At 35.1% G+C, this 144,179-nt stretch overlaps 4 protein-coding genes across 5 annotated transcripts in view; 2 read left to right on the forward strand and 2 right to left on the reverse strand.

Moving 5' to 3' along the window:
- LOC121431340 (transmembrane protein 68-like) overlaps positions 1-9,832 on the reverse strand; it is an 11,726-nt gene extending 1,894 nt beyond the window's left edge. The window contains exons 1-6 of the mRNA XM_041628877.1: positions 9,450-9,832; positions 7,564-7,841; positions 6,906-7,073; positions 4,967-5,160; positions 1,464-1,603; positions 201-264 (exon numbers count right to left, since the gene is read on the reverse strand). Coding sequence (XP_041484811.1) covers positions 201-264; positions 1,464-1,603; positions 4,967-5,160; positions 6,906-7,073; positions 7,564-7,841; positions 9,450-9,520 — 915 coding nt within the window. The 5' untranslated portion in view covers positions 9,521-9,832. The remainder of the gene's footprint in view (positions 1-200; positions 265-1,463; positions 1,604-4,966; positions 5,161-6,905; positions 7,074-7,563; positions 7,842-9,449) is intronic.
- Positions 9,833-12,120: 2,288 nt separating this feature from the next.
- On the forward strand, positions 12,121-67,747 carry LOC121430555 (cerebral cavernous malformations protein 2 homolog). Of its 2 annotated transcripts, none has more exons than XM_041627866.1 (11): positions 12,121-12,307; positions 28,602-28,802; positions 34,226-34,309; positions 36,669-36,764; positions 38,906-38,993; positions 41,839-41,894; positions 43,412-43,535; positions 47,496-47,550; positions 47,880-47,982; positions 48,652-48,790; positions 66,488-67,747. In XM_041627866.1, the coding sequence occupies exons 1-11, from the start codon at positions 12,281-12,283 to the stop codon at positions 66,751-66,753; spliced, it is 1,239 nt and encodes a 412-aa protein (XP_041483800.1). In that variant the 5' UTR covers positions 12,121-12,280; the 3' UTR covers positions 66,754-67,747. The 2 variants fall into 2 exon arrangements, with proteins under 2 accessions (XP_041483800.1, XP_041483801.1); XM_041627867.1 differs by lacking the exon at positions 66,488-67,747 and adding an exon at positions 57,243-60,355 and having other exon boundaries at positions 12,122-12,307.
- Positions 67,748-73,038: 5,291 nt separating this feature from the next.
- Positions 73,039-115,068, forward strand: LOC121430688. Its single transcript, XM_041628033.1, has 33 exons — positions 73,039-73,254; positions 74,607-74,854; positions 76,079-76,164; positions 76,904-77,023; positions 87,119-87,260; positions 87,967-88,113; positions 88,658-88,780; positions 89,445-89,518; positions 90,359-90,463; positions 91,160-91,289; positions 91,949-91,978; positions 93,072-93,092; positions 93,641-93,736; positions 96,078-96,295; positions 96,938-97,051; positions 99,036-99,177; positions 99,934-100,026; positions 100,728-100,841; positions 101,119-101,195; positions 102,359-102,472; positions 102,915-103,062; positions 104,456-104,563; positions 105,614-105,856; positions 106,324-106,505; positions 107,070-107,253; positions 108,127-108,225; positions 109,388-109,597; positions 110,597-110,698; positions 111,390-111,578; positions 112,580-112,693; positions 113,131-113,349; positions 114,052-114,177; positions 114,650-115,068. The coding sequence occupies exons 2-33, from the start codon at positions 74,626-74,628 to the stop codon at positions 114,847-114,849; spliced, it is 4,299 nt and encodes a 1,432-aa protein (XP_041483967.1). The 5' UTR covers positions 73,039-73,254; positions 74,607-74,625; the 3' UTR covers positions 114,850-115,068.
- Positions 115,069-121,414: 6,346 nt separating this feature from the next.
- On the reverse strand, positions 121,415-128,753 carry LOC121431465. Its single transcript, XM_041629050.1, has 5 exons — positions 128,369-128,753; positions 126,289-126,561; positions 125,939-125,962; positions 125,277-125,379; positions 121,415-124,359 (listed from the first exon to the last, which is right to left on the reverse strand). Exons 1-5 carry the CDS (start codon positions 128,514-128,516, stop codon positions 123,192-123,194), a joined length of 1,716 nt encoding a protein of 571 aa, XP_041484984.1. The 5' UTR covers positions 128,517-128,753; the 3' UTR covers positions 121,415-123,191.
- Positions 128,754-144,179: the final 15,426 nt, after the last annotated feature.

Genomic DNA, 144,179 nt, shown 5'->3' on the forward strand with positions numbered 1-144,179 from the left:
AAAAAAATATAAACAATGAATTTTTTTAACATTTTACCATACAGTCTTGTATTTTACATCCGGCTCTACACGCATGCAAATTTTCATGGCAATCGCGCAATCAGCCGCCGAGAGTTCAAATTGACCCCCCCCCGTATATTCCGGTCCGAAATAGCCCAGTTTAGATAAGGTTAAGGTGGGATGACCAAAGAATACAATACCTTTTGTACAATGTCATCTACTGTCATTTGAGGATCCCATTGTATCGGTGGACCGATGAATGTTCTGATGTATTTATGGAAACAAACACAAACATTAATTACATTATTATCTAAAAACAAATGAAGAGCTAGCCAAATGACTTAACTAATCCACATTGTAAACAGAGATTAAAGTATGTGATAATCAAAGGTCCTAGGACAGGAACACATGATCGATTGTAATCAACAAGTGGGTTTGTTGAACAATGGCTTTTCTCATTGTACACGTATCTGCGTATTTGAATGGCCATAAAAACATATGCAATTGATTTCAGTATTTGCATTATGCAGTGCGATAATTTAATTCCACTGTTAGTTTATAATGGTACATGTCTTCGGTGCATTGATACACCAGTAAGATTTCATGGTATTAAAAGTTTAAAATTGTGTAAAATTGACAAATTTACAATTGTACATTATGCTTTCTGCTCAGATACTTATATATTGCAATTTCAAGACAGGGCATCTGTCTCTGACCCCAGCACTTGGAACGACTATTCACTATGGCCTACTGGCTTGAAAGGGATTAAAAAAGTGAATTGGGTAAGGATGGAAAAAAAGGAAGGTTGCCAAAAATTGAAGATTTTGATAAAATTTTGATTTTTTAGCATACCTATAATAATTTCTAAGGGGTGATGCCAATAATCAGTGTTATACATGTACATGTATGTAGATTCCACGAACCCAATCCAGAACGATTGTAATTTTGCCATTATGGCTAACATGTTAACAATACTATTTGCTAATCACAATGAAGGTTTCCATGGAAATTGCAATAATTGCAAATCTGTATGAAGCTGGCCAATTGGACCCATTATCCTTAAAATTGTTGTGTAGGCTTTACATGGAACCTTCTGTGTATAAATTTACAGGTTACTGTAACATATGGCAAGTCAAATTACTTTCCAAATCAATCCATTTTACTTTATTCACTTTTCTAGTCAGTCTACTAAATAGTGAGATTTTTCACTTCCTTGAGGTCAACTCTCCATCTTCGCCAATAAAAACAGATACAATGACAAATTGTAATAGTAAATGAAATTTCTCACATCCTTTATTAAATTTTTGTGTTATTCCCTCACTTAATTCTACTAAATAGTGCCTTTTTTTTACTTTCGAGGTCAACTCTCTGTATTACCCTGTAAACAGATAAAATTGCTAATTGAAATAGAAAGTGAAACTTCTCACATCCTCTGATGAAATCATTTTGTATTTCACACTCACTTCAGTTTCACAGGGAAACCCCCGTAGATTGGAACCAGTGGTGCTCTAGTCTTCTCATACAGCCACCGAAGGATGTTACGCCCTAGCTTGGGTGTACGGAAGGCTTCTCTGCAATTCTGAGTAAACACTGGAATGATAGGCTACAAAAAACGAGGAAGAAAAATATGATTAGTCGACCCTTTTTTATTCCTCTCTGAAAATTTAATTGATATCATTTCATAATTTTACTTTTGACAAAACAAAAATCAAGAAAATACAGTTTGGTCAAGTGAATATCAAAGGTCAATGGGACAAACCAGATTGTCCCACCATTATACTTGAAATGAATAAAAATACAGTTTGGTCAAGTAAATATTAAAGGTCAATGGGATAACTAAGATTGTCCCACCATTATACTTGAAATGAATGAAATAAAATGAATATGAATCTTCAATCAATTGTGTGACACAATGTCCAATAAATTAGTCATATTTTAAGCAAAAAAGGGAAGCCTACTAAATAGCAAAAGCTTGTATTTTGTGGCTCCTCAAAACAGTAGAATGTACACTAATGTCAGCTACATAGGAAAAAGAGAAAAGAATAACCAACAGAGACAATGATATAAAAAGAAATTCCATGAAACAACCAAGATATTAAATGAAACCACAAATATAACAAGGTGTAAATATTGCATGCTCATGATTTTAAAATGCATTTGAAAATGGGTTTTCCATAAATAAAGGGGAACAAAACCTTTGAAGCAAGTAGGCTTGTGTGGAAACAGAAAAATCAAAGAATAAGAACAAAGAAAATTTGAGAAAAATCTGACAAATAATGAGAGTTATGAGCATTTGAATATTGCAATCACTAATGCTATGGAGATCCTTCAATTGGCAATGCGACAAGGATGTGTGATGTCACATGTGAACAACTTTCCCTTTGATGGACTGTGGAATACCCCCAAAATGTCGCTTTTTCTTATGGTGATACAAACTCTTTATCGAAGATTTATTCTTTAAAAATCTGAATTACGTGCCCTCTTATAGAAAGTACACATGATCTACTGGTAAATGTGATAAAAGAGGCAGTTTAAGTGAAATATATGTATACTAAAGTAATGGGATGAGTTGTTCACAAGTGACATCAAACATCTTTGTCCCATTGCCAATTTGAGGATCTCCAAAGCATTAGTGATTATCATATTCAAATGCTCTTCTCATTATTTCTCCAATTTTTCTCAAACTTTCGTTTATCTGTTCCTTTGATTTTTCTGTTTTCACACAAGCTATCTTGTTCCAAAGGTTTCATTCTCCTTCAAGAACTGCTAAGATTGCAAATGTCAATAATGACTTGCTTCAAGAGAGATTTATCGTTATTTTCATCATTGAATTGACTTTATTCAACAAATGCATTCCTTATCTTTTTCTTACTATCAATATCACTATAGGCAACCTGTCAAAGGTCTGTTCCATTACTATTATTTGTTTGGTGTCACCTGTGCCACGGAGACTATACATAGGAGCTATACATATTTCCTGCATCCTCCATTATTTATGTACAGAAATGCCAAGTTCAAAGACCAGCTATGCGGGAGATTTTCTGTGAATCTGAGTGAGATCACAGACATTGTGTACAATGTATATGGGGATAGGCTGTGATAGTTGCGTGAGACAGAGATTTGAGGGGATGAACAAGAGTCCAAAATGCTTGAGTCTCATGCATAATGCGTGAGACTTGGTAGCTTTGTATCTATGATGAAATGAGAAGATTGGTAATAACAGGCCGCTTGCAGGATTCCTGCGCAAAAGGCGGAGCTGTGACTTTTGACATGGTGCCTTATTTGTATTTTAGTAACAAACTCACCAATCTATTATTTTGGATAATTTATAAAAAGATTATTTCATGTATGCAACACTCATTTGCATGTAAAGGCCTGGGGTGGTATTCTGAGATCCATTTTATCTCAGATAAAATAAAATATTTTATCTCCGTTAAAATCAGTGAGATAAAATACCCTTAAAATCTCTCCGAATTGGTATTCTGAGAACAATTTTATCTTCATTTTATTTCTGTAAGACACACCTACTTTTTAATCAATATCCAATTAGAAACGCGCTTTCATAGCTCTCTCGTGTCACTCAACCAATTGAAATCCATTCCGCCAGGAGGTGTGGCAAAGGGGCAAGATTCCGTCAATTTATTCACTTCAAATACGCTTGCACTATACGCTTGCGCGTCTTTACAGAGATTTCTTTTGAACAAAAAGGACAACACTCTCATCTTTTTCAAAGTCTATATCGCATCTTTTCAAGCATCATTTCAAAGACAATATTAGGCAAGACAAGTCTTATGAAATACTTTCTGATTGTACAGGAATAACGTTAAGGTGTTATTCTCAATAAATATATAATTTTTCTTCATTTTCATGTCAACATTTGGGGTTAATTCACCTAGAAATATTGGTGAAATCAATGTCGCGGAGATAAAATAGCCCCTACCCTCTTTTAAGTTTATTTTATTTTTTCTTCAAAATAACTTGGGCAAGAGCACATCATCCGCGTTGCAGTACCCAGATACGCGATGGGTATGTCTACGCATGCACTGTTCTGTTGCGCATCGTCTATAGTTACGCAAGATCAAATTTATACGCAAGATCTGAGAGATAAAATGTCATCTCAGAATACCAATTGCATTTTAAGAGATAAAATGAAATATTTTAAAGATAAAATGACCTCAAAATACCGCCCCTGGTCACACCGCCCGAGCGTTGTCGGAGCGGTCGTGGAGCGGTAGGGAAAGAGGGGAAAAAATAAAAAACAACAATCAAAAACAAAAACACAACAATCGAAAATGGTAAACGGTAGCGAGCGGTGATGATTTTTTTCTCTCCGCTTCGACAACGCTCGGGCGGTGTGACCATGCCTTAAAGTATGACTGTTACATACTTTCAAGACCTTATGCAATATAAATTTATATACATGTAACAATTGTGATCAGCCACCTGAACACCACCAATACATCTAAGCTGTCCAAATTGAATTTTGATATATTCATTGAGCTTCAAAACTCACATCCCAACCTCTCAATTGACACATAACTTGTCAAAATTGATTGAAAATAACCTTCACATCACAAAGTATTTCCTTGCATGTAGGAGAAATCTAGCAAGAGCTTATCAAAAAACAAGGAGAAAACAACGTGTGAAGTTTGGGGTTCCCTCAAGCATGAGGTGTCCACACTATGCAATTTCAATGGAACTTCCATGTACCGGTAGTCCACAAAATATGGCGTCAAAGAAACTGTTGGATCTTGTTTTTTTATTCACCTTTGCAACTTCAGATTTTGACAGTATGAAGAAGAATTACTCTTTCAAATAAGCTTATTTTCTCAAGTTTCCTCTTTGAAGACCACATTACTATTTTGGCTAAGTACTCACAAAGAACCTTCCTGGTGACTTATTGTTGGTTTTGGAGTGGCTATTCGCAATTACTATTGCTACTGGTAATATCGAATCATAATCATACCACTTTAGCTTCCTTTGTAACCTGTGCAAAGCCTTTCCTCTGGAACCACATGAGAGGGTATGTATTGCCACTGAAGTAAGCCTCCCTGGTACCACCTGGTGCTATGGCCAATAAGTTACCCTCTTTGAGGATCCGAACACAATCCTCTCTGTTACCTGTTGTCACTGCAAAGATTCTCCACAGGAGCTTGAGGCCTAGGATAAAACAGATCATAATAATTGTTTTGCATCACTTTATTGTGCGAAAAGCAATAAAGGAACAGTGTAAGAATGACAACAATACATTTACAGAATAAAAGAGAGCCCAGGACATGGTCACATTACTGATGCAAGCAGGGCAGATTAACATAATGTTACAGTTATACCAAATAAGATGGAACATTCGGTGAAAGTATATTACATTGTTAATCATCAAGTTAATTTGTAATTAAAGTAATTATAGGTGTGTAGATAAAATCATTTTAAATAAAAACCAAACATTGAGAAAAAAAAAAAACAGTTTCAGCACATATCACATTATAATTATAATGTCTTTATGCTTTGCAAAGGAATTGGATATCATTACCCTGGCTTTAGCTTGGCAGCCATAATTGCTTTCAGCACTGTATTTCAAGGAATAAATTCCTGTCAGGTTCCCATTGACCTCACCTGAGTTGAGTCAACTTGAGTGCAACGCAATGTGGCTTAATTTCTCGCTGAAGGAAACTATATATGCCCTTGTTGTGATTTGTACCCATGACCCTCTGTTTAAAAGTCTAAAGACTTATCAACTGGGCCACAACGCTCATATAGTTTACTATAGTATGAACAGTGCATTGTTATAGATATAAATAGGAAATACACCACACATCATGTCACTGACCAGGAATTCATTAAATGAGGACCTGGCTGGATCCATTCCTTAAAATGCTTGTGTGCTGTACAAAGCTTTCTGATTCAAGCAGGTATTATGATATTCTAGTCCTAAGAGATTTAATGAATTACAAAATGCACTGTAACAGAATTTCTTCTATATCATTTCAAATATGTACATGTATGAAGACTCAATTTTTCTTAATTAAATATTTATTGTTTCACAAAATAAAAATGGAATTAATTTTCCCTATTCTAAGAGGAGAGAGAGGGGGGGGGGGTGAGGCTTGCCTTCCCATTTCCCTTATCTCCTTGGAAGCAAATATTTGTTATACCCCTCTAATTGTAGTTCCCTCTATCTACTCCAACTTTATCTACATTTGATTGCATCTTTGTAATTTTTCTTGAATGTCAATGTTTTTGGATCTGAGTCAAAAACAGAATGAAATAAAAAACTATGGAGAGTCCGAGAGTGTAGGAAGAGTAGCCCTAAATGTGATGGACAGACAGAATGGCAACAACTTCCTGCCTACATGTACATGTAAAGGCTGTATATTTTTAATAATATTTCCTTGTTACTTCAATTCCACAATGTAGTTGAATTTCAACTACAATTAATTTTTGTTAATGATTAAAGTGAAGAGCAGAAATCATTCATAAATAATCAAGTTGAACAACAACCATGTTGATTAAAATCTTAGTCCAAATTCTATTCAAAAGCATACAAGTAGATCACGCTTAGAATACACTTGAACGAAATACAAAAAATATTGTACTCTGTCCCCCTTCAAGTGTCTTGTTGTTTAGATTGATATTTCCTGATAAGAGTGACCACACTCTAAGAAATATAAAATGGAGAATGAAATACATCACTGTATCTGGTCTCTACATAAAATTCATAATATTTGCAAAGTAATTATTATAATTAACAGGATATGTGTGTGATATTTGTCGAATCGAGTGCTATTCAATACTTTGCTGAATAAATTTCCTTACATCTAAACATGCATGACAGAGCCAAAGGGAAGACATGAGTACACTGGTTGAACACAGGGACAAAGTTACTTTGATAGTTTCAATCGACTCACCATGGAGTTTGTAAACAAATCTATCAGCGACTAGATTCAAAGAGCGCTTGCACTCTAATCTAATTTTACTGATGATGAAGTAGATATCGATAGGAATAGTCCCATGATAATACACCAACATTGCTCCACCCTCCTTTGGAAGGTTTTCCAAACCTTGAATTTCATAACCTTGACAAGAAAATAAAAAAGTATAAAATCAAATGTAATTACATGAAAAAGCCCAAAAAAATAATTTGATATGACACATATCAAACCATGTCCGTGTATAAGATTTACAGGCTATATGTACTTCTAGGGAAGGGTTAATAAAGGATAATTTGAAGAATGATTAATGCGTACATTTTATTAACAGTAAATAATTTTGCTTTCCAAATTTGATTAGTATTTTAGTCATGAATAAGAAAACAAAGTCCTACACAGTCCTATGTAAAATTCTACAAAAGAATTTTTGTCTAAGTAGATGTAAAAAAATGTGTAGGAAATTGTGATGCGATACCAAGAAAACTATTCCATTTTGAAGTTAATCAAATCTCTGAGGATATGTGGTATTTTCATTCAAGGTAAGACTTTATCTTGACATTTTTTAACACATTCATTGCTGAATACATTTCCTTTATACATTCCTTTTAAAAATATATTTATTGACTCCTTTTTTTACCGAACCAAATTTTCCCAAGAAGATCCCATGCTGTGACGATGTTGTTCCTAGCCCTCTCAAAAACCGACGCCGTGTAGACCTGGGATGTGGAGTCACCACCAATGTGGTACCAAGTCTTGTAGATATGAGCGTAGAATGACGAGATATAGAGGAACATTAGCACCATAAGTGGGATGATGTTGAGAATCGCTACAAATAAGAAAAGTCTTGAGAGAACCCAGTAGAACAGCCATGTTGTTCCCATCAGTAAAGCAAGAGCCGACATTGTATCATTGTTGCTAAAAGAAGATATGGAAGAGAGGGGGTAGGGGTGAAAGTAAAAGAGTGATATTTTTTTAGTTTTTAAAATAGGCCTTTTTTACGTAGACCTGTTATTGTTAAACTGTATGAAAATTGAAATATTGACTATTTTTTAAACAATTTGTCCAGTTTAATAAATATACATAAACATGACAAATAATTTTTCAACAGGCAAAAATTTGATACATAGAATTATATATCCCTAAATGTAATTACTAGTTCATGATCACATGGATGTGAACTGCATTTAAGATTTTTCATCTACATGTACCTTCATCTATTCCAATTCATGTATAAAACAATAGAAATGCTTGACAATACATGTATATTCAATTCAAAGGTCAAGTCCATCAAAGAAAATTGTTGATACAGATGATTAGAGCAAAACCAAACCTGCAGAACACTGAAAATTTCAACAAAATCTGATATAAAATAAGAAAGTAAGGACATTTTGAATTTTTCTTATTTTTCACAAAACAGCGATGCACAATACAGTGACAAGCAAAAAAGACATCTACCTATGGATGCCAAGGATGTCTTCCCAAGAAACCCTCCATCCTCCTTGATTAGAAAGGCCTCGACAGTGAGCACAGCTTCTTTCTTCCACCTACCTTCAAACTAGACTGAACAAGATTGCTAAGACCGCTTGACTCAACCTGCCAGCACTGTCATAGTGCAGACGAAACAGTAGAACACTTTATTGCCACAGGTCCCCATTCCAACTCAATTCGCGTTGAGTTTATTTTCTTACTCAATGAATCTCTGAAAGACTACCCAGATGTGATCTTTTCCTATAACTCTGCAAATCCTACTTGTGTTATGTGCTTCTTCCTCATGTATCTGATCCACCAGTCTCTATTTAAGACTGCCTGCTCCTTAAGACCTATTTTTTTTATCTATTTAAACTATTCATATGTGTCGATTGAAATCTATTGATACATACAGACACAATTAAACTTCATGAATGAACCATTAACCCCTGAATGATTATTAACATTTGATACTATTGCCTTCATAGGGCTGATCTCCGAAAGCAACAAAGGGAGAAAATCAGGAAGGAAGGAAATCGATATTGTCCCTCACTATTTCTTTTGTTCTGTATTTTTTGAATTATACAATGTTTCATTTTTTACAGATTTGACTGAACCATCTAGTATTAAACAATGCTAATTTCACATGTTCATGGAGGAATTTATTGTTGTTTCACAGCTTCACTTGACGAGGAGAAATCAGATTATTTCACATATCATACAATAAAATACAAAAAAAATATAGTGAGTAGATGATGTCATCAGTTAAGCGAAACTTTAGAATGTCATAACTGTTACATCTCATTTTGATGAAGTGTTGTTGACATGCTGGGATATTTCTCTTTTTATTTGAATTAACTTTTTGTAGAAGTGGACTTGTCCTTTACTACTCAGTACTAGTTTATACGGGCCCCTTAAAATGGCAGAAAGCATATCAATAACACCAGCATACATGCAAGCTGCTAAAAGTAACAGTTCAGATATTCAGTAGTGAGTAGTCATTTATCTTCCGATGGCGATGTTTTCATTGCAAGCCAAAATAAAATCTTAGCTTACCCAACTCCTGATGACATGAATTGATTACAATGCTCCTGGGATGCTTCACACTGTTCTATTTCAAACTCCATCTCTCCTAAAGCGTGCTCCAATTTTTTTCAAAATTAAAAGTCAATTCAGAGCCAAGTGAAGGCAGATTTAACGTTAATGAATAATGTTACTGTTTTTGTTAGCTAGAGATATTAAAACAGTGCAAAGGCAATGGCCATAGGTTTTGACTAATTGAGTGAGAACAGAATTTCAAGTCAGAACTTCTTTAATCTGCTCTGCCCAGGCCAGAACGGCCTTTGGTGGAGAACTGCAGCTAGATCGACGAAGACTCCGCCTATCATTCAGACTAAATAGCAATTGACCACAGTCGCTCGTTATTAAAAGTAAAGTCACTCCCGGACGCGCGTTTCCGTTTTACACCCTGGCGAAGGCATTTTCCGGAAAAGTAGCCAAAAAGCGACTAGTGAAGAGTCTACGTCTACGTTTGTTTACATTATCAGCTGGGCGCGCGATCCAAAGTCCGCACCGAAGTTATCCGCAGAACAGCTGAGCTTATACTTTCCAGGTTCAATACGAATGTTTGCCTTGATCATTTGCCTTGCCGATTTGCTGATGTCTGTCTTTCTCTCTATCTGTCTATATATCTATCTCTCAAATTCTATCTCTATCTATCTATGTAACTGCAGTATCTATCTATCTAATAATCTTCTCTGTCTCTCTCATTCTTTATCTAACATCTATCTATCTCAAATTCTCTATCTATCCATCCATCTGTCTGTCTTTCTCTATTTCTCTCTCTCTACCTACCTATGTAACTACAGTATCTATCTGTTAATTTGTCGCTCTTCTCTCTCATTCTTGATCTATCTGACATCTATCTATCTCTCAAATTCTCTATCTATCTCTCTATCCATCTGTCTGTCTTTCTCTATTTCTCTCTATTTATCTATTTTTTAACTAGAGTATCTATCTATCTGTTAATTTGTTAATAATCTTCTCTGTCTCTCTCATTCTTTAATTATCTATTTAATCTCTATCTATCTATCTATCCATCTGTCTGTCTTTCTCTTATTCTCTCTATCTATTTATCTATCTAATTTTTTAACTTATCTATCTGTTAATTTGTTAATATTCTTTGTCTCTCTCCCTCTTTATCTATCTAACATCTATCTATCTCTCATCTATCTCTATCTATCCATCTGTCTGTCTTTCTCTATTTCTCTCTATCTATATATCTATTTATCTATGTATCTATCTATCTGTTAATTTGTCTATCTTCTCTGTCTCTCTCATTCTTTATCTTTCTATCTATCTAACATCTATCTATCTGTCTCTCAAATTCTCTATCTCTCTCCTTCTCTAGCATCTGTCTGTTTTTTTTCTCTCTTTCTCTTTGTCCGTCCATATTTCTATCTATAACATCTCTCTCTCTCTATCTATCCTTCTCTCTCTCTTTCTCTCTCTCCCTCTATATATCGACCTCTCTGTCTCTCCCCCCTCTCTATTTATCTATCTATCCATCCATCTCTCCCTCTTTCTCTCTCTTTCTATCTATCTATTCACCTCTCTCTCTCTCTCTATTTCTATCTATCTATCTATCTATCTATTTATCAGTCTTCTATATCTATCTTTCGGCAGCTTCTAAGTGTATCAATCCATCAAACTTCAATTTGTCTTTCCATTATAAGTATCTGTTTATTTTGATTTTGTCTGTCATTCTATTCATTTAGTTAATAATTTATTTTTAGAAAAAAAAACTATCATAAACAACGCGACTGCCGGCAAAAGCATGTTCGATTTCACTCCTGACTGCCGCTCTCTCTATACATGAAGTGCCGAGGAACTCTGTGCTCTGATATGATCAGTAACTGTGCAAATTGCATGCGGTGGTGGACTCGCCTGTGTCGCACGCTGCATGCAACCAGCGACGTGTGTAGACTCTTCACTAGTCGCTTTTTGGCTACTTTTCCGGAAAATGCCTTCGCCAGGGTGTAAAACGGAAACGCGCCTCCCGGACCGCGCGTCCCGGCACGGCACAGCCGGCGGAGTCTCCGCAGCTCCGTTTTCCATATACTCCGGGCGTTTACTTTACGCCTTTTCGTTCGGGTCAGTTTGATTTGAGTTGCAGTTTAGCCAATGAAATTCAGAAAAAAATAATACTGCCTAGGTTCCGTGTGCGTCACGACGTAAAGATACAAAAATGGTTTTCTATTAGTATACTTTCTCACTTGTTAATCACTGGTAATGATAACAATATCACGAAAAACATGGCATGCCATAGGTCATGTAGGTCTCCTGCGCCTGAAGCTGCAGTTAGTTGTTTATGTTTACGATATTGATATGTTGTACGCGCGCCAGGCCAGTCGTTTGGTATCAATTATACGTAATATCCAAGGCTTGCTTATCTAACATTTAAAAACAATTTATGCAAAAATTGATTTTTATCCGACGAAATGTAAAATATAAGTTTATTAGTGGTTTATTACACTCATTATATTACAGTCAGACTGTTTCATATCATCGCTGGCTCAATGTTCTTTTATTTAGGACGTATAATGTTTCCATCAATACCCTGCATAAAAGACTATTGAATGAATTGCCTATTTTTTCCCTTAGGATATGTAAGCCATTAACGTGCGGAGCATATGCGAGGGCTTGCGCTCTTCGTGTCGCATTAGTTTTTTTTAAACACATCATGGTTACGGAAGTCTGATACAAACTTCTCCGACTCCGCATCAATCGACGAGATCAGCTAACCTTCATAGATGTTTAAAAGTGAATCCGTCCTATCAAAGGGATAAATCGGATCAATATCAGTTTTTCATAAATGGGGTGTTGTTATGGAAGGAGGCCATAAGCCAAAAGCGGTAAGTTGATGCTTCATTATTCCTTGAAACTTCAAACTTAATACTAGCCGGGGCGTTTAGTCTTCTCCGCCGCAGCTTCCCCGCATGCCTCCTCCCTTTCGTGTGTGGTGTACTCGGCGCAGTCGCATCTCGCGATTTGCGTGGATGTTCGGCAAACCAAATTTTCACTTCCTATCTTGTACTCATAATCCCTCACTTTATTCAAAGGGACCATGTGCATTACCTAGTTTATTATTTGTATTTTTTATCACAATTCATAAATATGTCGTAGTCTACGTATATTTCGAGATCTAAACGACCACACCCAAAGGTGTTGGCGACCATTGTGATGACACTAATTCCCCGAGGATAATGGGCCGAGCTCACCCGGGCGAGGACGTGGTTCCGTATGGTCTGAGAATCCGCGGGATGAATATGTCCAACTTGAACATTACCCTTATTCTTAATGCACATGTATTGTGACGTATCCTCTTGTCCAGAATTGAATTGTGAAAAAATGTATTAGAACTCTATTGAATGAATGATAAGTTTTGCTAAGTTTTACAGACACACAGTGAATGAGTGATACAGAGCACAGCTTCAGAGACAGCCAGTAGTAGTACCCAGTCTAACAGTAACAGATTTAATAATAATCATGCTCATGTCATGACTTCATATCTAATTCATGTGTTAAACTATTTAAAAAAGTTCAAGGTTGTAATATGACATGACAAGAAGCTGATTTTTATTAGAAATAGTTTGATAGTTTTGTATTCATTTTGTAGATCTACATGTACATGTACATCATCTTCATCATCATCAAAAACTTGACATATTTTGACAATATCATCATTAAATCAACATTAGCATTTTCACCACCACCACCGTTATTCATCATCATCATCTTCATCATCATCATCTTCATCTTCAATCATCATCATCATCTATCTGGCCTAACAAGAAGATGATTATTTGTTGGCTCTGCCATAATCTTTAATATATAACCTGAAAGACCGATAGCAATAAACTTTCACGTTTGTGGGTAACAACAGGAAGACATACAAGACAGTAAATCACACCCTTGTCAAATTTGGTAACGAAAACACAGTCTACTCTTAGTTACTGCTGTCTTATCCCAAGTTTCTTATTTTCTACATGAAATTTTAATACAGATACATGTGAAGTTGATGAAATTGGCAAATTGCACAATAACACATTGTCCATAATCAGGAGACCGACACATGCCTGAAGAACCCTTTAGAAATCTCTAGATCTTCCTCATCATCTTCATCATTCACCATGACTGACAATCATGTTCATCAGTTCATCACCATGATCAGTGCCATCATCACCACCATCATTAACATCCTCCACATCATCATGAAGTCCTTCATGTTTAGTTTATCCCCATAATAGACCCCTAGGCCCTAATCACCACCACCATCGTCGTCGTCATCAATAACATCATCGCCATCATAAAATTTTATCATTGTCAACATTATTTATCATCGTCATTTCATCCAGGCAATGAATTTTTTTTCTTCAAAACATTGATACTGTAATCCCTTGAATCATATTTGTTTCTGTATTGAAGGTTAATTTTTTATTCTTTAAAATTGTCAATTGATATTAATATTTTTTCATAATTTGGACTTTGTGCATTTTCTTTCATAAAAACGTAAAAGGGATGGATCTAGGCTGGAGAATTATGAAAATTATATCTCAATAAATAGAGTAATATTCAAAGAGCAAAATGCTAAAAATGTGATCAAAATCTGATAACAAATAACTACCCCGGTACATGTAAGTTATTGAATTTTAAAGTCTAATTGCATTATTCCGGTGAAACAGTTCTAGGCATGTCTGCATTCAATGTTCATTAGGTAGGCTAATGATGTCATATCCCCACTTGTTTTTTTTTATTTCACTATATGAAATTAGGTTTAAATTTTAAAAAATTCTTCCAAGAATTAAAACAATTGCATTGACAGCTGATAAAGTGCATTAGTTATTTGTTGTCACAACTTATTTCATCATAATGGAGACACATCATTAAAATACATGAAAAAAAATGAAACAATTACCATACAACATACATTCATGTAAGAAAAAAGAAAGTGAGGATATTCCATGTACATGTACATCATCAGCCCACCTGATGAATATTTATGACAATGTGCATATAACTGTTTTCACACAATATTAAAAATGTTAACATTCAATAACTTTGTTTCTTTATTTGTTATCTGATTTTGATGAAATTTTCAGCATTTTGCTTTACTCTATTTATTTCTATATAAATATTTTCAGCCCAGACCATCCATTTAAAGGTCAAGTCCACCCCAGATAAATGTTAATTTGAAAATTTCATCAAAATCGGATGTAAAATAAGAAAGTTACATATTTAAAGTTTCGTTATTTTTCACAAAACAGTGGTATGCACAACTCAGTGACATGCAAATGACAGAGTTGATGATGTCTATCACTCATTATTTGTTTTGTTTTTTATTGTTTGAATTATACAATATTTCATTTTTTTACAGATTTGACAATGAGGACACACTTGACTGAACCATATACATGTATTAAACAACTGTCACAACTTATTTCATCATAATGCCACATGTTCAGGGAGGAATTAATCATTGTTTCACTTGACAGTGAGGAGAAAATTAGAATATTTCATGTGGATGACGTCATCAGTCTCCTCATTTGCATATCCACAAGGATGTGCATATTATAACTGTTTTGTGAAATTGAGTGAAACTTTGAAATGTCATAACTTTCTTATTTTACTTCCAATTTTGATGAAATTTTCAATGTTGTGCTTGTTGGATTTTTATCTTTTTATTCAAACCAACTTTTTGTTGGGGTGGACTTGTCCTTTATCCTTTAAGTCCAAGTAAAATAAATTTTACACAAACTTCTCATTGAAACTAAATTTATGCAAAATGTGACTTCTAATTTGTATTAGAAGTCACATTTTTTTTCTTGATTTCTACAAAAAATTATTTACCCAACGTGCAAGAGAGCTGGTGATTATCTCAAATACATGTACATGTACGTCAAAAATTTCCTCCAGTATTTGTGTATTCTCTTCATTGAAAATGCAAAGAAAGAATAATCATACATTACAGTCTGATGGAGATAATTCTTATGAATTAAAAAAAGTTAAATGATAAACTATATGGCACCCCCCTTTTGCATATTGACAAGGATGAAAGCAAACATTTATTTGTTTTACATCTGATTTTCATTTTTGAAGGTTTTCAATGGTTCATATGCTTGTTTGATTTTTCTCTGTAGATTTGTTGAAATCAACTTGTTTCTGGGATGTACTTGACCTTTAAAAATAGATCTGCATGTACAGTACAGTGCCTGTACCTGAATCAAACTATATTCCTGAAATATTTTTAATACAGAAATTGATAAATACTCTTAGAAAAAAAACCCTTATGATTGTGACATCATCACCAATTAAAGAAGTTTTGCATGGTGGTGGAGGCTTCATTATGAACTTAATTCATATTCCATTATGAGTATCAAATTTGGATAACATCAATATGATCACTCTGTTACAAATTGGAGTTGAAAATACTTCATAAAAACATTGCTGACAGATACTAGATCTTCCAAGTCAAAGTGCTTAATAGCTGAACAATATTTGTTAAATGTTTTGAATCCACAGAGTTTGGGACAATGAGCATGATTGCATGAATGGACAAAACATTGGTGTCCAGGAGGCTTATTTTGAGTGTCATTTTTTTCTAAGGTTGTTCTTTGGGCCTGATGTTGCCATCATAAAATGATGAAAAGTGGCCCAACACAGGTTGTCAGAGCCACGCATGGTGGCTCAGTGGTAGAGCGTCCACTTCATGAATGGAAGGTCGTGGGTTCGATCCTCGGTCGAGTTTGATATACCAAAGACTTATAAAAATGGGACCTTCTGCCTTTTTGCTACATGTAGGTGCTCAGCATTTAGATTTAAATTAAATAGAGAAGGGTATTCAATATTAAACAGTATTACAGTATGTTGGGCCCTCTGGTAGAGAATTTCCTTTATTAACTGAAGCGGCTACACTGGGTAAATAACACATCAAATACTGGTATTAATTTTTTTAAATAGATATTCATTGATAATTTGATAAAACTCTCTTTATTGCAGGCCTATAAAATAATGTAATCATTGTTACTAGTATTCTTTTCATTTTCTGCTTATTTTCCAACATTTTCAGAAGTTTATCTTCCTCTTCTCAAGAATTGCTCTCTACCTTGTACATGTAGATGTATATTTTTTTCTTTCTGCTACTTATACCCTTATTACACAGGATTTTCTTAGCCCCGGACTATCGCTAACCCTGTACTATCCTTAACCCCGTACTATTTTTTTTCCTTTTCACACATGCCAAATTGTATATTGCTAACCCCGGATAAGGAATGCTTGCTTTTCACACACGAAACTCGCTAACCCCGGACTAGTGGTAGCTCATGCTTTAAATACATTTGTTGATCATTCGTATAGTACAAGTACTTCACTCGTACACTTTTTACACACGCTAAAATTTCCTTAAACCCGTACTATAGGTGGGGCTAAATTGCCATTTAGCCCCATCTATAGTACGGGGTTAAGGTTAGCCCACTTTCGTTTTACACTAGCAATCTTAACCCCGTACTATCGCTCTTAGCACCGCAATTGCTGGGATAACCCTGCTTTTTTGCAGGGCCAAATAATCCTGTACTAAAGGTGGGGTTAGCCCACTTTGCAAAATGCTGTGTAAAAAGAAAGTGGGCTAAGCTTAACCCCGTACTATAGGTGGGGCTAAATGGCAATTTAGCCCCACCTATAGTACGGGGTTAAGGAAATTTTAGCGTGTGTAAAAAGGGTATGATATATTTTTTTTACAATTTGCATAGAAAAGTGCATTTGATTTTCAAACACATGTTAGTAGCAAATTAATATGATTGATCAATGTACTGGGTTAAGGAAATTTGTTTCCATACAAAAAATGAGAAAAAAATATCCCATATTAACGCTGTAGAACTTGCAAGGTAGAGTCTGACTGTTCAATAATTGTACAGGTCTATGGATTCAAGGCTCGAAAAAAAAAACTATTACTTTCCTAGTAAACTGCAAACTAGCGGGAAATCCATGCATTGGAGAGAAGTAGAGTAGAAAAAGCAAAGTGTTTTTTTAATAGCCACACCACGTAGGTTTTTGTTTCATCTTTTGGAAGATAAAAAACCCAGCTTTATGAGCAACTGTTGACCCTTTCTTGTCTAATTCATACATGAATAATGTAGCTCATAAAACATAGTTTGCATGCATAATTTTACAAGCAGCTTTGTGAAACGCAGGTCCTAGATTATATGACCAGTGTGTCTACATAATAACCTCATGTTCTTGTGCAGAGGTCTCTTGAAGGTTTACCCAACTTTCTAGTCCAGCCATCCAGGAGAAGGTATTCCCTTGTCTGTTCGTTACAGGAAGGTGTTGAGTCTCTTCATTAGGCGATAACACCTACCTTCTAAATTAATGCTGATAGATCCAGATGACTAGCGCCCTTTGAGCGGCCCCCTCTTAACCTTGGCCACACCCCTGCCTAGCTGACCGTTTCGCCCAATGAATGTCCTAAAACCGAGCATAGTACTATTTTATATCAGTCACTGTACCCTGCAGTATGTATGTAGCTTAAATGCTGACCAGTGATCTGTTTGTGATCAATGGCACATGTACATGTACGTGTCTGGAAAACATCTGCACTTTAAAACTTGACTGGTGATCTGTGCTATGAATGTGTCTCATCTCTCAAGGGTCTAGTCCGTTGAGCAATTATGTATTTTTTTTTTGTAAAAGTGGATTCTCCGTGTACACTGGCCCTCTCAAGACACAAGATGGGAGGAATTTAGATGATGTGATTAAAAAGCGTGTCATTCTGCCTCATATGCAATTTCGTGATTGCATTTTTTTACATGGACTGCACCTTCTATGCTTCAAATTTCTGATGACCCAATGAGCTATCTATGGACTTTTGATTGGCCATTTTATAAAAGTGTTTTGAGCATTTGATATTGACTATGGGTGCTGGCAATGTTGGATTGAGGTCAGCTTTCATACAGCCATTGCCCAGGAAGGAGGCAGTTTTATAGCATCTATAGCTCTGTAAAGCCTGGATCCTCTTTAATAGAGACACTCAACTATTGATCCTTTGAGGATTTTTATCATTCAAGTGAAACTAGATTTTTTTTTTAAATCATGGAGAAGGTGATTATGTGTTACCATGTTTCCATGGCATTGTATAAGGTAAGAATCCAATGAGGCTCTCTACAACTCCTTAATTTTTCTTTCTCCTTTTCACCTCATGCCTCGCCTTGTGCATGTTAAAGAACCTTCTTCTCTGTGCAAAAAGGGTAGGAATTCTTTCCTGAAGGAGTATTAAACTTTTTTTACTTTGTAATTCAATCCTTGTAGGTAACATGGTACTTATTTTATTTTCTTAAAGTTCAGTTACAGAAGCCATGTAACTTTAACTCTGTTTTCCAAATTTTTAATAAAAATTGTTAATCATTTTGGTCATCTAGGCTACATACATGTACATTTTGCAATATGCAAAAGCAGTATTTGATGCACTCACACTAAATTCCATTGTTTATTACTTACTGATTTACCCCCCCCCAAAAAAAAAAAAAGTTGATCATTTTTTCATGACACCTTAATTTTATAAACCCAATTCGTAGTGTTCATAACTTCATAATCAATATGCCTACCAAGATGATTTGACAAGTATTAAAGTGCTACTGAAAGGAAGAAAAAATCTTACCAAAAAAATGAAAAAAGATGAATTTCAAACTCAAAGGCTATACAGGCTGCAAAAGCGTATGCACATCAAATATATAACAGTATAGTCAGTAGGTGTTATGGCATGGTTTCGTTCCTCATAATCCAGGCAGCATTGCCAAAGCCTGTGCCTTTCAGGCATGAATACATAGAATGGCAGTGAAGTGAATTGAAAAGGGGGCGTGACCCCTCTAGCCACTCGTCATTCATCAGTAGTAAGTTACACCCAGCCAAACCCTTGTACTGGAGGACATTGAATGCTAGGAGATTCTATTCAGTTTTCAAATGAACGGTGTGCAGTTTGCCCAACTGCCAATGTCACTACAGACTACAGTATTCTAAAGTATACATGTAGGCCTACTGGTAAAATGAAATTTTGTGTAATAAGCCTACTATAGCCTATGAAATGATCAGAAAATAATCGAATGGTGCCTCGTATGAGTTTCTTTTCTTTGTTGATATTTATTTGTAATGGTTCACAAAATATTTCGTTATAATTGCCGTTCATACTTATGCATGTCTTTCACTTTAGATGTTGTCATGAAATGTATGTACATGTACATGTATGTAAATCCCAAAACAATTTTTTTTATGGACTTGAATTGATTGAATTGAATTGATGATAATCTACATTACATGTGTGTGTGTTAGAAAATTGGTTTATTTACTTTATTATATTACATAGATCCTATAGAGCATTATAGCCTGGTGATAATACGAAGCACAACCCTCCCACCCCTCCCCTCCCATAAAAAAATTGTCTTTAAGTTAAATGAATGGATGAACCTTTACAGATTATGTGTATTTGATTGAAATGTAAAGGGTTTTATATTATTTTTACATGTTACAACTTTTTAAGTACACTCTCCTGTATGCGTTCCTAAAATCTGCATCAATTGTGGGAGTTTGCGATGTCTCATTCAACCTGGCTGCAGTAGTATTTAATAATAACAAAAAATGGGACAATTGGGTTCACAAAACCCTGGCCCCGAAGACTTGTGTTTGCCTGCATGCTATTGTTCTCCTCACTGTCAAAGTCACATGGTTGGAGTGGGTATGAAATATTTGTGTACTGTATTTCGTTTTAATTTGGCTATGCTTTGAGGCAAGCAATATGGACCCATAATTGTCGCAAGAAGTCATTGTTGGTTCTGTATTATGACTAGTTTAACAGTACACTATGTAGGTGATCAGATCAAGCCTTGTTTACCCAGGTTTTTTTTTTTTTTTACGTGGGGGGGGGGTTGTTTATGGGAGCCTTCATGTAGACAATTTGATCCATCGTGATGTTTTTTTCTTATTTACCGTTTATCAGTTATGCCATCCCCCCCAAAAAAAAGGGATTCAAATGGCAAAATTGTCTATAAGAGAATATTCCTCACTTCTCATCACAGAGGAATAACTACGAAAAGTGTAATTTCATCTTTTTGGTACACCAACAACACCGAATGTTGTATGCCTGGTGTGCCTCAGACTCAGTGCCCCCCCCCCCCTGCTCTCTCCTTGGATTTATTCATGATGTTTTTATGTTTTTAGAATTTTTTTAGCATTACTCAATATCTGCAGAATGTATTGTTTTGAATAGATCAGATGAAAATGAGAATATATCCTACAAGTAGAATACTGTTTAAGAGGAAGTCCACCCCAACAAAACATTTTATTTTAAAACGGAAAATTATTTTGAGATAAACTCTGATATACGTACATAATATCCTATTTTAACCTGTTTAAAGGTAAATGCTAGTTTTGGTAACGATATCAAAATGAGTTAGTACAGAATCCAATGAAATGACTACCAAAGTGTGTGTTTGTATAAATAAAACGCATGTGCCAAAGGATTCTGGAATAAATTGTGTAATTGCTGAGAAATCAGCAAATAAGCACAGGATTCGGGTAGAGCGTCAGGCCTGACGCTCTAATAATTAACATTGTCCCACGTGCACTTATCTATGTTGGGGATCTTTAGTGTTAACATTTTCCAGCGTAGATTTCAAGATTTCACAAAGTTCAGTTAATGTAATACCCTTTTCATAAACCTATCCTCCAATAAGCCGCCTAAGAGTAATGCGGATAATTCAATAAAAATTGCGTTCATAAACTCCGAAAATAAGCTGCATTATTTTTACGAGCGCCCGTCCTGAAAAAGGCGGATAATCGCCATGACAACTGGACACGCCCCCTCCGATGCGGTTGTGTTGGAAAAGGGTGACCTTGTGACCGCACCATGGCAATTATCCGCATTATTTGGAAATGCGTTCATAAACTCAAAATATCCCGATGCCGCTATTATGCGGATAATAGCAGCATCAGAGTAATGCGGATAACTCTTGTCCTCCTCCAATTTTACGACCAAATTATGCTGCTATTAGCCGCCTAATTCATTTTAATTGGGTTTATGAAAGGGGTATAACTGTACCAGATCTAGATCTTCGATGATATACTGACAATAAAGCCTATACAGACTTTCTCATGAAATCAGTGTTTACTGCAACTACAGGAATTTCTCTTTAAACTTGATTTTGCATCGATGTTTTATTTCTTTTTTACTTCACATCTTTTTCAATTTCAATTTCAATCTCACACTATTAAGCTAAGATTCTTTCTTTTATTTTTAAAAGTATTTGTTGTGTTATATTTATAACTATTTTGCAATCTTACTGTTCTGTATTTCCCTCTTTATATCTGAAACAGCCTGCAAGCAGATTAATGTTGTATTCTGTTGAAAGATGTCAAAATAATAAATAAATGAATGTAGTTTGTTAACACTGTATGTCAGACTACCTTTTTTATGAAGCAGCAAAACTCATACATGTAATGACCCCCCGAACAAAGAAAGATCTTCAGTTCAAACACTACCTCCTAATTCCTGTTCATTGTTATGGCAGGGCTAGTGTGGGGATTATTAGGTTTAATCCTTGAAACAAATCCCCTTTGATCCCTTTGACAGTGTATCTCCTGGTGTAGTGTTGCTCACCTATCAGTGATTCACACCTTGCTAATAATACCCACTAAACAACAAGGGTAATACTGGTAGATGTTACCCTCAGGACATGATCCTTCAGGGCAAATTCAGAAGCGAAGGAATGATGTACAAATTGTATATGGTATTGATTCTTATACTCATCTACGGGTATTGCAGGACATACATGTACAAATTGTACATGTACATGAACTTTTTGAAGTAATTATATCTTTAGAAATAAGAGAGTGTAGTTCACAAAGGAAAATGCTTAGAATTTCATCGAAATCTAAAGTTATGATTTCAAAGTTTAAACGTGAAAATGGAAAACGGCCAATTCATCCACTGCCAACTCGTCCAATCACCACATGGTCTACCTTCATTTATACCCCTTTCATACTGCCCTCTTCATTTTTCACGCGCGAACTTCTCCGCCTCGATTCCTCACTTCCCGGCAAAGAAAAAATTGTACCCTTTCGCACTGACAATTCTTCCCCGGCGAAAGTCAACAGGCAATTGCACAACAAACAAAAGAAAATTGTAAACATTCCTTCTTACCTATTACCAAAGGTATAAAGATAATTAATTACAACATATTTTGGAAGTATTATGAGGAAAACAAACAATATCACCTTGTTTTTATATTTTAGCACATTTTATACAGGTAAAAAATGCTTTTTAATAAATATTGTTAGTAAAAATAAAATTATGTTCGAGGGTATCTATTTGTCCATAGCATTCAGCTGAGCTTGAAACTATCGCGCGCGGAATCTCGGTACAGGGGACTTCGGGAGAGAAAAAAAAATGACCTCTTACGTCATTAAAGAGGAGAAGTTCTCCGGTTTGCTTTCATACTGGCCTTTTCACCGGTGAAGTTCTCCTGTGTACCTTTCATACTGGACACTTTCCCCTTCGCCGGTGAAAAGCGCAATATGAAAGGGGTATTAAAAGCAGGGTTAGCTGGCCACCAAAATTGGGATGCTGGTGTGAAACCAAACCAGGCTAAGGAAAAGTGGGGCTTATTACATTAGCCAATCACAGAAGTCGAAATTGCATGTTAATCACGCTCTGTGTGGCAAAATCATCAATATTCATGAGCTGTCCGATAGTCCGGGGTTAAGGAGTTAACCCAGGCTCAGCAAATAGAATTGGGTAAAGAAAGATGGTGAAAAAAAAAGATACGGGGTTAAGGATAGTCCGGGTTAAGGATTATAGATGGGGTTTTATAAGGAAATATTAGGAAAATAGACCTGCAATATACATGTATGTTATAGGCCTACTTGTAGGTTTTAACCTTTTCTTTGATGAAGTAAAACAAATTCTTTGATGAAGTTAAAATAATTCTTTGATAAGTTTCGACCTTGCCATTTCTAGCGTGACTTTTTTCCTATAATGTCTGCATGAGCTTTGCATGCTGGAGAAGGGGGCAAACTTGATGCATGATGATGATGATGATAAAAGCTTCCCAAGTATGCATCCCCAGGGAGCAATAAAATATTTCCAAAAAAAGTGAGTGATGTTGTGAGACAAGTGTGAAATTCTCCCTATCTCTCTATCGATAATCGCTCCTGACAAATTGGTCTAACGCCCTGCAACAGTTGGGTGTGTATCGTAAAATTTTGTTTTTCATCCTCATTATTGCCTCCAAATCCCAAACTCTTCTGACGTGCAATTTGATGATAATTTCCCCAAAGGAAATTGGCTGAAATCGTGGCTCAATACCATGCCAGTTTTTTTTTTCATTCGCTGCTGCTAAACTTTCCTTTTTATTTTACAATGTTCATGTACATGTATGTGCAACCATGGTTCAACTGAGTAAAATTTACTGTTCATTTCATTTTTTATGTTTCTTGGAGAGACTGTCCTAAACAATTTCATTTCAGACGAAAAGGAAGCTTGCTGAAAAACTCTAACAAAGCTCACTTTTCCCTGAAACTTTTTTAGAGTCGCTGTTCAAATGAAGGGCTACATAGGCTATGTATATGTTCAGGGGACAGGTGTGAAATTTTGATAATAAAAGGGGTACTCTGGGCTGAAAATATTATATGTTTAATGAAAATAGAGTAAAATTCACACACCAAGCAAAATGCTAAAAAAATCAACAAAATCTGATGACAAAATATTAAAGGCGAAGTTCACCCTGACAAAAAGTTTATTGTAAAAATAGCAGAAAAAATAATAAAAAATATTGCCGAAGGTTTGAGAAAAATTCATCAAATAATTAAAAAGTTATTAGAATTTCAATTATTTGATTTGTGACGTCATATGCGAGCAGTATTCCTACATAGCGAATGGTAAAAAATCAATGAAATGTCGTTTTCTCAGAAAATTGAAAATGGTTTTCACTGGAACTTTTGTATATCAATAGACAAATCATTTCACACCCGATCATGAAAAGAAAACAAAATTAAGTCATCAGGAACCATACAAAATTTGAAATTCATACATTTTATATTACATAACACATGGGGCAGCTGCTCGTTTATGACGTCACAAATCCAAAATTTTGAGCTCTAATAACTTTCTTACTCTTTAACGGATTTTCCTCAAACTTTCACCAATATTTTTGACTATTTTTTCTGCTATTGTTACAACAAAGTTTTCTTCAGGGTGAACTTCCCCTTTAAAGGGGAATCCAACCCAAATAAAGACTTGTTTTTATAAGAAAAAGAAAAATCAGACAAGTTAATAGGTGAAAGTTTGAACAATATTGGACAAACAACAGGAAAGTTATGAATTTTTAAAAGTTGTAAATATTGGTAATCACTATACCCATGGAGACTTCAAATTGGCCGCATATGGGATGTCATAGTGATGTAAGGCAAGGACTACTCTTCCATGTACTCCAATACATATTATGGCTAAAATGTCATTTTTCCCTAAAGTTTTATTTCAAATTATATTTTTCTTTCATGAGGACATAAAACAATATACTACCAGGATTATATTTAGATTACTGCCCCAGGGGAATAGGTACTTAGGAGAAAACCACAAATCCCTGATAATAAAGTACATGGCCTATGGGAAAGTTGTCCTTGCCCCTTGTCATAATTTACTTACCCAGTTGCCAATTTGAAATCTACATACTATTAGTGATCTCAATTTTAAAGCAGCTATAACTTTCTTATCGCTTGTCCGATTTCTTTCAAACTTTCGCCATTCTGTTTAATTCATTTTTCTTCTTCCCAACACAACATTTTATGGCCAAGGCTGGATTCCCCTTTAAACAAAATTATAGAATTTTACAGTTTAGCATTATTTTGTGACAGTTACATACACATTGTTATGAATATTCATTAAGTGGTCTGATGATGTCATGTCCCTACTTTCCCTTTGCATGTTATTACAGTATGACATAATAATTATTTAAATTTTTCGTGCATTTGTGTTTGATATACAGTATGTTTCCCTTTTAATAAGTCGCCGCAATGAATCTAATTGTCAATGTAATCTTTTCTTTGTAATTCTTGGATGATAAAATTTGAATAAACATAATTTCATATAAAAAAGACAAAAGCATTTGGGAATTAGACGTCATTGAATATTCATGATGAAGAAGACCTGTGAAAGATTGCCTGAACTCAACAGTTTTGTATTTTTATAGATGGTTTGCATGCATGTGATGTGATTGCTCATTTTAATAAAAGAAGCCCTTGGGGTAAGAACAAGGAGGAGGAATGAAAGGATATCCTGTAGGCAGAGATGATGATGTAAATAGTTTTAGATTGGACACACCTCTTCCCACCTTTATTAGAACAATCTGTCGTACCAAGAAGGTGTTACTTTTCCTTGGTCATACATGCAGCTACATACCCCTCTCGGTGGCGTGTCATATTATTTGTGTAGTTACGCATATCTTTGCAAATATGTTGTCTTGTCACTTCCATTTTATTTTCAGAAGAGCTAGTCATGCTAATGACAATGTGGTCCATTTTAATACCCCTTATTAGAGTTCAAGACAAGAACCAAAAACTTGAGGTAGCCAGACTTTGTGTATGGGGATGAATTTCTACAGAAACGCTGCGATACAAAAAATATGAATTGTAATACAAAAATCTAGTTTTGTGATGAATGTTGGCATGTTTATCACAATGCATCCAGTTTTTGTCTTGTCTGAACCTCTCGGCAGAGACCTTCATAGTGATCACTTTTCCTGTTTGGTCTGTTTATTTTTGTCCGTTTAAAAAAAAATATTTAAGTTTTTGTTCAACATGCTCTCATTTCTTTATTTCTACTACATGTAGCTGTATAGATTTTCAAATATTATTGTATAAATTGCAATGTTACTTCTTAATTTTCTTGTTCTTCTTCCAATTCAATTGTCTTTCTTCTCTATCTTCCCATTCTCCTTTGTCTTCGCCTTCTCATTCTTTATTTTTCTTCTCCGTCTTCTTGTTATTATTATCATTATTATCAATATCATCAACATCATCATTATTCTACTACTACTACTACTACTACTGCTACATGTACTTCTACTTCTGCTTCTACTACTACTACTTCTTCTTCTACTACTACTACTTCTTCTTTTTCTTCTTCTTTGTGTTCTTTTTTTTTATAACATTTCAAAGGAAATTACATCATTTATGACGTTTTTCATAATTCACATGAGAATTCCATTACATTACATGACTACATTGTTGATGCTTTAGATTGAAAAATTAATTACTATTGGTATATAAAAAAATCACTCTATAACCAAGCCCCAAAATACTTGTCTAATTGTTTAGAAATTTATGTCCCAGGTAGAAGAACTAGATCCTCTGAAGACCCACTTAAATTAACATATCCAACAAAAAGAAAACAGACTGGAGATAGAACATTCACTGTTGCATCCTCTATGGAATGGAACAAGCTCCCTCTTGCAATAAGACAATCCCCAACAATCAAGTCTTTTAAGAAGTCACTTAAAACTTTCTTGTTCTAAGCAATTGCCTTCATTTAACATGTCATTCTGATTTTTGTTTGTATCTTTTCTATGTTAATTGAAATTGTGAGCACTTTGGGCCATTTGGGAAAAGCGCGTTATGAATATTGAGTATTATTATTATATTTCTTGATCATAGTAAAGCTTTCGACTGTATAGATTTTTGAATATTGTAAAAATTGCAATTATTCAAGGTTTTGTTCAACTTGCTCTCATTCTGTACCAATTTAAATCTCACTTGTTTCAATTGATCTTTGCTTGTTGTTGAGGATAATTTTTGTTCAAACTATATATTTTTTTTCATTTCTGCATCAGTTGTATATACACTTGGTAAAAAATCCTTGGGTAACCTCATGTGTGTTCATGAGGATCATGGGGTCAAAGGTTATCTTTATGTAGGGATAAGAAGGTCAAATGATAGGAAGTCATGACCATCCTTTTTTCAAGTTTTTGTTCAACATGCTCTCATTTCTTTATTTCTGCATCGATTATGTTACACTTGGAACAAATACCAGTGCCCACTTGTTCATGTGCCTCAGGATGATAAGGTCAGAGGTCATGTAGGGGTCAAAAGATCATTTGTATATTTTATTGATCACAAACCAAGACTGGTGGTGAGCCCCTTGGCTCTCCTTTTCTTTCTTTTCCTTGCTAGTGCTTTCTTCTTCTTCTTTTTTTATGGGGGGGGGGGGGAGTCCATGTCCCTCAACCCCCCCCCCATCTGTGTTTTGAGTGGTCTAAAAGATGCAGTTTGTATTGTTTGAATACTAAAAAAAGTTGCTGTTGTACATGTGTACATTTCACAAATACATGTAACCTAAAATTAATAAAAAGGAGTTCACAATTTCTCTGTACGCTTTCATTATTTTGTACTTTGTTTCAAGTACATGTACATGTAGGCCTAGTACTGAACAAATTGGCATTATGCCAATAAATGACTGAAAACAATGGAACAATTTAATTGAACCAGTAACACCCAATGACCAAACCTATAGAGTCGAATAGAGGAAAACGGTGAAAAAAAATGACGTCAAATCCCTTATAACAGTTATTATGACTATGACTGTATCGGCTCTATTACTTTATAGTATGCAGTATGTACATATTGCTTCAAAAGAAGAGTACATGTAGGCTCTATCAAAAATCCATCAATTTTTCATGGTATTATTTTGTAGTCCTTATTAAAATAAGCATAATTTGTCATTCTTTTCAAATTCAAATTCAAATTGTTTTATTCTCTCAGTAAAACCTTTACATAAAAAAATATTATACATGTACAAAGTTGAAATACATGTATTGCAAATCGGTGTAATCTAAAGTCATAAAAAAAAAGATATTTGTTAAATTATTATTAAAGGACCATTTTTTTTTAGTTCTCTAGACTTCAAAGAATTTCAATTGAACATCTGTGGAGTACATTTTCCAAATTTGTATTGAATTTCCTTTATAGTTTTGAAGATGATTTTTTTTACCGTAATAAAGATATACTGTATTATTTAGTCAGTAAATTAATAGAAAAGATTAAAATGAGATTAACCTTTCTAAATGATCTTGATAATTTAGACGCATTTCACCCCATATCTCTCCTGTACAGACTGGTTTCAAACTCTTTCCTAGTAGCAAGCAGAGATCTTCCACCAATTCAAACAGAGAGAACGGTTCTAACAACAGTGCGTCGTCGGCAGCTGCCCAATCAGAGCCAAGAAGGCAGCTGAAGACACTTGAGTTGACTCCACCAGACTTCAAAGTTGACAGACAGATCCTCATCGATAGCTATCTAGATATCGAAGTCAAGGTATTTACCTTTGATTCATGATTTTTTTTTTTTGGGGGGGGTATTTTTGCAAGGGTTTGTTGATTACAAAGAGGCATAGTATAAACTTGTAATGTTAATTACCACAAAGTATCAAAACTTTCTACTGTATATCATTAACAAAAATCAGGTTTTAACATTTGTATTAATTGTTTTTACAAGGCTTTTTTTTGTTTGTTTAGGTTTATCAGGGCCGATTTTGAGACTTGCATGTATTTCTATAATATACATGTTTGTGCTTTGATTCTGTGTAGTATCGGCACATTGAGAGGAAGTATACCAGCAGACAAAAATGAGAAACTAAATGAGACCTATTGATATCATTTCCTGATTCCATAAATAACCTTTAGATGATAACGTCAAGGTAGACTACATAGGTCAATAAAAGGTATTCTCTTAGAATTTACTCAATTTGAAATACATCCAGATTATTCTGTGAATAGTGACAAGCAGAACACTGGATTAAAGTCTCTCTGTACAGATTTGAATTTAAATCTGTTGAAATACATCTTTATAGATACATATACTATTGCAGATGGATTAAATAAATGAATGAATGAATAAAGAGATAAATATAAATACATGGATATATAGATAAATAGATGAATGAATAATTTAATAAATGAAGCAATGAATAATATAACTAGCAAGATGTTTCACAGACAACTATAAAACAATGACATTTTCAATAGCTTTCTATAAAAAAGAGCTCATATTAAACGTTAGGGTAACACCTTCAGCAAACATGCGGCTGCGTACTGTTCAAACAGTCTTTCAGTCAGCCTGGCTGTCAGGCATGCATGCCTCCATCGATGGCGAATATTTCCATTGCCAGTGAAATAGGAGTTTACCGTTGGGAATCAATTTTCATTCATTTACTTAAATTATAGTTTTCCTCATCTCTGAAATTTTATCCTGGTTCTGTTAGCAAGTTTACCTTTAGTTGAGCTGATGAGTGTTGAAAAGACAGAGAGAGAGAGAGAGAGAAGGTGGTTTCAAACCGCCTCGATCACAAGAATCCCCGTTAAATTACGAGAACATTTTAAGGCTAAAAATACCCATTAATTATTACTGCATTCACACCGCCCTGAAACATGTCCTTTGGGATAGATTCCCGAAGTCAGGAGCATGCAGTATGGTCAAATAATACCGTGTTTACACATTGACTCGGCTCGCGTGTTGAATCCGCGAGCCGGGTTGAACACTGCGAAGAAGGGATCAGAGATCGCGTTTATACGTACATATAAAAAGGCGAGTTCAACACGGCTCGCGGATCTCGAATGGAAGAAGAATTATGACGTCGCAAATTAAAGGCGGGAAATTCACCGCCGGAATCGAATCTTGTCCGTGCGAACAACAACAATGCCAAAAGTGAAAGTGCGCGCAGTGACCTAGGTCAAGAGAGTTCGACACAGCTTTCTGTTTACATACGAAAAAATTGCCGAGTCTGACTCGGCTCGCGGGTTGAAACCTACGATTTTGGCGGATCGAAAAAGTCGTGTTCGCCACGGCTCGCGGATCACACTGATCGCGTTTACACAGCATAAAATTGCCATGTTGAGCACTGCTCGCGTGTCGAACCCCCGAGCCGTGTCACTGTGTAAACACGGTATAAGCAGGCAAGGCGCGAGATTCAAAATCACTAGCCCAGCACCCACCAACGGCACCCGCGCCCAACGACACGCTGCGCTAAAGGTTCCCGTAAATTGCTTTCACATTGCCAAAATACCTGCGACCTTGGAAAAATCCCCTCGAAAGTTCTCGTAATTTCGCCAAGTACCTACTATTTAGCGTGCATTTTCTTTCAGGGAAATTACGCGTAGTTTGCTTTCACATAAATACCAAAATACCTGGTATTTTCTGATCGGGGTAAATTTCCCAATCAGAGAATACCTGGAACTGACGAACTTCGAGGCAGTCTGAAACCACCTAGAGAGAGTGAATTTACATAAGGGGTGATGGCTGACAGGATCGAGAGATGGGATGATGTGTGCTCAAAATGCAATAAAAGCTTTACTTTATTTAGTTGACTGATGAGAACACATTCTCGCTATAATATTTCAATTTCCCTCAAAATGTGAAGCATGGTTCTACTGGTTCTGCAACATAAATTTTGTAATTGCCGTTATTAAAATTGGAACTAATTATTATTCATCTACATTATATCGGTTTAAAATAGTCATGTGTAAAAGTTTTCCTAAACACTCATGATTGACATTGTTGACTCTCATATACATACCACCAACCATTAACTGTGTGTGCAATATGGCAAAACCTTCAGTGACATACCTTTCATATTACACCTCTTTTGATGAAATTTTCAGTGATAAATACAGCGCTACAAGGTTTTATTTGAATAATGATCATGATCATGCTGGAGAGGAATTGCAGTAGGCCTACCTTTGAATCATTATACAATTGACAGACTATAACTCTGCTCAAATGTGGCAAAAGGAAGCAAGTGACTTCAACTCAGTTGTTTTCTTTTGTGTAAAATGTGTAAATATAAATTTTTCAAGGCATTTAAAAAAAATATCTGATGCTGCCGTGGGATTATAAACATTAGGCTGCAATATTGTTCATAGTCAATTGTCTACATTACGCTATGCTTTTAACAGTACTTTCTTTTTTTCCTGAAAATATTGAATAATTTCTCAGGCCACTGCTGATTTCTTGCTGTCTCCTCCCCCATTTTCCATTCACAAACCTGGAGTTCTGCCTTGGTGATCATACTAATTATGTAGGTGTACTGTACCCCCTACATCCTGCCTCCCTCCCCCCATTGGCAGTGGGTCAAATTGTAGTATTAAGAAGTACATTAACCCATCATCAGCGGTTCCTCATAGAACAACAAACAAACGTATTAATTAGTCTTTTGGAAAGGGTACCAGTATTAGGTAACTATTGGGAAGTTATTAATTAGGGGAGAGGAAAGCTAAGATCAAGTCGGTGTGAAAACAATGACAAATGACTTTAAATCAAACATCTGCCACTATTTTGCCTATGTGTACAATGTACTGTACACGTATGTTCAAGCTGTGAAATTTTAGAGCAACATGCTATATTTGTTGTTCTTTTTGTCTTGTTTTTGTTGTTCCTCCTCTTCTTTCTCTTGATACCTTTCCTCTCTTTGTATATTTTTTCTGCTTTCTATACTTCTCCATTTTCTTCCCCTTACATTTTTAAGCTTTCTAGATAATGTGGATATTCATTTTTTTTGGGGGGGGGGGTGCACTTGACCACTATTATACTTCTTACATCCATTAGGTGTTGTAATTACCTTATAATCTACATATGGATGTCTTCCAAATCAATTTAAAGTCTTGCACTTAATTGAAAATTTTCGGTTGATTGCTAAGATTTAACAAATTTGCAAAAGCTAAAATTGATTTATCAATTGTAACAAATTCATTTTATCAATTGTAACAATTGCAACAAAAAATCAAGTGCAGAACTATTTTCTTGCAACACCACCTTTGTAATACACAACTCTCTTGTTAAATGGTCCCTTTAGATTGTCTTGTACAGTACTTGTTTCTAGGAATTGTCAATTAACGCTCAACAAGGGTGGTTTCTTGAAGTGTGAGAGAAGCCACTTAGTGGTGAGAGAATCTAAAGATTGAAGGATAATATTGGTGGAAATTGAATGTATTTCCTCATAGGATATGAGAGTATAGTGGGATGGTATCATCTGGCTGCTACCGTAGCAAGTCTACCTTTTTGACTCACTTGTACATGTAGATACATAATGATAATAATCATTGTAAATTTATATTGTGCAATTTCTATTTGGATATACTCAACTGCGCATTACAATACATATACACAAATAAGCAGAAAAACAATTATTAACAGGATACGCAAAACTTTTATAAGTCAATTAAAAAAATTCGCTAAATTAATCGAAGAAAAATAAGTATAAGATTAATTATTTTTACAAAATACATTTATAACAAAAAAGGGACTTATTTATTAAAAGCTCTCGTGAAAGGTTGGATTTCAGATACATGTAACTTTACAGTGCTACTGCCAGTGTTACAAAAGTACATTGTAGTAAAGTAAATAAGATTAATTTTCTACAGAAATGAGTCGATGAATTAATGCCTTGTTTCTTTATGTAGTCCTGTAGGTCCATACATGTAATTAGGCAGGGCCCTGTCTTACAAAGAGTTACAATTGATCATAACTCTTTGGAAATCCATCAGTGTCATCATTTTTTCTCCAGGAAATTTGCAAAATATCCTTTGAAAACAAAGGAGAACACACCAAATTGTCAAGAAATCAATGAATTTTAATATAGATATGCATTCATATCTGCATGTAGCTTTTTTTAACAAACATGCATTTTATTTTTTGACTTTGCTGGCTTTCCATAGTTGCGATTGATTGGATCAATCACAACTCTTTGTAAGACGGACCCCAGGAGTCTATAATTTCTTCAGGTTCAGGTGGTTGAGTGTTGTAACTAGTGCACTATTTTGAGCCATATTATGGCCATTAATTTTGATACAGGTATTCTTTGTGAGTTGTGGGCAAGTGTGATGGAAATCCCAAATGAGGGATTTGTGGTGCAAATTGGCATCCATTTGTATCTCAAAATATTGTATCTAAAAACAATGTCGGGGAAAAGTAAGACTGGGTCTTGGGCAATTTATCCCTGGAAATGCTCTCACAAGCCCTGGAAAATTCCTGTTCACTGCAATTTTAACGCTTCTCTGATGTTGCAGATTCAGCAAGTAGGTTGGTACAAGTAGCCCCCCAAATTTAATAACAATGATAAAAAGAAGAAATTATTAAAATGAGGGTCTGTAGAAAATGCTCGAGGGCTAACAGTGACTGTAAAGATTTCTTCTTCATGATACATGTACTGCATGAAGCTGAAGTCAATAATTTGAGTCTAGAGATTATTATTAGATTAATAAAATTTGCTGCTATTTGTGGGAATGGGTGTGGGCATTTTGACTGGCATTGCACTCAAAAAGGAGATCAATATTTGCACATTGGTTTGAGGCAAAAGCGCTGTCATTGAATAAAAACTGGAAAGGTTGCACTCTGTAAGCCTTTTTTTTTTGAAGTGTGGTCTCTCCCTTGTGCCTGTGCCCCCCCTAGATGTCATGTAATTTTTCATGGAAGATTTTTTTTTATCTTTTATGGAGAAGGGGTTTATTTTCTGCTTGTCAGGAAATTTGAAGAAATCTACCCACTAGTCCCTTTATAATTGTAGCTTCATATTGGTTTGAAAACACTGTTTTACAAGCTCTGTCCTCTCACTGTTGGTATATATTGGTAAAGTTTATACATGTACTCACAAGTTTATCAGAGGTTTCCGGCAGTTTGATTATAATAAAACTCATTCACAAAATAGAAGTTTTATTTAACATTTTCCTATTTTTTGTCCCTTCCAGTTTTTAGGCCAACTTGAAGACATCCCATTTGAAATAGACCCCACCAAGAGAACAGAAATACTCAGGAACATTGATACAGCAAGGGTAAGTATTGGTACCTTGAGAAACCTTTCACCAGCCCTATTGTCAGTGTTTATGACAAATCTGCTTTCAGCCAATCACATGTAAGGATTTCAGTAGCTTATTACAGAGCAATGACAGAGTGCTTCATGAAACCTTTCCTTCATATTTAAAGGACAAGAAGAATCTAAAATGCTCTACATCATACAACCTAACTGCCCAATAATTAACTAACTAACCTTAACCGTAATAGGTAACTTAACTGTCTTTAGATAGCTTTAACTACCAACTAATAACATACAAATTAACTGTGAAAATGGGATTGATATCTATTTGTGGAAGAGAAAGTGTTTAGTGAACAAGATCTTAATAGCTACAATGTACATATGGAAATTAGTTACAGAGTGTAGGAGCAGCAACTGAAACTTTAGGCTTTGTCGCCATGTGTATGAGAGGTGGTTTGCCTTGGGTATGGCCAAATATTCTTGTTGGATGATCAAACTCTGTTAAAGCCAAACTAACCAGAGTCATTAGGGATCTAGTGTAATTGGTGGCCTGTGTGAATGTACAGGTACAACATTTACAGGTATCACAGGGACACTAGCAGACTTGAAAACCCTGTCAAACAAACTCTATTGTTACTGTCATGTCAAACATGTTTGCTATTCCTGTTTGTATGAATGGACTGCATTACATGCAGATAAAGGAGAATGTTAGGAGTGTTGTTCTTTGTACACCTTGAGATATGGTGTGTACAGTGCATTTAGCTTTGAGAACTTAAACTCAAAAGGGTCTGGTTTAGGCGGATATGAATGCAGAAAATCTAGAGTATTTTCATGCCTTTAAGAAAAAATTAATATCAAGCACATTGTCTTTCTCCTCTATTGTAGGGGAAATTTCAGGAATCAAAAACACTTTCCAATTCTTTAGTCCACTGCAAGGGAGTGCTTTTCAATTCAAGCATAGAATCAAAACAGCTGACTTGTGCAGGCTGAACATCTGTAACCAGCCACCCCAATTCTAGCAATAGCTTGCCCCAGAAAATTCTCTGTAAAAGCCAATATTTGGTCTTCGAAAATTGTAATTGTTATTAAAGATCAAATGAAATTATTTGGTCTGTGGTCAATGAAATTTGTGTGCAAGAGTTTTCTTTGGCACAAGTTTTTGCTGACTGATTGGACACCAAGTTTGCACAATGTGCACTTCTCATTCATGCATTCTGAGTGAACCCCGTTCAAACTTTCTGTTTGTGGTAACTCCCGCAGGAACTCGGCAGGACAGCATTTTTCTGGTAAACGCCAAAGCTGGTATATACATGTATGACCAATTACCTTGGAAACATTATACGTCGAGGTTAATCAGTCATAGTGGGTGAGGTAATAGACGACAGATATCACTCTTGGGCCTTTTTATCAAAGTGGAAACAATGGCAGAGTTGGGATTCGAACTCACAACCTTGCTACTATGAGTCCAATGCTCCAACCACTGGACCACACGACCTGCACTGTTTTTTTCTACATGTGCATAATATTTTATATTTGTGTACATTCAATCACATACTTATGTGGGATGGTGTTGATCAATTTTGACAAGTTACATGGATATCATTCTAAAGCTTGGGATGTGCTTCATAATTTCAAACTCTAGAAATTTCAAAATTCATGTTGGGCGAGTTATTACTTGGTGTATTTCTGTGTGAGTGACTTTCAGCAGACTTGAGTCAATTCCGTCTCCTTGGGATTCAAAGATCTCACATCATAGGTTGCATTGTAATAATGATGTTTATCATGAAAGTGAAATCACATAGGAAAACTAGGAATGCAGATCTGGATGGGTGTGGGGCGGTTGCAGGGGAAATGAGCAATTTGGAATGTTTCTCTTCAAAATCCACCGGCTCACTCATGATCACATTGTTCTGGAGCGTGGCTCGGAAATCAACGGTGTCAACGTGAACTGCACTTCATTTCACACTTTTGTGACGAGTTTCTAGCTTGCTTTGGCTTTATTGTTTTTGGCTTGTCTTGAACATGCACATTTGATTGTGTGTGTGCAATGTACTTTAAACAGTAGGACAATGACCCAGCATTCTGGGACTGGTTTAAAGTTATTGTTATTGTATGCCATCCAGTGGTAATCTATCATGGAATCGTTGATACTGAATGGATGTTGAGAACTTTATCATCGGATGAGCTGTACTTCAAATACTTCCAGGAAATATTGCACAATATATGTTTATAGTTCCATTAATAGTTCTGTTGATTATTATGACATTTGCTTGTGAGGTAGATGTGTGCAGTACAAGATATCAAAAGAAGAATGATTCTTTTGCCTGTTGCTTTTATATACACATGTATGTATAATTCCCCTTTTTTCATCTTTTCAGAAAAATAAAATTTTACCATGGAACAGTCACTCCAGTCGCTACGACGCCATCATTCGTCTGTCTGCAAGACAAATCAACGTTTTACGAAAAGACGAGGTACCGTATATGAACACTGATAGATTTTCATTTTGTGAATGAAGGGTCAATATATAACTTGTTACCTATCAGGAGCAAGTAACATTATCATATTTTTTAAATACATATAGGGGCCATAAACATTAGTATTCCATTATAGTAATTACCACCACAACGGGGGTGTACCTAGGATTTTTCACAGGGGGGGGGGCAAATTCGTCCACCCAAAAATTTGACAAGCCCCCCTAAAAAAAGGTCTTCAATCACAAATAAAGGATTTTGTACCAGAAAAACAATTGACAGCTTGTCGGGGGGGGGGGGGGATCAGGGATACGTCCCTTGCATACATGTAGGTATGCTAGTGCATCACAATCAATATCTACCTTATTCTAATTTTACTGAAAAATTCTGATGAACACTATTTTGTTGTATTCTGTCATCGCATGCCACCATCACCGCTGTGGTAGAATGATTGTTTACATTGTACAACGTTTTTGTTTCCATGTTTTGTTTTCTGTCGGAGGAAGAGAGCGTAAATTATTTGTTGAATGTCGGTCAAAATGGGTGCGGTGGGCAGACTGACAAAGATCAGGAAGGATATATTCTTCAATGAACTACCAACAGGGAAAACAATAGAAGTTTATATCAGTACTATCAAGGTCTTCGCAAATTAACCTTCATGGCCCGCATTCTGATTGCAGGTTTAACTCAAACTCAGGCTTAAAGTTATGGCTTAAGTATGGATAGACATTTGTTACATAAATCAGTAAGAGTAGAGATATCATACTGGGGCCCGTTGCAGAAAGAGTTGCGTTTAAACGCAAGTCAAAAAATCAATCGCAAGTCCCAAATGCGCGCTGTTGATTGGTTGAATGTCAAGTTGCGCGTGGTTTTTAGAGTTGCGATTGAGTGCAACTCTTTCTGCAACGGGCCCCAGATATCATACTTCAGCTCACTTGGCTCTCAAATCATTCATAATTGGGTAGGAAGTATGAATAGATGATTGTCTTCACCATCGATGAATCAGGAAAGAGCACAGTAAAAATAAGAAACAAAGTAACTTTAGGAAAAAAAATGAAGAAAAATAAGTAACTTTAAATTTTGACACTTTTGGCTTCCCATAATTATAGCAGAGTTAGACCTCAGAATACTTCAGAATACGGGCCTAGAAGTTTATATCAGTACTATCAAGTTCTTCCCAAATTAACATTCATTGGTTTCACTCATACCTGTAATCAACACTCTTTATCAATTCTCCCAAAGGAGAATATGGTCTGTACATGTACTCATCATGATGTATACACATGAACATGTGCAATGTTTGCTAAATTCTCAACCCTGATCCGTGCCCAGCGTTCAAATTTTCCAATCACAATGTCAATATTTTCATTTCATCAATTTGTATTTGTTTTGTCTGAGATTTATGATAAAACAGTACATCAGACAAAAGGGAAATGAAATTAATTTAATAAAATCATGAAATTTATCAATAGATATTGGTGAAAGAAATCGATAAAAATAATTTTTTTACAGTGTTTGAGTGGCCTATTTTCATACCACTTTTGTGAGTACATATCAAATTTAATTTTAAGTTAAATCTGCAAGATTGTTTGAGATTTGACAGAGTTAAAAAACAAAAATCATTTTTTTTTCACTTCTTTCATCTTGTCTACTTAATATTTGAATCATCTTCATTGAAATCATATATGCAAATGACCGGTCATTTAAATGGCTTAATGCTCGGATTGGCCAATGATGGCTACCATGAACACGGTACATTTATAATGTTTCCTAGATGAGGATGGTTTCAAACAATAAGGAACCTCATGCTCTTTAGGTTACAAAAAAAAATATGTATAATGTGTATCTTTTTGCATGGGCATTAGAATGATTTCCACATTTATAGTAAAAGTGCCCTCAGCTATGCTTCAGGCAGGTTAGATCTGTTCCAAAGGTACAGTTTCTGGAGTATATAATTCTTACTATTGCCCTGGATAATCTGTATAATATTGCCTTATATCTCCCTTATACTTGCTCCCAGACATCTCTAGTTCATGCCTTCATTCACAATATTGTCCCATTCAGCTATGTATATAATTCTTACTATTGCCCTGGATAATCTGTATAATATTGTCTTATATCTTCCTTATACTTGCTCCCAGACATCTCTAGTTCGTGCCTTCATTCACAATATTGTCTCAGTCAGCTATGTACGAGATGATGCTCAACATCTTGTCATCATGAAAACAGGTTTGTACAATAAAATAAAAGTATTTTCAAGTTTGGTGTTGGTATTTTGCCCTGTTTACATATACATGTAGTTACAATTGATCCAATCAATCATAACTCTATGAAAATCCATCAGTGTCATTACTTTTTCTACAGGAAATTTGCGAAATGTCCTTTTTAAATAAAGGAGAACACACCAAATTGTCAAGAAATCAATGAATTTATGGATATTGTACATTCATGAATAGAACATTTTTTTAACAAACATGCCTTTTATATGTTGACTTTGCTAGCTATCCGTAGTTGCGATTGATCAGATCAATTACAACTCTTTGTAAGATGGGCTCCAGGTGTTCTTATTGGTGGTGTGCTTGAGTATGTATCAGGCTGCTCTTCTACATGTTCGTGTACACCAAGGAGCTTCACAAAAACATTACAAGTACTACAACAACAATTTGGATTTACAAAAACAAAGTATTTTATGATTTTTGTTTTTCATTGTTGATGTTAGTGTATATAAGTTGTATGGAATTGTAGCTTCAGTGCCAAGATAAATTCAGGTATTGTTGCTTGTGTTTGTGTGTATTGGCCTTTTGGGTTGTTGATTCTAGTATGGCAGTGAGTCCAAACTTTGCGCGTGTCCATACTTTGCAGACGGTCATTATCTACAAAAACTAGCCAATATCCTTAAAATCTGACATCATCAACGTAAAACGCGACCTAAAATTACCCTTTGGTGTAAGTTTCTTTACGATGAGTTCAGTATTCATGAAAATATTGGCAAAAGATCGGCAAATTTGTCACCGTTAGCGCCCGTTTTGAAGAAATCTGATATTCTTAACAAGCATCACGATATCACCATTTTGCAAACAGAAATCATCCAAAGTGTGAGTTAAATGTGATACTAACCGATTCGATAGCATTTTGCCATCAATCTGATATAAATATTTCACTTTTTGAGCTTGAGTTTTTGTTTAAATCTCCACAAAACTTTGGTCCGCGAAGTTAGGTCACCCTTTTTCTGAACGGTTTTCCAGCACAGCGCGCATTCGCTAATTGGAATAGAATTTTGAGATCGCGATACCGGCGAAATCCCTTGACCTACTTTACATTTTCATCCATGATTTCATAGTTTACGGTCTTGCCGTCAATGTGGTTACTATTTCTTGAATTGGTTTTGTATAAATTATATGAATATTTTGTGAAAAAAATTAAGCCTAATGAACATTTTTGAAAAGTGCGCGAAGTTTGGACACCCCATCATAATGCAATAGCTATAGGTGGTAAAATGTAAATCTCAAATCAATAAAACAAAAATTCAACCATTAAAAACAATATCTGATACCAAGTCTATGAAGGCCTAGAACTAATCCCAACCTAAAAACAATTTGAAATCTTCTATAAAGATGCTCTACTATTCTAATCTTATCTACTATTCTAATCCTACACATTTTGATGAAATTATCAGAGCCTGAGTAAACGACCTACTTAGCAAACATCTGAGTCAAGATACATTTGAGATTTGCAATTGATCTGAATTGATTACGACCATCTTTGACAGAGGGGCCTGGTAAACAAAGGTTGATTGATAAATCACAGACCTCCGGATCATATGAAACATATTTGTATGACTTCCTTTCTCATGATAAAATGAGACAGTCATCTCATATGATGCCAGAGTCTTGACAACAATTGATTTGTTTGTGTGAATGGATGATGACCTATCTTCATGTTTGCTCCAGTAGAGCAATGACCCCTGAACCACTTTCTGGCCAGAGTCATTATATTCAAACCTTTAAGACTTGACAAATGATGTCTAGGATTGGAATATGGAATTGCATTTTAGCAGTGGAGATTAAACTATATTGCTTGTCATGTAGAGCTTAATTTCAGTTACATCCTTTTTTATAAGGAATGTTTCATTGTCAATATAGTGATTATGGATTCCAAGTCAATTGCTCTCCTGCAAAATTTCAACCAGGATTGCAAAGTAGAGTAAAGCCTGAGTCCAGTCCTAATGTTAAAGAGAAATGCCAGTAGTTGCAGTAAACACTGATTTCATGAGAAAGTCTGTAAAACAAGGCTTAATTGTCAGTATATCATCGAGGATCTAGATCTCGTACAGTTACATTAACTGAACTTTGTGAAATCTGGAAATCTACGCTGAAAAATGTTCACACCGAAGATCCCCAACACAGATAAGCGCATGTGGGACAATGTATAATTATTGCTTAGGGCGTCGGGTCCGACGCCCTACCCGATTCCTGTGCTTATTTGCTGATTTCTCAGCAATTACACAATTTCTTCCAGAATTATTTGGCACATGCGTTTTATTTATACAAACAGACACTTTGGTGGTCATTTCATTGGATTCTGTACGAACTCATTTTGATATTGTTACCAAAACTAGCATTTACCTTTAATTGGAATCAAATTATCACGCTTATTCTGAAAGAAGCTCCCATTCACAATCATAACTCTGGAATGTTTTTCTTCAGAAATTGAGATGAGGATAGATGCATGTATAGGAGGGTGCAGGGTGGTGAAAATCAAAGTTGAAATTGAAAACAAAAAGAAAAATAGCTTTTCAGTTGCTCACTTTCCCAAATGAGTGCAAACTTCCTATATTTTTATATTCATTTAGCATCTAATGCAGCCCATGTATTTCAAGTATTCTCATATTGCTTTTAAAGTACAAAATAAACAAAAATTTCATTTTTGGATATTGAAGAATAAATATATGTAGCTCTTCAAGTTATTCCTGATTTCTTAATTGGAAAATGTTTGTCATTAAATTAAATCATGTCATAGAATATCTTATGCAGTCTAAGATGATTTTTCTTCTCCTTTGTTTTTGCTTTCTTAGCTACGGAAAGTCAACAAGAAAAATGTGAGCTTGTCGTATGGGAATGTCCCTCTAAGGTTTGTATACTTTTGTTCTCACTCTGACCTCTAAACCACTTTGGGCAACTACGGGCGGGTGTTTCATAAAGCTGTTCGTAAGTTAAGAACGACTTTAAGGAGGACTGGTGATCCTTTCTTTTGGTGAAAGATATACACCATTGGCGATGGTTTAGCGTGTAAGAAATGTACACCAGTTGTTCGTAATGTTGTTCTTAATGTTGCTCTTAACTTACGAACAGCTTTATGAAACGGCCCCCAGAAGTTATAACCACTCACCATTGATGGCACTATTAGTAACAAGTGGTATCATTCACTTGTTTTCACTACATGTACAGTACTTGTGATAGATAGCGACAGGCAATCAGTAACACACCATTTATAAATATTATTGCATGTGGAAGTTGACATGCTTTATGCTTCTCAGCAGCAACATTGTGACATGTGATGCACCACAGTGCATGCAAGACATATTATACATGTAGTCGAGTGCGAACGAGCCTCTGTAATCCAGTAGCCTTGGCAGGTAACATGCATATAGGCCTAGTCTGCAGTGTGAACATGCTCCTCTAATTCTACGGCTTTGGCATGTACATACATATAGGCCTTGTCTGCAGTGTGAACATGCTCCTCTGATCCAGCAGCTTTGGCTTGTAAATACATATAGGCCAAGTGTGCAGTGTGAACAGACCCTCTTTAATCCCATAGCTGTATATCTGTAGGGAGGGGATGTAGCCTAATTGAAGTGTGTCACACCCAGTAGTACATTCACCTTTAATGGACTCAATCAACCCATACTTGAGTACATCTCCATATAAGCCATTCTTTGACGTTAATACATGTATGTTCCTCAGTATTGGTGCTTAGGTTTGTTGTGACCCCAGTAAATAAAGCACTATCTCCATCTATTTGTGGGAGGCGTCGTGGTCTAGTGGTTATGACTCTTGTCTTTCAATCTGAGGGACGTGGGTTCGATTCCCAGCCATGTCGTGTTTTCCTTCTGCAAGAAATTTGTCCGTATTGTGATGCACGTGACTCAGCTGAGGTGAATGGGTGCCTGGTAGGAAGAAATTCCTTGAATGCTTCAGCGCCTATATGGCAGCACAGCTAAAGCCGGTGTAATAATATCAGCTATTTGTATCCTCAGGCAGAGAATGCTTTATAAATCTAGCTATAATCATTATTTAGAAATAAGCATTATGCAAACTTATGTACTGAGGATATACTTGTATTCATATCTACTTGTGGTAAAAAAAAATGTCATGCATGAATTGTCATTCAAGTATTGAGACAACTTTAAAAAGTCTGAGTGATATCATATTGTAGAAATCCCGCTATTGAGGCACTTTGCCTCTTTTCAATACTTTGTTTATTATGAAAAGTGAGGATTGGTAAATGTAAAACTACATGTAGGCTTTCTGGGGTGAAGATGCTGCATCCCAAGCTCATGAACATTAATCTTCAGTAAACAGAGAATTTATACTGTGTAGTTTTAGTTAATTCATTCATGTTTTGTGATGAATTTTGTCTTCCTACAGGAAAAATCAGAGGAGATCTGCGCTATAGTCCAGCAGATCTTTGAAGTAGTGTACACTGAAATGACCATGAAACAATTTGATCTCTCACTCATGCAAGCCGTTAAAGACTATTCAATAGGTAGATGTAAGTATCACATTACTATGCAGGTAATCAAGGATGAGATTCTTGTAAGACAGAACAAATTAGAGACTATCATTTACAATTATTTTCTCTATTTCTAAGTCTCTCCTCAACCGTACATGCCAGAGTGTGATGCCTCGGACACGTGTATGAGCAGATTAAAAAGTAATTCTTTGCTCTGGGTTTTATCAACATCCGGTAATACAACAGTTGTACCTCTTGCATGCTATTCTCTTATGTGACAGACTAGTCTAATAAGTATCAATGAAATCTAAACTGACACCAAGCAAAAACTTGATATCTTTCTGAAAACGCTGAGTACTCTTTTCCGTTCGATGTCCCGTTCCCCCTATATCCCAGGAGAGTTAATGAAGGAATCATTTTTAGGTCAGCATCTGCTTCGGAGTGTAACATGATATCATATCATTCCCTGATTCACCTCATAGTTTTCAAAAAGATACGAATTGTACTTTCATGATGCCCATCAAAAACCTGCTTCCATTTTGTACTCTTTTCTGTGTCATGAAAAAAGTGTTCACATACAAAACATAGCCTGAGGTCATATGATATTGGCATACACTTGATATACATGTAACTTGATTAAAGTTAAATGTGGCAGACTGGTCTGACGTTTTTGACCAGTGGTGACCAGTGTTGGTATTATAGGAGGACTTCTTTAGTCTTGGCATTGGAGTGAGATTTAGGTCTAGTGAATGATGATGGTGATGATGATTATGGTGATGATGGTGATGAAGAAGATAATGATGATGATGATGTTGATGGTGATGATGAAGATGATGATGATGATGATGATGATGAAGATGATGATGATGATGATTATGAAGATGATGAAGATGATGGTGATGATGAAGATGATGATGATGAAGATGGTGATGATGAAGATGTTGAAGATGGTGATGAAGAAGATGATGATGATGGTGATGAAGAAGATGATGATGGTGATGATGATGATGATGATGGTGGTGATGGTGATGATAGCCAATCTAATCAAGTCAAAGCAATAAAACCTGACAAACATGAGTGAAATGAAATAAAGTCAGATTTGATAGAAACTATAAACAGTACAACAGCCTTTCTACACATTATACAAGGTTCAGATGACCTAGGATATTTTGAGAAAAGCAGAACAAAACAAGACATTTGCTTGAAAAATATTTAGTATACCGGTAGACCTGTCAGAAATTTAGAAAAAGTTTTTTTTTTTATGAAGAGCTCTACATTTATGAATGGATATATTGCAGAGATTTTAGGATTGGGTTTAATGCAGGTGGTTGCGTGATCTATGCACTTTCACTTCGATCAGACAGATAAAGGAATCATTACTAGAATGCTCAAGTTTTTAATATGAACAGGGCCAATAATTAGGTCATTCTTGTCAGATTCAACCATGTGTCTTATATGAAACAATGGTACCATTTCAGATTGATATCTTATCTCTTGAGGATGCATGGGTTGCGTAGGATGATGGATGTGATACGTCTGACGTCTACAACAAATTCAAGACAAATTTGACCTAGATTAATCACTGATATGGTCTGATCAAAGAAATCAGCGGATACAATAGGCCCTACCTTCGCAATCCACGTGGAGTGGATTTGAACAATTTGTCGTTCGGATATTGCAAATTACACTCAACTTCAGATGATGCTTGATACGGTTGAAGCCATTGAAGGACAATCAAAAGTACAAGAGTAAATTTGATACTTGCCATGAACTTAAAACATATTTTTTACTATCTGTGAATCATGAATGGGCTTTTTTGTGCACGCTTTTGTTTTGCTAGGGGTGATATAGAAATATGAGGTTCTAGGAAAAAATTACACGGGGTTCAGGGGGATTTCGCCCCCAAAATGCTCAAAATAGCCCTAGAAAATATAAAAGAGCCCCTGAAATCCCCTCATTCACTGACTCCCTCATCTGTCTGATCAATGTTAATGTTATAGCTTAACCACTGTTTCAGATTTAGACAATTTTATAGTTGTGAAAACAAAAAATTATCTGTGAGGTTCCTTGCAACGTTACAATCGACCTTGTTCATATATCTAAAATCTGAATAAGTCTAGTTATCTCCTAATTATATTGGCCACAGTACACAATAAAATTAGTGGACTTATTTAGATCTGTTCTCATGATTGATTGAGAATTTTAAAATACATGTACAGCAAAACTTTGTTACGAATTCTCAGCAGTCCTTGTAACTTCAAGTTTATTTCCAGGTTTATGAAAGGCAGTTAAGAGACATGCCAAACAATAGCTCTGCAAAATAAACATATCTATTTCTGAGCCCTAAATCCTGGACCCTCTTGAGATGGTGTGTCTCTGTATTTGGGCTTCAGATTGAAAAATTGTCATTTTATTTCATTAGTTCATAAATCAAAGTTATAGTTGGAGAAATTGGGTTCTGACATACAAAATGTTGATCATATTATGGAGTTGTTGAGGGCCCCATTTTCGAAAAGTTATGATTCATCCAATTGGTCTCATATTTATAGAAATCATACTATTTTTTTGCACGATCTCCATATGATAAAACAGAAAATCACACTGAATTTTCAAGAGAATGATAAATCTATGCATACATGTCATATCTAGAAAATATTTTGAACAAACATGCATAAGAGATGTTGACGTTGCTGGCCGTCCATAGTTGTGATTGATTGGATCGATCGCAACTCTTTGTAAGACGGGACCCTGATGTCACTAGGTGACAGTTATGATATTAATAATAATATGACTAATTTGTATAGTGCACCCATTTTATAAATATAATTCATGATTGGGTCTGAAGCCAGCTCCCTTTACGCACTTGCCCTTTTAGCATGAGACGAGAGCTTTTCATTTCATGAAGTATTTTGTCACGAATAACAACTGGGGCCCGTCTTACAAAGATCAATCGCAACTATGGAAAGCCAGCAAAGCCAACATATAAAATAAATGTTTGCTCAAAATTTTTTCTAGAATATACATGTATATCCATAAATTCATAGATTTCTTGACAGTTTAGTGTGTTCTCCTTTGTTTATAAGGAATATTCGGCACATTTCCTTAGGAAAAAAATTATGACATTGATGGATTTCCATAGAGTTACGATTGATTGGATCAATCATAACTCTTTGTAAGACGGTCCCCAGATCTATCTTCTCTCAGCCAATCAGAGGCTGGTATTTAAGTAGCCTACAATATTTGTTGGTGATTTTCACTGACAATTTTCTTCTTGAAATGATCTCTTTTTTATTTGTCACATCCCAGGGGTACGAAGAATAAAGATGATAGTTTGTTTTTAGAAGAACAGAAAAGAATGATCAGTTGTTTATAATCTTGGAAGGGTTTGGCCAAATTGTTCAAGTGGGAAGTCCAGGATATTTGGCTGATGCCATCTTTAATCAGTCTCGCTGTCCTGATGGAATGCTTGAATCGGAAACATTGCAAGGAGGCAGAGTTTCCGAGTTAGTGTCAGTCGGTAGGCGTGGTCCCTTCACCCGACAACCAGGAATAAAGCTAGTGGTCATTTCCTGCTTCATGGCAATATGCAGTAATTGCATTTCCGGTCATTCCCAGGACACCCACACTCTCAACATCTCTCTCTCTCTATTTCTCTCTTTCTAGTTGACAAACTGGCTCATCTGCAAGTATATGTCTGTTGGACTGTATCTTTCTTTTTCTCTCTCTCTCCTTCCTTTCTTTCTTTCTTTCTTTCTTTCTTCTTTTTTTTTTTTCTTTCTTCCTTCCTTTCTTTCTTTCTTTCTTTCTTTCTTTCTTTCTTTCTTTCCTGCTCTCACTTTCTTCATTCCCTTCTCTTGATCCCTACCACTCTTCCCCTCTCCTTTATTTTCATTTATCCCTCTGTCTTTCACATTTTATCCCTTTTATCTTTTGAATATTTGATATTGATATTGATATCATTGTGATATTTTCTCTCTCTTTTTTTGGGTAACTTTACAGCCACAGTAAGTCACCAAAGACCTCCCTTGCCTGGCCTGTATAGTCAACCAGATACGTAAGTAATTACAAACAAGCCTTCTTTGACACATTTTGTTTTTTCTGTTGTTGGGTTCCACTTTCAAAGACTATCAGAATACTTTGTCATCCTTCTTTTATCCTGATTCCAAATTATCATGAAATATGCATACATATTAATATCATTTGTAAAGAGGAAAGAGATGTGTGTTCTTTGCACATTAACATTATTTTTACATGTGTGGAAGCTATGTTTTTGAGTTTGTTCAGAATCATATCTTGGCATAACTTTTGATGAATAAGTTGGTGGAGGAAATGAAAAATGATATTTGCATGTTTCTTTTCCCTTCCTTTCCGTCTTGTGTTTAGAAGCAGTGAGGCAGTCCCATATTCAGGGGCTAATCCCAACTCAAATAGTGCAGAAATCATCAGCGTCACAGCTAAAGTATTGTTACAAGAATACATTGAAGAGGTATGTGGCCCCAATTCAATGTCATGTGGGATAATGGAAAATCGTTGAATGAATGAACATGTATGTAGTCTTGAAAGGTGAAATCGAGAAGAAGAGGATGAGGACAAGAGGAGAAGAAGGGGGGAGGGAGCGAAGAGGGAGAAGAAGAAAAGATAGAAAAGAGATGAAGAGATGGAGCTGGAGGAGGAAGAGGGACAGAAATATAGAGGAGGGTGCGGGAGGGGGTGGATGGGAGAAAAAAAGAACAAAAAATAATTAAGAAGGAAATGAGGATGGAAAATCAAATATTTGAAAGAAGGCATTTCTGTTATACTCTGACCTGAAGGCTTGTTGAAGCCAATATTTTTATTTTAGTAATGCTACTTTAATCGTCAAATGATTTTTGATTGTCAATTCTGAGTGTTACAAAATCAGTTTGCAGTCCAGTTTCAAGGTGTATAATGGACCTTGAATATACATGTAATATACCTACCGGTATATATGTACATATACTCGACACTCCAGTTTATCCGTTTATTTCATCATTTTGAAGCAGCACTCATTCTGTAAGAACATTTTTGCAATTGTGAGCATTTATGTGTACATGTATATAATCGTATTATGCTTTTATATTTAGTAAGACACTTTTTACTAATATATCCATGACATCCTCCCCCTTTTTTTCTTCAGCTGAGAAGTAAACTAAGCGGTGAAGAGCTGCAGCAGTTTGCGTCCATTTTAAAAGACTATCGGCAAATGGGTTCGATAGAGAATTTCTGTACCAGTTTACAAAGGTTATATGGCCCAGACAGAAAGACATTATTTCCAGGTAAGTTTCTTTAACTGATTGCTTCCATTAACTCTTTTAATATTTTTCCTGCGGACTTGATTTTTTGCTTGCGGTATGTGAAGAAGAAAGAATGGTTTTAGAGGAAAATATTTGCTGCATGAATCTTGCCAATGAATGCTTTGGGTGCAAGCTATGTGTAGCATATAACAGATCATTTTTGCTTCTACAGGGGCCTGTTAAATAAAGGTCCAATTAATGGTATACATGTTTTTAAGCCTAAGGGTAAAGTCCATGGCAGACTGAGTACAACTTGCAATCAATTGTAATATTAGATATATCTCAGTTGTCAACTTAAGGTTTTTTTAAACTGTCGTGGCTAATTACTCTTTAGGATAGACAATGGAAGCACGTTTCTTACAAATTGTAGAATTAGATAATTTCCTACTTCCAGCTAACTAATACTTATGATTTAATGAAACAGGTCACTGAAGAGAAAACTTACATTCTTTAGCACTTACTTTTTGGGGGGTGGTTTATTGGAAAACATTCGTTGAATGGTAATTTAAAAACAATGCTTATTATTAGGGAAGCCCTATGTCAAGATGATAAACTGAATTTTTCAGAATTTGAGGGAAATCTCTTTTCTTCCACTCGTGCACAGTACACCGAAACTTGGCATGCAGTTGTTCAATAAGGCCTGACACAGTGTATTGCACTTGTCTTGCACTAGACGTTTCCCCTAATGTCGTGGTATCCACATTCTCCCACTGTCTCCCCCTTAAATTCCTAATTTCAACAAGCACGTTTTTGGTCATGGATAACGCATTGGCTGGGTTTTTTGTTTGTAAAAACTAAAGGGGAAGACAGTTAAAAAAAAAAAGAAAATTGCAAGCCAATATACAATTTATTTAAAGAAATAGAAGAAAATTATTTAATGATTATCTCAAGCAAAAGGGATCGATGTTTCAGTCTTATTTTTTTTGTAGTGCTGACCGTTATATATTTGAAAATTTCCTGTGTTTTTGAGATGTGGTCATTTCCACATCCTCGCATATGTTGCACTATTTAATGCATGCACCTTTGTGTTCTCGATGTGGTGCCACTTTTACCCCACATACATCGTGTGCAGACAATTACGTTGTTGCCGAGAAAATTACTCTACAGTGCGTATCAAAAAAAAGTTTACACTTTGAAAAAACCCTGTAAAATTATAAATTTGTAATATCCTGAAGATTTTTCCACATTTAAACATTGGTACAGATGCATTTAAGCAAATGACGATATAACTATCGAAAAATATTTCCGCTTGAGTGAGCACCACTTACTTTTGAAAAGTTAGTGAAAAATGATTTGCGCAGAACTTTAAAATAGCTATGCGAATAAAAGTAAACCTTTTTCATGAAGAACACGTAGAATTTAGCAAGTAAAATTGATTTTAAGATATCTTTGACCTTTTTTACCTTCAAAGAGTGCATTGCACCCCGCCCCACTCCCCCACACACCAAGGCCATCAAGACGATATTTGATTTACACTGAGCTGTGATTTACATAAAATGAATTAGGCTTGATTTTCATTTTTTTAATCATTGTCAAGCTTGGGAAAAGTGTGGAGAAACAAGTATTAAATGAAAAATTAAATGTCAACCCACTTTAAATAACAGAAACTTAGTGAAAAAGTGCTGGAGATGTCTGATGTAAACTTTTGTTTAGATTCAGTTATGTCCTCAGATCCAGCTGGCACAAAAAGGGTAAAAGTTGTGCTTACTAAGTGTTGAAATTTCAATTTGGGTGGCAAATTTGTTTAAAAATGCTTGAATGTGTCTGTTTTATCTTAATTGACTAAAAGTGCAAGGGAAATGTAGGAAAAATGTGTCGCAGGGTAAGTTTGATTTCTCCCTTTCCCCTTGACACTGCGTGAAAACGAGCATTTCTGCGCAAACAGATTTCTGCGAGCTTTACAAAAATAGACAGTGCTCACTCAAGTGTAACATTCTGTCAAAACTTTTACTTTCATCAGATAGATGAGACCCAAACCAAAGATTATATGTGAAAAATTTTACCCACATGTTGTATAATTTTTAATTCCCAGAGCTTTTTCAAAGTGTAAACTTTTTTTTGATACGCACTGTATAGACTTGGTCGCAGAAAATGTTGAAACAGACATCAAAGAATTAGATCAAACAAGTTTGAGAATGATAGATAAATGTATGAGTAATACATGGGAAAGTTTTTCATGTGCAACATCACCCTTCACGGTTGCATTGGTGTTCAAAGTCTTTCTCATAACTCATAATTTTATTATTCATTCATTTTTGCTCAAACTTTCATTGATCTGTTTCTTTTATTTTTCTGGCTGATATCATAAACTGGGGAGTGTTTCATGAAAGGACTTGTCAGACGTTTTAACCGACAAGTCTTTTTTTATCCGACAGTTACTATAGTAACAGTGCTTCTCAACCAATCAGAATCCAGGAAAGTTGTCAGATCTGACAACTTGTCGGACAAAAATATTGATGAAACGCCCCCTGGTTTCTTTGGGAACTTCTTAATTAGTCACCATACAATTTTAATAATTTGACATTAAGAATGAAAAATTGACTAGCTGATTTTGATGGAATCTCTACTTTTCAACAAACTATTATGATGCCATATATATTCTCACATTCATATAAAGTATGAACTACTATTGTATAAGGGGAATAATTAGATGTACACTAACATATAAATTCCTCATAGTTTTTGTAGTAATCACTTCATAACAATGAACAATGCTATTGTGGGTTAATATGAACATAGTCATTTGTAGACTACTTGTATATACTTTTTCTATGGTTTTCTATTAATTATAATTCACATCTTAATCAAAATAAGTTTTACTAATTAATCCAAATACTGTATATATATATACTACTTTTACCAAAACTTTTCTACTTTTCATAGCTTTGATCTTCTGCACAGCGTTTTACTTCTAAAACTTATTTTGAATATAATCAATCCTAAGTCAATTCTACTATCATTTGCTGAGCTTTGTGTCAGGTCACGATTCCTGTCGTTACGGACATGTGCCAATCGTTTATCTTTTCATCAATGATTCAATAAATCTTATGCATATTTGTTACATTTGTGACCACGCCGCTCGCCCATCTTTTGAGACCAAATTTGTGATACCTGGGTACGCTAATGAAATGCCAGTTGTCAACAATTGAAAATTATTCTTCTCCAAAAAGTTTTTGAAAAAAACATTATCAAGTCATGAAATGAGAAGAATAAGAAAATATTAAAATGTAAAGAATTTTAATGAATTAATTGGTACATTATAATTGCTACAAATATGGAAGAAAGAATATGAAGCCAGCATTCCATAGAGGTGTAGTTTTACAATTTTGAACTACACTGGTTGAGTTGAGACTGAGGGTCAAACTTAATCAGAATATTACTCTGATGATGTGTACCTTTGTACAGTTTTCATAAGAATTTTGATAGAAACCCTGTAGTTGTCTATGTACATGTTGTATGTACGTATAGGTGTAGTTTACAATTTTGAACTATGCTGGTTGTGTTGAGACTGAGGGTAAACCTTTATCAGAATAGCACCGTGATGTTCTGTACCTTTATACAGTTTTCATGAGAATTTTAATTGAAGCCCTGTCGTTATCTACATGTATGTACATGTGCATTGCAACAGGGGCACCAATCTATGTCACAAATCAGCCCCCAATGTGATACTCGTACATCTATGTATAGAATTATTTGTATTACTTTGCATCAGAGGATGAATAATTAGATCCTTGTAGTGCAGGCAACCATTTAAACTGATATTTCTCTTTTCTCTCCAGATGGTATATTTTATTATTAACCACAATAATTTTCTCTCACATTTTTCTCTCTCATATGGCATCTGTGTTATGTGTCAATTAATCATCTTTGTTTTTCTCCTTTCTTTTCCATTTAGCAGATTAGATGGACCTTTATCTAAATATTTCTTTTCATCATATATATATCTTACTATGGGATCCTGCAGTGCTCGACATTAACCCTCCACATTTTTTCTCTGCTAACCCCACTATTTTCTCTCCAAACGGGGCGTTTCAGGGCTGTGCTTTACAAGCTATGCTTAAAGGTAGTTTGCAATGAAAGGAATTAAAAAGGGTGAAAAATAGAAAGATGATAAATGACTGAAAGTGATGGGATAATATGCATGGTAGTTGGCATTCTCTGTAATGGATTATGGTGTATGTACTTGAAGACATTACAGATTTAAAATATAGAAGTGCTTTATTTCTATTTCTGTTTTAAATATTGAACAGGTATACAAAGAAAATAAATATTCATAGCATTGTGGTACCTTTATGTGCATTACAATATTTTTTTTTGTAAGAAATCAGATAAAAAGCAAAAACAAAAAAAGTGCATTTTTGCCCTACCTTTTTGTATTAAACTTACATTTACTCAAAAGTTTAGATTTGTGTATAAATAACTCCTCTTGAAAAGGCACAATAATATACATAAAATATTTTGCTAAATTTATGGAAGTAATATGTAGACCTGAAGACCCAATGCATGCTTCACTTGGAATCCTTTTGAAAAATATCTAAAAATCACCTCGATATGCAATGAATCTTGGTAATGAAAGTCATGTTTGCATTTAAATATATGCGAACTCTGCTAGTTTGCTATGGTAATAATCAGCATTTTCATTATATTTACTCCTCTGCAATCAAAATCCATAGACAAATAGAAGAAAAAAGAACAGTGCTTTCAGGAATTTCTGTATGTACATCGTACTATTTCTTTCCTTCTGCAAAATGAAATCGCAATCAACAAAGGAACAAATTAAAGCAAATGTAAAAGAAATGCCCTAGTTTATAGTATTTCACACTTAATATTTCAAATCCTTCAAAGTATCAAACTTACCTCTAATACTAATCAGTAGGCACTAGATAATGTTCTTCTACTGTATAATTAATATTTACAATAAATATCATTTAGGTAAGATCATCTACTTCACTATACATGTTGTATTCTTTTGCATTTCATATTGTACAGGGAGAATCTTTTTCCCTTTATATCATTATTGTACTATTTTCTGAAATTTATCACCAAAGTGATTACAAAGGCATGTTTCTACTGTTTTAGTGTAATCTAGGCAGGGTCTTGAGCTATATGTCTGCTGTTATGCTTAACGTAAGTGATGTGTCTGATCATGGACCTATCACAAATGGACATTCAACGAATCCCCTCCTTTTGGCCAAAGACCGTCACTGCTAATCCTTTTATAAACAGAGCGCTGGCAGCTGACTCCATCAAGCCGGTCGTAAAACACGCTATCACTGATGGACAGCGGAAATCAATTGTGCGCTGCTCCTACCCATTGCGATGTTGTTCATTCACTTTATCAAAAGCAACGCACAGCAGCGAACATTAGTGCTATGAAAATGACTGCAGAAACGAGAAAACAGGCGTGCATAAACATATTTTTTACGTACATCGCAAATAACCACACGTGAAATGCATTGACATCACCTTGCAGATCAGTATATTTACGGCAAAGATGCAGTTAAAATTTTAGGGAGAAATGTGCGGAAAAACGTTAAAAATGCATCTATTTTGGACAATATTGATGTCGGTAGTAGTGCTTACCTTCGGTCAGAAGTTGATTTCATTTGGGCGTTAAAATTCCACAGGATTGATGAAATTTCACAGGATTTTTTTTATGGTCAGACGACAATCGCACATTATTGACAGCCTAAAATCATGTACTGAAAAACCAGATATTAATTGCGCATTGCATTCTAGGTAATGTAGGGACTTTCGCTTTTGGCAATCAGGGCTAAAACATGGCCGTCTTTGGTCGAAAGAGGGCCAGTGATCGATTGATGAAATAAGCACGCCTGTATCTTCTCATGATTTAGATGTGGTGTGATGTTTTTTGTACATAAAACTGCTACCGGACAATTGATTACCAAAAATATTTCAAGACAGCTGTTTGAAGTCTTATTGCATCAGATGAGTCACTAACGTTTCCCCATAACAGCATCAGATTTGTAAAAAGCAAACTAAGAAAATAGCTGTAGTCTCTGCCTGCGATGATAGGCTGATGGTTGATGTATAGTTGAACCTTGGTTGCATTTCTCAAAAATTGCCGTTTGACTCTTCCTTTTATAGTTTTATTAATCTTCCTTTATTAAAATCTCATAGTATTCTGATTCCTTCTGCAATTAATCTGATGCAGTAGTCATTGTTATCAAATGCCTTTTCAAAAATCAAACGCAACTCAATTTGTCAATCAATCAGAACTGCCTATTTGAAATCTGCCATTGATAATAATGATAATAAGAATCATATTTTTAAAGATTTATATCTCAGAATTGAATTTTAGATTTAGACAGTTATATATTTTGGACATCTATTCACAATCTCACATGATTGAAGTTTTAATAAAACATTGTTCGGACTTTAATATATCATAAACACTCTCTGCACAATCATGGGTGTGTCATTTCCATTGACAGTTTATATAGCCCCTTTCACAATTGGTCGTGCGACTGCTTACAACTGTTGCGATACTGTGCAACATATATTGTGACCTAGTGATCGCAAACGAGCGTACAAGCAATTGTGAAAGCCCCCTGTCAAGACCAAGTAATAGTCTTTTGTTTTCATAATTTCACTTTTCCACACTACCATACAACACTTCACCATTCTGTGTGCATACACTACACTGTTCATGTATATTCACCTTGTAATGCAGGCCTACATGTATTCACTTCTCCTACACTCGTTGTTTATCATTAATTCATTATTATGATCACACATTTTGTTATATTTGACTAAATTCAATAAATCTACATGTACCTACTTCACTGATATCATCACTTTTATGCACACCATATTTTCTTATTTTTCTCTCTTATCATTTTTTTATTTTTGTAACTTCACACATACATTTCTATTTTTTTTAATTTTCTTTTTCTATTTGTTCCAATTAAGCATAAAAAGGGTTCTTATTTTGAAAAAAAAAGGTTAAGGTAATAATACTGTTTTTTTTATATTTTATAAATCTAGCTTTTTGCTTAAGTGGGGGGGGGGATCAGCAAGTTGGTTTGACCCAATGAAGACAAGCTGCTTACATCTGCCACTGCTTAGTTATTTGTTTAAATAATTTTTCCCAATCATTTAAATATTTCATTTTCTAACTATCGTTTATTTATTACTTCTTTGTTATTATTTGTATAATCATTTATTGACTCATTCATCCAGTCATTTATCCATCCATTCATTCATTCATCTATCTATTCAAATTATTCATCCATCCATTCAAAAGATCCATCCATTGAAAAGATCCATCCATCTATTCATGTATCCATCCATTGATACATCTACATGTATTGTTTCATCCATCCTCCCACCCGTCCATCCATCCTTCCATCCGTCCATCCACCCATCCATCCACCCACCCATTCATCCATCCATCCACCCACCCACCCATTCATCCACCCATCCATCCACCCACCCACCCATTCATCCACCCATCCATCCTCCCATCCATCCATCTATACATCCATCCATTCACCCATCCATCCATCCATCCATTCACCCATCCATCTGTCCATCCATCCCTCCGTCCATCCATCTATACATCCATCCACCCATCCATCCACCCATCCATCCACCCATCCATCCACCCATCCATCCACCCACCCATCCACCCACCCATCCATCCACCCACCCATCCGTCCATTCATCCATCCATCCACCCACCCACCCATTCATCCATCTATACATCCATCCATTCACCCATCCATCCATCTATACATCCATCCATCCATTCACCCATCCATCCATCTATACATCCATCCATCCATTCACCCATCCATCCATCTATACATCCACCCATCCATCCTCCCATCCATTCACCCATCCATCCATTCACCCATCCACCCATCCATCCATCCATCCACTCACCCATCCATCCATCTATCCATCCACCCACCTATCCATCCACCCACCCATCCACCCATCCATCCACCCACCCATCCGTCCATCCACCCATCCATCCACCCATCCATCCATCCACCCATTCATTTATTGTTTTGATCAATTCTATTTATTCATTAATTCATTCATTAACCCATTCAATCAGTCATCAAAAGTTTCCTAAAATAAGTTATTAATCTGAATAAATATGATCTAGTCCAGTCAAACTACTATTACAAAAATAAAATTTCAAAATTTTCTAACCAAAGAAAGAAATATTGACTTTTAGTTGATGGTTTATTTACATCTTTTGACACCCTCTTTTTTGTTAAAACGATATGATGGTATTTCTTAATACCATCTACTCAAACAAGTACATTGAAGAGTTTACACTGTATAGAAATCTGCCATTTCAAATGTTGATTCTAATGTTCATGTAATTGGGTGGATCCAATTTTGGACAGAAAGCACAGCCCTGACCATTCCCCTTGCATGTATCTCCTTTCTATTCTAGGGATGCGTATGTGTCTGATCAGCGACCATCACAGATCCTTCTTCGACAGCTACATGCTAGCCAACGACATCGACGACCCCTATGGGAGCCGCAGTCGTGCCTCCATCGGGAATATGAGCGATGACGCCGACTCCACTATAAGTGGAAACTCGGGTCCATTCACGCGGTCTTTGCTCTCTGCTATGGGCACTATTGAACCTGTCTCCCCTACGTTGTGATGAATGAATATTCATGAGCTTCAATCTATGTTGAATGAACATTTAAATGATTTAATTAGATGAATATTTATTAGTCTCATGATGATGACGATGATGATGCTGCCTACGTAAATCTGATTTATAAGTGATTGTTACTTGAGGTACAACTGTATATAAAGATCCAGAGCTGTAATTATTTTTATTTCAGTGAAATAATTGTTTAATGTTATTCATTTCTTATTCTTCGAATTCATTAGCTTTTATTTGCTTCATCTGAATTTTCATCTGACATCATATTCATTGATTCAGTGAGAAGTTATAATTTTCCATTGAAGGCTGATTTGCATAGCATCGTTATATATGCATGTTTGTATTCATACTATACTCCTCCAAACTACAAAGATCTAACTGATTCTTGATTATGAACTAATTTGCATGTAAGACAAGCCCATCCCTTGTCTAATGAATATTCAACTGCTTTCATCTACACGTATGAATAACATCGATCCAGCTGTTAAACAGTAAATAGCAAGAACAGAAAAAAATACAAATTTCACTTGATTAATGTACAGGGTCTTCTTTGGTTACAAGAAAGCAAGTAAACAGCGCCATCTTTTGTCAATGTATGCACAATTTTTCTTGGTGGATATTCTTTCTGGGTTTTTTCCCATCTTAATAGCTCTAAGTATTTCAGGTCTATGATATATTGTGTATATCCTCACAGCCCTGATGAGGATTTTGTTAATCGGTTGACAACTGGAACCGGGTTTATACCTGCACAAAGTCTTTGGGAATAACAGAATTAAGTATTCAACAGGTTTAGGTCTCTATTTCACTGCTTGTGTAGCATTTGATTTGCGTTTATTCACTCTGTTGTTGCTGACTAGAACCCCCCTCCCTTTGTCTTCTTCTTTACTGTGGTTAAAGGATGATTTAAACTTAAGCCAAAATTCGAAGTTTGTGGTTATCGTGACAGTAATAGGCATTTTGTATGTATAGTCCTACACAATTTTTGTTTTTGTTCTGATGTTCAAAGTTGCTTTAGTCTTTACAACTTTGTTACAACTTTTTTTGTATACAATGTATACACACATTTGATGTATCCTGGAGATGCTGTGTGTTTATGAGATCATAATCAGCAAATATTACCTTTTATAGGTGTAATGACTAGGTGTAATGACTAGGTGTAATTACACAGGGGGGATAACACAGGAGCTTTGGGCAATATTGCCGCTGAAATGCTAAAAAAAGCCCTGGAAATTGAAAAATGAGCCCCCAAAATCCCCCATTTACTGCACAAATAAAGCTTAAATCCAGTTTGCAGATGCAACTGGTTGTAAAAAGCAGTCAGCCATGTATTTTGAAGCATCGACACAGTTTTAAAAAACAGAAACAAACTGAACAGTAAGCCTCCTTTTGAAATGGATATGTGTACATAGAAAGGATTCAACATTATCTTAATCAAATATTTATAATCTAGATTTGAGCACAGTTCCATTTAAAAGAAAATTTTATTGATGATTCAAAATCATAGTTTTATGTTTTGCTACACAGATTAGTTAGCATAGGTAATTTTACAAGCCAAGAGAAAGAGCGTTCAATTCAAAGTGGTGATAAAGTATATATTTTACTATGCATTTCACTATTCACTTCTAAAGTAATTTACTTTATAAAGCGAAATTTAAGCAAATATTCTTGACAACTATTGACATAAAAGTCTAAGCCAAATAATGTGAATTGAATGTATCCACCTGCATGCATCAGATGACTTGGTATTACTGCGCATATATACATTGTAAACTGCACACAAGCCATACATAGGCTAGGTAGGGGCCGAGTGAAGCAAAATTCTCCAAACCCAAAAGAATAATTACAAAGATGGATATAGGTATTCAACATTTTATGTTGAATTAAATACTTACATGTGAGCCAGAATTTGAAATATATTACTATGTATTTAAAATACTTTACCATCTATGGTATTCAATTGCATGTTTTGGCTATTAAAATAATTTTGCTTAAATCTATTAAAGTCCTGTGCCTACCTGGCTCAAATCTGGCTAGCAAATGAGCAGTCAAGCATTCTTTGCACAGATGGATACATATTTGGCTCAAACTTAAAGTATTTTGTTATTTTATAGCAAACTTGTATATTGCTGAAATTTGGCTTGATAAAGTAAAATGTAGATGCAATCTGAATAGCTTTTTGCTTAGCCAAGTGAACTGTTGATTAAATTACTTGCAAAATCATGACTTTAAATATTTTCCAACCTAAGACTGCCTGAGATGCCTATGGGAAGATGTTCTAACAGTTATCATGATCATGTACCTGTACATGTACATTAGTAGTTGTGTGTTCATTAAAGTTTAAAAGTTGACAAGTCATGATTGTGGATTAAAGGAATCTATATGAAATAGATTTATGTAACTTGACTTAGATTCCTTATAATATAGTGTTATCATTTTTTGTATTCAGTTTTATTCCACTTTTTAATACAAAGTGGCTTTTGATTTGAAACAAGTTCAATTTGTTTTGGTGTATAAATGTCTAATTTGTAAACATTTTTTGCTGATTTGGTAAAATTCACTCCATCTTGGGGGAGGGGGAGGAAACGGTAAATGATTTATCTTCAAACCCAGCAGAGATTGTGTGCATTTGAATGGAATCTCCCCTCCATTTTTTGTGTGGTTTTAAAACATGGCTTTGTGAATAAAGTGGATTGCTGAAAGTCAAAATGAATGATTCGAACAAAAACTATGTGAGCACTGATGTCTCAGGAGATGCAAATGAGGGGACTTTAAATGACAACACCAATCACTGTTTGTGTTTTATTTGAAATTGACACATTTTCCTTTTGTCCACATTGTGATGTAAAAAATGTTTGATTCCTCAGTGAACATGTATTAATTAATTGTGATTCAGTCAAAGCAGCCTCTTTGAGATCTACAAAAATGAAAAAAAATTTAATTCCATAATGAAATATGATATATGATTTGCTTTCTCATTTGCATATCAACCCAGGTTCTGTTTTAGCTGTTTTGTAAAAGTTTAAAGCAAAACTTTAATGTGTCATAAATATCTTTTTTACATCTTATTGTGATGACATTTACAGGTACACTTATTTGATTTTCTCTATGAAATACATGTAAGATAAATTTGCTGGGAAGACTTCATCTTTAAACCCTTATCAGTTCAAATCAAAATATTCAAATATCCATCCTTCATTACTAAAATGAAAATTTTTCTTTATTCCATAATGAAATATGATTGGCTTTCTCATCGTGTAAGAGGCAATATTGACAAACTTGCCTTTGCCCAACGATCTGCACCTGAATGGAATAAACTCCCTCTTCAAATAGTTAACATGCAGTTTCGCTTGACAGCTTCCAAAAGCTCCTGCAAAATTACCTTGAAAATATCCCTCACTCCTCCTCATAACGTGCATCCAAGTTTAATTTCATCTTCGAGATAGGCTGCAGAGCCCTTTGAAGATTACAGCAGATGATGAAAGTTGAAAATGGTTACATCATATGGGAGTACTGTTTTGAATTTTAGTGTTCCATACTTCATTCAGAATAGTACTGTAGTACAAAGTGCCATCCTTTTCTTCATGTGTATGTATACAATATTGAAGGCATCAAGCCTTAGATTACAATGCATTGAATCCACTTTGTACATGTATTAGTGTGTAGAGCTGTTGATATATATGGATGTATATAATGAAATTAAATTTTAGAATAAACGATAAAGAAATTCTACGTGTAGTTCTTGTAAAGCACAGGGATGTAGTAATGTCAGGTAATTAAAATGCCTTAATGCCAATTTATACAAGATGTGTGCATCAATTTATTTTCATGTTTCTGTCAGTGATCTAAAAATCATGGAAATGAGTTGTCAGGCAATTCCAGGGCTGCCAAGTCTCCCTGATCGTGAGAAAGGCTCTCTGAAAATTAACTAATTTACAAGAGAAAAAGCACAGATTTTCAACATCTCCCTCATTCATACATTGATTTCTTTCATTGGACTGTGTGTTAGTGGGAAAGATCTCCCTTCTTCAGTAAATTTCCCTGAAAGATGAATTTTTCAGTTGGCATCACTGCAATTCATTTCAAAAGACAAGACGACATTTATATCAAATTGAGCCATTAGAAATCCTGATTGACTTTGGCCAGCGAACAGTAAACCTTATTTTGATTTGAAACTTGAAGCCATGATTTTTATTTTTTATATAGATTGCGGAATCAAAGTGCTGGTCACTTAACAGAGTCAATAAGGATTCATTTCTTTTTGTTTCTTCCATCTTGTGAAATCATTCACAAAATATGGGACTCATTTTCATCCAATTGCCTGAACTTGTCAGCTTTCAACAGTATCAAACATTTTTTGATTTCCAAAAATATTAGCATCAAATAACTCATTAATCATCTAATCAGTGTCACACAACTTTACATGTATGAAATATTTATGATAATTACATACAAAGTTAGACAGGCAATGTTTTAATACATAGTCGATTATGTTGTTCTTTATTTTGGATTTTCTGTACATTTTCCATCACAATAATATGATTTTGTCATTACTAAATGCATCCATTACAATGATTTTCATCATCACAATGACTTTCAGACACACATTTACTATTCTAGGATGCATCAATTTAAACACATTTATGCTCCATTATCAACAATATCTGTTTCTTACACAACCATCAGGCTCTGACTGTATGGATGGCAATGGAACTACAAGCCTCTTGATTATCTTGGCTATTTAAAGAATCCTATCATTCATTAAAGTTCACCATCAATGATAACTACCACAGTAACATTGTTCAATCAGAATCAAGGTTTCTATGGTAATTACTATTGAGTACGTTGTAACTGTTAATACTAGTCCGTTTGATTCTTCTACATTCAGGGCAGCCATTCTTATTCAGTGCATTATATTTTTTTTTCTTTTTTTTTCTCAAAATGAAAAACAGGTGTTCAGATATCTTGGAACCAGGAAAGATCTCTTCCTGCAGCGATTTAATCTTTCTGTTTTGAAGATTAAAATAAGATTATTATAATTTATATATAAATGAAGATTGTGTGTAAACGTCTCTCCCATGTTTCATAGATGCAGGCTATGTTACAATGGAAAACACTCCGTCCCTCGGATGGGACGTTAAATGGAGGCCCCGTGTAGAGGAGAGTCACCACCTTTGCACGTTAAGAACCCACTGCACTATTCGTATAAGAGTAGGGGGAAACCCCGGTGTAGTGGTCCACCTGCATTCCCCCCAATCAGTTATATCGGGAGGAGAGACCTGCGGGTCCCAGTGATTCAGTTCGCTTTTCGCCTCCCAGGCACAGGTGACGCCAAACAAATAATAATAATAATATAAAACAAATTCTTTTTGAACTTAAGGTAGGAAGATCATTTTCTACTCTACTCTCTCTACAGGGTTACGGACGTACATCCCTGAAAAGGATATGGTTTTCTTTGACGGCTATGTGGATAGACTTAATTTTCAGGAAGAATACTTGGACGATCTAGACCTTGCGCTTAAGGAAATTTGTGATCAAGTATATCATTTAGATGCTAGCATAGGCTCATGATATTTGTCCTTCGATCAAGGTGTGTGGATCTTCATCTGTGATAGTCATCAACATTATTGATTTTCACATCGTCATCGACTCATCAGCAATAACAATCATTAAGGAATATGATTTCAATAATACTTGTATTTTACATAACAATCAGAGTAACAATATCAAGTATCTAGTTTCTGGCTGCTGATGCCGCTGTTACGGCTTAGCCCCGTTGCATAAAAGCTACCATTACTGTAACTTTGACATTCAATGGTAACTACCATGGTAACAACACTCAACAGCCAATCAAAATCTAGGATTCCATGCAGGTTACCATTGGATGGCAAAATTACCATAATGGTATATTTTATGCATTGAGGCCCTGCTGCTGCTATTATTATTTTCTCAATTTTTACTTCAATACTGATGACCATGGCTGCTGCTGCTAGTGCTACTGCTGAGCTACTACTACTAGTACTAGTACTACTACTACTACTACTACTACTACTACTACTACTACTACTACTACTGTTACTACTACTACTGTTACTACTACTACTAATACTACTACTTCTATTACTACTTCTATTACTACTACTACTACTACTACTACTACTACTACTACTACTACTTTACTACTTCTACTACTATTACTACTACTACTACTACTACTACTACTACTACTACTACTACTACTACTACTACTACTACTTTACTACTACTTCTACTATTACTGCTACTACTACTACTACTACTACTACTACTACTACTACTACTACTACTACTTCTACTACTACTACTACTTCTACTACTACTACTACTACTACTACTACTACTACTACTACTTCTACTACTACTTCTACTACTACTACTACTACTACTACTACTACTACTACTACTACTACTTCTACTACTACTACTACTACTGCTACTATTACTACTACTGCTGCTACTATTACTACTACTACTACTACTACTACTACTACTACTACTACTACTACTACTACTACTACTACTACTACTACTACTACTACTACTACTACTGCTGCTACTACTATTACTACTACTACTACTACTACTACTACTACTACTACTACTACTACTACTACTACTACTACTACTACTACTACTACTACTACTACTACTACTACTACTACTACTACTACTACTACTACTACTACTACTACTGCATGCTGCTACTACTACTACTACTACTACTACTACAAATGCTCCTACTATATGACTTCTAATTTATTGTTGTTGATACTGCTGCTACTACTACTACCACCACATCTAATATTGAACTACTACTTTATACTTGTTTACTTTTGATTCTTCGTCATTTCTACTAATACTGATACTGCCTCATATATTTGTAATGTTTCTTTTAGGACATTGCATATTACTACTATTGTAATCGCTTATACTACACACATATCAGGGATGAGTTCGTGAAGAAGTTCACATAAAAGATTTAACACAAATTGATGCAAAACTGGTAACATGCTCCTTGAGCTTATACCAAGATCCTCCAAAACTCCTTGATATATTAACAAAGTGAGACTTAATTTCCTGAAATTTCTCATAAATTTCCTTAAAATTTTTACTCTTTGCATATTCATATCTTGCTTTTGAGAAGGGGCCCATTTCATTAAACTGTTATGATAACAAATTAGCAATAACAATTAAAAGCTGCTGAAATCCATCAATTGACTGACCATGACTGTCAGTGAACTTGTTATAAAAATGGTGCATTTGTTATTATGTTATAACAAATCATTGTAAAAACTGGACCCTGATTTCAACAGTAACTGAATCAAAATTATTCAGAATATGATTAAGCAGACAATAAAGTGTTCCAGTCACGTATTATACTTCATGTATGAATAGTGAACAGCTTTCTGAACCACCCTCTTGTTGTATTTTTTCATTTTATTTGTAATTTTATTTCATCCCATTTCTTTACTTTTTACTGGATAACACAATCACTGATACTATTTGAAAAATCCTTGTGAAAAAGAAATGCTGGGGGTGTTTCACAAAGATATAAGTGTGACTTAGGGTTGCTCTTTATTGCTTGCATTATATAAGGCGTCACAGCATTGGTCAAACCATGAGAATGCATGCTTACTGCATATTAATAAGATTGCAAGTTATATATCATGTGCGTGTCAGCATTTAGGAATGACTCAAAAAGCCTTTTCACATGTGAATCTTGAATCATCAATGTAATGATGATTACAATTCGTCTTTAGAATCATCATTACAATGATCACAGCAAGTTTGTACCGTAATCTGAGTGAAACTTAAAAACTGGAATTCACCTCTGGAGTAGAATTTGAATTCCTGATTTTGATTAGCGTTTGTGATTCTAGTTTGGTTTCACACATGCTAAATATTGTTCATTAGCCTAACTTTTTACTGGAATCTTCAATCAAATTACAATTTTTTTTACTGTGTGAAAGGGCGGTAAGTCATAACTAACACTTGTGAAACACTTTCCAGTCTTCCTACCTTGGATCCATCTTACAAATAGATTCGATTGATTCAGATCAAATTCAAATTTTGATTGATCTCCATTCCTGTGCTGTAAGTAAATGATTAAAATCCTCATCGAGTTTGAACAATTTACTTTTTGTTGCTCTTCATTAGAAGGGCTCTGAAGTTTGATGATCAAAGCATGTAATTACTAATTAAGATATTAAGCCAATACACAACATGACACATTCTTTTTGATTTTTTCAATTTTTGTCTTTTTGCCAAAACTTTATTGAAATGGATACTTCGAAAAAATCGAGAATGCAAACATTGTTAGTATATGCATCTCAAAAAATTATAGTCTTAGAAACATTGTACCTCATTGCTAATAATAATAATTAAAGCATCTGTAAGGTGCTTAAAACAGATTTTTCTAAGGGCACAATTTTTTTACTGTGAAAAGAGTAATATTAAATGAATGAATAAATCACTAATCCTGGCATTCATTAGAGAAAAAAACGGAAATGTGCGAGAGCTTGCTGCTGTGAAAGATAACAAGCATCGATAAAGAAGAATTCAAAGGTACAATGTCTCCTTAACAGCAAGGTTCCTGCATCCCTCTTTGTTTGATTAATGATTCATATGATGATTATTGATAGAAGGAATATAGATACCGGTGGGTGGGACAGCATAGTTTAAAGCTGATCCCCAAAGTACAGATTTATGTCCAGTGTTTGTCAGAAAGTCAGGGGTCAGCAAATTCTAACTTACTCCCTGTGGAAGATCAAGACCTCGTGCTTGCCTTTTAATTACAAAATTTAAATTAATTTGATTTGAATGCTTTATACCCTTGCATCTTGCCACTGGTAGTATGTTCTTTCATAGCATTGTAACTTCATCATCTACATGTATCAGCACTTTGATCCATTTTCAACTTTGTTTTCAGGCATGTCCAACTGTTTTGCAATAAACTTTCTTTGTCTTGTCTTCCCTATGCAGATATGAGACCATACATCCCCGAAAAAGACATGGACTACTTCGAGAGCTTTCTAGAGAGGAACAGTTTACAGGACCAATACAGCTTCTATCATGGGGGTCGAAGGTCACGTAGAACTGGCAGCGATGCGTCCTCGACCTCGACGATAGGGGGTGTGGATAACGGTGTGTACAGTCACTCCATTCCTTCGGACATGGACGATCTTGATCGCGCGCTCATGGACGTTTGCGATCAGGTGGACCGGTTAGACGCGAGTATTGACTCGTGATCGTGGTGTTAGCAGGGTGTGTGTGTGTGCTTTGTAGTTAGATATTGGAAGGAAAACAGAGGTTTGGCGTAGTCGGTCTTGCCATGGTGTCTGTCACTACTGTATGAATACAACTCTGTAAGAGGATAGTTTGTTCTGAAACGCAGTCAAGGTTCAATCTACAACCAGGAGGAACTTCTCCATTGAGGGCACCAGTTGATGTGCATTTCAACGATCCAACATGATACTGATTGTGTGAACTCCAAATCCTGAAGAACAGACCTTATTTGAAACGTCACCAGAAACGAATTGAGGGTCCTTTTAGCCCTGATCAGGGAGCATAATCCATTATTGTCAACACTGTGTTAGAGCCACTCGATGTAGAAGGAGAATCTACTCAAAACATCATAAAAAACACAATAATAGTGCTTGTCAGCGGAGTGTATTTATCGTTGTATGCCGCCGATTTGGGAAACACAACGCTTTCATCAATTAATGGATCATCTTCAGAAGCTCTAGTAGTAGTTTACATGTCACTCTTTCCGAAATTGGAATTCATCTGAAACGACAAAGGGATGTGTGTGACTCTTAACATTTCCATCCTGAAAAACTTTTGTATTGTGAGTCTTTCTTCATGACCTTGCAAGCGTTACTAATATACATAACACCAGTCAAGGGTACACTCATAAATCCAGCTCAATGCTGGGTATCTCAGACAAAACAATTTTAATGCCTTTTCCAATGGAGAATGTAAGATCCGTGATCACTTGTTTAGGACCAACCATCTCTATAACACCATTCTTTTTAAAGTAGTGTGCAAAATTCTTTTGGTTCACTTGCATACTCAGTACAGGGGCAACAAAGAACAATGAAAGGAATAAGAACAGTAAAGGTCTGATGACTCGCATTCATGTCTCATTTTGTTTTGCTCTTAAAGGCGTGGTCACACCGCCCGAGCGTTGTTGGAGCGGTCGTGGATCGGAAGGGAAAGAGAGTCGAATTTCGCTCACAAAATTGGGGGAAAAAATCGAAAATGGTGAACGGTAGCGATCGGTGATAATTTTTTTCTCTCCGCTCCACCAACGCTCGGGCGGTGTGACCATGCCATTATCAAGAACATTCTGCTTTTAAAAGTATTGAGAAACTCTAAACACATAAGAATAGCTATTCCTGGACATAAGGTTGACAGTTATGGATGATTCCACTCACACTTTGCAGATTCTATTTGCATAGGAAGTGAACCACCTGCTAAATTTTGCATCACTTTTTTTTGAACAAAGGTGTTATGCTTGGTCATAGAAACATATTCTAGGTATCTTTAGAATACAAATGATTCATAATCTTTATTAAAGTAATATGATTGTCATGATTTTTGGTTTGAATTCGATAATTTTCTCTCAAACTATCATAAAAGTTGCATACCCTTGGTATTAATACTCAATATTTATATGGTAGTATCATCTTCTGAAATCAATTGCCACAGTCAAGAATCAACTCATAGGACAATTATCTCCTGGGGCCTGTTTCATAAAACTTGTTAAAGAAACAAATTTGCAATAATGGTTTAAAGCTACTGAAATCCTTTAATCTGATTGGTTGATGGCAAATTTCTTAAAGGGGAAGTTCACCCTGAAGAAAACTTTGTTGCAAAAATAGCAGAAAAAATAGTAAAAAATATTGGTGAAGGTTTGAGGAAAATCCGTTAAAGAGTAAGAAAGTTATTACAGTTCAAAGTTTTGGATTTGTGACGTCATAAACGAGCAGCTGCCCCATGTGTTATGTAATATAAAATGCATGAATTTCAAATTTTGCATGGTTCCTGATGACTTAATTTTGTTTTCTATTCATGATCGGGTGTGAAATAATTTGTCCATTGATATACAAAAGGTACAGTGAAAACCATTTTCAATTTTCTGAGAAAATGACATTTTATTGATTTTTTACCATTCGCTATGTAGGAATGCTGCTCGCATATGACGTCACAAATCAAGTAATTGAAATTCTAATAACTTTTTAATTATTTGAAGAATTTTTCTTTAACCTCCGGCAATATTTTTTATCATTTTTTCTGCTATTTTTACAATAAAGTTTTTGTCAGGGTGAACTTCCCCTTTAAATTTAATATATTTGTTATTATAACAAGTCTTTATGACAACGGTACCCAGGAGTCATTTATTGTTCAATAATTAAACTTGCCTCCCTTATGACTGTCTGTCGTGCAACTATGCTAAATGCTTTAGGTTTTCTATTTATTGTTGTATGCCAAATGAAGTTATTTTTATTGACTTGCAAATTTGGATTGAGTTAGTTTATTCATATTTATTCTATTCTCTTTAGTCAGGTTTAGTGGGGACTAATTCCAGAAATAAATATTGACACAATAAATCCAAGGTTTCTAATTTAGGATCCGTGATATTCTGCTACCTCCCTCTTTGAGATTTTTTCATTTGTTTTTCTTTTGCTTTTATTGATTATTTGTTCCAGTGATTATTCATTTTTTCTTCCTCTCCCCTTTTGATCTATAACTGCACGTTATATACCTTATCGTGGCTGGGCTGTTAAAACCTTATAGTGGCAATTGCTGGTGCGAGTGAAAACATTCTCTTGATAACTGTCAAGAACTCTTTCTAGGCAAAGGAAGGCTGCTACCAATGTTGTCACTCTGAAATCATGCTTATTCTGAGCTGTTATCGAAATATTTGAATTTAAGAATAAGGTTTTAACAGCCCATAGATGATATGTCTATTCGTTATTTCTTCCTGTCTATCTACATCTTTGTCTTTCTGTAATTTGATTGATCTATCCATCAAACTGAATTTATTTTATTGTTCTTCATAAATCTAATTGTCCTATTTATCTTTCTATCTGTCTATCTTTCTATCTATCTACCTACCTATCTATCTATCTATCTATATCTATCTCTGTCTTTTTTCTCATGCATGTAGACAATTCTATTATCTCTTTATTTTATTGACCATTTTATCTCCAATTTTCTACCTACCTTCCAACCTACCTACCTACCTACATGTACCTACCTACCTTTTATGTATGCATTTGTTGCCATTTAATTTTTTTTTTTTTTTGGGGGGGGGGGGAATTTTGAATTTATATATTACCAAATATCACTGTCAAATACAATTGCAAGGAATAGTACATCACATATAAACATCACACATAAACAAAACATATAAACAAAACTTTTAATATCCATTTTCAGACTATACTTTTCTGAATCATTACCACTTGCCATTTCATATCTCCCGTTTCATTCAATGACCACACAGAAGCGTTGTTAGCGCTAACAGTGCACTAACAGAGGCCCTGTTACAACCGGTGATGTAGCGGTGATACACAATGTTACAACAATGCATTGCTTAACATTGAAATAAGGGTTTTGACTTCACAAGATGTGACTGGACTTATTGTTAGAGCTCTGTTTGGCTAACAACGTTTTTGTGCGGTCAGCACAGGAAGATAAATTCACTTTGCCTTTCCCTTATATTCTATATGGTGATTCTGCCTCTTGTTACTGTGAAAATATATTAATTGCCCCCCTCCCCTTCAAGAAAGTAAAAGTATATGGCCAAGTTATTTCCACATCCGTAACCAGGGACCTGTGACACATAGAATAGTGACCGTTTCTAAGATTGATTGTACATTGTAATAAATGCAATCAATTGTAAGAAAAATTGTTCTGCAATCAATTTGCTAGGGTTTTTAAACCCCCATGAAACAAAGCTTGAAGGGGGTATATAGGAATCAGTGTACGGCCAGGTGGGCGGTCTGTCGGTCAGTCCGTTGCAAATCTTGCGAATCGAACTACTTTCTCAGATTTTAACCAACTCTCATGAAAATTGGAACACATTGGTGTTGGAGTGAAGATGTGCAAGACTAATTTTTCGCATATTTTGTAAATCATGTTGCCATGGTAACGATATATATTTTGGCAAAAATAAGGTATTATCTTGCAGTTCCCTCAGTTTCTAACCAATTCTCATGAAATCTGGCACCCATATTGGTAATGATGTAAAGGTGGGCAAGACATATTTTTTTTCATGTGTTGGAAACGGTTGTCAGTGTAACGGCATAGGGCAGGGGTATTAATCACCTTCACAGATAGTTCTAGTTGTAATGAGGCTCTGGGGGGCGTTTCATGAAAGGACTTGTCGGACGTTTTATCCAACAAGTCCCATTTTTTCTGACAGTTACCATAGGAACAGTGCCTATCAGCCAATCAAAATCATGGAAAGATGTCAGATCTGACAACTTGTCGGATGAAAATATTGATGAAACGCTCCCCTGGTATATAAAAGGTGTAATTGTTTGAGAGATAGATTCAAAGAATTGTGCACAACATCATATCAATACCACAGTTTTCTCCCCATGAGTGGATTTTTTTTCTTTTTTAAAGATATTCAAGCATTTATATTAATCTTTATTTATTTAAATGTGATTGTACACGTCATTTTTCCAGAAGGATGTACATTTGTTTTGCTTCATAGCACACTGATATTTATGAGCAGAAATCATAAATAATTGTCAAATAAAATATTCAGTTTCTTCATGTCGATGAAACCTGTACATTGATATGAATGTAATCAAAGTTTGTACATAGTAATACAACAAATCTTGTATATCTTGCATATAGATTTTTGTATTTTCTTGTACGATAATTCTTCTGTATTTTTTTTTATTTATGACGTCTTTAGACCTCTGCCATTTCAGGATTAGTTTGTTTTGTGATAATATGTGGTATTTTCAGTTTCTGTATGTCCAACTCGAAATTAAGAGACCTTTCTCTAATAACTCTTCTGCATGTATTGTTGATACAAAAAGTAATATAGGAATGGTCAGATATCTCAAGATTCTTTCCCAGAGCTTGCCAGTAAAAAAAAAGATTGTATACTCTTATCAAAACATGTGCGCATCTTAGAGAGTTTAATAGAAAATCATACTTAAAAAAACCAATGTCATTCTGCTTATTTACAATTTCTTTATTTTGTTCTACAAATTTCAGCAGTTTCAAAGATTTGCACTCCACTGTGGCAATATCCATTTATTGTGATAGAAAATGTTAAAATGTGTATTAATAGCCCCCCCCCCCCTTTGAAGAAGACAGTGTTGAATGTACTCCAACTCGAGTAATATGGTATAGCTAAGTAAGCTAACATGACTAAAACAAAATAAGTGATAATAGAAAGTCGTTTTATTGCCTCGAGTTTTTCTGTGCTCAACCTTCAAATTTCAAACTAGTGGAAGGGTCAAAATCAAAGTTACATTGCAAGATCAAGTAGCTAGTATAATTTATCAAATTGTAACCTGTTCTTTTGTTGTATCAACCTTTAATTTCTGTCGTATAAGTATCGTTTCTTATATGGTTCTTTTTTATCCATCCCATCTTCTATTTATTTTGTGAATATTGCAAAGTCTATCAAACATCCATGGAGGAGGCAGTGTATTTATATTTTGTAAAGTCTCTAAACATGGATTTGATAGTCTTCAAATATATTCCTATGATCTCGTGCATAAAATTGAAAAGTTTTTGCATTGTGTTACTTTTAGATGTTGGAAATTATGTAAAGAGAGCGAGAGGGTGGGAGAGGGATAGAGAGAGAGGGAGGGGGGGGGGGGTAGGGAGGTAGGCAAAGTGAGGGAGGGATGTGTGAGAGAGAGAAAACAAGGTTTGGGAGGAGAGGGTGCTAGAGGCAGATTGGAGATCGGTTTGACCAAGTTGAAGGATAAAGAGGGAGAGTTGATAAAGACGATATTGAGGACTCTCGTGATAGAAGGGGGGGGGGGGGGGGTAAAGAGGGGGAGGTTTAGAGCTAAAGGCGGACATCTGTACGCCATTGCGAGAGAGTGAAGACGAAGAAATGCATTTTCACGAAGTCAAATTACTGTTTCATCACAGATTGTATTACAATCTTCTAAATAAAAATGAATATATCTTCAAAAGAAGAACAGAAAGAAAAGCGGGACAAATTGCACCATAAATTGTAAATAAAAAACGAGAAGGACACATTTCGATACTTATACGATAGCCACGCACGGGGGGGGGGTGCGAGCCAATCGGGAAACATCGGGGCTGTCATGACTTGGAACAATGAAATATAATCAATAGTCCTACTCGCCCCTCTCAAAAGTCCTCACAACAAGTAGAACTTTCGACGAGAAATCGATAAAACTCGATCCATCCCTCCCATTCTATAAGATGGAACACGGCCAATATTCCTCTTCTTTCCCAACAAAATTATCGATTTGTAATTTCAAAGGCGGGGACAGCGGGGATCAATATTTCCTGCGATGCCAACCAAAAGGTTCGCCATTTTCTTACGACTTACAAAAAACTTCAGTACTTTACCGTAGTACCCGTGTAGCAAGAGGCTTTATTTCTCCAAACTTAGTTTGCAATACTACAAGTGAACACGAGAGTGGTTGCAATGCCTTCATTTTGACCAAAATATCGAGGTTAATGGAGACATGATACTGGTGGTATCATTCGAGAATTCATTTTGAAATGAGGTGAGTGAGAAAAGGAATCCACATCGGTTAGTATAAATTGCGACTGCAGGCTTTTCTTTATCTTGGTATGATTATATAAGATCAGATCTTGACAGATACCTCATTAGGTCTCATACTATTTCGAAATAGGCCTACTTGACTAGACATGCTAGATGGATAATCTAATACGGTTTTACGGGATACAATAATCAGATCTTCCTAAATGGAAACAAAATATATTAAATTAAGATAACAACAAACACATTATTGCTATCCATTCTGAGTAAACTTCCTAAAGTTTTACTAAATCATCTATTTAACGAGTTTCTTGATGCTAGATAATCATATAAGATAATTGGCCTATTTAATTTTTACCTTTTTAAAATCTATTTCATTCGCTTAATTTTATTATATGTTCCATTGCTCTCTATTTTGTAGACATTGTGGTCCATATGCACTTTGTAAGAATTTGGTCAATCTTTTAAGTTTTTGTTCCCACCGCCAATGACAGTATTTTTATTAGAACATGAAGAATGAGATTATACCTACGTCGAAGTATTTTGTATTTGTATGGATTTTGTATGTATAACTTGCAATTTGCTTTAATTGTTGTTTTTTGGATAGAAACGAGGAAAATAAGCTTTGATCTTTAACATATGAATTTCAAATATTCATATATTTTTAGAATTGAATTCACTGGCGACCGGAAACCACCTAAACCTTTTATCGCAGATTGTCAATGCTATGATTTGGCAGTAGATCAAATTCAGTTGTGGAGATTTAATAACAACACAACAGCAATAGAAAACAAACAATAATAGAATTTGAATTCTCCTGAATAAACACAATATTATGCTGGCAACGAAGTAATCACGATTTTACGTTTGCTATTTTGTTAAAAAAAATACTGATTAAGGATATGAATGCAGGAGAAAAATGATTAAATCAAATTAAAGTAAACTCGCTTATTTTTTTCCAATCAAATAATATTCAAAGGCTACTTCAGTAACGATGTAACGTTCTTATACTTCATTATTTCAATACTCATTTTATCCATAGTTATTTCTTCTTCCATCCTATATCACTTAATTATATTGTTGTTAGTTTGTACATTCAAGCAGTGTATTCTATTCTTTTTTGTGCGTTCATGTCATTGATTAGTTTTAGGTATTTTTTGTTTTATTGTTTTTTGGGTTTTTTTTTGCTAGTTTTAAAGATATTACATGTACACACTGAATACTATTTAGTCATGTTCTTAAAATCATTGATTTGCATTTTTAGAATGTGAAATCACATTTGTAAGACAAAATGTATGTGCAGAAAGAAAGGCGAATAAATATCTTATCTTATCTACTCTTTTCAATCCTATAAAGATACTCACACTGAAAAAACATGTTTCCGACGAAGTTTATTTCTTCCCCTACTGCCCTTCTCGTTCTCGCCTTCGTCTACGCCGAGTTCGTCGTCATCGCTCAGGCGCAGATCGGTTCGGTAACAGTCAGTTGCGACGGTGGCGATGTCGCACTCGGAATGGGAGATTATTTCATCGAAGACAGTCAGATTAGTGCCTATCACGCCTACGCTGCTGGACCTGCCGCAAGTGGAAGAATTGTTTCAAGCGGTAAGTTGCTTTCCTTTCTTTCTTTCTTTCTTTCTTTCTACCTTCCTTCTTTCTTTCTTTCTTTCTACCTTCCGTCCTTCCTTTCTTTCTTCCTTCCTTCCTCATTCTTTCTCTATTTTTCTTTCTTTCTTTCTTTCTTTCTTCCTTCCTTCCTTCTTCCTTCCTCATTCTTAATGGGCCTCTTTCTTTCTTTCTTTCTTTCTCTCTCTCATTCTCTCTCTCTCTCTCTTTCTTTCTTTCTTTCTTTCTTTCTTTCTTTCTTTCTTCCTTCTTTCCTTCCTTCCTTCATTCCTTCCTTCCTTCCTTCCTCATTCTTTCTTTCTTTCTCTCTCTCATTCTCTCTCTCTCTCTCTTTCTTTCTTTCTTTCTTTCTTTCTCTCTTTCTTTCTTTCTTTCTTTCTTTCTCTCTCTCTCTCTCTCTGTCTCTCTCTCTCTCTCTTTCTTTCTTTCTTTCTTTCTTCCTTCCTTCCTTCCTTCCTTCCTCATTCTTTCTTTCTTTCTTCCTTCCTTCCTTCTTCCTTCCTTCCTTCCTTCCTTCCTCATTCTTTCTTTTTTTCTTTTTTTCTCTCTCTCTCTCTTCCCTCTTTTCTTTTTCTTTTTTGCTATTTTCCTGGCTCTTTCAACTTCTTCATAATTTCGTTAAACATTCTAAATCGTTTTAGCCCCCGGGGGGGGGGGGGCATTCGACCAAAAAAGTGGTAGGGTTGTGCCGCTGGCGAGACAAAAAAAGGAGGGTCCTCGGAACGGGCTTCGGAATTACAAATGTTTGTGAAATCGGGGGTCCTTGGAACGGATCACCAGCGTGTGAATGCGTATGCATCCTATGGTACGGGCATATGTGCATGCAGCTCGCGCAGAGGCGATGGTCGGACAGCGCTCTGCGGCCGCTTTTCACCCAAAGTCCAGCTTATCGTGGCAGATTAATGCGACCGGAACGGCGTAACGAAAAATATGCGAAGCTTTGGAGCGGATTTCTTTCTCCTTTTTTTCTTGATAAGAAGAAGATGCCATGCTTTGGAGCGGCTTTCTTTATTCTTTTTCTCAATGAGACACAAATGCTATGCCTTGGAACGGAAATTGGAGTGCAAAAATGGGGGTCCCTTCCGCGGCACATACCCACTATGCATTATATACTGAATGCCCCCCCCCGGGGGGGGGGTTAGCATTCAACAAGTGCAGGTTTACAGGCTAATTGATAATTAAATCACTGTCTATATTTTTCAGATAACACGCTGTATTGGGCAGGTAAGACAAGTGATAGTTACAAGTGGTTCCAGGTGGACCTTCTCGCTCACACAGTTATTACAGGGGTAAGTCTGAAGATTATTTGTTTACTTTTTATTCATTCTATTGACACAAAATTAAATATTTATGCTCTTACTATAAATTCGATTTTGCTATTGCGGAGGCAAGAAATTATTGTATTCAATCGTTTGTTTTCTCTTCTAGTTGAGCTTTGAGAAGTGTCGTAATGTTTAATGTTGACAGGATATGTACCCTTCACAGTCTAAAGATGCAAATGGTGTAAACATTTAAAGTTACAGACAACTTATAATTTGTCTAAAATCAAGAAATGTTCGCTCGTGCCTATCATTAATTATTCAATTGCTTGTTTGATTGATTTTCAATATCATTGTCAACATTGCATAACATGTGTCATTGGTATAATCGTTGAGATATAAATGAGTGGATCCTCATAAGCTCTAAGAGCTTGAGAGTGATGTCTAAAAAATACATAAATGGCTACAAGAATACAATTAACGATGCGAACATGAAATTAAAGGACAGAAGGAGAGATAGAAAGAAATAGTGAGGGGTTGTGAGAAATAGATGTGGTAGGAGAAATTGAATAGAGAAACAGGAACAGTACTAGCACTATATAAATAAAAAAAAATGATGCCCTGAAGACGATTATACAATAAGTATACCAAAAATAGGCCTATATAGAATATGACAGTTTAAGATTTTGAACTTCCAAGGTTGAACTCATTTCGTTTTATGTCGTGATCGTAATAAAGTGCATTGCCCTTTGACATCTCTTTGACCCAGCTCGTAATGGAAGGAAGAATGGACGATGGTGAAACTTCAAAACGAGTTCTGACTTATTCCATTGAATACAGCAGTGACGGTAGTACCTTTGTCGATTATGAAGAAAGCGGTTCAACTGTGGTAATTATTCACTATTCACTTACTTCATGGGCGGAAAACCAAGAATAGTAGAGCGGATTAGCCGAACAATTGTGCAAATTTTGACTAAAGCATGAAACTTTCACAAGTATTAGTATATGCCGTAAGATTTATTTTAAAGATGGGAGGTAAATTTCAAAATGTTTTTTTCGGCCGTTGCCATGGCAACGGATTAATTTCTCAAAAATGACATACATTCCCAAGTAAATGGTAAATAAACATGATATAGATGAATAAAATGATAATTTTCAAGCTTCCAATTGAATGTATATAAAATTTAGAAACATTCAAAATCAACAAGATAGTTCCAATTTGTCCGTTGCCATGGCAACGGCTTGTTTTTCCCCAGAAAAATAAAAAATTGATTAAAAAAAGTTGTAGAATGTGATTTATCTTATATTTCCCCTAATTTTACCGTGTTAAACAAAGATATTTTGGTTGCTAGATGTATAAATCATATCTCAAGCCATTGCCATAGCAACCAAATAACAACTAATTTACAAAAATAACATGGTTGACAAGACAATGAATGGGCAGGTGGAAAAATCAACTGGAATTGACTTAATCTGTATGCTTAAGTTTTGACCCCATCATTTGAACCAAAAATGCAGAAAGTGTTCTGCAGGAGTTCTTTATAAAGATAAAACTTTATGCTTCCTTGGTAACGCTTGAATTAAAAAAAAGCATTGTTGAGCCATAGCAACGGCTCATTTATTTAAGAAAAGTACTAGTTTTGATTAGAAAAGGGACTGTGTACTCTGATTTTTCTTCCATTTCTCCTAATTTTGTAGTAAGAATCGATATGTTTGCTGTTAACATACAAATAATATATGAAGCCATTGCCATGGCAACCAAATTACATCTAATTTTAAAAAATAACATGGTTGACAACACAATGGACAGGTGAAAAATACAATTAGAATTGACTTAATCTGTATGCTTAAGATTTGAACCCATCATTTGAACATGAAGTACAGAATGTGTTCTGCAGGAGTTCTTTATAAAGATAAAACTTTATGTTGCCTTGGTAAAAATGTTGCAAAGGGCCTGTTGCCATGGTAACAGCTTATTTCCATGTAGAAAGGTAAAACTATTGATAAGAATGTAGAATACAGACACATATGATTATCTTTCCATTTTCAATAATTTTAAGGTACTAATCGAATTATGTTGGTGACTAGATTTATAAATATATCATCTAAAGCCATTGCCATGGCAACCAGATAACATCTATTTTGTAAAAAACAACATGGATGACAAAGGTATGGACACGTGAAAAATACGATGAAATTTCACCTAATGTGCATGCAAGGTTTGACCTCAATCTAGGGGAAACAATACAATGAGTGTTCTGCATGAACTAATTAGAATGATAAACATTGATGATGCCTTGGTAATACTTGAATTCAATGATGAATATCAACGTTGCAAATGATCCGTTGCCATAGCACCTATTCATTTTCCCAAGAAAAGTACCAGTTTTTATTAGAAAAACTGCAGTGGTCTGATGTGTCCAAGACCTGGAGACGGCTTCCAAAATTGGAGTTTGAAATGGCTGTTGATATATAAATGGACATAGCTCACTTCATATCCGTCTGGGATTATTATATCATTTGGTATTTAGACCATGGTTTCAATGGTCAGGTAATACACTATGACAAGTTAGACGGACAGTAAGTTGTCCAGTATATTAAAAGAAATCCAAGATGGCTTTGAAAATGGAGTCTAGAATTGCTGTTGCTGCATTAAAAAACGTAGTTTGTTTAACATCCTGGAATAAGTTTATGCCATAGCAAAATGTGTCAAACTATACATAAGGACAAGTTACAAGTCAGTGGTCAAGTATGTCCAAAAATCCAAGGTGGCTTCCAAAAATGGAACATAGAATAGCCCGTTACTCACAAAGGGACATATTTTGTGTAATATCTACGAAGGGCATATTATTTTTACATCTAAACCATGGTTTTAAAAGTCAGTAAATACATCATGTACATTGGAACAAGTTATAAGGACAGTTGGTAATCCAGTATGTTCCAACATCCAAGATGGCTTAAAGCAATCGGAGTCTATTAAATTGGAGTCTGTTGCTTAAATAATGACATAGTTCATTTCAAATCCTCCAAGGAAAACTGATTTTGGTGTTCACACTTTGGTTTCAAGTTTTAAAAGATACATTTAGAATTGTTACAATGATATGAAAGCCTTTGATAAGGTCCCACACCAAAGACTTTTAGCCAAAGTTGAGGGATTTGGCATATCTAAGCTCATATGCGAGTGGGTCAGGTCATTTCTTGTTGGTCGACAGCACCGTGTTTGTGTGAATGGTGTGTTCTCTGACTGGGCTGATGTAACCAGCGGAATACCGCAAGGGAGTGTCCTCGGACCCCTGCTTTTTGTAATGTACATTAATGATCTACCAGATCAGATATTGTCAAGTACTGTTCATTTATTTGCAGATGACACCAAGTTATACAAGCATGTAAAAAATGACAAAGATGCTGAGTTATTACAAGCGGACTTAGATCGTCTAGTTTCATGGTCAGACAAGTGGCTATTAAAGTTCCATCCGGATAAATGTTGTGTACTTACAATAGGTAAAAGAAATGATGATTTCAATGACTATACAATGACACATGATAATGCCTCACATAATCTATCACAAGTTGAAACTAGTAAAGATTTAGGAGTGATTGTTGACACAAAGCTTAGTTTTGACCAGCACTTTCAGTCAAAGTCAAATAAAGCCAATAGGCTAATGAATCTTATTAGGAGAACATTTGTTTATCTTCACAAGGAGAACTTCTTGCTTCTATACAAAGCATTGATTAGACCTCATTTGGAGTATGCTCATGCAGTATGGAGTCCATACTTAAAGAAACATATTCAAGAAATAGAAAATGTACAAAGAAGGGCCACTAAGTTGGTACCTGAGGTTAAGAACCTCCCATATGAACAAAGATTGATTCAACTAAAACTTCCTACATTAGCTTATCGCCGTGCGCGAGGAGACATGATCGAAACATACAAGTTATTTCACAGGTATGACCAGGAAGTAGTGCCAGATTTGGGACAGGTGCAGGGGTCTACCAGGGGTCATGATAAAAAATTGTACATTCCGAGGTCAGTAACTGAGAAACGTAAGAATTCCTTTTACATAAGAATGAGGAAACCTTGGAATAGCCTAAGTAACGATTTAGTAAATGCACCCAGTGTCCACAGCTTCGAGAATGGATTGGATAAGTATTGGAGATGTGAACCTGTGAAGTTCAAGTTTGATGCTGACCCACCAGGACATGACCCGGCCAATCTAAAAAGGAGACAGAATTTGGAACTGAATGTAGTCTTAGACTGTGTTCAGAAGCATCCATAGGTATAGGTATATCCATTTGTCGATTTGCCTAAAAATCCCAGAGGGTTTTCCAAAATGGCATCTAAAATGACTTCTATCACTAAAAAATTATCATAAAACCTGTGAGAAACAATTTTGTTGTGTACACTGTGGTATGAAGGGTCCACTATAACATTAGGACAAGTAACAAAGATGGTTAGTTTTCAATTTTTTTCCAAAATCCAAGGTAGATTCTCACAAGTGGATATCATATCCACTTCAAAGTAGCAGTCGCCATTTTAGAACCCATTTATGGAAGCCATCTTGGATTTTCACACAAAATGGACAATTATACACCATTGTAACCAGTCCCAACGTATCGTTTGATCCTTGAAATCCTAGTGTAGACACCAAAACAACATTCCAAGGTGTATTTTTAATGTACTATGTCCACTTTTAAGTAACATTAAAACCCCCATTTTTCAAACAATCTTTGAATTTTTGGACACAATATTGACACCTGTCTGTCCATTCAACTGGACTTAATGTACAGTATTAGTTGACCCTTGAAACACGTGTAGACACCAAAATCATATCCCCAATGTGTATTATTAATGAACTATTTGTCCATTTTGAAGTAACAACAGTCAATTTAGACCCCATTAGACCCCATTTTGGATTTTTAACATATCATTCCATTGATTGTCCTTGTAACTTGTTCTAATGCATTAAAAAATGGGTTTATGATGATAATCTAGCCATCAAAATCATATTCCCCAGACAGATATTGAACAAACTATGTCCTAATTTATTTTTTGACTCTTTAAACTATAGTTTCAATACCAAAATCATATCTCACAGGTGAATATAAAAGGAGCTATTCCATTTTCAATTATCCGCTACCATTTTAGAATAGTTTTTGCAAGCCATATTGGATTTTCGAGCACACCTGACTGTCATTTTAACTTGTCCTAATATTGTTAGACTCTTGAAACCAATGATTTAGACACCAATATATCATCCTCTAGGCCAATATGAAATGAGCTATGTCCGCTTTAGGTATCAGCAACCATTATAGATTCAATTTTTTGAAGCCATCTTGGATTTTTGGACATTCCAAACCACTGGCTGTCCCTCAGTGTATTTGGCCCAATGTACTACTTGATCCTTAAAACCAATGAATAGAAACCAGGTTAAAGCCTTTTTATCAAGTAATGGATGAATTGTGGATTTTTAACCTACGGCAGCCAGTGAGGGCACCATCCTGGAATACCCTTGAGTGCTTAAATTATTTGTAACCTTTCAACCAGAAAGGGTGTTTTTTTTTATTGTATTTGACCAGTCTACTTTTCATTTAAAATAACCAGTGAGTAGATTGCACTTCCTGTTGAATAGATTCACATGTTACTTAAAAATTATCACAGTATTACAAAATTTTCTTCGTCGAAATCAGCAGTGTAATTTTGAGGGGGCGAGATATGACGTATCGAGCAAAATTTACCTTAAAATGTTCTCATCGAGCCAGCGACAGAGCAAAAATTTCCATTTTTTTTTCATTTTGGGTATATTATTTGTAAAATAACCATATTTCATCCATCTCTCTTTCACTTCCTCTTTATTTTTTTTTTGGTAATTATTTGTTTTTCTGGGGGGGGGGGGGGAGGGAGAAGGGTTGCTAAATTACCGGGAATTTTCTTGATGGAAACTTTCCATGGGAATAAACGTGACATTTCTGAGAATTTTTTTAATTTTCTGCAATTTTCAGGAATTTTAAAGAAATGATGGGAATTTTCAAAAAGTAACAATTTTCTGATATTTATATGCAAGAATGAAAAGGCGTATCCTGGCAGATGATGCTTAACAGTGCTTTGCTATCATATTTCAATCCAAGTATGCTAAAACAGTCAGACAAGGCATGATTTCAATGATCTCCATGTAAAAGTTGATTTACTGTATTTACCTTGATTTGGATATGAAGACCATGTCGACTCCTTAAATAGACTTAAGACTTTGATTTATCAACCCCTATAATCCCCTTATATATTCATATGATGAACAGCTTTAAAGCACAAATCATCCCAAGACGCTTTCTTCAAAATGGCCGCCTGCGAATACTTTGAACGAAATTGTCCAGCATCGAAATTAGAGTTTCGGGCATTTATTTGAGCCCAAAAGACTCTGATACGTATTTCGATGCCATGTATAATAAAACAAGCTGGTGCTTATCATTCAGCATTTTTATGTTCAGCGCCCTCCTATAAGGGAAAAAAGAAATAAATAAACATATTTTTATCAAAATTTGTACTTTTCTAGAGCCATTCGCAACATTGACATTCATCATTACGTTCAATCATTACCAAAACATAAGTAATTTTTGTCGTCCTAATGAAACAATGCATAACACTTAATGTAACTCTTGTTCAAAATTAAAAGAGCATGTCCAATCTTGCGCATATTAAGTTCCTTTTATTGTATTTTCCGTCTGTTCATTATTTTGTCAGCTATGTTTTCTTTTTGTTTAATTAAATGTTATGTTATTGCAATATTAATACCTTAATATGTTATTTATACATTTAACAAAAAAATGTACGTGTATGTTTGGCACGTGTATGTTTGCCAACCTTAGTGGAAATAAATTAAAAATAACAATCCTTTAGGTATTTTTAAGTCAAAGATGGTCTTTTCTGGGGAAAAAATGTTCCATTGCATTGGCAACCGAACACACATTTGCAAACATTGATATCATTAAGTTCAACCAATACCAAGGCAGCCTCAGTTTTATTATGCTATTGTACTCATGCAGAACACTCACTGTAATTTTTGTTCAAAACTTAATGACTGGTCAAGCATTAAGTATTTTATTCATAAAATACATCTTAATTGATTGCCAAGGCAATGGCTGAAGATGTTATGTACATATTAACAGCAAACATATATGCTTAGCACCCTAAAATTAGGGGAAATGAAAGAAAAATAAGATTTTACCACGTTTTTGTCTCACCTGCGAAGCAGAGTGAGACTAAAGGCGCCGCTTTTCCGACGGCGGCGGCGGCGGCGTCAACATCAAATCTTAACCTGAGGTTAAGTTTTTGAAATGACATCATAACTTAGAAAGTATATGGACCTAGTTCATGAAACTTGGCCATAAGGTTAATCAAGTATTACTGAACATCCTATTAGAGTTTCATGTCACATGACCAAGGTCAAAGGTTATTTAGGGTCAATGAACTTAGACCATGTTGGAGGAATCAACATCGAAATCTTAACCTGAGGTTAAGTTTTTGAAATGTCATCATAACTTAGAAAATATATAGACCTAGTTCATGAAACTTAGACATAAGGTTAATCAAGTATCACTGAACATCCTGCATGAGTTTCACGTCACATGACCAAGGTCAAAGGTCATTTAGGGTCAATGAACTTTGGCCGAATTGGGGATATCTGTTGAATTCCCATCATAACTTTGAAAGTTTATGGATCTGATTCATGAAACTTGGACATAATAGTAATCAAGCATCACTGAATATTTTGTGCAAATTTCAGGTCTCATGATTAAGGTCAAAGGTCATTTAGGGTCAATGAACTTTGGCCGAATCGGGGGTATCTGTTGAATTACCATCATAACTTTGAAAGTTTATTAGTCTAGTTCATTAAACTTGGACATATGAGTAATCAAATATCACTGAACATCCTGTGCGCATTTCAGGTCACATGACCAAGGTCAAAGGTCAATGAACTTTGGCCGAATTGGGTGTATCTGTTGAATTACCATCATAACTTTGAAAGTTTATGGATCTGATTCATGAAACTTGTACATAAGAGTAATCAAGTATCACTGAACATCCTGTGCGAGTTTCAGGTCACATGATCAAGGTCAAAGGTCATGTAAGGTCAATGAACTTTGGCTATGTTGGGGTTTTTTGTTGAATAACCATCATATCTCTGTAAGTTTATTGGTCTCGTTCATAAAAAGTGGACATAAGAGTAACCATGTATCACTGAACATCTTGTGTGAGTTAGAGTAGTATTCAAAGTCAGCACTGCTGCTATATTGAACCGCGTGATGCAGGTGAGACGGCCAGAGGCATTCCACTTGTTGTTTATCAAAGGTGCTTATACTCTTCTGGGGGAAATGAGCTGTTACCATGGAACGGAACATTTGGATTACTAATATTTATCATTAAATTCAAGTATTACCAAAGCAACATCAATTTATTATTCTAATGAACTCATGCAGAATACTTAGTGATATTTTTGTTCAAAATTAAATGACTTGCCTAACCTTTCGCACATTGAGTTATATTGTATTTTCCACTTGTCCATGATCTTGCCATCCAAATTAATATTTTTGTAAATTAGATATTATTTGGTTGCGATGGCAATAGCTTTAGATGTTATTTAAACATTTTACATCAAACATATCGATGTTTAACACACTAAGATTAGAGGAAATGCAAGAAAAATAATATTGTATAGCATTTTTAAAATAAAAACTGGTACTAAATGATCCATTGCTGTGGCAACAGTCCATTTGCAACATTGACCTTTATCCTTTAATTCAAGTATTACCAAGGCAACATCAATCTTTATCATTCCAATTTGTTCCTGCAGAACACTCACTGTATTATTTTTCCTAAATTAATTGAGTAGGTCAACACTTACACATGTATGCATGTACATATAAGTTAATTTTTATTGTACTTTTCACCTATCCATAACCTTGTCATCCCTGTTATTGTTTTTAAATAAGATGTTATCTGGTTGCCATGGCAATGACTTAAGATGTTATATATATAAATTTAGTCTCAAACATATCTCGATTAGTACCTCAAAAATTATTAAAAAATGGAACGATGATCATACATGTATTTTACATTTAATCAATATTTTTAACTTTCTAGAGGGAAATAAACTGTTGCCATGGCAACGGGATCCTTGCAACATTGTTTCTTTTTATTTAATTCAAGTATTACCAAGGCAACATCAATCTGTATCATTCCAATTAGTTCCTGCAGAACACTCACTGCATTATTTCCCCTAAATTCAGTAGGTCAAACCTTATGCATAAAAGTTATTTTTTCGTTGTATTTTTCACCTATCCATATCCTTGTAATCCCTGTTGTTGTTGTTTTTTAAATAGATGTTATCTGGTTGCCATGGCAATGACTTAAGATGTTTTATATATATATAAATTTAGTCAAGAACATTAGCACCTCAAAAATTATTGAAAATGGAATGATGATCATACATGTATTCACATTTTTATCAATATTTTTACCTTTCTAGAGGGAAGTAAGCTGTTGCCATGGCAACGGGTTCTTTGCAACAAAGTTTTTTTTAAATTCAATTCAAGCGTTACCAAGGCAATATAAAGTTTTATCTTTATAAAGAACTCCTGCAGAACACTTTCTGTATTTTTGGTTCAAATGATGGGGTCAGAACTTAAACAGAGTAAGTCAATTCCCGTTGATTTTTCCACCTGCCCATTCATTGTCTTGTCAACCATGTTATTTTTGTAAATTATTTGTTATTTGGTTGCTATGGCAATGGCTTGAGATATGATTTATACATCTAGCAACCAAAATATCTTTGTTTAACATGGCAAAATTATAGGGGAAATTTAAGATAAGTCATATTCTACAATGTTTTTTAATCAATTTTTTTATTTTTCTGGGGAAAAACAAGCCGTTGCCATGGCAACGGACAAATTGGAACTATCTTGTTGATTTTGAATGTTTCTAAATTTTACATATATTCAATTGGAAGCTTGAAAATTATCATTTTATTCATCTATATCATGTTTATTTACCATTTACTTGGGAGTGTATGTCATTTTTTTAGAAATTAATCCGTTGCCATGGCAACGGCCGAAAAAGGCATTTTAAAATTTACCTCCCATCTTTAAAATAAATCTTACGGCATATACTAATACTTGTGAAAGTTTCATGCTTTAGTCAAAATTTGCACAATTCTTGTGATTTTTGGAGCTTATCCGCTCTACTAGAAGGGACGCGTGCCCCTATCCAATATATATTGCCTGTCAAATTTCTTTTGTTCGTATGACTTTACATTTGGGGTGATGACCCTTTTTTGGTCAAATTATCCATGCAGCCCCTGGTCCCCCTTCCTCTGGTGAAAGATTTCCGCCCTTGACTGACTGGAACTATAACACTCCCCAATCGCTTTCTAATGTATTTTTTTATCTCTTGTTTTGCTAATTTATCAAATAAAAAATCTTTGACGTAATGTTTGATTCAAAGGTGAACTCGGGCCTGTTTATGGAGACAATAACAGAGATGAAAATTTGGGCAACTCGCTCAGTTTAACATTAGGCCTATACGCACTTTTAAAAAAAGCAACAACATTACATTGTCAAAATGATGTCATGAAAACAAAGAACGCAGTGTTCGGTATAACGTTCGGTAAGCGCAGAACATTATGGGCTGATTATAGAAACTGTTCTTCAAAACGGATTTTGCAAAAAAAAAAAATGCAATCGCTCAGATGTTTATTTTAGGTCCCAACATCAATTGAAAGTCATGAATTTTATTGCAAATTTGAAGTTTTATAGGTGGTCTGCAGCTTCATGCATATATACATTGATTTACTTTAGTAAAAAAAAATCGATCTTTGACATGTAGGTTTGCGTCGGAATTAATTATTGCAAATATTTTTATGCAAGATTCTTGATTTGCTATTAAATCTGTAAAATGGGCTATTTCTTTCATTTTTGTGATTATTTTGTTTAGGTATTTGATGGCAATACTGTAGAAGGGAGCACAGTCACCGAACAATTTTCAAAAGCTATCGTAGCTCGAACAATTAGGATGAATATTATTACATTTCAAAGCAAACCAAGCCTGCGACTAGAACTACAAGGCTGCTACCAAGGTAAGAACTCTTAATTGGGTCGCGAAGAGTTAACACTAATTGGTCCGATGAACCACAACTATGAAAGTCAGCAACGCCAACATCTATACATGACTTTGTTCGTTCAAAATATTTTCTATGTAATTATGCTGAGTATTCATTCATTTATTCAACGTTTTGTTGAAAGTCCAGTGAGCTTTTTGTTTACAAAGGACATGATGCAAAATTCCATCAGGAGAAAAACAAGTTTATAACATTTATGTATTTTCCTGCAGCTTAGGCATGTTAGGTTGACTATACATTTGTAACTCTTTCTAAGATGGAACCATGCCATTTGTATAAATGATCCACGAATGATATGCAAACCTGATAAATCATTTCTTCAACATTAAATGTATCATATTTGTTATCTTTCTTAATCACATGCACGTTCCTCACGTTTGAATAACGCATATAGCATTTCATTAATGTTCGATGCGAGATAAATGATCTGTGTAGATAAAACGCATCGGGAATGAAAACCCTGAATTTCATGGCCTAGTTAAGTCAGGCCATTCGGCCAAAGCACATTAATCATAGTACTTTATCAACCCACAATTGATGAAATATTAACAAGCAGCGATTAGAAATATTACTAAGTATTGATAAAAATTGACATTTGATTCGATATATCCCATTCCCCGTATCTACGAATCTACTTGATTTTCATTACTGTTTTTTTTTTCAGCGAGGAGCTGTCTTGAATGGGCATATCTAGATGCTGATTACCAGTCGTTGAACGGCTACTTCTGGTCCTCTGGATCGAATGCTCTACAGTACTACGATAATAAGTACAATCCTATATCGGTCTGCTATTATGACGACGTAAACGGCGGTGAGTTAATTCTTTCCCCATTTGTTTTGAAATATTTCATTATCAAAGTAGGTCGGATTGTTTCTGTTTCAATATAATACTGATTCACAAATTTATTGTTGTTTAATCTATTTTTTTACCCGAAAACTGATTTGCTTATAGTAAATTTGTCCTTGAGATTGTGTATTCGATGTTGTTTGTAACGAGTCTTTACATGATCCCGGCGCTACATATTCAGATTCAAAGTTCAGGAGGAAACATAATGATAAATACTAAAATGATTGTAAAACAAAGATAATTTAGTTTGGATCAAAGAATTTAAAAGAGATTGTCACATTAACTTTTCCGAGGTTTGTAATACATGTACTGATAATAATGATAATAGATTGATTTATAAAGCGGTTTTTCTTCTGAGGATATAAAGCGTTGCTATTATTACCCCGGCTTTAGCTCGAGCTACCATCACCGGCGCTCAGTGCATTGAAGGAATTAGCCTTGTAGCGATAAGGAGATGAAATATTTCGAACTCTTAAATTAGTTAGACTGGATTTCTCCTTTTTTTCAGATTTTTGGGACTGCACAAGCCCTTTAGGTGTAGGTAATGGCTATATCGACGACTCACAGATGAGTGCTTCGTCAACTCTAGGAAGCAATTACGCCTGGAATGCAAGATTCGACGATTCAGGAGGTACGTACACATAGAATCATCTGTTTATCACCTAATTGCGATAAAAGCAACACCCCAAACTCCTAAGAACAAAGAAACAAACAAACAAAGCACCCCAAAATGAATGAATAAATACAAATCAAGAATAATGATAAAAATCTGCGAAATCAATAAAAATGATAATCAATTAAATGTTAATGGAAACAAAGCAAAATAGATTAAACAAACAACAAAGTGATATAAGTTTTATATGATGTTAGGGAATGGTTTACTTGTACCCCAATTTGCCGTTTATTGATTATTATTTAATTATCAAATGATTTGAATAATAACGCAGTTCTTGTATAGCGCATATCACATTATGTCATAACGTCCCTATGCGCTTCCAAAAGGACTTGGATTATTACCCTGGCTTTAGCCCCACAGCCTTTACAGCGCGGTGGCATTTCAAGGAATAAATTCCTGCCAGGTACCCATTCATCACACCTTGGATGAGTACAGCACAACGTGGATGAATTCCTTGCTGAAGGAAATCACGCCATGGCTGAGATTCGAACCCACGACCCTCTGTTTCGAAGGCAGGAGACTAATCCACTGGGCCATGTTGAATGCTCCACGTTTTGGAGTTGACGTTTAATGATGTTCATTTTTGATAAAATGATAAATTATTTTTATTGTTAAACAGTGTGGATGCCAAGTAGCAACGCCCAGGATGAGTGGTTAGAGATAGATTTCACAACGGATACGTTCATATCAGGGGTAAGAATAAACAAAACCCGTGTTTACTGTTTAAAAAAATTTTGATGTAAAAATAAACATCATGGGATGCATTACGGAAAAAAGAGATGACAGACTTTATAACGAACACTGCAATCATTCTTAGAACATTCTAGTTGAAGTCGTTGGCTTCGGGGGCACTGCCCCTCCCCCAAAAAAGAGTTTAAAATGTCTCTGTTCTGTCAACATTTATCACAAATCCTTTTAAAAGGGTAAAATTTTATTGCTTCATCTTGACTTATTAGAAATGTTATGCCACAATGCCCCTCTTTTTGTGGCTCATTGATTTATTGGTACTGTCAACAAACAGACAGCATTGAAGAGCTCACTTGCAAAAGGGGTTAGGTCTTTTGCAACCAAACTCTTCTGCAGAACTCATTATCTAAAGGGTTAGATCCATTTTTCCTTAATTTTATTGTTTTCTGTCTCCAAAGCTCTAAATTCTTAGTCACTCAGTTGATATCAAAGAAAATTTGAAATTCAAACAAAACTGTGAATGAAAGTGGCAAATAGAAAAGAGATTGGATTCATTTCAGTTTACTTGCAAAGGGGGTTATGTCCACAATGACAGTTTAAAAAATAATGTATAAAAAAAAATGAAGACAGATAGATTTCTTTTATACCCAATTTTATGTTCACATGATAGGGTAGTATCATGACAACTTAGTTTCTCATAAGAATATTGCAATAAGTGAGAATAAAAATCATATTTTTTCTCGGAATGGTCCGAAGTGGACCTAACCCCTTTTGCAACTAACTTCTTCGTATGTTCAAGGAGAATTCTTTTAGGCATTTTTTTTTACAAATTGTTTGTTTTTTCAGTTCAAGACGAGAGGGGATTCTCAGAGCTCAAATCAATTAGATTCATTTCTTGTGACATACAGCACAGATGGATCCAGTTATGATGCACAAACGGAATTTGCTGAGGTCAGTTTCTACAAAATATTAACATTTCGTCAAAGACAAATACATTCTTTTGCTTATTTTGATAGTTTTTTTACTAGTTGTTTTAATTACATTTTATGATTACTATCTATCCTAATTGATTTCGCACTATTATTGTTATTATTGTGTTTCTTTTATCATTATCGGAATTATTATCAATATCATTATACTTTTCAGTGTTATGATAATCGCCATCCTTATAGTGTCATCGTTATATTGAGCTTTTTATGAGCGATATTGTGAAAATGATTTTAATAGTAATGATATTTATCATCATCATCACCACCACCACCACCACCACCACCATCATCATCATCATCATCACCACCACCATCATCATTCTTATCATCGTCGTCATCATTATATTTATCATCATAACCACCACCACCATTACCACCACCATCATCATCATCATCGTCATCATCATCATCGTCATCATCACCATCATCATCATCATCGATATTGTCAATATTCTACTGTAATTGTTATCATTTTTACATCAACACTAATTATGTTGTTATCACTTGTGATCATGTGTGTGTGGGGGGTGTAACTGAGTTTAACAAACGTGTATCAATCGGATATGTTGATATCAACATATAACCTACTATTCATGACCTTATTTATGTATTTTTATATATATACATTACCTTCTATCCCTTTTTTTTCGAATATCAGCCTCAAGTTATTGATCAATTGTACTTGTACCAGAGCCCAATGACAGCACGCTATTTGAAATTTACAGCAGATACATGGACCAATAATATTGCGCTCGCCGTAGAAGTCTATGGATGCGGTCATCATGTTCGTAAGTATACCAACCCTATACATTTTTAGTATTGGATAGTCCTTGGGATATATCACTTATTTTACTCTTGCGCATTTTTTTTATCTCATGTATACTACTTAATAGAATTCTATATTTCATTGATAAACTGTTATAATATGTGTGTTATGTACACACAGCATGCAGACAATAAAATTGCTTATATCTGTAATAATATTTTTTTTCTTATAATACATACATTCATTCTGTACTACATTGATTTTTTGTTCTGTTTCTTCTTCTTCTCCTCCTCCTTCTTCTTCTCCTCCTCCTTCTTCTTCTTCTCTTTCTTCCTCTTCTTCTTCCTCTTCTTTATCTTCTTCTTCTTCCTCCTCTTCTTCTTCTTAATTCTTCCTCTTCTTTTTATTCTTCCTCTTCTTCATCTTCTTCTTCCTCCTCCTCCTCTTCTTCTTGTTCTTCTTCCTCTTCTTCTGCTTCTTCTTCCACCCATTCTTCTTCTTCCTCCTCCTCCTCTTCTTCTTCTTCTTCCCCTCCTCCTCCTTATTTTTACTATCATAATTTCTTCTTCTTCATCTCTTTCTACCCCTTCTTCATCATCATTTTCATCTTTCTCTTCAATGCATTTTGCACTATCTTTAAAGTGGTATTAACTTAAGCATCCTTCTAATCTTGTTTTACAGCTACTGCTTTTCCGACAGTTGGTGCCGATGGTGAGTTAACTCATTGCAGTAATGTTGTGCATATATTATAGGGGGTGTGGGTACAAGTATGGCGGATGGGGGGGGGGGGGTCTTCCTATCTCCATGGTTAGCAAAAGATATGTTTAAGTAGATCAAAAAAAAAATTGTTTGGGGGTGTGGAAAAGGTTTTGTTTGTTTTGATTTGTTGATGTTGTGTTTTGTTTTGTTTTTCATGTCTGTTTTATATGTAAAATCTTTATTCAGATTGTTGTATACTTTCTAAGAATAAACATTGAGACTTTTTTTGTATTTTCTTACAAAAGTTGGAGGCATGGATATACATGTATAAGTACTTTTTTATCATGGGATAACCTCTTCACTAAAAAAGTCTTTACTTTTGATTTTTCATCATACAATGCGGTATTTTTATACAGCAAATACATGTGAAATTACGAGGTTTTTGTTATTGGCATTAAGGGTTATAATAATATTTGTTCGAAAAATTTACATCAAAATGTATCTAATTTCATTTGTTATATTGTTGAATACGAGTACTTTACTTTAATTTGGATACATGTACTTGATTTATTACCCTTGTATGTATTAAAAAATGTTATAGTATCTGAATAAAGGCTGAAAAACGAGAAAAAATGTTTGTGGGTGTGTGTGTGTATAAGTTTGTTGTGTGTGCGCGCGTGCGATGAAGGGTGTGTGTGTTTGTGGGGGGGATTTTTTTAACTTCTTGGAAAATCATTTTGGTCGGAATCCAGACCTAACTTAGAACAACTTCCCATTCTTACCTTTTGATGCATAGGTATCTTAACATAAAGCCGGGGTAATAATATCCAATTAAGCGCATAGGGACGCATTCGGCAGTGATATGCGCTATATAAGCATGTTGGTATTATTATTATCAAAATATGAAATTCTTAATTTCACAACAAATGAATCGATGATAGAAGATTTTGTGCTCGATGAATAAAATGTTGGATAATACTCCAGGACAATCTACATTATTACATTTTTGCTTGAGCATTTAGAAAGGCTTTGATAATTTACAGTTCTACTTACGTCGTGACTTGAAAAAAAGTTTAATTTTATCTAACTTTTTGTTTACTTACAGCTACCTCTTCTGCTCCATCATGTAAGTATATATACATTATTATATATATATAAATGGGTTGAAGTTGTTAAGCACTATTAAGTGTTTTCATTTTGTATTATAAAGAGAAATATTTGGAAAAAACAATGATAATTTACTGAATATATAATTTGAATCTACATTTGGTTAGCGTGGAGCTTTGAATTTCTTAATATCTTCCTTTTAAAAACACTTCTTGGAAATAATGGATATTGTTAAACGGTTTTAAACAAGCCAACTATTTTATTACAGAATTCCAATCCTTTCACTAAACCATACTCAGATACTGATTTTGTTTAATATGGTTATATTACGATAATCGTCAAATATGTGTCTTCGCTCCTTTAATGTCCTCGCGACGTAGAAACAAAACCAAGGTAGCCTCCAAACGGAAAGTAAAAAAAAGTGACAATTTAGCCTTCTTTCGTCATGATGGTTTATCAATATTTATTCAAATGAGAACATTGTTGACATCAAACATGTAAAAAAAGTTTTTGAATATCGTTTTCATCTTCACTCACACCTGTTTATTTACTTACTTTACCACGTAGACGGAGATTGCGATGGAAAAGAAGGTTATTTTTACATTGATGAAGACGGTGATGGTAACTCAGATTACACCTACTGCACTAGAATGACAGAATATCGTGAGTTTGATCCAATTTGCATTGAAATTTATCTCTTATCTCATATTTCGAGGCATGTATAAAATTAATATAACTTTTTCAAAACCATTTCTTAACCCCCCCCCTCAAAAAATCTTTACATATTGTTCATCTTTATCTAATTTTAAGCTTTGAATTAATCAATGTATATTGAAAACGGTTAAAATTACGTTACAATGAACCCTATCGGAAATAATACAGTGTCCCGCGGTGAGTTCCCCCACTGTGTTCAGAGTGTGGAACATAGTATGAAATCACACTAATATAGTTGAGCATTTCTACAGTGTGAATCACATATTCACATATAACCCAGGGAGCTCAGGGGCTTACCGTGTATTTGACCATACTCACGGGACTAGCGTGATTTATGGTCTAAATATTTCTCGAAATGAATTGTGAAAAGAGAAATTACGCACGTTCCATGATTGTATGGATGAAGATCTAATGAGTGGCAGTTTTCCTGACATCTGGGCACAGACTGGAACCTCAAAAAACCCCGAAAAGTTCTCTCCTTCTACCCCCGTTTCGATCGGCCATTTTGTTACAATTCATAACAAAAATGGCCGATCGAGACGGGGGTAGTAGGAGAGAACTTTTCGTTTTTTTAGGTTCCAGTCTGTGCCCAGATGTCAGGAAAACTGCCACTCGTTAGACCTTCACCCATACAATCATGGTAAGTGCATAATTTCTCTTTTCACAATTCATTTGGAGAAATATTTAGACCATAAATCACGCTAGTCCCGTGAGTGTGGTCAAATACACGGTAAGCCCCTGGGCTCCCTGGGCTAATTCACATAATGTCGGCCGTGTGAACACGCCGTGAATAATCACACTGTTGTGTATCTTCACACTGTTGATTTTGAACATTTTGAACAGTGTGAACAATATTTTCACATAGTCCACATTGTGAACACATTGTGATGACCCTGTGTGACACTGTATTCTTTCAAGCAGGTAAAACGCCGTTGAGCAATTATTATATTTCGAGGTTGGATCCCACCCCCTAGATGGTCCAGTTTGAGTTGTATTTTGAAATGACAACCAGTCTACGATTGCTACTCAGGCTGGAGGTATTTTGCGCCCTCTATGTTCATATCTACTGCAGATTATCATATTAATATCATATTAATATTGAAACAGTGTGACTCCTACGAGGTTAGAGCCCCCTCCCCTCTTTTTTGGTCCATTTGAGTTGCGTTTTGAAATGATCACCTGACTGAGACTGCTACATATGCCGGGTGTATTGAGCCCTCTGCGTTCACATCTACTGCAGATAGACCTTTATACTGAAACAATGTTTGATTCAGACGCAGATCCAATGTTGACACCATTCCAATTACTGAGAGGCCTGTAACACAAAGCAAGGCAATCATCGTAGAACATTATTATGTGATTGATTGCAATGTACTATCAATGTACAATAAGCCAGTTTGTAGTTCCTTTCTGCGCATGATCAATAGATTCTACGCATGATCAGAAGAAGGTCATTTGTACTAAAGTGACATGGTGCTTTAAAATCTAATGAGATAAGCGCCAACTTTGATGTCTTGATTATTCATATATTCTTTTGAATTGTCGTTTGCATTTACATCCACAAAAAACAACAATGCTTCCACGAACGACTGGTATTTCACAGTTTGTCAAGTACATTGTGCAACATGCTAAGATATGCATTCAAAGTAGGAATGCAACAAATACCTTCATTAAGTGTTCATTGGTGTGCTATTCTAGTCACCTGGTCTATTCAATTTCTTCATCCTGCTATGCAAGGCAAGCTTACGTAATATCTTGCTTTGAAATCTGCCTATCATGATGAAAGAAATGAAAGGTCATTTGACCAAAATTGCCCATGAAGTAACTACGAACTGGTCTATTTATCTTGGAAATCAAGCGTATAATTAATGAATTATCTTTGTGTTAAGGGACCAAGATTCTTGTACAAGAATGGGAGCATTGCAAGGAACTTGCGATCAATTGCAAATCTATTCAGGGTCCCCCCAATCGATCACATGTTTTGCAATTAATATGGTGTTCTAAGCTGTTCGGTACAGCTAAAATTGATCCATCGATTTATCGTAAACGTGCAACAAAAAATTGCATATGATTGCAGAAATGCAGATGTTTTCTTGCAACACCCTTCATGTCGTGGGATCGAACGATCCTCACCATGATCAAGTTTCTAGTTTAAAAAATACATCATATATGCATAATTCTAGTAAAAGCTGCAATTTTGTTACTAAGCTTCAGTTAATAATCTCCAGTGATCTATCTGGAGATTAATCATCCCTGTCTGTTTTCCTTCCCCAATACTCATCATGTATAGTCTACGACACGTGTTATAACGCGCTGGGCATGGAGGATTATACCATTGCAGACGACCAGATAACGACGTCTAGCGAATCCGCCAGTCGCTTCGGAGGCCAGAATGCACGATTGAATGTACAGTCAGGGGGCAATGGCTGGAAGCCAGCTACCCAGGACGCGAACCAGTGGCTTTTGGTTGACCTCGGGACCTCCGGCAGCATCCCACTCGTCACCGGGGTAAGTCGTGATGGCCGTCGACATCGTTGATATCGTATAGTGATGGCACATTTTATATCTATTTCAATCATAAGAACGTGTGTGGGGGTGGGAGGGGGAGGTGTCTGTTCACAAGAATGAAGTGATTATAGGCTATACTCTTTACCTCATATCTGGCGTCTGTTAGCAGTTTTCTTGTAGCCGGTTGCTGACTTTCTTTTATCAAGGTCATGTGGAATCATATCTCTCTTTTTTAGATAGGGTTTTGATGAATGGAAATGTGTTTATGATTTTAGAGTAATATCAGAGGTGAACCGATGATTTTCCGAAGGGGGGAGGGGTGCTGACAAAATCAAAATTAGGGTGATATTAATGTTAAAGAATAAATTGAAAAGCAAAAAAAAGTGGCCCTTCGCTTGAATAGGCCCGACATTTCCAACTAAAAACTTGTTCATGGCTATCTAAAAAGTGGGCGGGTGGGACGGATATGCCTCTTGGATCACATATAATTTGATAATCCTACAATCAAATTTCCTCAGAGCTTTCCTCGAATACATTTGAAGTGTAAGTGGGTTCAATGGGGGCGTACATACGACTACTTTCATGACATGAATTATAAAGTAATCATACCATGAAATGATACATCATTTTCGTTTGACTTAGGTTGGCACCCAGAGTAGAGGCAAAAATCATGCAGAGTTTGTGACGTCACTGAAGATAAGCCATAGTGTGGATGGACTTTCGTTTACTACCATACAAGATGACAGCGGAGACAGGGTATGTCATTTTATAGCAATTATTATACAATAAGAAAATAACAAACATTTTGAAGGAGAAACGTTCCATGATTGCTTAGTGCGGAAAAAATGACTAACAACTATTATAAGGAAAACATCCATATTAGAGTAACACCGATATATGTGAAGCTTGTGATCAGTCTATTGCTAAATTAGTAATTCCTTAATGGTTATTGTACTTCTTAAGAATATTTACAACCGAATTAATTGTTGAGACTGAAGTGTTTTTTTCAATAGAGCTGATCAGGAGAAATGGCTTTTAGTCGTATTCGACAGGCTTATCTAAAAAACGTTTAGAACATGAATATTCACTAATTAGTGGTGTAACATTGAAATAGTAAGAGATTATGCCCAAGCTTGTATTGTTTGTGAATTATGAAATAGTAACAGTAAAATGCAACATATTCAATACGATAATATTTACGTCAATCGTTAAACCCAAGTGGTTCGGATCCCCTTTAACATGTTTAAAAGAGAGTTTCACCCTGACAAAACGTTTATTGTAAAAATAGCTGTAAAAATACTGCCGAAAGTTTGAGAAAAATCCATTAAAGAATAAAAAAGAAATTATAATTTTTAATCATTTGATTCATGAAGCCATATGCGAGCAGCTTTCTTACATATCTTATGGTACAAAATAATCCGTGAAATGTCATTTCCTCAGAATATCGACAATGATTTTTACTGTACCTTCGGTATATCAATAAACAAATCATTTCACACCCGTTCCTGAAAAGAAAAGCAAAGAAAACTAAATCATGACGAACCATTAAAAATTTAAAATTTATGCATTTTATATTATGTAACATATAGGGCAGCTACTCGTTTATGACGTCACAAATCCAAAACTTGAAATTCTAATTTCCTTCTAATCTTTAATGGATTTTCCTCAAACCTGTAATATTTTTATGAAATTTTCTGCTATTCTCACAACAATCATTGTTTTCAGGGTGAACTTCCTCTTTAAAGCCATAGCTTGTGACAGGATTAAAAAACACAACATGTAACAATAATTAGATGTGCGACGTTAGAATCACATTATATTATCGACATATAATATGATACTATAAAATTTATGATGTACACAGTGATCATAATGTATGATTTATAATGCTAAATAAACAATCTGTCCCGGAGGGGCCACTTACATTGACGAGTGGATACCATGCGCGACCAAAAAAACACGTAAAAAGGATGTCTTTTTCACGATAGGGCACGTTACGTACGTAACGTGATAAGGGTGTCAAAAACACAAAAATAATGAAAATATTTTGCTATGAAAATTACGTGTTTAGGGTCGAATTTGCTGGGATGATAAAACAAAATTAAAATGTTTTATAAAGGATTCCTTTTTGCCCCGACACTTCGTGTTTAGAGTCCGATTTGCGCGAGGTGTTGAAGGTGGGGTCGTTCTAAACCAAATAAGGTAAGGCCGATGACCGAAGGACCCGTGACAATAAAATATTCCTGTACTTGTTTAGGGGTTCATTTCAGGATATATTTGCCAAGAGTATCGTTTTGTTTCTAATACTTGTTAAGGGTAGGGTTTCACACGCCAATACTTGTTAAGGGGTGCATTTTCAGAATATAGAAATTACGTGTTTAGGGTGCTTTTCGAGACCCCATGGTCGCGCATGGTATCCACTCGTGAATGGAAGTGCCCCCCCCCCCCGGGCAATCTGTAGAGTGCTCATTGCGCAATGAATGAAGAAAAGAAAATGTATATAAAGTAATTAAAGACAATACTAGAGGACATAGGAAGCATTAAAGAGACGACTTTGGATTGTATCACATTTATAATTTAAACAATGAAAGTACTATCTAAATAAAATCAATAACAGTATCACATCAATTGTGATTTATTACTTGAAACCGTCGCAGTTTCTTTTTTAATTCCACCTTATTTACGTTTAATTTGTTATCTATCTTATTATTTTCATTTCTACGCTCCATGATCTAAATAGGTTTTCAATGGCAATACCGAATATGGAACGGTCAAGTACCTGTATTTCGACACAGCTGTCCACGCCCGCTTCGTGAGGTTCGAACCCCAGACATACTCGGGTGCATTGTCAATGCGAGTCGAGGTCTACGGATGCCGAAACAGTAAGTATATAACAATTGACGTAGAGGGCGACATAAAAAAGTATAGTGGCACATAAAATACTGTACTCCAGCTGATAGCCAGCGTCTAAATCTGCTTTTTAAATTATCGGTCAAACAGAAGTCAGAAATCTATATTCAATTCAATTCAATTCAATTCATTTATTTCATATATATATATATATATTACAAATTAAATGAAGTTACACAGATAACGTGTGGTTCATCAGTACTTTATTGATTGGCTACTCGGAGTTTCACGCAGACTAGCCTTTATTGTTGCCTGAAGACCGCATCTGCGTGAAACTCCGAGTAGCAAATCAATAAAGTACTGATGAACCACACGTTATCTGTGTAACTGTATTTATTTTATTTCATGCTCTACCTCATCACAGACATCGAGCACTCTTAATTACAAGGATAGCATTCACCAAGTATATATATAAAAAAAAGGTGACCATTCATTTTTTAGAGTGAAGAGATTTGATAAAAACGCCGATGATATTTTATCCCAAAATGTATTCTGATTTCAGATATAGATTATACACAATAAATACAAACATATATATACATGTTATGTGCGTGCCTATTAATTTACGTCCGTGGAGCGATTAGGTCTATTTGGTCAAATTAATAAAATCAGTGGAATACCAGCTTTTGGCTGATTATAAAATGAAATCCCTTTTAAGGTCTGTCTATATCATGTCTTCTCAATCATTCTCCTCACTCATCATACTCATTTTGCTGTTTCATCCTTAGGTCTTGTGTCATCAGAGAACGTTTTGGATGAGTCAAGCAGTAGCTACGGATGGTATTACACTTCTGGGTCATCGTGGGACTTTAAAACGACAAGTAAATTAATTGAGCTTTTGATTCTCTCATCTAATAAAAAACAATGAGCATACATCTCGGAAGACAACTTAACTCTTTAATCCAATTCATATACCTTCACAGTTGTATATTTAGTAAAAAAAAAAGTGTTCATTTCATTTTATTTATTTACATCTCCATTTACAATATATTTTGTTCCATACATCATAAGTTGATACATAATCATTAGATCAAGTAAAATTTACATAACAGTAATCGAGATAACTATTCAAACAGGTTGGAAATGTAGGAGGCTGATGAAACGCTGAGCTTGTAGAGTGCAACCTCCTATTAAAATATTCGTATAAACAGTACAAGCAGAAACAAGTTTTGATCAAATAAAAATAGAGTTTTAATCACATGAATAGATATACTCACATTATCAGTAAAAATATCAAAACACCGAGATAATTCCTTTTTTTAAATCGTCGCCCATATCCTTAATATTCTCGCATACTTGAACATCAGGGGAGTGTTTTATCAAATTTTCGTCCGACAAGTTGTCAGATCCGACAACTTTCCTTGATTTTGAATCCCTGAGAAGCAATGTTACTATGGTTACTGTCGGATAGAACAGGACTTGTCAGATAAGACGTCCAACAACTCCTTTCATGAAACGCCCCCTCCCGAATCACAGTTAATGATATTGTTGAATTATTCAATTTCTATTTTTCCTCGTTTAGTTGATGGTTCGTACGTCAACCAAGATGACCTCGCTTCACTCAGCGGTGTGACGATGGGTGCGTCAAGCGAGAAAAGTGGTAATGAAGCGACAGAGGGCGTTCTTGATAATTCCGGTAATTAATGTTCATTTCATTTAATTCAATTTCATTTTATTAAGTAGCATACATAAATTGGGGGGGGGTGGGAGCGCTAGCCCCACCCCAAAATAATATCAAAGAAAAGGAAAGGAAAGAGAGGATGAAATATAATGATGTTTCCTTGTTCTGAGCATTTCGATTACGCACTCATAATAAATTTTGAAAATTCAAGTAAAACTGAAGTGAGTAAATAACTTTGGGATATCTTTTTAAAACCCTGAACACTTATTCTGATTTTTCTCTTTCTATGTAGGATGTTGGGTCCCAAGTACGACCAATGCTAATGAGTGGCTACAGTTTGATTTCACTGTTGGTACAATCATAACAAAGGTAAGTATTTGATCAGGGTCAAGTGATACGAAGGAAAACAATCAATGCTAATCACAGTTCTGACTGGCTATTAGTCGGTATTAATGATCAATATACGCATGCAAATGTGAGTGTGATTGGCCAATTTCATTTTAAAATCGATTCTAAATCCTTCTGTAACGGAGCCGAGAACAAGGACACACGGGTTTGTTGATTCGTGTAATAATTGTAGCATCAATCGTTTAAAACAGTGAGGGGATAGTAGTCTGTCGTTACGCCAGACTCTAGTGAATAGCGATTCCTTAGTTTAACAGATACGCCATGATTGTCACCAACTGAATCGGCTGAGCGGTGTTACGGCAGAAAAAGATTAACTTCGCAAAATTATACATGTATAGGCCTGGATATATCAACTGAAAGAGATAATTGCTAATTAAAAGCTTTCTATAAAACTCGCGATATACTTTTCCTTGGTTATATAAGGATGATCAGTCATACCGCGGGCGGAACCAGGATTTTCCAAAAGGGGAGCAGATTTTCCCGAGGAAAAATGTGATAAGCAAAATAAAAAAAGGGTTTTCAACATAAAACAATAACATTTGTCCACAAAAAGCTTTGACAAAAAGAGAGAGAGAAAAAAGGTCTTTATACTTTCAAAAAGGCATTTATTGTGTCTATCGGGGGGGGGGGCATAGGACGGCTTTGCCCCCCCACCTATGGATCCGCCAGTGAGTCATACCCTCAAAAGCAACTCTTCAGGGGGGGGGGCATATGCGATTTCATCAATCATGTTCAAGTAGTGAATATTAAGAGGGGAAACGAGAGTGAAACAAAAAAGTCATAGCTTAACTCTCTCTTGATTATCCAATATCATGTGTTGTATTGATGGCTTTAATCAATATTACTGTCAGCGTTGGAGGTCGAAGTCTGAAAAAAATATACCGAAATAAGCAGGATTCCCCTTTCATATTTCAAGATTTACTGTCATTTATGTTTGGGCCTACACGTCTTAGGTAATGATGATAAAACTATGAACAACCTAACTTGACAATTTTCCTTTGTGTGTGTGTGTACTGAAGAGTTGCCCCCAATCGATCCTTCGCTGGTAAAACATTTTTATATCACAATTTAAGGTTGATGAATGATTATTAAGAAATGACGAATAAACATATTATCTTTTACAGATTGACATGCAAGGACATCACAGTAGTGCCAATAAATACGTGGAGAGTTATAACATCTTGCACGCAATGAGTGATGATTCCTTTACAACCTTCCAATACCTAGGATCAGATTATGTAAGTGTAATCCAAGGTGATTTGATTTGTTATTAAAAAAAATAAAATCAATCACCATGGTTTTTTGTTCAATAACCTCAAATTTCATTGTTAGCAATATATTACGGGTAGTACACGTAAATTCAACTTGTTCAGTGGATTAGAAGACAAATTACAAAATGGAGACCTTGCACGGTCCGTCAGAAAATAAAGGCCTAGACATTTATATTGCTCTCTTATCTTTTGATCTTTTTGTTTTTGTCGAATATTTATCGTCAAGCTACTCTGAATTTTGTTTTTATCAGAATGAATGTAATTACAGAGTTACAGGTTTTTCCTTTTGCATTTTTGGTCGAAATCAAAAGCGAAGACTGTCATATTTTTTAGTGTCTTTGTGCTGCTAAATGGATGATCAAACATCGTTTTATTTTTGTTATTTTTGTTTATGTATTTCATTTCATAGCTGTTCATTGGGAATGACGGATCGGGAGTCGATGTTATATCGTCTGCATTTTTCAATCCTCCACTCATTGCACGCTACGTCAGGATTGCCCCTCAATCTTGGGGAAATAGTATCGGATTAAGAGTGGCTCTATACGGTGTACAGCATAGTAAGTAGCACCCCCAAACTATGACAAGATACAAGATACACTGTAAAAAAGTTGGGTATTTGTTTTTTACCAGCACGAGGTTAATTATGTGTTCAACCAATTTGGGGCAGTATTTTACTCGATGCGGAAAGCATATTGTCCAGTAAGATAAAGAAAAATAAGCAGCAATTCTTTCAGAATGGGCAAAAATTTTCATCACACTGGATATATAAAAATGCCCAAAAGAAATGCCCGATGTTGGTTGGACACATAATTACCGTCATAGAGCACTTTTACCCAACATTTTGTTTTAGAGTGTACGAGATTTTTTATTTTGTCTCCGCAAACAAGATGATTACAAGGAAATTTGTTTCCTCAATTATAATAGACGTGCATGAACAAAACAAAAACAACGAAACAAATAAATAATAATTATTACTTTTATAATCATCATTATTATGATTATCATTAATGTTATTATTATTACAATTATAATTACTACTACTATTATTATCATTACTATTACAATTATGATCATTATTACTATCATAAAACTTTCAAGGATATCAGTGTCATCATGATCATGGTCGTTGTGTTGAACTTTGAAGCTAGCTTGGCGTCATTTGCACAATATATGATGTATTGATTAAAGGCCTATATGTTTCATGGATAAATGCAAAGCAATGATATGCCAAATGAAAATGGGGGGGGGGGAGGGTAGTATATTCACAGCAAGGATAAGGGAGAGATATTTGTGTTAGATGAGAGTTTAAAGGCCTGGTCACACCGCCCGAGCGTTGTTGGAGCGGTCGTTGAGCGGTAGGGAGAGAGGGTCGAATTTCACTCACAAAATTGGGGGAAAATCGAAAACAAAAATCGAAATAAAAAACAATCGAAATCGAAAATGTTGAACGGTAGCGAGCGATGATGATTTTTTCTCTCCGCTCCACGAGCGCTCCAACAACGTTCGGGCGGTGTGGCAAGGCTTTAAGAAGCATAGGAAAGGGAGCGGTTGATAGGACGATGAAATAGGTGTAGGGGAGGGGTGGGGGTGAATTTTCAGTTAACGGCATGTAACACAGATGGTAGCCATTAATAGTACACTTGACTTTATAAGCTAAGTTTATTACGTAATAACCGAATGAAATTTTTAATAATCACCCTTTGATTTAGACGGTGCAAATCAAAGATTTCGTTATAACCTCTTGTGAAAATGGCAATGCCATTTCCCCTAATTTTTGTAGAACAGTTCACCAGATTCATCAACTTTCACTGTGACACAATGTCAGCATATAGACCAACTCTATAAGATGGTTTATATTGGTTTATATTATTTCTATATGATACATATACATATTCTTTTTTTAGTTTTGAGTATGCTATTGATTTATTTTTGATTTTTTTTTTAATCCAGGTGGTACATGCAGGGAATGGGAAGCCAATCAGTACAATGCCGTTACGACAGCCGGTTATTATCTTTATACAGACATTACTGATCCCATCTACTGCCCGATCGACAACTGTAAGTACAATTCAATTCGATTCAAGGTTTATTAAAAACACGAGTCGCAGCCAAATGGCTGAATTGGTCCTGTAAACAAAGTAAAAACAATTAAAAGACTCATTATATATTTAAAACATTAAAACATTTAAAATGACATGAGAAATATGTGTGTAGGCAAGAATACTAAGGCAATGATAATGTATATACATGTACATAGGATAATGAGTAAAAGGTAAATTAAGAATAATAAAAACAAAATAAGTAAGCTGTAAAAGATCAATAAATATATATGGATATTCAATAAAAGAGTTGATTTCCTCAATCATGAAAAAACTTGATATTACAAGTAGGCTGGTAATGCTTTCGAATGAGCAATGGGTTTATTGATTGGGCATGTCTTTATTCAGGAGATCTATGAAATATGGTATTTGGGCTATTGCAAATCGATTTGTCTTTGTATTGCTGATATCTAGGAGTATGTCGGAGATTGATGGTTAAGTTTTTTTGAGGAGGTAACCTGGTACTGAATGTTGGATGTTTGGTTAAAGACATTGCGATATTGTACAGGACTATCCTTCCGGCTTCCGGGTGTTATTAATCTAATCTAGGAGAAGTTGTGAGCATTTAACTTAAAACAGGTCCAGATCAAGATGAAATATGTATTTTTAAAGAGTGGGATACAAATTTGAAGGCCCCTTTACTGGGTTGGCTAAAACAAACTTGTTGAAGTGGCTAGATTTTGAAACTAGTTAGCTCAGTGCCACTGATACTCATTTTTTCATTTTATAACCAACAAGCAGACTGTGTTCTAGTAGAATTTGACTCGAAAATAGTTGGATGTGACCAAATTAACAACTGAGCTCCAGTGACCATTTCTTATCTTGTTTTTTTACACTTTGTTGTTTTCCAGTGCAGTTTTGGGCTTACTAAAATCCCAAACAGCCATAAAAAAGAAAATAGAAATATATCGAGGAAATGCCTTAATGAGAGAGAATGAGAAAAATGCGTCAGACAATACAGTGATTCTTATTTATATATATATTTTTCTAATCCCACTCCGGACCACAGCGCCCGATTACAGTAGTTGTCAGGACTACTATGACGCAGGATTTACAGACGATCACTACTACATCTTAAACCCGTCGGGGGGCTCCTACGACGATACCATCTTCGTCCATTGTGACTTCACATCCGTCCTCAACAATAATGTTGCTATGGTAACCGTAAGCAGCGATTTGAATGGTTGGAATTTTCTCCAGTCTTACGTCGGGAATTATTCCTCGAGCGTTACGTATAGCTCAAATGCAGCCGGTAAGATCATGAACATGAGAGATAATTGTAAATAAAAAATACTAAACGTTGTCAGTCACGTTTGACATGCTTGATATAAGCTGGAAAAATGAAGGAATGAATGAAAAATCGAGTTATCAAATATATACACAAATAGTTAAATGCATAATAAATATGAATTGATTAATGACTAAATTAATAGATGTATATATTAATCGATAGACAAATAATAAAAAATATATAAATGAATGAATAGATAAATAAATAAATGAATGAATGAATAAATAAATAAATCAATTAATGGATATAGACGCATATAAATAAATTAAGAATATATCGATAAAAGTTAGATATGCGAGGAATGAATTGTATCAATTTCGGCTAGAAACCTATTGATTTCAACCACAAGAAAAGTAGGGTGAAGCAAGTTGGGTTTCATTCTCACAATCATTCATTGTCGCAATTGTTTTGATCTTTATCATTTCTAGCTAACGTAGGATTCATGGCTGCTGCTTCCGATTACTGCTACCAATATATGATGTACGAATGCTTTGAATCGAGGACTTTCTCTGGTTCTTTGGCCTGGTCTTATTGGCAGGACAAGGATGAAAACCAGATGCCATTCTGGCCCGGCAATGAGGCCGAATCTACAGCTTGCTATTGCAACGAGGTACGATGGTAACTTAAAAGTTTGTGTGAGTGGGTGTTAGGGTGCGTGCGCCCGCGTGTGTGTGAGAACCAAAGGATGGTGGGTGGGTGGATTGGTAGCCGTGGGTGAGGGTTAGTGTGTGGATGTGATTAGGTTAGAGGGTGTTATGTGACGCATGTGCGCTTTTACCGGGGAATAAAGTTGAACGGAAGTATCTAAGTAAGTGGCCCACAATTTGTACCGGCAAATTGCCATACCCAAGCGTCCCAATTAGATGGATGATGTATAAGAGAGAGTGTGTCGTCGTGATATCCGCCCTCTACTACTACTAACTACTATTACTATTACTACTATTACTACTACTACTACTACTACTACTACTACTACTACTACTACTACTACTACTACCTATACTAAAAGTACTGCTGCTGTAGTTAAAAAATACACAAAAGCAACAGAGAACATCAGTAATCATGATAACAACGATACCAACTTCATTTTGTTTTGTTTAATTTACATTGGCAACGTCATTATCAATCATCTTGCACTATTTTAATCCACAAATACTTTCCTCTCTATCTTTAGCTCGGTAATTGTGCTAAGAATGACGAATCCTGCCACTGTTCTGGTCTGGGCAACTGGTACTCGGAAGGCGGATGGATAACGAATAAAGACTTATTACCAATAGGAGGTCTCTACATTAGTGATATTAGCGACGGGTCATCATCTGGAAATTTTACTATTGGAGACCTAATGTGTTTCACGAAATGTAAGATATGCCATTGTCAACGAGTCAAACACAGTATTTAAAAGACATATTTCAGTCCTCTGACTACATTAGATCGAATGATAAAAGCAAATAATTAATCTCACTGTATAAAGCAAAATTAATCATTCGCCTAGATGTTGTCTATGTCTTGTCTACCAACATAAATTATGTTTTTACTCTCTCTATCTCTGAACTGACTATTAAGGTCCTCATAAGATGTGAATATAACCAAGTTAAAAAAACTACAACATGGAAATCCAATAACGACTAGAGTTTTGAATATTTCAGACCGCCTTTGATTTGTGATGTACAACAATCAATCAGGCAGCCTCCATTGCTTCAATAAATGCCTTTGGTCAAAGTGCCAATCAATTGGAGAGAGAAACAGACCCAAATTTAGCTTTTGAATAAATCTGTAGCTTATGAATCATACTTTGAAACTTTTGTCACAGAGATAATTAAAAAAAATCATCATCATGGTTATTATTACAATTGGTATTAATATCATTAAAATAATCAATTTTTAGATAATGATTGTTATTATCATTATGGGTTTTTTTAAATTGGAAATAAGCTATCTCGGCTTTCATGGCTATCCTGTCAAGGGTTTTTTACACTTCACATTATTCACGTGCTTGCTATATTTTTCCTGACAAATGAATAAATAAGTATCATTATTCGTTAATGCTCTAATCATAATCAACACCATCGTCATCACCATTAATTGTTATTAATTAATTGTTATTAATTGTTGTGCGTGACTCCGTTGGTTTTTTCCTCCAATGTAACTTATAGAATATATCCAAGGTAACTTAGATTTCATTGCTATACTCGTTCTACATAATTCTTCTACTTTTTCGTTTAATATTCAAGCTGGAGCTGTGCCATCGTCATGCTATGACGTAGCACAAGACGGTCATAGCACAAATGGATTGTATCTTCTCAAACTGAGTACGGGAGACTACATTCCAGGTGAAAATTTATATATATATTTTTTTTTTAGAAGTCTATTTTTTGATATAAATTTCATACTCCATCAAGTATATCACATTTTCAAAGTCATCCACACATGATACATTCATGTGATATAGTCATTATTTGATGACGATATTTCTGGAGTGAAGGAAATAATCCATATATTTTACCTAAGGGAAATTACCTTAAAAACTTTTACATACATATCCGGAGTTTTTATCAAGTTCAATTTATTTCACTTTCATATTTTGTCTATTATTAACCTTTTTTCTCCTATATTGTTTTATGAAAGGGTTTTTTATTTATTTACCTATTCATCTATTATTTAATTTATCTATTTATTTCTTGTTTAGGGGGTAAATAGTTATTCATATATAGAATAGATTATGCAAATATGAGTATTTTTATTCATTTCAACACGCAAAACCAGTCAGTTAATCGAGTCAGCTTTGTGCAACTGTTATCCTAGTCATATTCGACTATTTCCTAGCCGTATTTTACTAGAACGGAGTTATTTCTGACAAGAATATAGTGTCAGAAATGTGACTAGATACATCAGTTGCACCCAGTTGGCTACTAGTCTAGTCAATTTGACCGATTTTCGTTTAGAGTTAAAGGGTATGGAATATCAGATAACCTATAGTGATAACAGAAATGTCATCAATTCATTTTCAAGGACCTATTCTTTGGAATAATTTACTGCATTCTATTAAAACACGCCGAACCCTCAATTCTTTAAACGTTATTACACATTACATCTTTTAAGTTTGTATTCTTAATTTGATTGCATAACTACGCTATATATTTTGAATGTATGTGTTAATGTATGTTTTCATTTATGTTATCTTTTTTTTGGTAATATTGATTGATGTTGTCTTATAGTTGTTGGGTCAACGTTCACTAAGGCTATCTGCTCTTTTTTTGGCCCCCATTCTCATAAATATTTTTTTGTATGTTGTCACAATGTTTTACTTTTGTACCTTAAGTATGTTTTCATGTTCTTATTGAGAGTGTTGATAAAAAAAAAATCAAATTGAATTGAATTGAATCAATTCTGCTCATGCTATCGCCATCGATACGTACTCCCTCTAGCATCCCTCTAGGATTACTATTACTTTTAGCTATGTAAACATTCCAATAACTCCATTATCTGTTGCAGTATACTGCGACTTCAACTCCGTGGAAAATGCGATCCTCACCCGACTTGGACACGACTTCCAAGAGCCATACGACGTTTCCGATTACAAACGCGAAGGACGATTCGCTCGTGATATCAACTACGACTACGCAGCGACGATCACAAAGGCAGGCCTATTGGTCGATGGAGAAGATGCGTGCAGACAAAAGATAGAATTCACCTGTTACGATGGTAAGTGAATTCAATACAATATACTACTAGTATCAGCTATCTGTTCGTCATTTATTAAGATGATTGAGGATTAAGCACAATAGCGAACATAATTTAGAGGTGGGGGAGGGGGGGGGGGGCTTGGGTGCTATGGACCCCTAACTTTTTATCACCAAAAAAAAGAGAAAAAAGGGAAAAGGTGAAATATTGAATTATTGCCTAAATATTTTGTCACAATCCATGAGAAATCTATAATTTTGAATAAAAAAGGTCACAATTTTTCTCACTCGGTTCGTTATCTCGCAGCTTTTTTTTCAAAATGTCCCCATACGCTATCTATTGCCCCCGCCATTTTTTGGGGCGGGCAACTGATTAAGTACTCCTTGGTAATAAAATAGTTAATGACTTTAATCTTTATGGATAGTCCTCCTGGCTGTTATATTATCAGTTACAACTGGGAAGCTATGGATAGAATTAAATAAATTTGATTCACATGGCGCCCTGTTTTTAAGAAAAAAAAATGGAATATAGTTTAACTATTGTAGTAAATTCCCTTGAAAATCGGAGTGATTTACCTATTTGTGGTTACTTGGGTGTAATGGGGATTAAATTGTAGAACGTGTACAAACACTGAGGCCCTGATTTTCTTCATTAAGCTGGCGGTGAACGTCATTAAATCATCTTTCATAATATTCGTTAATTATTATTTTATCACGAATCATCGAGACAAGCAACTTTATGTCCATTGCATGTTTTTAATTGTCAATAAATAAAGGTAATCAAACAACAAACCTTTTCTAATTCGCAAGACATTTTGTGCAAGGCAGAATAACATGATTGATGTTCACTGAAAGTTTCCCTACAGAATACAAAAAGCAATCAAATCTTATATGTGATGGCGCGGATGACATTTCTTTAGAAAATTTCCAAAGACGAAAATAATAATAGATCCATAACGAATAATAATAATCAATGAAGATTTATTAGAAAATTGATGTACTCTGTGTTTATTCTGAACAGGAGCATTGTTGGACCCCATAGAATATTCTTGGTTAGGGCTCCGCAACGGCTCGGCGTCCACGTCCTGGGCAGGCACCAGTGTGAATGATATGTGCCCATGTGGTAAGTAGTATTGTCTAGTTAATTTTGGTGGCAGAGAGTAATAATGAAATGTGTTAATACCTGACAATAGAAGTGTAATGATGAAGATGTTTTGACGAATCATTTATCTTCTACAATTTAAATATGCAAATCTCTACATAACTTGAAAATGCATTGGGATTGAAAGGATGAACTAAGTCTTCTTAGGGAAAGTCGTAATTAATAGTGATCTAAATTATCATATCTTAATATGGGATTTTGGTAGAATCGTAAGAATACAGTAGAAATTTTGACGTGCTTAAAATTAATATGTGCTTTAAGGCTCCTTGTATTTTGAATAAATGTTTTTCAAACCATTATCATTATCATTGCAAGTATCATAAAAGTATCGTTATCTTTGCATTAATATAAAGTCGGTTTACAAAGAAGAGGAATGTGATAATGAGGATCATGATGACACTATTAATGATAATGACAATACTAATAACAATGATTGAGGGTGAAAATGGTGAACAAATTTGGTCTTACATTTAAAGTTAACACATCGTTATCAGTTGAATATTCTAGTATTATGACGATTCAAAAAATTATATACATTGTCATCATTAATTTTGTTACCATAATTATCAGAATCATCATCAAATTCATGAAAAATTATTAGCACTATCTTGGGTGACGATTTATTCTCTTTGCCGTTACGATACCCAATAAGGTGCTCTTGGAAGTTGCTATGACAACAGCCAAAGTTGCAACTGTGACGGGGTGCAGACAACGATTCACGAGGACAATGGATGGGTAACAGACAGGACCATGTTACCATTGAAACAAATGAGAGTTGGGGGAATACAGTCTGGCGAGACCGCAACTGTCAAAGTCAGCAAGCTTGAATGTTTCAAGGAAGGTAAGCACTGTGTGGTTTAGTGGTCACAGCGTTGGACCTGTGATTGCAAGGTTGTGGGTTCAGATCCCCGCTCATGCATTACCTCTGCTTCAACCGAAAACGGTTCCAGAGTAATCTCGGTCGACTATACTGTATAAAGCCCGTATAAAGGTGAGCCATGCACTGAGACTGATTTAACTTTTGTTTCCTGTGTGACTGATTATATCAGCTAATATGTAGCGAAAAGCTGCGGCGCCGCGTTCTTATGAATGTTACTTTAACTGACACACACATAGAGAAGAATTCGTACAGGGGAGGGTGTGTGTGAATAAAAGAACATGTGGGTGGATATGTGCGTGTGTGTAAGCGTGTGTGTGTGTGTGTGAGTGGGTGGGAAGTAAGCACTAGATATCATACAAAGATGACTTTGGAAAGACAACTTCGTCGACAGTATTGTGACATCATCTAGACTTTTATAATCTATTTCACACTGTGTTGTACATGAATTTCTTCCAAAATGAAATAGACGTCAGCTCCATAACATTCTAAATAGTACAGCAGCTACTTGTAATAATGAATGCAACTTCCTTTATTTGGTATTGGGGAATTTAATGCCATTGTATTGATCCATAAAGAACTATTTTACTTACCAAAATAGAATATTCATTAAAATAGACAGCAGCAAAAAGCCTACAAAATATATATTGTCTATATAGAATCTTATGAATCTTATTTCTGCTGCAGGCAAGCAAGCCATGCGTCAATTGACAAACAAAGGGGTCAAATTAATGTGAATATTTTAATTGATACGTGGATAGGAAAGTCGGAAATAAAAAAAGAAGTCCATGACTGAAGATGTCAATGTCCTGGACTTAGCTTTATAATATCAATAATCTTTTGCTGCCAGTTATTGTCATGGAGTGTAGGGATACCAGATACTCTCGATATGCAGCACTGTGATCGTACAGTGATTCTTTCAAAAGGGAGTTTTAAAAAAATGTGGTGCTTTTTTTCTTCTCTAGAATCTGGAGCGTTACCTCCATCATCGTGTTATGAGATCAAACAGAACGGGGATTCCATAGCTGGAAATTATCTCATCGATCCCGATGGGTCGGGCGGTGAGGAGCCTTTCATAGGTAAGCATAAGCAGGATAAAATGGGGTAAAATGTATCCTTTTCATCTCTCAACGGGCTTCAATAATTTAGGAAAATAAGAGTATTTTGACTTTATCAATCAGAATTTTATTGCAGATTTTTACCACAAATGCAAGGAGATTGCTGTAGCTGTAGATCTATTTGTTATTGCATTTTAATCAAATTGGTCAGCCTAATTACAAAGAATTGTGATAACATGCGTCGGCCCTATTTCTTGTAACTTATTCTTGATTCACTCCGCTTTCTTATATTATCGCCGATTGTCAAATACTATTAATGATGTAACAGCTGTAATTGGCTGCAAGTTGTTGCAACTTATAGCAGTTACATTATTTTAAGCAATTTTGTACTTTTTTATTTACCGTTTTTCGTTTTATTTACTACTTAATAATTTTTTAAAATTTCCCATCCCATTCAGTTTATTGCGATCCAAGTTTCAACTCCACGCATGCGCAAATGATTATACATCACGACTCTGAAGACCGCAGTCACGTGGTCGATAAAGGCTCGGCTGGAGAGTACCAGAAGATGGTGACGTATGATGGCGTCACAATTGAACAGTTTACATCACTCTTCTCAAATGACATCAATGTCATGTTCCTATCCTGTGTACAAGAAATTAAATATGAATGCTATGGTAAGAAACACATAGTTAAAAATAAACTTATATGGAAAAAAATATGACAACAACGGACAGTTTTTGGCGCACGTGTCTGCCTTCTCTCTGTATATAGGGCCTTAATATATATATCTTTTAAATTAATGTATTAGACAGAGAAAAAAAAGTTGTACACTTACAAAGATTGGCAAAAATAATCAATCAACGCATTTTTTATATGTGACCGACAGTCAAAATGACCAAATCAACCAATTGCATGCTTGAAATCTACCAGAATTTGATTGGTGTTTATTGGTATGTGTTACATTGACCAAACCTTTTTAAGAATGAAGTTGAAAAGATACCCTGACTCTTTCTGTCTTTGTTTTTCTCAGAATAGTTGTACTAAGATAGATGGTGCGTTACAAGTACATACGAACAAGATATAACAGTAATCATCAGACCAACAAGAAGAGAGTGGTTGTGATGTGAATATTTCACCCGAAGAAAATAGAGAAGTACATTTAAAAGTTATTAAAAAATGACTCCTGATAGAATGTGTTTTCCAATTTGAATAATAAAGTGGTTGTATTGACCATCGGGGTTTTTTTTATTCGAAAAGTAAAAATCAAAGCTTTAAAATTTCACTTCTGAACTTAAGTACAGTGTTCCTGAAGAGCCGATTCAATTAAATTATTTTCCATTATTTCTTGTCTGTTTTGTGTCTCCGTGATACCAAAGCTTCTACCCTGCTCAAGAATAACATGGGTTGGTTTGTAGACCGCCTTGGAGCTTCAAGGACTAATTTTGGAGTCGCCAATGACAGTATCTCATCATGTCCGTGCGGTGTCGATGGAACTTGCAGCAGTAAGTACAAAGCATCAAATTAATTTCATTTACACATTCCTAACAAAGAGAGGTAAACAAGATAAAAGAAAGTATTTTCTGACCTGTTCCAAATTTATTGTTTACATGGACTGCTTTAGGTCTAATTCAACATTTGCAGATGACTCATTTTAAATTTTTTTGTAGAAATATTCACTTATTATATATGTTTTATATTTCATAACGTTTCCAAAAAGCGAAAAAACATTATTTTAGATATTTAAAAAATATTATGGCTAAATATTATATAACGAAGCAAAAAGATTTTTAACCATATATAGACCATACTTCTTGACATTTTATGTTTTCCTAAGCTTTAGGTAACATGATCATAATTTCTTATAATATTTTTGTGTTAGCCTGAAAAATTCAGTGTAAACGCCTTGAACATCAAGTATTTATTATTGTGAACTCTGTGAACAAATCATTTCTCTTAATACTATCTTTACGTCAGGCGCATCTGAGGTTTGCAACTGTGACAACGACGCGATCAGCTGGGCGGAAGACACAGGGGACATCAACGACTTCCACGCTTCTTTCCTACCGGTCACTCAACTACGGTTTGGTGACACCTCTGGGGGTGTAGGAAACGAAGAGGGGTACCACACCCTTGGCCCTCTTATCTGCAGTTCTGGACCTAGTAAGTATGGATGAAACTGCTCTGGCCATCTTAAACAAATTCCTGGTGTTCGGGAGAGTGGGACCTACCGGATAGCATTATCCCACAGGTGGCCAGGACAGGAGGTAAGTAAATCGACTCGTCGCATGCAGCTGAGATGCGCGTTCCCCCGTGCGTGATACCCCGCGCCTTTTGTTTATTTTGGAAGAACATTGTTCGACTCTGGTGAACTGTTTTAAACGAAAATCTTGCGCGGTAAATTGCACTTTCCCGGCTCGTGCCCCAACCCCCCCTCAATCCTCACACCCAAAGACAGGTACAGGTCATCTCTGAGGGTTCCTCATGGAGTCTACCATCGGGTTAGACTGGCTTCTCACTTCCCCGTAACACCAACTGAAGGTAAACTCACATCCTGAGCACCATGGCAGCGTACGCTTTACCAGTCCCTCGGATCAGACGGGTGTTCCTTTCCTTTGGGACGATGTCACCAATCCATACGGCTCTTCACGGGGATGAACCGCACAACAAGGGAACCGATGGCGTCATCAGGCAAGCTGTAAAGGCATGTGATTCAGCATCATCCAAGACACATCCAAGCTGAAGAGACTGGCTGTCATCCGGCGACTGAGGGTACCAAACCAAAGAGGACAATTGGACCAAACAAGGAGAATCATTTAATAGTAACATCGAACTCTTCAGGTAAGATTACCTTGATCCAGAATGTACAAATTTTCGAGAATTGATTGAAAGGGAGATGATGAGTAATATTCTTCAAAACTGCGAAGTTCCGTTCTTCCTCATTCACGAAATATGCAAGTCTATCTAGTAGATCACAACACTTTTGTTTACGTGTAAACTAAAATGATGAATCAATATACATCGCTTACACATGTTATAAACGTACAGTATTTTTAATCAATTTCGAAATACTATACGTTTATTACACATGTTATAAACGTATAGTATTTCGAAATTGATTAAGATTTGATATGGCTAATGGAATATGCAAATAACATTTATGATTGATGGTTCGTTCCATCAGAGTATCAAGATCCTCTCTGTAAGTATATTTATTGGTTCACTCTTGATTCCATTTTCTAAATCAAACACTTGTTATTGGTTAATTTTTTTGAAATTATATTCTTATGATATTTTTCTATATGTTGCATTTATTCCAGATGGAGGCATATCAGAAATGTCAGCATTTTCACCATTTAATCAGACATCTTGCTTGCAGTCGTTAAGAAAAGGATTGTGATAACAGTAGGAACGACTCAACGGATTCAGAACTTCAGAAATGATTACGTTAAACCTTTTAATTTGGAAACACCTGAATGTGAACCTATATAGATTATGCAACGGGAAACTATATGACCAAATAAAGGGCATTTGTGAGTTCACTTTGTAAACTTGCTTCGAAAAATTGTGAACTTTCTTCACACTCATCGGTCATGTCGGTCGATTCCATGTCATGTCCCTCAAGGATCACTTTTCGGCCCTTAGGTTGCCGGTCGATTTTAAATGGTATCCCTCAGGATCTCGTTTTTGGTCCGGCATTGTCTTCTTTTTCTGTATATTGTTCAACGTGTGTGGATATACTTAAAATCGTTTTTAAATAACGAGTGTTATACATATGATTCCATTTCACATAATATATTGTTATTGTAATGGAACGTATAATGATTTATTGGAAGGAAGACACATAATGTTACAACATGACGTAGTACCGACCAATTGCCATTACAATTATTTTCAATGATTAATGTATCGCAGAACTTTTAGAATTGAGTGATTATCTTAGAAAATGTCACTGCAGGGCTTGAAATACCTTGAAATTTCAAATCAACAGAGTTTTCAATAAAACCCCAATAAAGTATGAACCTGTAAAACCGGATTTCTAAATATTTTAAGAAGAGGTTAACTTGGATAAGTAAGAAACACCCTCCTAGATAGCGTCTAAAGTAATGCGACATGAAATAAAGTAATTGATGAAGAATGTCATTATCACTTAGGTTTTGCGCAAGTCGAATGTTTATGATACGTTGTTCTTAAGTCCCGGTCGGTCATTTATGATGTAAATCATTTAACATCATACCGATATCCTCATGTGAGGAGTGATGTCATTCAATGCTTTAAATTTTACTCATTTTCTGTGGGTTATATAGCATGTCGATTTCTTAGTTTCAAACTAGCAGATAATTACATACCCCTAGTACATTTGCGCACGATTTTTTGAGGTCATTACCATGTTAACTGTTCTCAGAGTTCGATGTTATCTACCGGAGAGGTTATTCTTTATAACTTGATAAGAAAGGTACAAATTTAGTTCGCAGTCGTAGCCAAGTTTCGGAGTACTCAATATACGTTGGCTCTCATTACTTGGTATATAAATAATAAGAGAAACATATAAGATTTTCATGTCTTTCATTGAAAAAAGAACAATCTTTGAAGTGGTAAACTATACTCAGCAATAAGCCAAAACTTGGATGTCTATGCTAAATAATGTGATGTCTGCTTGGGCATGTTGGGAATGTAATATAAGTCATTAAATATACATGTATGATCTCTGCAAGCAATTACCAATAATATTGTGATTTCGGATTTACGAGAGTTTGGTAATAATTCTATTTCATAAGTTCCAGATACCATATAATTTTGTATCGTGTTTTGATGACTGAAATATGATAGGGCCATTTGAGTTAATTGGTACTAGATCCCATTTGTTGATTATAATTTGCGATATTTAAAGTAGGAAGTAAAACCCTTGAAAATGCGATTAAATTTGAGTGACCAATGAAACCTGAAAATAGAAGAATGGGGTGAATTCATTGTAAACTTAAAGCTTTCAAATACTGAACGATTCGTAACATGTTTAACTATTTTCATCCTTTCCTTCGAGCACCCTAAATCTATATTTTATTTTATCATGACTTACCTATAAAATCGTTATGAATCTTTATCCCCTACTTATTTTGTATTTGTTTTAATATTATTCATTAATGAAACAAACAATATGCCCTTTAATTCAACACGAGCATTAATACTCTGGTTGTTATTATTTCAAAGATTCATAGCGTATATAGTGTTGATTATATTATGTGTGTGCAGGTGTGTGTGTGTGTGTGTGTCGCAGGATGTGTGGGTGTGTGAGTATAATTGTTCTTCTTATTTACTCTCTTGTTTATCATTCTGAATAATTTCCCCCATCACTATCTTTTTGTAATGTTCTATATTATAACACAATTTTTGCATTGATTTGTTTGTTTCATTAAGGGGCTCCTTCACAAGCTCTGTTTATTGTTTGATTACTACGAATAAACTTGAACATGAGAGAGAGAGAAAGAGAAAGAGGGGGATGACAGCTAGGGTGGTAATGAAAGGAGGAATATATAGAATAAATAGATGGTAGCTGAAGATTAGACTTTATTAAAAAAAATGTTTATCATGTGAGATTGTTTGCACCATTGAGAATTTGCTTCGATCCTCCATGCCTAGCTAGTAGCCTGCCACACGCGGGCAGGAGGCCAGTTAGTTTGCAATGTATTGGGTTAGCAAGAAATCACTGCAGAACATGCAAAAGTTTACAGTTATCGATTTTGTCCCTGCTTCGTCAGCTGTTGGTTATTTAATGAAAGTTCGTCACTTTTAAATATATTAACTACATTTCGTTCAATATTCTGAAATACGTGACAAATAGGACACAGGAGCAAAATGCCGGACAATCCCGGGAAATACGGGACGTCTGGTCACCCTGGCTCAAGCATTCGAGGAATTTTTTTCCTACCGGGTACCCATTCACCCCAAAAGTTTCAATGGCAATGGTGATTGAGTCAATTTGAAGATAAAAGTAAAACGCTTTATTGGTACTTTGGGTATAATGATTAACGGGATAGCGAAACTGGTGATCAAACCACAAGTTCCTTTAAATCAATAATTCATCTTATGACTTATTCGCATTTCCCCTATACAGTGTGTCCCACAAAAAAGAAAACCCGTTTTCAGAGACAGATATCACAATTATGAAATATGTTTTTACTATAATTTTGATATTAATGTTAAGAGTAAACTATCATTTTAAATATATGAGACCAACATCCTAGAAAATCGTGCATGGCAGATTAAAAATAAGATGCTGAGGCATGTCAGAAATGATTTGCGAAGAAACTCACGTCTGAATATACTCTCTTTCAGCATGTTCAGGGATCAGTGAGAGAAACTCAACAAAGAATAAAAAAAGAAAGGCTACTGAGCCAATCGTTGAATAAGCACGGTAGCTGTATCACGTACCGATCTTGTTCAACGCTTCTGCGCAACCTGATTTCGACACTAAAATTTCAAACTGGTCTTGCTCATAGTCATTAATGCGTGCAGTGTTTGTCTCACCATAGAGCTCTATGGTCTCACATTAATCTAAATATAGAAGAATAATTGAATCGTACGATGATGTAAATGAAATATCATGATTCATTTTCCTTTCAAGAAAAAGACATGAGTATCCCGGTTTCCTTTTTGTGGGACGCACTGTATATTAACCTGCTCTGATAGTAAGCTGAATAGGGGATCTAAACAGAGTATTATTCGATAGTCATACACCACTCTATAAGTAGATATCACGTGAAAGTGCATGGTACTTGAGATAAAGGAAGGGCTCCTGAGCATGCTCATCGCAAGGCTGAAGTATGTCAGGCTTCAATAATATGCTCACACCTTGTACCACCAAACATTTCTTCGTAAACCCAGGCAATCATAGTTATTAAACAAGCAAACAAACACACACCCACACACACAAACATAAATGGGGCTAAATCTATCGTAAGAATAACATTGTCCTTACTTTGCAATAGAATTGAATTGTTCAAACGAACATGTAATGAGTATAAAATCTCTAGACTACATTGTAATACGAGATTTGACACGTGACGGAAGTAAAAGAATAAATATATTTCACCACTTAAATGCTTTCGAAAAGAGTTCAAATATTGCCATTGTTTCCATTAAATGATATTCAAAACAACAGGTTCTTAATATAGGCCTATAGAACTTTCATTGTCTAAAATTCTGTGATACTTTAAGGTATTCAGATATGATTGTGTATATCCATGAAATCATGCCAGTGTGTAGCTTGACGGACTCTTGCTCCAATCACATTTCAAGTCCTTTATTTATTATTGATTAAAGAAAATTAATACATGTTATCTTCAATCTCAAAATAAAAACAAACACAACCCCAGCAAAAAAAAAACAAGAAAAAAGGGGCAAACACACATGTAACGTGGCAAGCACGGTCGCTTCGCCTTCTCAATTATTATGTCCCGGACAAAAGGGTTCAAAATAAGAATTAAAAAGTTCGAAATCTTTTAGCAATTTTTTTTAAACCCTGATGGTCAACCTGACCACTATATTCTAATCCAAGTCAGAATCTTGTGTTTTCAGCCTTCACTGCTATACCTAACCTATGAATAAAGTCCTATTTAATATTTATCATATCGAAACTTAAACTAAAAAATAGCTCCATATAACCGATCGACAACATCATGGGAAACTTCACGATCATATTGCATTTCGTTCACTTCATCTATACTTTTCTGAATTTCCTTTCAACCTAATAAAAGGCTTAAGATTTTTCAAGTGTTGTTTATAGTCTTCAAGAACTCTGTACTATCATTCACCATGTGACACGACGATTGCTCCAGACCTGCGACAATTGCTCCGGGCTCAACTTCGTCTAAGATGCAGGGTTAGGGTAAGTAGCGTACCTAGAATTTTCCACAGGGGGGGGGGGGGGCAAAATCGTCCGTCGAAAAATTTGACAAGCAAAAAAAAGGGTCTTCTACCACAAATAAAGGATTTCGTACAAGGAAAGGAATTGACAAGCAAAAAAAAGGAGGGGGTCCTCAACAAGATATAAACGACATTTCGCACCAGAAAAAATTGACAAGCAAAAAAAAAAAGATCTTCAACTTCAAAGGAGGGGGCCACTGGTGGCTCGTCAGGAATCAGTTGTGAGTCGTCAGGGGGGGGGGGGCAGGGAAACGTCTCTTGCATGGGTTGTGACTCGTCCCGGCCCCCCCCATAGGTACCCTAATGGTTAGGGTTGCAATAGAGTTATTTGTTGGGTCTAGTGTAGGGTAGTGTTATAAACCAAGGGTTGAAATGTCATAGAACCTGTACATGTACAACACCTCTCTTTTCAGCATATATTCATACTACACATGTTCTTAAAATAGTTGGGCAAAAAATGCCCAACTTTTAACCAACCCTGGGCAACACACTGTCCATGCAACTATTGATTGAAATATTTCCAAATTTGGTAATAAAAACTAATAATTGGTTTATGAATTTGTTCAATTAAGTAATAATCCCGCAGAATGTATTTTTTTTACCAACATACATTACCCAACACATTTGTTGCCCAATATTTTAAGTGTGTGTCATTTCCTATGAGGGGTTGTTTTTCAGCAAAATGAACCTCAGTGGAATTTAAGACCAACCCGCCCCAACCAAAAATAAAAATAAATAAAATAAAATAAATGGGCAGAAGGGGGAAAGGCACATACTTACACAGAACAAATCCAACACACACTTCAAGATATCGGGAAGCAATAGCATGTAATTTAATATTTAAAAGCACGAGATCATCATTTTCACATTAAAACACTTTAAACGGTTATCTTTTTATTTCTTTGTGTTCACCATAATGGCCTAGATACATAGAAACCGAAACTAACAAATGATTTTTAACACTCATACAGAGCACTTTTTCTTCATCACATTTAACTTGGGCGAAACAACGAAAACAACACACTCAATATCCTCAATGGATGTCTAATTGCATGACAAAACACGTTGCACAACCATGACAACACAGAAGTTTTACAACATTATCATACATTGCATTATGGCTGCCGGCAAATCGATTTGTTTGGGCTTTATGGGATGGGGGGGGGGGGTGCCCACCGATATGAATCTCTAAGGAAGAACATGAGAAAAAAAGAGAGGTTAAAACAGAAAGAAAAATGGGTTATAAAGCGAGACATCATGGTTATGTTTAACTACACTGCTATTATTTAACTCGGTGAAAATGACGTCACCTTGCCCATCCCCTTCATATTACCATGACTTGCCTCTGGTATGACTATACAATATTCAGGCCTACTTATTCTTTTGAAATTGTAGTCCATCCATATGTAACTTATAGAGTAAAATCATATCTAATGTTAACGTATTTGAATGAAAAATCAATAAATATCATGCGAAATCCGATTAGATACATTGTTTATTGTCCATATATCTAATGCATTTTAGTGGATAGCATTTTGGCCATGATTTGAAGGTGCAGTATCAGATCGTATTGTATTTTCTTTATGGGACAGCGAAAATTTTCCACTGTTTACTTTGCTTTCTAGATTCGTGCACTATAACGAGTGGTATTTCTTGCTATCCAATATAATGTACATGAAAATACTGACAATACGAACAACGTATATTAAACGATATAATTCATTAAAATGGAAATAAAACAGGAAAGGACTGCACACTCTTACCCCTGCGATAATTGGCCCACTGCATGGGCTCCATAACACAAAGGTTTGCAACCAATCACAAAAAAATCAAGATCATCGTTGCTTGCGCACTCTCGGTTTATAATACTGACCGGGCACCAATCAGTGCACTTCTCTCATATTTGCAATTCATCGCAAACCCTTGTGTTACGGAGCCCAGGACTAATTTCCTTTGAAAATTAGGTTAATACTGTTTACAAACTCTTCTTTGCCACCGTGCCCACATAATTCTAATAGAATGATGAGTGAGGGATTTATAAATACTAAACATGATGATTATTTACATTTCGATTAGCATAAATAATGCAAGTCTTTTCTAGAAATCCAAGAAGTTCACTTGTAAAGTTTTGTGCCTATGATCTCACAATGTCACAACATATTGTATACTGTACATAAGTTGTCATAAATATTTGAAATTATCTCTTCAACAAATAATTTCTTGTAGTATTGGGATCACTACCGCTACAGGTAGGCCTATATACATTACAGTTTCATGGATATGTACAAATAATTACACTCGAATCTTCTGGTTATGACTTGATAAGGTCCATGGGAGCGTTTCATCATTTTCATGAAAGGACTTGTCGGACGTTTTATCCGACAAGTCTTGTTTTATCCGACAGTTACTATACTAACGGTGCTTCTCAACGAATCAGAATCCAGGAAAGTTGTCAGATCTGACAACTTGTCGGACAAAGATATTAATGAAACTCCTCCAGTAGTCACTGTTTTTGCGCACAGAATGCTTGTAAATATGGTGGAAGATAATTGGGGTATCATTTAGAAATATCTCGAAAGTAACAGAAAAGGAATTTCTAAGATGGATCGTAAAGAATATTGTCAATCATCACATTATTTCCTCCCACTTCGCTGCGGTGAGCTTGCGTATGCTTAAACGTACAAGGTAAGAATCTAAGGTTACTCTGCCCTGGGATTGCTGCATAGTCATACTGTGGGTCAGAAGACCATGAACAGGTAGCAGTGTCTTTGGAGCCTTGATGGCCATTGGCTTTCACCGCAGAACACGGGTCTGATTGTTCAATGGAGTATTCACTAGGCTCTAGGACGAAGTATTCCGAGCTGGAGGACTGTTGTCCCTCATTGATGTCCCCGACTGCTTGTTCTACTTGTTCAGGCTCTAATGTATGATATTCCCCAGGCATATCATCGTTTTCGACAACCTCTGGCTTTTCACCTCGGTGAATAATGGGTGGAGGGTTGTCGTCGGATTGTGGTGGTGGTCGTTGATTACTTCTCCCTTCATTGTTGTTTCCTACGGTATCTCTTTCACCAGGAAGGGCCAGCATACCCCTTTCCTTGCAGCTGGATGACATTTCTTTCCTACTCTTCAAACTTTTTTGAAGGTGGGCATCTCTTCTTGGACCTCTACCCGCTTCTCCTACCGAAGGCTTTCTTGGTTCCGGTGCAACCTCCCTCGGCCACCTTCCCCGTGAATCACTGACACCTCCATCAGCCCCGTATGGCCGTTTATCTGACCATTTCGCCGACCCTACACGCCTATTGGAATATGCACCAGGGGTTCTCTGATCGGACCCTCCTTGACGCCTTCTCTTGCTGCAGCTGCACTGCACGCCGTGTTTACGATCCGAGCAACAAAACTCGGTGATTGAGCCACCCCCTTGATATTTCCCCCTATCTTCTGTGACATTCTGCATACCTGTCGGATTTCGCATTGGATGTGCAGAACCTGGCTGGAGACCCCGTGGTAGGGAGTGGGATCCGTGACGATTGCCCCGTCTGCTCTGGATGCGATCAGACGAAACGGTGTGATCATAAGTGTCCTCAGACGACAACATTAACTCTGAAACAGAATATCCATTGCTGGTGTTATCAAGATGATGTCGACTGGGTCCTGCGATACTGTAGATATTGTTTACACTCCGAGGTCTTTGGGGTTGAGATGTAATTTCTGTTGGTATCGAGCTATCGGCTTGCTCTCTGGCGTGTCTTCTCTTACGTCTCCTATTCGAATGAATAAAATGAAAGCAAACATAAATTTATCTTTCGCTTGAATATGAAATTATAATATATTTACATATAGTAAATTTTACATATAGTAAATACCATATTAAGAGTAGAATCTATGTCTTCCAAAAATTGAAATGAATCTCTGAGATGCAATCCTACGCTAGGTACAGGTCACCGGGTAGGGAAGGTGACATAGGCTGAGATTACCCGAATCCCTACACGAACAAAAAGGTATTCTTAGAGAATCAGGATGTAATATAATAGGCTACCTAGGCATTAATTACCGAAAGAAATCAAAATAAGAAATAAATAAAGAAACAAAGAAAGGAGGATGGATGGAAGGAAGGAATAAATAAAAGATTTCTATTGACCCTAACATTTGCACTTATTTCAAATAATGTTCATTCGGCAAAAAATTATATGAATAATATTTCATTAGTGTGCATCTATTGTAAGACTGCACGATAAAGTCTGAATTATATCTTGCTAGTGTAGGCCTAAATTAAAAATTTGCAAAATATGATTCATGTTTTTCTTGCAGTGGTTATCTAACGATTCTTATTCATCAAAGTCAATAGCAGCAACAAATCGTAAAACCCAAATGTTTACTTTCTTTTTTTAAACAAAAATTTCTTGCACCGCTTGTTCGTCTCAGCATCTTTTTTTCAATGATGTGGGTGTGTGTGTGTGATTTTCTCTGTATTCTTTCCATTCTTTCGTTTGCATTTAATAGGTGCAAGTCGCACACTTTCGACAAGGTTATTACTCAGCTCTATTAAAAAAAATACGGGGGTACCATGCATATTTTGAAATTTATTTCTTATTCATAATTTTCATCAAAATACTGCATGTAAGGATACTCTCACGAATGACTTATCTCTCTCTTTTCCATAATATGCTCATGGGTGTACCTTTCACTGATTGAAACGAAGAAACATACGAAGCACGTTGTAACTACGATCACGCCACATACGATAGCTGTCGTCTGAATGATGTGACCAGTCAAGGTGGAGCCTGTAGGTAACGTAAGTAGTACCGACGAGAGTTATGTTGACGAGAAAATAAATAATAATAAACAACAACATAATACAAGGATATATTCCCTTATAAATTATTCCTTAGAATAATATTCTAGAAATTTCTGATTAACTGAATCGCCCCTTTTCCTGGAATATTCTATTTGGAGTACATAAATTTTAATATACATTTCGCAAAGAGAAGACAATTAAAAAGAAAATCGAGAATAAACTTCGTGAATGGTTGAGAGATTCCATTCACACACACACACACGCACACACACACACACACACACACATATATATATATATATATATATATATATATATATATATATATATATATATAAACGCATTGACTCCTTATCTGATTGCCACCAAAATGGTCCACGAAATAATAAAAAAAGTAATAACCTTATTAATAGAAATAATAAGAATGGTTATATTATTAAGATAAGATAAATGTAATTAACATATAGATAATAATGCTTAATTCAAAGGGATGGAGAGAAACGACGGACTAGACAGTTATTCTTTATCATATCCCCTAAACATACCTGGTGGTGTCTCCAAAGATGTGCCTGAAAACGAAATGAAAATAAAACAACTTTACTTTAAATTATATACATTATACATGTTTGGCAAAGAGTCAACATGTGTAAAAATTATTCAGCAAATTTCCATCAACACAGTGCTGCATAATACTGAAAAGGCTCAATGTTGAAAAAAAAATCGGAATGTGTCAATACATAATAGTTCACAGAGAAAAGGGCCATATAAATTCAAAATATAACTACAACTTCTACACTATTCAAACGAATCAAAGAAGTGATTCTTGCATTGGTATTCTGAATTCAATTCATGAATCATGGGAAACATGAAGTATAACAGGCAAATAATTTTATACCATTGTATATTTGATAGAATTCCTGACCACCACAAGTCCGGAAGACATCATTATTGGCGTTCCCAAAGCAAGGTATACCGCACTTTCTATCACACATTAGCTTTTTTCTTCGACATGTGAAGTTTCCACAAGAACAAAGGTATCCAAGTGATAAGGCTGAGAAAGAACTGTTGCCATCTTTACATCGGCTGGTACATTCGTCTATATCAGTGACATTTGAAGTTCTAACCGTCTCAAAACAAGCAGAGTTGTAGCAACCAAGATAGTCCATATCTGAGGAGAGGAGAGGAGAGAAGCAATATATTTTTTAAGATTGTGTCATCATTATCATTTTAAGCGTAATCTGAAAAATAGTGGCGATTGTTGACAGACGAAGATTTTCCTCTCATTTAGGCTTTATTTATGCATCATTTCTAGTTGTTTAACCCATTTGGGATAGGTCTTAAAAGAGCTCAAGTATTACTCATTTCGTGTCTAAAGTAAAAAGTAGTGAACCCTAAACCATGTAAACAGTCACAAAGTTGTTAGAAATCTTGAAGACTAGGACTCGGGATCATTCCTCCTTCTGGTTCAGATTCATTACAAGGACCGATGGGTCGGTTCATATTGACAATGTGTAACCTGAAAGTTCGTACATGTTGCAATAATAAATGTAGGAATGGAATATTCTCGAGATTACTTTTTCAGATATTTGAAAACAATTAATACTAGTAATCATATATATATATATATATATATATATATATATATATATATATATATATATATATATATATATATATATATATATATATATAAAGCTATTGCTTCGATACAGTACACGTATGTGAGAAAGTATACAAATGTGTGAAGCTATACATGTACAACAGCTTTGGCAACTCTTTTATTTAAATATTGTAAAGAAATTGATGAAGAGAACAATGGTAGACGTAGCTTAAATCAAGGTTCCCCAGAGCTATCTACCCTTTGGAAAATTGGTTATGCCGAAAAAATGTCTCCGCCGGGAATCGAACCCGGGCCCCCAGCTTCCCACCTTCACCCGACAAAGGTAATTGGTATAGTGTCGAAAATCTGTCTTTCTGACGGTCAATCGGATCTCGGTCGGCCTAGCCACTCGCCCGTCTCTGTGGTCTAGTGGTTAAGGCACCGACGTTCAAAGCTGGGGCCCGGGTTCGATTCCCGGCGGAGACATTTTTTCGGCATAACCAATTTTCCAAAGGGTAGATAGCTCTGGGGAACCTTGATTTAAGCTACGTCTACCATTGTTCTCTTCATCCATTTCTTTACAATATATATATATATATATATGTATATATATATATATATATATATATTCGGTACTTCAAACATATTCAAGATTACAAAAGCAATATCAATCACTACATTAAATTACATACGAAATCAGAGCTGATTTTTTTTTACAATCATTTACAATTTATTCTTCTGCACTTCAAATACAGTGAAAATTAAGTATCAAAATAAAAGGTAAATATCAAGCCTCAAACTGATTTCATTTTGGAGATGAAAAATTGTTCAGAAAGCACTCAGGTGTGCCCAAAGACCCCTCTCTCTCAACCTGTTAATTTACGTCAAATGAGAAGTTTTGTCATTTTTGTGTTTTTAAGGTTGCCTACGTGCGTTTCATAATATTTTATTTGTTTTAGTGAAAAACTTTTCAATGTAAATTAATCAGTAAACAACAAACATCACTTCTGAAGAAGACGAAGATACCCTAGTGATGAAATAATTGAGCATTTTCATATTTTTAAACTTACTGGTCAAAGGTTTAATTTTTTTTTTAAATTTTTAGTCTTATATTTTATCTTTCATATTCAATTAGATCTATGCCATTCAAAATGCTATAAGCACAATCGGACACGGTTTCATAGGCATTGTGCTCTCGAATGTTTTCATCTCCTTTTTGCGATGCAGGTTAACATACATTGTTTAACTTCTATATCATTTATTTGTTGGGAGGTTGCTCGTAATAAAACTCATTGATATACATTTTAAGTTTCAATTTTAATTTGAAATATGTAAAAGCTCAATGTCGGCTTAAACAAAAACAATTGAGACTCACATTTGGAAGAGGTTTGATTGGCTGTAGAAGTGTCATTACAAAGATCATGATGAACAAGAACTGCATATGTCCAGTTAGAAACAAAAACAATTGATTGCAGAAGCAAAAACGCGACGACACCATTTCTCCAAAGACCGAAAAGCGCCATGTTGCGCAAAAATCATAACCTTGCCTCTTGGCGACGGGAAATCGATGACGAATTCAACTTGTTTATGTCTTTTTCTTGGTAAAATCAATTCCATGTATGGGAAAACTTTAAAGCTTTGCCACGATGGCACAAAATCCCTGTCCTCATTACTACTTCACACCTTGTATAACCGCGATAACAGAGCCTTCCCCCTCGACCACTGATGAGGAAGTATTCAGTGGATACGACAATATTGTTTGGTCTCTAACACGATTGTCTCCTGCACGACCAGTGAAGGCAAAATTGTCAGTCATGTGAGCTCCAAGCAATCATTATCGGGGAAACAAAACTAAAACTCAACATGTGCAAGGATTCTTTTAATGGTACAAAACAGACTATAACAGTACTTCTAATTATCAATCGAGCTTTCTTTTAGTGTCATTGTCATTATTATAGGGCGTAATCTAATTTCAAGTTTAAGTTTACTTTCTTTCCACTGAAAGGCACAATAATACATCCATCTATATACAATATCAATGTGGTAAATCAGTAAGGATAAACTCATGAACAATGTGCCGAGAATATCAGATATACAGTATGGGAAAGAGGTCAATGGAAAGACATAAGTATTAAGAATATCAACAGTCTCCATGAAAAACAAATGCAGATAAGAAAAGGCTAAATAAAAGGTTAGAAAAAATGAATACACATCTCCCACAGACTGACGGGAAAGGAATGCTAATCAAGTTTTCTACAGTGAGTTTATGGACAGATCTGTCACTACGACCAAAGATTACAGTAGTCGCAACACTCAGTATCGGGAGTTAAATACATGCATATGAATATATCTATATGAAGAGTTAGATTGAAAAAGGAGCTAAATCCACTTTTAACCAAAATTAATTCTTGATACAAATATAATGTATCTTAGACGTGGGAATCAAATGCAACATATCGCATTTGAATTTTGTTGGCAAAAAATAATTGCAAATTTGAGTTTTGTTCTAAAAGCAGCTTAATCCAAAACAGTTTTACTACAAAAGGAGCTAAATTCACTATACGGTTATTCAAAATTTGTTTTTTTTTCTTCCTATTTTACATAAAGTTATGCATTCAATCTATTGGATACAAGTTCACACCATCAGTGTAAATTTTGCAGAAAATAACAGAATTTTACAATCTTTATTATTTTTTTTTTGGATTGAGCTTCTTTTGCAATTTTCCGAAAAGTCACCGTCCTTAGAAAAAACAAAAAACATCATTTTCTTTTTCTTTTTGCAATTTTCAAGAATGGATAAACATCATAAAAGATGTAAAATGAACCCTTCTAGTCATATTCATTTTTTTCGTGTTCAATTTCCAATATCAAATATGTTTACGTTTCCAAAAATTGACCTTTCACTAAGGTTTTGATCCAAAAGGAGCTAAATCCATGAAAAATAAAATCTCCAATAATCTCAACAAAGATGATGAATGCAAAAATTTTGGAAATCATGATTCAATCAATCCAAGATGGTAGTACTATATATATCAAAATAAAACAGCGGTTGCTGAGGGAAAGTGGTGAATGTAAAAAAAAACATCAAGTGATTTACAGAAAATACCAAAAGTGGATTTAGCTCCTTTAGGAACAAAACTCTTCATGTAAGGAAAAAGTAAGAAAATACCAGTAATGCAGTACGATATATAATATTGTCACGTTTCACAATAAGTGTACAATATATAAGATTTTATTTTCTTTTTAAAAACAAAATTGCTGACAGACTGCCTAAAAGAATTGTCTAGAGAGTTCCAATATGCAAGTAAGTTATTTCTGAGCCGAGTTCTAACTGATGATACATGGATTAAAGCAGCTTGTCTCGTTCAATAATTGTGTATTTGGTTGTTTTGACAAATATAGATGCTATTGCCATGGGTACTCCACCCTTTTCCAACTGATTAATGAGATAGCCGTGATATGGACAATATACATGTATATCTTGGACCTTCAGTATTTTGTTTTCATAAAAACCTCATCAGCAGCCGAAGTAATTATCACTGCTCTCTTTAGAATGAGCAGAATTTTCCCTACGTGTGATTTGGGTGTGGATCCCCAGGCAAGCACACCATTTAGGTAGGGCAAAATTAATGAAGAGTACAAAGTGCAAAGTACACCCTATACAGACTTCAGATTGGTTTCTAGAAAGCAATTTACACAAGTGAGATGCGTGCACCTTCCAAGACAGCTTATCATCAATGTAAAGACCTAGAAATTTATTAGATGATACTTTTTCAATATTAACCTCGACAAAAACTACATTTCCAGGCACAACTGTCTTAACATAACTGAACAGCATATATTTTGTTTTCAGTAAGTTCAGAAGTTTCTAGGTTTCTGTGAGAACGTCTGCAAATGACAAAAAAGGAGAATTTATGTGAAGATTTTGGAAAATTATTCACGTATAAATAAAAAGCAAGGGACCCAAAAGGGAACCTTGAGGTACTCTACATGTGACGGGTCGCATTTCTGAGGATACTTCATTAAGATGCACAAACTGTTGCCTGTTACCATGGTTACTAAGATAACTTCTAAACCATTCAAGTGCAGTCTCTCTTAACCCGTAATGGGAAAGCCTGTGCAAGAGAATTATTATGGTTCACCGTATCAAATTGTTTGGGATAATCTAAGCAGGCCTATATACCAATCGTATATGAGGTATTTATCTAGTGCAGAAAACATTTTGTCTAAAAGACAAGGAATAGCATGAGAAGTTGTGTGTTTCTCTCAAAAACCAAATTGGGAACTTGAGCAAACTTGAAAAGACTTCAAAAACTTATAAATCAATCTAGTATATTTTCCCAAATTTTAAAGAATACAGTGAGTATAGATATCGGTTTATAATTACCCGTTTCTGAGAGGTTTCCTTTTATAAATATATATATATAGGCACAATTTTAGCCATTTTCATATTTCTTGGAACACCTCCCTGTACCAAGGACAAGTTGAAAATTAATGTGAGTGAGAGGTGTAACTATAAGTGGAATTACATCTTTTATCAAATCATTAGTTCTACCATCAAAACCATCCCCTTCTTCCTTTTCAAGCCGTTTACAACATCTATAACCTCAAAATAATTGACAGCAGGAAGAAAATAGGTTTTCTTTCATTAGGAATGTCTAAATAATTTTCTAAGGTTTCCTGTATTCTGAAAACGTTCTTATCTTAATTTTGTTCTTATCTACGTCACGTTCTCAAATTGGTATTCTGAAAACGTTCTTATCTTTTTCTTATCTTTTGTTCTTATCTTTGTTCTTATCTTGCTTTCCATCCAATGCTGAGCGCGTAAATTTATAATTCGCGCATATGATACAAAAGCGCGCTAAAAGATAAGAACAAATTGAAGATAAGTGGTATTCTGAAAACGTTCTTATCTTTTTTGTTTCTTATCTTTCACGATATTTAAGATAATATTTAAGATAGCTAGAGGGTTATCACATCTCACGATGTCCGCGTTCTTTCTTGCTAAAAATGGATAGCCACTGGTAGTAACAAGTATTCCTCATACCCTTTCTTTCATTCACCCTTTATTTTGCCTGTCACTTTTTTCTATCCTTTTTTTTCTTTTTTTTTCTTTCTTTCTTTATTTCATTTATTTATTTTCGCTTTTTCTTCCTTTCTTTCTATTTTTTTTTCTTTTTTTCATTCTTCATTTTGTTTTATTCTTTTGAATCTTTTAACTTCTTCCTTAGTTTTCTTTTGCGTTATTTTATCTATTTCTTTTTCTTTTCTTTTTTATTGAATATATTTCCGTTAAAAACAAATAAAAATACATATAAAATGATACATGTGAATTGATAAATGAAAAACGGGAGGATGGGCCTACACAGCAGCATCAATCCCATGATTGGGAGGGGTCCTTCCCGTTTTTTATTTTCCCTTTACGATTTTTTTTCCTTTTTTTCTTTACTAAGTTTTTATTTTCTTTCCCCTTTCTTCTCTTTCTTTCTGTGTTTCTTTTCCTTTCATCCTTCACTTTATGTATTTGTTGAATCTTTTTATTTCTTCATTCTTTTTCTATCTTTCATTCATTCTTTCCTCTTTATATTTGTTGTTTTTTATTGTGTTCCTTTTTTTCTTTCTTTCCTCCTTCCCTTAATTTTCAATTTTTTTCCCTTCATTATTTTTTTTCTGTTTTCTTTCTCTTGTAATTTCTTTCAATTTATTTTTGGGGTTCTTTTTTTTTCTTTTTTGCACTCGTTCATTTGCTCTTTCTTTCATTCTTTTTATTTCTGCTTTATGACACTAAATGTGTGCCTTCTTTCTGATACTTTCTTCTTTATTCTAATTTATTTTTTTGCTCATTCTCATTTCGTTCGTTCTTTATTTACTCTTTCTTCTATTAATTTCTAAAAATATTTTTCTTTATTTTTTCCATTAATCTTTCTTCGTTTCTTTTCATTCATTCTTCATTTTCCTGCCTTTTTATTTTCCCCTTCGTTTCTTTCCTTCTTTGAATTTACCTTTCTTTTTATCTGTATTTAGTTTTCAATTTTGCTTTAATTTTCCTTTCATCTTTTATCTTCTCTCTCTTTATCTCTTTCTTTATTTCTTTGTTTCATTTTCCCCTTTTCTCTCTTCCTTCACTTTTTACACATTTTTGTTCCTTCTTTTTTTAAACTTGGCTTTCATTCGTTTTTTCTAACTTTTTTTATTCTTTATTCCTTCATTTTATCCTTTTTAATCTTTTTAATTTGTCCTTTTTCGTTTTTTTTCCTTTAAGTTTCTTTCCTTTTCCTTCTTTATTTTTCCTTCAATTTGTTATTCCTCTTTTTATCATTGATTATCATTCTATTCATTCCTCCTTTTTTATTTCTTTTGATTTTTTTTCTTTTTAGTTCTTTTTGCTTGTTTTCTTTCGTTTACCTTTTCTTTCTTTCGTTGTATTTTGCTTTGATCCTTTTAATTTCTGCTACTTACTTACTTTCTTTCTTCCTGTTTTATTCTTATTCGTAACTGCTTTCTTTACCCTTTTTTCTTTACTTTCTTTCTTTCTTTATTTTGTGCACGTGTCTCGAAATAATAATCAGTCATTGCGTATAAAATGCCTATTCCGCGCAATGCGCCAGAAACAGTGTACGCGCAGCGCCCATGATATTCTCTTCACAAAATAAGGAACCCTTCTATTGGTTAAACTGTCAATATAAAGCGCATTTTGATTGGTAATATCTTAAAAATGGGCGTGTTGAAGATAAGAAGGAGGCAGTCCTTACAGAGATAAGAACGCGTTAAGAATATTTTCAGAATACCGATTTGCAATGATTTTAGCGTCTTCTTATCTCATTGAGATAAGAAAAAAGATAAGAACAAAGATAAGAACGTTTTCAGAATACCACCCCAGGGGCGGTATTCTGAAAACGTTCTTATCTTAATTTTGTTCTTATCTACGTCACTTTCTTAAATTGGTATTCTGAAAACGTTCTTATCTTTTTCTTATCTTTTGTTCTTATCTTTGTTCTTATCTTGCTCTCCACCCAATGTTGAGCGCGTAAATTTACAACTCGCGCATATAATATCAAAGCGCGCTAAAAGATAAGAACAGAATGTAGATAAGTGGTATTCTGAAAACGTTCTTATCTTTTTTCTTTCTTATCTTTCACGATATTTAAATCGATGGCCTTTAGTAGTAACAAGTACCCAGAAGTATTCCTCCCACCATTTATTTCATTCACCCTTTATTTTGCCCGCCTCTTTTTTCTATCCCTTCTTTCTTTTCCATTTTTTATTCCTTTCTATCTGTCTGTCTTTCTTCTTTTCTTTTATTCTTCATTTATATCTTTACTTTTGTTCTGTTTGAATCTTTTAATTTCTTTTTTTTTCTTTTGCTTTGTTTTATTTATACTTCATCTTTCTTCCTTTTTTATTTTCCCTTTTCGTTTTATCCCTTTCTTTTTTTTCTTTACTGAGTCTTTTTTCTGCTTCCCCCCCGTTTCTCTTCCTTTTCTTTCTTTTTCTTTTTTCTATCTTTCTTCCTCACTTCTTTGTAATCTTTATTTTTCTTTCTTATTTTTCTTCCATTCTTTCGTTTTTATACATGCTTTTCCTTTTTTAATCATTCATTTCATTTTCTTCCTTCCCTTTAATAATTCTTAATTTTTCTTATTTTTTTATTTCTGCTTTCTGACACTTTTGTGTCTTTTTTACTTTCTTTCTTTTTTTTTTCTTTATTTTGCTCATTCTTTTTTCGTTCTTTCTTTATTTACTCTTTTTCTTTACTTTCTTTCTTCTCTCTGTCTTTCTGCTATTAACTTTTTCTTTATTCTTTCCATTGATTTTTTTTTCGTTTTTTTTTCCCAACTTTTTATTTTCCCTTTCTTTCTTTCTTTCTTTCTTTCCTTCTTTCTTTTTTCTATGAATTTACCTTTCTTTCTTTATCTTTTTGTAGTCTTCATATTTGCGTCAAATTTCCTTTCATTTTTTTCTCTCATTTTTATTTCTTTGTTTAATTTTCTTTTTTTCTCTCTTCCTTCACTTTTTACATTTTTATTCCCTTTTTTCTCTTTCTTTTTATTTCTTTCTAACTTTCTTTCATTCGTTTTTTTTAGACTTTTTTTCTTTTTCGGTTCCTTGTTAATTTATTTTATCTTATATTAGTTTGACCTTTTCCTATTTTTGTGTGTATTCCTTTTAGTTAATTTCTTTTTTTTTCTTCATTTTTGTTCCTTCACTTTATCATGGATAATTGTTCTATTTTTTCTTCCTTTTCCTTCTTTTATTCATTCTATTTTCTTTCTTTTTTATTTTTGAATTCTTTTTGCTTGATTTCTTTCGTTTACTCTTTATTTTTTCATTATTTTCTGCTTTGTCCCTTTCATCTTTTTTTTCTACTTCATTCTGACCCTTTTCTGTCTTCTTTCTTTCATATCTACTTACTTTCTTTCTTCATATTTTGTTCTTTATTCGTACCTGCTTTATTTACTTTTCTTACTTTTTTTGCACGTGGACGTCTCGAAATAATAAAATCAGTCATTGCGTATAAAATGCCTATTTCGCGCAATGCGCCAGAAACGGTGAACGCGCAGCGCCCATGATATTCTCTTCACACAACGAACGCTTCTATTGGTTAAACTGCCAATATAAAGCGCAATTTGATTGGTAAAATCTTAAAAATGGGCGTGTTGGAGATAAGAAGAGGGCAGTCCTTACAGAGATAAGAACGCGTTAAGAAGATTTTCAGAATACCGATTTGCAATGATTTTAGCGTCTTCTTATCTCATTGAGATAAGAACAAAGATAAGAACGTTTTCAGAATACCACCCCTGGGGTGGTATTCTGAAAACGTTCTTATCTTTGTTCTTATTTTTTATCTTATCTCACTGAAACTAAAAGGAACACACACAAAAAGAAAAAGGTCAAACTAGAAAAATAAAGTAAAGTAACCAAGAAGGAATCGAAAAAGAAAAAGTCTGAAAAAACGAATGGAAGAAAGTTAGAAAGAAAGAAAAAGGAAGAGAAAAAAGAAAATAAAAATGTGGCAAGTGAAGGAAGAGAAAAAAGGATAATGAAACAAAGAAAACAAGATGAGAGAGAAAAAACGAAAGGAAAATTAACGCAAACATGAAGACTACAAAAAGATAAAGGAACGAAAGATAAATTCAAAGAAAGAAAGAAAAAGAAAAACGAAAAGGGAAAATAAAAGTCTGGAAAAGAAAACAAAAAAAATGGAAAGAATAAAAAAAAAGTTAATAGAAGAAAGACAGAGAGAAGAAAGAAAGTAAAGAAAAAGACTAAATAAAGAACGAACGAAAAAAGAATGAAAAAAAAGAAAGTGAAAAAAGACACAAAAGTGTCAGAAAGCAGAAGTAAAAAAATTAAGAATTATTAAAAGGAAGGAAGAAAAGGGGGGAAAATAAAATTAATGATTACAAAAAATGAAAGGCATGTATAAAAACGAAAGAATGGAAGAAAAAATAAGGAAGAAAAACCAAAAGATTACAAAACAGTGAAGGAAGAAAGAAAGAAAAAGGAAAAAGAAAGAAAAGGAAGGGAAAGGGGGGAAAAGCAGAAATAAAGACTCAGTAAAGAAAAAAAAGAAAGGGTTAAAACGAAAAGGGAAAATAAAAAAGGAAGAAAGATGAACAAAGCAAAAGAAAAAAATAAAAGATTTGAACAAAACAAAAGAAAAGATATAAATGAAGAACGAAAGAAAAGAATAAAGACAGACAGATAGAAAGGAAGGAAGAAAGACAGACAGATAGAAAGACCAGAAAAAAGAAAGAAAAAGAAAGAAAGGATATAAAAAAGAGACGGGCAAAATAAAGGGCGAATGAAAGAAATGGTGGGAGGAATACTTGTGGATACTTGTCACTGCTAGTGGTCATCGAATTTGAGCAAGAAAAAACGCGGACATCGTGAGATGTGATAACCCTCTAGCTATCTTAAATATTATCTTAAATATCGTGAAAGATAAGAAAGAAAAAAGATAAGAACGTTTTCAGAATACCACTTATCTTGATTTTGTTCTTATCTTTTTAGCGCACTTTTGTATTAAATGCGCGAGTGGTAAATTTACGCGCTCAGCATAGAATGGAAAGCAAGATAAGAAAAAGATAAGAACAAAAGATAAGAAAAAGATAAGAACGTTTTCAGAATACCAATTTGAGATCGTGACGTAGATAAGAACAACATTAAGATAAGAACGTTTTCAGAATACTGCCCCTGGTCACACCGCCCGAGCGTTGTTGGAGCGGTCTTGGAGCGGTAGGGAGATAGGGTCGAATTTTGCTCACAAAATTGGGGGAAAATCGAAAACATAAATAAAAAAAAAAAAATTGAAATCGAAAATAGTGAACGGTCGCAAGTGGTGATGATTTTTTCTCTCCGCTCCACGACTGCAACAACAACGCTCGGGCGGTGTGACCAGGCCATTACGTTAAACTGTGGTGAATGGTAACGAGCGGTGATGTTTTTTTCTCACCGCTCCAGGACCGCTCCAGCATAGTTCTGGCGGTGTGACCACTACTTTACTTTCGAAAGACCCTACCTCTGTGATCCGTTATAATGATGATGGGAGCAAGGTATTATATTACAGTTTATTTGTATCGTATTATAGAAATCAAAATAATAAATCACAAAAAGCTGATAAAGCTGACTTTTGAACTAAGGTCCTCCTTTTTTAGACCCTTCTTGTATTAGAAACCATCATAGAATGCAACATCCACAAGGAGCAGAATAAACACTGAACATTTAAAGTTGGAACGAACAGAAATGCAAACTTACGTTCAGATGCTCTAACACTGCCAGTTTCATCGCAGGCCTCTCCAGAGTCGTCTAATGTCATGATTAATAACATCAGGAAGCAAACAGTGGATATCCATTCTTTTCGGTTGAGAAACATGGCGTTTTGTGTCACGTTTTATTTTCTGATTCAATACATTAGAAGTGAAAAAAATGCATTGCAAGAGATCAGCAAAATCAACCAGTAGATGGATAATAAGTTTAAGAGGTAGAGAGATAGAGAGAGAGGGGGAACACAGAATGAATAGTGAGCGCACCCCTTTCCAAACACACGATCACAGATATGCTGTACAGAAGAAAAACAAAGTTACCGTAACCTAATCATGCTAATCATGGTCAGAAACTATATGAAGATCTTTATTGACATTCAATATGTAACTGAAATGAATATTTTTGTTATTAATTCGAGGATGTCGAATGACTTTAATTTGAAGAATTCATAACCGAAAGCTTCAGACATTATTTTAAAAGTCAATGTGTGTGTAATCTTGTGGTTTTGTATTACGTGGATTTTAATCAACGCTGGGAAGGAGAAAGTGAAAGCAAACAAATGGTAAATATTCAAGTAATTGATAATTAATTTACACTTTATTGTCCACCACATAGTAAACATATATAGATGGAGCAATTAAACTCTTCAGTTCGTACGTTTGAATTAATCGTTATGGTTTAAAAGGAAGACATACATGTTGTTTACAGAGTATAACGTTTTACCCAGTGATTTTTTTTACTTAAATTCTTTTATTCATTAATAAAAGAGACGATACCCTCATTGAATCTTTTATTCAACCTTAATGCAAAACAAACCTTTAATTTATATCATTTCCTCGTCCATACCTGTCCATCTATATACCAACGATTGATAGCCAATCTTGCGTAACATTAATTATTTAACTTTATATAGGACCTACTTCTTTTTGGAAAACCAGTAACCATCAGAAACCATGAATGATGAAAACAATCAACATTTACAGTGGTGCTAAAACATTAGTGAACCCATCAGAAAATGAATATATTAAATTGTAAAATGTCATGTTTTTAGGTATTTTGTTGTGAAGTTAGGTAATAAAATATTACATTCAAGAAAGTTTGTCGCTCAGGGCTCGCCAGACATTGTAGTGTTGTTGGCTTCATTCAACACTCAGCATGAAGGAATGTGTTTTGTGGCGGGGTTCATTAACTATCTGGCACAACTGTATGGAGTGCCATCTATCTAGACATGTCAGATATCTTAAATGAAACATGTTACTATATACTAAAAGTTTGAGTCATCAAGGATGACTGATGATTTTAAATTAAAGTATCCAAAACTGAAAGCTTGAGACTTGACTTTAAAGTTCAAAGACAGTTCTCTCTTTGAAGTTCCCTCACTGACATATAGATGGGGGGGGGGGGGTAATTTTTGAATGCTTCGCCCTGCCATGTCCGCCCCCTCAAAACGTGACTCATTACGCTACTGAGTTTTGAATCGTGATTTTACAAACATTGAGAAAGAAACCGAAAGTGACTTAATGCTTAATACTGACGTCATAAGTTAATATTCTACACTTTGTAGTACACTATTAAACTAAACATAACCGGGCGAGTATATCAACGAGTATGCTCACATGAATCGACATCAAGAAAGAGGAGGTGGTGGGGGTCGTTACTTAACTTAGACCTACTCCACAATGATGGCGAATAAAGAAGCCATATTTTACATTTTATCAGGGGCGGCGGAACTTATTTTGGTTAGGGGGAAGGGCAAAGCCCGTCAAAAGGGCACTTATACGTCAAATTTGTCATTTTTAAGTATTTTTTTTTAAACCAGGAGTAGAATGAGTACCTTACTAAGCAATAATTGATTAAAATAAAAAATATCGTGATTTTCTACCCTGAAATGTAAAGTGCTTTACTTAAAAAACAGGTATTTCATCTTGAAAAAGGGTAAAAAAAGGGTCATATTACACTTTGAAAAAGGACACCTTTCCCCACGAGGATTTTCTTTTGCCCACCCCCTGCCCCCGGTTCCGCCGCACCTGCACAGTATCAAGGAAAGAAAACAAAATCAGCCGGTCGGTTTTAATTTTTCATTCATTCACTGATAAATGATAATCTTGTTCATCCTATATTGTATATCAGTTTTCTGTCTCTTTAGTTTATTCCTGTGATTCTCATCAATAATTTATTTGTTCACACATTCTTTGCGGTAATTATTTCCAATTCCATTTTAAGAAGTCATTTTAATAATCCAAATTCTTTACTTTTTATATTTCACCCTTCTCTTTCGTTCGATTTTTTTAATCTACCATCTGATACGTATGCATGCCATAATATTCACACGTCGATATTCTAATATTTATGATAAAGGACAAGGATCACGGGTCCTTATGTCCGGATGGCATATACGGTACTAAACACACTAAGCAAAAAAAAAGTTCAATTGTGCACCCATCATAATGGAAGTTCTATCTGGGGCGTAACTTGTTTATTGTTCCTAGTTTATCAGTGCGGGTAGCAAAATTGTGCACCATTCAGGGTGCAGAATTGTAATCTTCAGTAAACGTTAAAATCTGTACCGTTTATTTATTTCCGTTTTATTTCAGCAGGGTAGCTCTTTCAGTTACAAAACTGCTCTACCAAGGGGCCCTGTTCAATAAAAAAAACAAATACATACAAATAACAATTTCGGGCCATTTCTTTCTACAATTCACGTCCCGCCCCCTCTCTATCTCCAACGCACACTCATATCATGATCAAACTTGATTGCAGGTTCAAAATCCAGAAACCCCTAAACCGTCACCCTCACCCACTTATGCACACACGCGCGGAAACTTTTTTTCCAACATCTTTTTTATCAAGGATTTCATTCAAGTGAACATACACCAAAATCTATATTTTTGTTCATTTTATCATATATATGTATACATACATACATACATACATACACACACACACACCCTCACACACATATATATTGTAGCCGAACCGCCTTTTTCTCCTGACGAGCTGGTTCGTTACGGCTGCAATATACAACCAGTTGGTGTAAATTTCTGACTCTTTGCTCCTCAGTAACTCAGATTATATCTCATGTATTTCAACATCTCCATTATTCTGTATCTCCACTATCTCAATCATTCCAGTAATCAGTATCTCCGTAATTTCAGTATTTCGGAATCTCAGTGCTTTCAGTATCCTCACTCATTTCAGTATTCTCAGTATTTTCAGTATTCAGTATTTTCCGTATATCAGGAAAGTCAGTATTTTCCGTACTCTCACTTCTCCCAGTCAGTACTTCTGCTTTTCCGACCTTGTGTACTTGTAGCTCCATACAGCAAAGTAACGGCAAGTACTAGTAGGAGGCAGATAAATCAGTTTTTAACTTTACTGATAAATCATGCTCATCCTGTCTCAGCAGGTTCTAATGAAAATTGAGTTTCGTTCTAACACTTCGTTCTGCCAAGCATATTGCATGGCTCGTTTATAGAGCTCAATTTTATACACTAACCGCCACCTTTTCCGTTTTGGTCTTATTTCGACCAATTTATGCTCATTTTATGAAAAAGAAGAAGAGACGTATGGACATCTATTTTATACTTGTGAATTTTCAAAATCACTTTGGGATCTATGTGCGAGAAGTTTAAATTTTGAAGTAAATAAATTTAGTTGGCAGGAAATTCTTTTCGGGAAGCAGGAGAAAAGTAAAGGTTAAATATCAATTAATTAATCATGTCTTGATTTTAGTTCAATATCTAATTTACAAAAACCGAGAATTAAAAAAACCTCCTTCATTGATTGAAATAAAAATAGTATAAGGGGATCAAAGAGAAGAAAAGAAATTAGCAACAAAGAGGGGGACTCTTACAATCAATTTCTCTAAATGGGAAAACTTAAATATTAGACCATGTATTGGAGCCCAGAGCCAGTTCTCCATCGGATAGGGGATGGGGGTGTTTAAGGGAGGGTCGGGGGGGGGGGGTGTAAGGACCAGGGCTGAGTTTGTGTTAGAATTTATTTGGGTGAAGAGGCCGAGGTGATGGGTTAAAAAATGTATATGCTGATGGCTTCAATTCGTTTAGGTTTTATTAATGATTTATTTATTTTTGCATTTGGAAAATTTCTCTGCTTTTTATTTGACACTGAAAAAAATCAATATGTTGGAATTTTCTGTAGAAGTTTCTTCTTGATGCATATAATTATCATCAATGTTATTTATAATTATGTATTGGAAGATGTCTGACATTGTGTTTTATTGTAACATGCAGGAAAATGTTACGTTTCAAAGTTCTATTTATTATATATATTTTATTTTGTATATGAATTGAAGTTGTCAATAAACACTACTCAATACAAATAAACATTATGCTCATCGAATTTAGGCGGGAGATTGTCAGGCCTTAACATTTAATCATCTTTTGAAACCAGTTAAAGTCATGAAATACATCTTTTTAACAACAGCTATGGTAATTTTCACTACTATTTATACCCGAACAGTGAAGAACAATTAAAGATACATATCTAACATAAACATACAGTTATAAACATCGTTATTTCTTAGCAAATAGTGCTTAAATATATTTTACGACAACGTCATTATTGGGAATAATCTCACTTAACGCTAATATATCCTTTTTCAATCTGACGTCGTTTGTCGAGGTATACCTACCAGCCAAGGGAACTTTTTTTATTTTCATTTTATTTGTCTTCTTTACCCAGGGTAGCCTGTCCAGTGGTTTAGACACTGTTGTCAACCAGGGCCCTGCACATTACATATATACATAACACAATCAAAATAACACATTATATACAACACATTACGAAGTCGACATTATTACACTGCAATACGATTATAGAGAAATAATTTGAGTTCTTCCCTTATGACCGAGGTTCCGTAACGTTGCACAAAGAAATGCAGTTAAACACAACTAAATGAACTCCCTGGTACATGCGATTAATTAGTTGATAACAAAGTTGCGTTTGATCCTAACTTCTTTTGCAACAGGCCCCAGTACTAATTAGAGGCGTGTAACAGCACGGTTATCGCTATACATGCTATACATACTTTCATTCAAAGTCAATATATTCACCATCTTCGTCACACTTTGTCTTCGCCTTTTTAACAGACGTATGATAATCATGATAACGTACTCTTGAGTCTGGAGATTTCGTTGATGATTTCGGAACCAAATATCCGTCTTCCCCGAGGTGAACCGCGGACTCAGTCGTGGATTTAGCCGGATAGATAGCATCATCGTGCGCGTGACATCCATTCGTTCCGATCTCTTCCGATTTTCGGTCCGGATCGAGTACTGAGTAACCGTCAGATAGGTCAATCCTCGCATCTATCCGCGAATCGTCATGACTTTCAATATGGTCACGCGCAATCTGGTTGACGGATGTCTGTTGAGATCTGGAACTTCTTGTGGCGTTATTCATTTTCAGAATACAACAGGAGAGTATAATGATTGCGACGATGACAAGGAAGACGATAACGGTGATGAGGGTTAAAGTCGTGTACGAGGTACTAGTACTTGAATTAATATTTGTCTCTGTGGATAAAATGGCACAAACGAGAGACAATGATTACATCTTCTGACAGATTACAGGCATGGATCCATCAGGGGGGGGGGGGGTGTCTTTTTTTTACCCCAAATTAACCGGAATATCTTCATTCTGCGACTGATGAGCCCGGGAAGGGGGGGGGGTAAGGCTTGTTTACGCGAATACTGAGTAACCGTCAGATAGATCAATCCTCGCATCTATCCGCGTATCGTCATGACTTGCAATATGGTCACGCGCAATCTGGTTGACGGATGCCTGTTGAGATCTGGACCTTCTTGTGGCGTTATTCATTTCCAGAATACAACAAGAGAGTATAATGCTTGCGACGATGACGAGGAAGACGATAACGGTGATGAGGGTTAAAGTCGTGTACGAGGTACTAGTACTTGAATCAATATTTGGCTCTGTGGATAAAATGGCACAAACGACAGACAATGATTACATCTTCTGACAGATTACAAGCATGGATCCAGCGGGGGGGGGGGTCTTTTTTCTGCCCGAAATAGACAGGGATATCTTCAGTCTGTGACTGATGAGCCCGGGAAGGGGGGAGGGGGGCTTGTCTCCAGGCAAAATATAATAACCATAATTGGCATGCTGGTATATCCGTATTTCAAGAAAAATCATCATTAAAAATGATCCAAAGATGAATATATAAACCTTTCTCAAGTGTTTTGACATATCGGATTACGTAACATGAGAATGTTTTTTCTTAAGCCACGAAGAAATAAATATCCTTTATCATTTCTGCTGACATCTTTATAAACTGGATAGAAGCCATCCCTTTAGCGCGTAAGGCATCTAAAAGGTTCCAAGGGAGGGCCTTCTACAAATACTGAGGGTTTTTTTCTCTCAATCATATGTACCAA

This window comes from Lytechinus variegatus, chromosome 17 (genome assembly GCF_018143015.1).
Source record: "Lytechinus variegatus isolate NC3 chromosome 17, Lvar_3.0, whole genome shotgun sequence".
Lineage (NCBI taxonomy): Eukaryota > Metazoa > Echinodermata > Echinoidea > Temnopleuroida > Toxopneustidae > Lytechinus > Lytechinus variegatus.

What these genes read in the sequence shown, in the direction of transcription:
- LOC121430688 (XM_041628033.1), top strand. Translation starts at nt 74,626, where the DNA reads ATGTTTCCGACGAAGTTTATTTCTTCCCCTACTGCCCTTCTCGTTCTC. An exon ending in ACTACAAGGCTGCTACCAAG is followed by an intron (nt 87,261 to 87,966) that starts GTAAGAACTCTT and finishes TTTTTTTTTCAG; the next exon opens with CGAGGAGCTGTCTTGAATGG. An exon ending in AAGATGACAGCGGAGACAGG is followed by an intron (nt 97,052 to 99,035) that starts GTATGTCATTTT and finishes TGATCTAAATAG; the next exon opens with GTTTTCAATGGCAATACCGA.
- LOC121431465 (XM_041629050.1), bottom strand. Translation starts at nt 128,516, where the DNA reads ATGGCGCTTTTCGGTCTTTGGAGAAATGGTGTCGTCGCGTTTTTGCTT. An exon ending in ATTCTATCAAATATACAATG is followed by an intron (nt 125,963 to 126,288) that starts GTATAAAATTAT and finishes TTTCGTTTTCAG; the next exon opens with GCACATCTTTGGAGACACCA. An exon ending in ATCTTTGGAGACACCACCAG is followed by an intron (nt 125,380 to 125,938) that starts GTATGTTTAGGG and finishes CGTTACCTACAG; the next exon opens with GCTCCACCTTGACTGGTCAC.
- LOC121430555 (XM_041627866.1), top strand. Translation starts at nt 12,281, where the DNA reads ATGGAAGGAGGCCATAAGCCAAAAGCG. An exon ending in ATCTAGATATCGAAGTCAAG is followed by an intron (nt 28,803 to 34,225) that starts GTATTTACCTTT and finishes TGTCCCTTCCAG; the next exon opens with TTTTTAGGCCAACTTGAAGA. An exon ending in ACGTTTTACGAAAAGACGAG is followed by an intron (nt 36,765 to 38,905) that starts GTACCGTATATG and finishes ACTTGCTCCCAG; the next exon opens with ACATCTCTAGTTCGTGCCTT.